This window comes from Amphichorda felina (assembly GCF_050947745.1).
Source record: "Amphichorda felina strain 45539 chromosome Unknown scaffold_2, whole genome shotgun sequence".
In the NCBI taxonomy this organism is placed as follows: Eukaryota; Fungi; Ascomycota; class Sordariomycetes; order Hypocreales; family Bionectriaceae; genus Amphichorda; species Amphichorda felina.
The window spans coordinates 2,753,849-2,875,744 of record NW_028145048.1 but is presented as its reverse complement, the minus strand read 5'-3'; the positions used below and the strand labels follow the sequence as shown (position 1 = coordinate 2,875,744).

The following is a 121,896-nucleotide window of genomic DNA, read 5'->3' as shown; positions in this document are numbered from 1 at the left end:
TGTTGTGATCGGGAGGCGTGGGTAGAGGGAAACTTGGGTTTGCCTTGGGGGAGCGAACTCCCTTGGGCTCAGGGGGGATAGAGGCTGGACCTGGAGAGGGGGGCTGGGCTCATGCCCCACCTGTCCTAGGTATGTGTACGTATACTTCCTAGATCTTACCTAGATCACGTGTTGTTGAACGTAATGATCTAACAGATACTCGTGCATTAATTAGGTAAGATAGCTAATCGGGATTCGTCAGGTTTGTAGGTAGACACAGATCTACAAACTACTAATTAGGCCGGCCGATAAACGCTCTTGCCTCTAGGTAAGGATCAAATGGAGACTGGGAGAGTGAGATGTAGAAAAAGTCAATTCTCTCTCTCAGTTCAGTCAACTTATCATATACATGTACTTGCTATCTGGGAATGACAGATGACGCTATCTACTACATTTGATGGCAATCTCTCAGTACATACGAATATACCCAGTGGACAATACGGAATTAGAGTTTAATGTCCATAGTTTTTGACAGCGCGGGCCGCCGGAGTTAGCGTTGTCGATCTCCTTTTTAGCGGCTCTGCCTCAATTGATTCTGTGATTCTTGCTCCTCCCACGTTTTCTACATGGTAGGGAGTGTAGATCATCCCATCACTTCCATTCCTCCCTTTTCTCTGGAGTCTGACTACTACTATTATCTTGGGATACTTCCCTTGTTTCGCTCTCCTTCTTTGCCTACTGTATATCCACGTCCTCGGCGGACCTAGCGCGGGGCAAACGGTGCCCATTCGCCAAGTGAGATGGTCCTCTTACGAAAAATGCTCGAGTTTTATCTCATTTATAGTCATCAATGTATTTCCTTTCAAAAAAAAAAAAAAAAAATTGACCGCTTCGGTGCCTATTAGTCGTACAGTCCCACTTTAGAGGCTAACCCATATCACCGCATCATCTCTTTACACGGTAGGGACACCATGCTACTACATGAAAAACATGGGAAGCAGCTTATGGATGCAGGAGGAGGCCGGAAAATGTGTGCTGCGATGCTGATATATTTAGCCACTGTCAGGTTCCAACTTCCAAAGCGTCCTGGGATCTTTCCACAATAGCAATAACGAATGCCAGTGATCTTTAATGGTATACGCGAACCCTCCATAAGCCCCCCAACCGTGGCAGTGATGGCCAAAGCAGGGGGGCCTCAGCGCACGCTTTGGAGGAAGAGCAGAGGCCCCATGCTTGCGCCTCGCCAGATGTCTGGCAGCCTCTCTCCGCTTCAGCCTAGAGTTGAAGGTCGTCGGATCTGACGTCAGATCGGCCACTACCCAAAACCTGTTCAACTCCTCTAGGCTACAGAGTAAAGAGATCGTCGGTTTGTTGGTTCGGCCATTACCTAAAGTATTTCGGGCGTTTCTATGGAATTTGCAATGCTCCGTGATGCTGAGTTGAATCCATTTATGATATTACGAGATTGCAGGCAAAACTACTATACAGGTAGACGTATCCTCCATTATAGACCAAGGGCTCTAATAAGCGTTTCTGTGAGTAACATCTCTCTCTCCCCCCTCTTTCCCTCTTACTTAAGATTCAGCAACTAGGTAGTAAAAGAATTGTTGCTAATTTGGCATAGCAGAAACTCTGATAACTACAAACATGCTTCCCCAACTTTTATCCTCCACCGCCCTTGCCGTGGCTCTCTTAGCAGCCTCCCCGACTGCCGCTAGAAATAGAAAGCTACAGGACAGAGGCCAGAGACCCATCTGGACTGTCGCCCACAAAATCCTCAGAACTGAGGGGCTTATGGCTGCGATGGAACACGGCGCCAAAGACGATGTCAGGAACCCCGCGCAGGAGGAGCGCCCTTGGACCTCCTAGGTACATTTCATGGTCTCTAGTTTCAGTGCCACTCTTTCTTTACACACACGCCAGTAAGTATGTACTGCCTACCACTGGTTAGATTGAGCAGAACATGCTGTTGTATACGGAGTAGATTAGTGCGCTTACACCAGATGATTTCGACCCTATATTTCCGTTAATAACTAGTCCTACACAAGTACTAGAAGGTTGATGATTTTCTACAATGGGAGATTGTTGGCGAAGCGATCTATTTCTACACAAAAGTTCGCAGCACTGTGGCAGGCTACGGCCTCACCAGGACTCAGGAGCTCAAGTCGGCCGAGACGAGTGCAGCCAGTCAGTCAAAAAGCACAAGGAGCAACGGCAAAATGGGGCAAAGAAAAGAATGAAAGCGCCCCTATATATTCTGGTACCTTTTGTCTAGACATTGTAGGTAGATACCAAGTAGTATAAGCTAGGATTGAAAGCGACGTCAGATCAAGCAAGCTCGTATCAACTTTTAAGGCCAGCGGTCATGATTACGCAATTAAACCTCTATTAGTAACATTTCCCTACTAAAGTCAGCAGATTTATTAGAGCATGGCATAGTAGCGAGCATGAAGGCAGTGCTCTTAATGATAGTCAACTCTCGCCGTTAGACTCGCAACCCAAGGCAGCGGTCGTGATCAGAAGCAATACTAACAGTTCCGGGTATGTCTTTGTTTCAGAGGCGAATATTTCAATCGCGGTCTTATTAACAGCGCGGGGCTTAATATATGGCCATTTCTCGCATCCTTATGCGCCGCCATTTACGCGTCAAGTCCCCAACGCATCACCGACCTGACCCGATCGCTATACTCCGCTTCTACGCCAGATCCGGACTGTCTTATCATTTGATCCTGTTGCTATAAGCCCCGAGTCGTGAGAGAACGCTACCGAGGTGACTGTTCTTCCATGGCCCTTGAGGACCTGTATACACTCGCTCGTGGCAACATCCCAGATCCAGACCGTCTTATCGTCCGCAGCCGATGCAACGAGCTTTGCGTCGTAAGATAAGGCTACCGACTTTATCCATGTGAGCCAGCCGGTGTGGCCGCTGAGACTCTTGACGTAATGGTACTTTCCCGCATCATTGGCGCGCCAAATACGGACTGTCTTATCGTTTGCTCCTGACACGATGAGTGTCGAGTCGCGCGAGAAGGCCACCGAGTTAACATGTTCGGTATGGCCTGTGAGGGTCTGTATGCAGTCGCTCGTTCCGGCGCGCCAGATCCTGACTGCCTTATCGTTCGCGCCCGATGCAACGAGCGTCGAATTATGCGAGAAGACCACTGAGTTGACGGTTCTTCCATGGCCCTCGAGGATGTTTACGCATGCGCCTGTGCTCACACTCCAGATCCGGACTGTTTTATCATCAGAGGCCGATGCGATGAGCGCAGAGTCATGTGAGAAGGCCACCGCGTTAACCCAGTCGGTATGGCCCGTAAGGGTCCGTACGCACTCGCCCGTACTAGTGGTCCAGATCTGAACGGTCTTGTCCGTTGAGGTTGATGCAATGAGCACCGAGTCGTGAGAGAAGGCCACCGAATACACCGAATTACTATGGCCCATAAGGGTCTGTACGCACTCTCCCGTGCTGGCGCGCCGGATCCGGACCGTTCTGTCGTCTGAGCCCGACGCGATGAGCGTTGAGTCGTGCGAGAAAGCCACCGATTTGACTGCCTTGCCATGGTCCTTAAAGGTGTGTAGAATTTGGCTCCACTTGCTTTCTGTGTCGGACGAAGTGATCGGGGGTTGATAGGCGGGTGGACTCGCTGCGGTAGGTTTCGTAAGGATTGGGAGCTGTATGGAGGATGTAGTAGGTTGCATGTTGCGAATTCTATTAATGGTATTGAGGTAAGCCAAGTCCAGACACATGATTCGTATTGCCAAGTTAAGCTTACCCATGCGCTGCCTCTTCATGAGGAAGATGAAAGAATAGCTGCCTTCCATAAGCAGCCGCTACTGCGGCTGCGTAACCATGCCACTGGTCATTCTTATGGCTATCGCAGTAATCGGAGATGCCACGGATGACTATACAGGGGAAGTCGGCAAGAGCTCCTGCTGCCTCCATCTCGAAACACAGTAGATCATGCTGGTCTGCTAGTTGATCCCTGAGCGCGGCGTCTTTAACCACCATCTCCCCGGACGCTATTGTGCCCCGGTGCACAACAACAAAGGTCTCATCACCATCGTCAGCTACTCTATGGATTTGCCGTTCTGGATCACATCCGCCTTCGTCACAGGGCTGCCCTGGTCCCTGATGAATATAGTCTCGGGGGTAAAGGTGATCATTCGCGGCACCAGGATACTTAAAGCGTCGAAGGAACCGGTAACTCGTTTTTATCCTCTGCGTATCCTTCGAAATAGGGTCATAGGCCATCCTTGCTCGATGTACCGCCAGGGCTTGGGCGGCGTTGAGCAGGGCTGGCGGTGGGGGGGCTATGGCACCAGTCCGCTCAAAACAACCCTCCTTTGCCTTGCCACGATCATATTGCACTGCCCCAGAATGTGTACTTGTTGGCTTGCTCACCACCACATGGCCTAAACGGACCATCCCGCTATCCGTCTTCACCGGCACGCCACCTCCAATCCCTACCAAGAGCCCATACCTGAGGTTAGGGAACGTCATCCTCATCTGGGCGACGACTATGGCCGCAGAGCAGTTACCGGTCTGGGGGAGGCCCGCAACGACGACATTATGGTTGTTGATGCTGCCGAGCGTATAGATATTGTGATCTGCCGCCTTTTGCGGTAGAGGTTCGTGCTCTTCGTCTAACATTTCCATCGCCGCGATCTGTTCCACCTCCAACGGGCAGATCCACCCTACCCTGTATGCGTCATGGTCCAGGAGTCTCCGCGACATCTTCGGTCGGGTCGTCGTTGATGCTGTCGGAGCTGGGCCGGTCGCGTCTCTCGAGGCCGCAAGATAATTGAGGGATTGCTTACCGACTATCAGGGGTTTGCGTTATCCTCTCATTTCATGTGCAGGGGTCCAGCACGTGATCCCCGAGTCCCAAATTTGTCTACGAGACGAAGACGCAATTCCAATTACTCCTCTCAACTGTGAAATACAACCTATATACTATCAATATCTTACCATCTCTGCCTCGCGTGGCCATCTTTAAGATCAAAGTATGAACGGGGGCTTTTCCAGACGATTAGCCGGGAACATACGTAAGTCCCAACTTTTGGCCAGAACAGTCTAGAGGCTCTTTCTCCTCGTTTAATCCCGAGAGATCTTTCTTATACAAATATTAACATTCATAAATCTAGTTATAAGACTCTATACGGCCCTCAACTACGGGTACAAGGGATAGAAGGGTAGTAACGTTGCTCCTCGGCTTATTAGAGCTAGAGTAGAAGAAGGGAAGTTGTTTTGTCCTAATGAATATAAACAAAAAAAATCAAGACTATTAGCTTTATATAATTAAGAACTGCCAATTGTCCTCATAGGCAGCGTGTGGCATAGGGCGCTCCGGCCCAGCTCAAACATTTTCTCGGCTAAATTATATGTCAGAAAATATGTACTTAGTCCGCAAGAACGTAAATGCCACTTACATTGAGAACTATAGAAGCTCAAGAGTTTGAAGTCATTTTGGTAATGATACACTTTTTCGTTCGCCTCCTCCTTCGAGCTGGACAAGCCAGGTTGGGGACCTAAAGTTTGCGGCACCCGAACTGTTAAAAAAGTCCTTTTTTACTAGGAATTTTCGATCAGTAGCCCGAATTTGCAAGATTAAATAGACCTACTTACGTATTTGACTCAAAATGGTGCACTTGTTGCGGCTGACAACAATAAGATGAAACCTGTCCTTGACTCGAACAATGAATATCTCTGCGTCAGAAAGAAGACATCCTCGCATTGAACTTGGGCCGCTTGTTAATTCATATATTAGCAGTTACATCCATACAGTGGATTATAAGTGTAAAAAACTATATCGATATCATGCAAGTGTAATGCGATCCTCTCGCTGGTTTGTGGATATTGGAGGCTCCACACAGATAACTCCATCTTCATGGCCTGAAGTTGTTCTTGGAAGGATTTCGCAGCTGTTCATATGGCGTTATTCAAGTGTTCTATTAAAACTTGGAAAATTCATCTAATATTGAGGGTTTGTGGAATGAAACGTAACGTCAGACTTCTCGGTGGTGTTAGTCTGAGCATCATCGACGTAACCTGAGCACCGGATGTCAAAAACAACAAGTGTGCCCTGACAGTCTACTAGTTTCACCGGTGTATTTCTTTTCACTAAATATCGTCAGTAAACAAGCGGTAGAGTCACTTCCTCGATGTAACATACGCTGGATTATGGTTCTTGTAATGTCACCCGGTGTGCTGCTCTCGTCTTCTCCATAATGCACCACTATTTCCGCAAAGTCGCAGAATGATGTCGAGTTCTCCGCAAACGCAAATGAGCTTGCATCATTTACATGAAGGGCCTTGTAATGAAGTAGACTAATCCCATCAATGGTGTTCCGTGCGTACGTCCGATGTCCAAAAGCAAAAGTGACGGTTTGAAGGGATTTGTGGATATTCCAAAGGACCCTTCGACCATGGGCATCTTTGCACCGGGCATTCTGTGGGAACCCCCCGAGCCTCTTCCCCCGGAATACATGTACACACAACATCAGCAATACACACAATATCAGCAATACCCAGGAGAGCCTGCTCGCGGAAGGACAGTCCCCGATTTCACCATCCAAGGGCCCACCCAAAATATCCTCCCTCCTTAGTCAATCTCTCTACATGTTTCCATCATTCAAGACACCGCCAGCATTACGGCTACGCAAACCTTTTGGAACAACTCTGAAAATGTCATCCCGCACAGAGCGTATACATTTCCTCTCCCAAACGGCTGCACAGTGACAGGCTTCACCTGCAGGATAGGCACCGAAAAGGTTCTCAGTGGTACTGTCAAGTCAAAGCAAGAGGCAGAGGAGTTGTACAAGCAACATCTCACGACCGGACGCGCTTCTGGTTTCTTGGAACAGAATACCCCTGAGGTTTACACCACAACGCTTGGAAATATCCCTCCAAACACAAAGATACAAGTCGATTTGAGCTTCATCTCTCTGCTGAAGCACCGTGCTAGAGTCGTGGAACATTAGTTCTCTAGTTAGCCATACGCATAAAATTACCATTGACAAGATTCGAAAAAGAAAAAGGCAGAAAGCTTTGCTGATCTGGCCAATGATGGAGACAATGGCGAGTCAAGCGTAGCACTGGTGCGGCTCGAGTCGGGGTCTATGTTCCTTGACAGGGACTTTGTTCTCGATGTCGAGACTGAGTCAGACGACAAAACAAACAGCCCACAAGCCTGGCTCCACGAGCATCCGACTCTGGAGAACCTAAAAGCTCTCATGCTCACTCTTCCCCAAAAGTTCCTGTTTGAGCCACAGCCATTGTCGCAAAGAACTGAGATCCTCTTCCTTGCTGATAGGTCCGGGTCCATGAGCGACAAGATGGAATCTCTCAAATCAGCAATGCGATTCTTCCTCAAAGGGATTCCTGAAGGGAGAAAATTTAACATCTGGTCATTTGGAAGTTCTTATGTAGCGTGGTGCCCTCAGTCTGTTGAATATTCCGAAAGAACCCTCGAAGCGGCCCTATCATATGTCCGAGTAATTTCTGGGCCGATATGGGTGGGACAGAACTTTTGCCTACTCTGGATGCTATGCTGAGAGCGAGAGACAAGCACATGTTGACTGACATTATCGTCTTGACTGATGGCGAAGTTTGGCGGCTAGAGCAGACTGTACAGCTCATCCGGGACACAAGAAGGGACTCGAGAAGCGGAATTCGATGCTTTTCCCTTGGGATTGGAAACGCCGTCTCTCACGCTCTTGCAGAAGGAATTGCCAAGACCGGCGGCGGATACGCTGAAATCATACCCTCAGCAAGCCAGGGAGGATGGGAGGACAGAGTGGTTGCCATGACTAGGGCGGTTTTGACAAGCAAGCATATTGGCCCTCTACATCTTTCATTCGAGATAAAAACCAACGAGACAGATCAAGGTGAGATATGACCATTACTACACGCTAGGTTTGATCCCTTTACTTAAGTAACAATCACTCAAAGGCGTTGACATATCGGGAGTCAGGAGCTCTCCGGCTGATATAACAGATCTGAGTCCCTTTATGAGCAACCGCATATGGACGCTCATTGAGAAGCCGATCCCACCACAGGCCTTACAACGCGTCAGACTGAAAGCCCTGACGTGGGATGGCATCGAGAAACACATCAGCGTACCTGTGAACCACGTCAAGAAGCAAGACGCGACCATTCACAAGCTCGCAGCCAAGTCCCTCCTTGATGATCTGGAGTCTGAAACAAGCCAGCTACACATGGATCCAGACTTTCAATCCCATGCAGGCTGGGAGAAGCAAAACCGCGTCCGCGAACAGGCCGAGCAGATTGCCATCGAGTGGAGTACAGCCTCCAAGTAGACGAGCTTTGTTGTAACTGACCAAAAACGCATTGTGCCCGAGCACGATGAGACCCTAGGCGTCTTGAGGGCTGGGGGCTCGCCTGGGGAGGGTCTGCTGCTTTCCAGGCATGGTACACTGCATCTATCTCGCTCACGCAGTCCCACTACATTTGACTTAGTTACTTACAGTTCCATGGACCCAACGTCCAATTTAGAGGTAATAACGAGTTCAGCGACGCATCACAATGAAGCCGAGCCGGATGAGCGTGTCGGAATAGACGTTGCTATATCCGACAGCGCCAGGAAAGAGTACATTTAAGTGCTCCTCAGGAGCCAGCTCTTCAACGGGTCCTTTTTATTCGGCTCGCAAGCTGAAGCAGAGGCCACTCTGGGATCTGAAGTAGTAGTGGCTGCACTACGCGGCCTAACGGACGGGAGACTCCCAGATGCCGTGCTCTACACAGCGGCTGTAGTCGTTCTCCTAGAACGCGATTTTGGATCCTGCCAGGCTTTGTGGGATCTCATGCACGACAAGGCCCTCGCATACGTCCAGAATTATAGGTGGCTCCTACCACCACAAAGCAGGTGGCTATCGTGCTATCACCCTCGCTCCGACGCATCCCACGATATGCCCTCATGCTACTCATATTGACGAGTCAAGATTGCCTTGCGAGGGTCACTGGTCCTCTCAATATTAGTGTAAAATCGCATCGCCACTGTCATGAAATATCAACTTCTTCTCGTAGGTCCTACCCTTGAGGCTGCATGTTTCAGCTCTCCTGCACCTTCCATTCGCACAGGACCTGGTGGTGGCCATTTGCCATCGCGGGGTTTTGGAGACAAATATTGAATTGGAAGGTGCTAGGCAGACTCTTGAAAGGGCAGGAAGTCATTTTCAGGAAGCGACCCCTGGGATTCCAGGAACCGTTTCTTGGGCCGTGAAAATCTTTCAAGGGGCTACCCGGGGGAAACCCTGTCTAGGGGAAACCCTGTCTATTAATGCCGGCTTGCTTCTGGAAGAGGGTTTCTTCCCGTCGGTACGGATATTATGGGCTGACTAGTACATTCGCGCACCCATCATTCGACCCAGCAGCCCAGCAATTCCACCCACTGACCGACTCCAACTTCTTCATGCCCAACAAGGCTCTATGCTGACGCTTGACCGTCCCTGGACACGAAGCTGACACACCAAACCCCAGCGTCACCAATGGCACGAGGACACCATATCCACGCCGCATAATGTAGAGGGGGTCGAGACGCCTTGTTGTTGGTGCATGTCAGCATAAACATCTTGGATCAACCAACATGTGCCCCATTAGAGAAGCCCACGCAGGCGATGCGCAAGCCGTGGAACAACATGGGGGTACCAACATGCTCTCGACTCCCCGCATAGCCCGGAGGGGGCCGGTATCACCTTACAGTCCTCGCTCTGCTGTCGAGGTTCTCCTCCGGCCTTATCGCAGCTTTGTTCTTCGACGCGGCGTGCCCTTCACTGCGAACTCATTCTCGACAGGATGCTTCTCTCCGTCGTTGCGCAGCTCCTCGCCCTAACCCTCGTCCCAGGCGTCAGGGCGGACGAAGTAGAATGTTGGGCCCCGGATGGTAAGACCAAGGGCGACAACGACACCTACGTCCCATGCAACAAGCTCGGCATCACGCAGAACGGCGTCTACTCGACTTGCTGCCGCCTTGATGGCGACCCAGATGAGCGCCACCTCTGCGCTGCCTCTGGTCTCTGTCTCAAAGGCGGCGTCCTGCTCCGAGGGTACTGCACGGACAAGAACTGGGACAGCCCTGCTTGCGTCAATGTCTGCACCAGCAAATCGGTAAGTATTTCTGATCCTCCTTCGGGGGGCAATGCATCGCCATGATGTTGTACTGACGCGATGTACAGAGTGGCGGCTCTGCCAATGGCACGGCCGAGATCACTCCTTGTGGTGACAACAAGTACTGCTGTGGCCGTAATAACCTAGGCTGCTGTGGCACCGAAGAGGCCTTTGAGATCCCTACGCAGGCCAGCGTCATTGCCGACGACCTGACCGAGACTGTCGTCGCATCGCCTTCGAATTCGCCCTACAAAGCTGCCACCACTGGTCTTGCCGTCGTCTTCGGCGTTGGAGCCCTCGCTGCCCTCGGCGGTATCCTCTGGATGCTCAGGAAGAACAAGAACCTGCGCAAGCAGCTCCAACAGCTCGAGCAGTCACAGCAGGAGCACCAACCCGCACTCACGGACACACCGGGCACGGTGCAGGTATACCCATACCAGCCAACAGAGGGGGGGACCGAGTACACCGGCCCGTCATCGCCTCGACAGGAATGGGGTTCATACAAACCTCCCACCTCGCCCAGCATGCCCGAGGTCGAAGGCAATCCACAGCGGTACTCGGAACTAGATGGCGGTACTGCAACGGGGAGTGTTCACGTGTATAACGCCCCTGGATCGCCAACGGTAGATGAGTCGCATGTGAGCACGCCTTTCCAGTCGCCCCAGCAGAACCCCCAGGGGTTCCAACCATCTCAACAGCTCCAGCCACCGCAGCCCGGCCAGCCTCCTCATAACCCGGCCCAATAAGTTACCTTTGACTTAGGGGACATGTTAGTCACTAGGATGGGTAATCGATTATGGCATGAGAAAGGAGGTTCTGCACGAAGCAGACAGATGGTGAGCGACGAGGATCAGGGCGTTGTTGCTATTGCCAGTTTAGCAAATGTATGATTTACAGCACTACATGTATATAGAATCGGTGCTTTCAGTTAGTATTACGGTATTTTGTATCTTAATTCAACTACCACAGCGACCGGGGGGGCGTTCTATCATCATCCAAGTCGATACTATACGGTAAACCTACAGCCGGGCCTTCACGACAGATCTCGCCGTCTTGTCCGCATCCTCCCTGGCCGCCGCATTCAACCGCCTCCACATATCCTTGCGCCGCTCATGGCCGTCCATAAACGCCCGGAACCACTCCCTCCTGAAGGGGGGCAGCTTCCTGCCGACGCCCTCGGGGCCCTCGCCGGCCAGCCGCCTCACCGTCTCAAAGTAGTCCTCAAAGTCCGGGAAGACGAGAGCGAACTTGGGCCCGTCGCCGCGGGCCTTCTTGCGGTCCTCCTCCCAGCGGCGCATCTCGGCCAGGGGCGGCACCGTGCCCCGGCCGGCGAGGATCCGAGCAGCGTAGACGGCCTGCCACTCGAAGATCTTGAAGGTGAGCCCGGCGTTGACGGCGCCGACGAAGAGCAGCGTGGGGTCGTGCTGCCACACGACATGCTGATACAGGTCGGGCACGCGGTTGTTGCGCACGGGGACGTGGGGGAGGAAGGGCAGCGTCCAGCTGTAGCCGGTGCCGAAGATGATGTGGTCGACGTTGTCAGCGGTGCTACCATCGACGAAGTGGACCGTCCGGCCTGTGACCTTGGCTATCGACGGTTGCCGCTTGATGGAGGGGTGTTTGAAGGCCTCGTCGCCAAAGTAGCCGTTGACGTTATGCCCGATAATGACGGCGTGGACGGGTGCGGCAGCAACGGTGGTGAGGTCGAAGGCGATATCGGCCGCCGAGACGGAGGCTCCTACTACCACAACACGCTGGGAGGACAAATGCGGTCAGTCTCTGGGATTTTGATCTGCACACAGATCCAATCGCACTCACCTTGCCCTTGTACATGTCCCTCCCGCGAAAGTGCTTGCTGTGGACGACACTCCCTGGACGGGACTTCTCCATCTGCTCCAGGCCAGGGATCGCAGGGATGTACGGCACCGAGTAATGGCCCGTGGCGACGACGACGGCATCAAACCACTCGACCCACCAGTAATCGCGCTCGCGACCCTCCTTGCGCAGCGTCACCTTCCACTCGGCGCCGACCTTCTCGGCCAGCTCGACGGTGGTGCTGTACGACACAAGGTCCTGGTAGCCGCGGCGGTCGACCAGCCCCTGGACGTACCGGCGCATGACATCCCAGTGGCGGAAGGGAGTCTTGTCGCCGTGCAGGGCGATGGAGCGCTGCGTGCGCTCAGCGGGGATGGGCTCCTGGGAGAACTCCATGGGCACGTTCTCGACGTTGGTCTCCAGGTACGGGTAGATGGACGACTCTGTGAACCGCGGCTGGTCGCTCTTGGGAGTCAGCGCAGGGAGCTGCGAGGGGATGGCCACAGGCTGGTCGGCGGTGCGCTCGGCCAGTGCTGTGAGGTTTGTCTCTGTCGGGGGTCTCTCAGAGTCTCCGAGCCTGCATCATCGTGTCAGAAGTCCACTACGGGCCCTGGTGTAGCGAGGACGGGGCAGCGAGGGCTCTTCTTACCAGCATCCTCCAGGCGCCTCCCGGCGCTCAAACACACGGATGAGATCAAACGTCTTCTCCTGGGCCAGGGCATCGATGGTGATGGCTCCCGCGGGGCCAGCGCCGATGACGGCTACGCGCTTCACAGGTGCTCCAGGCATGATGGCGTGTAAGTGCGAACTCAGGTCCTTGGTCTACCTAGGTACTATACAACGAGGGAGGAGGAGGTCAGAGTTGGGACCTCGGAGCCGCGACGCGACAGAAAAGCCATTATCAATGACCCTCATCAAGCCCCAGGGTCCCTGAAGACTTGATGACCCGCCAGTATGGTTTAGCTCCCTGCTGCCCATGTGTGGAGGCCATCTTGACCATCTGATAGGCGGCTCTATTTCCTTCTCCAGTCTCCATTCTAGCACGCCATCGCCAAGGCCAGGGACTCGGAGCCCCATCGGAGTCGCTAACAGAGTAACCGATGACGAGCGGGTGGGGTTAACCGTTGAATGAATGCCTGGGTGAATCTCAGAACTGCTCGTTGATTTTTTGCAATGGAAGAACTAGTCGAGTGTCTTGAGCTTCGGATCAGATCATCGAGTCATGTATCCCCACAGCATCATGGATTGACCTCGACGTCCAGTCTCTACAGACTCCTGCTAACTCTGGCACGGCAACTCCAAAAATTCCGAGTTTCAGAGCAAAAAACCTCCCCTCGCCCTAGACAATATTCCGAATGCTCTTCTTCTACGGAGTACTGATATGGAAAATAGCTCTGATGACATTGGGCGGAGCGATGGTGCAATCGCGTCGACCCTGCCAAGCGGGTCCATCCACAACCCCAATCACAGTCTCCCAAGTCTCCCAGTATGATGATAACCATGGATTACAGTACATTGGGGGTAATAATGCTAGCACGCAAGAATAATTGGCGATGTACCGATTGGGGTAGAAATATATTTGGTGTCGTTGCGTCTCCTCTCTTTCTGTGTGGTGTTTGTCCCATTTCCAGTGTTTGCTGTGGCATCAACCATGAGTCCCCTTACAGAGGACTCGCGCTTTCAAGCAGAGGCGAATAATTCTGTCTCGTATCAGGAAAACGAGAAGAACGTTTCTTCCACAAGCTCTGAAGAGTCTACGACATTGCCCCTCGACGATGAACGACAAATCGACCCGGCCGTGGAGGCCAGAGCTCGGAGGAAGTAAGTCGACGACACAGAGCCACTCCCTTCTCAAAGCCCAGTATTGCCTCTTCCAAGATTCAAATTACACTGCTAACCACTGCATAATACCAGAGCCGATGTCTCCGTCCTATTCCTCCTATTTCTAGGCCTCCTCGTCTTCCAGCTCGACCGCATGAACCTAGCCAGCGCCTTGACCGGCGGCTTCGCAGTAGACATGAACATCCAACAGAGCACAATAAACCTCGGGAACCAGCTCATGTTCATGGGAATTGTCATATTTGAGATTCCCTGCAACATGGCTCTGCAGCGTGTGAGTGTCAACCACATCAGCTTTGCCATATGCATGTACATATATGCCCATGCTGACCATGGACCATGCTACAGCTGGGCCCGCGAAAGTGGATAGCCGGCCAGGTCTTTATCTTTGGCCTGGTTGCAACCCTCCAGGTGTGTCTCAAGAACCGCACTGGGTTTCTGATCTCGCGCCTGGCTCTGGGATTCGCCGAGGCTGGATACATCCCCGGCGCCGTCTACACCCTGTCCACCTGGTACACGAGAAAGGAACTGGCCAAGCGAGTTGCCGTCCTCTTCTTTGGCATGTTTGGCGGCAATGCCATTAGCCCGTTACTTGCTTCTGGTATCCTCAAGCTCGACAATGCTCGCGGCCTCCGCGGGTGGCAGTGGCTGTTCCTCCGTATGCCGCAACCCCCCCCCTTCTTTTTTTCACCCCATCTCATACCCATTTTCCCTCCCCCCAAGCTAACATGAAAAACAGTCGAGGGCCTGTTCACTATGCTCGTCTCCTTTGTCCTGCTTCTATTCCTCCCCGGAAGCCCCGACATCCCGCGACCCCTCGTCGGCCGCGGCCTCGTGCGCTTCTCGGCCGAGGAACAGGAGACGCTGCAGGCCAGGCTGGAGAAGGACGACACCGGGAAGCGCCCGGGCGCCCAAGGCCTGCCCATCGACTGGAAGCTCGTCTGGAGGACCATCTCTCACTACCGCCGCTGGCCGCACTACGTGTCCACCTTTGCCGTCTTCTCCACGTGGGCGCCCCTGACGACGTACACGCCAACCATCATCATGTAAGTCGCCGACATCAACAACCTCCCCATGTATAGCCTCAGGCCCTAAACTAACTTTATCTCCTCATAATAGGTCCCTCGGTTTTGACCGCATCGCCGCCAACGCCCTCGCTGCCGTAGGGGCCTCCCTCGCGCTGGTCGTGGTCTTCGGCTTTGCGTACCTCAGCGACAAGACCAACCTCCGCGGCGGCACCGTCGTCGCCGCCCACGTGTGCTACTTGGTCGTAGTGATTGTCGCGCGCCAGACACACCCCCACGTCGGAAGGTGGTCGCGGTGGGGGCTGTGGACGGCCGTGAACAGCTTCGCCGTCGGCTACCATCCTGTCCACAACACATGGGTCCAGCTCAACTGCCGCGAGGCGGGAGAACGGAGCATCGCGATTGCGTGAGTATATCCTCGGGAGAAAGAAATAACCAGGTGAAGAAGAAGAAGAAGACTGATTGTCGTAATAGGATGTGGGTCATGTCTGCCATCAGCGGCTTGATGGCGGGATCCCAGTATTTCCAGGCCAACGACACACCCTTGTAAGTGCCACCGCAGCCTGATACAGTTTATCGTAGAGAGCAACGAGCTGATACCTCCCCCATAGCTACCAAACGGGGCTCCGGACCATCATCATCATGATCTCGGTGGGCATCGTCTCCGCCAGCTTCCAAGTTGCCATCTACGTGGTACACAACCGGCGGGTCGACCAGGGGAAACACAAGACTGTAGACGGGAAACCGCCGATGAGATATACGCCGTGATATGAATTAAATCTGCATTAAAAATAGAACCAAATAAAAAAAACAGATATAGTTATGAGTCAAAAGACGCTGATATCCTTGTGTTTGTAACGGAGTTCATCATTCATGTCATTTTTCTAGCGGCTTGCAACAAAGTTGCTATGCCAAAGTCTCTTGGACCCCAAACGCCGACGCAAAATGCTTAAAACATGGGGAATTCCCCTTCACTCATCTGTACAGCACCCTTCGGCACCCCAAACACTTTGTCCCACCACCTGTTCCACGCCCTCGCTCGCCCGTACACGTCCATCCGGAGCTCCCCCGTGTTCAGGGCCGGCCGCTGCATCCCCTGGCCTGACTGTGTCGACTGCGTGGCCCGCGCCTTGCCGGGGGCTTGGATCGACAGCCTTCTCTCCGACACTATCCAGTTTGTCCGGACATCGCGGATGATGTTCTCTGTGAAATTTGAGACATGGGGGTCAGCCGCCATGGTACCAGGATCGCGCTGCTGGGGAATCTGCAAGCCCTCTCCGGTTCCGTCGTCGAGGCCCGGAAACTCCATCAGGGCCTTCATATAACTCTCCGTCCAGCTGGTCAAAGTCCTGCAGTCGCGGAGAATGAACTTGATTCCGTCGAGATCGTCGGAAGAGACCCCGGAAAGAGTCAGCGCGTACAGGGACGGCCAGACCATGTTCATGAAGCCAAGGAATTGCCGAATTAGGTGAAGCCCTTCGTCTGACTGGTTACTGCCTTCGCTCAACTGCTGCATTCCAATAACCATTGCTTCTAGCGTGACTCGCAGCTGAGCAAGGTTGTCCTCACCTAGTTCTGGCGGAGCCTCGTCGTCCTCCAATAGGAGGTAAAAGGCCTGGACGTACACATCGAGCAGTACATAGGACGTCGGCTGGACAGCCGATGCTCGAACGATGGCCGGAAGCATTTTCCCCAAGACAAAGCTAAAAATTCCTGAGTTTTGAAGCCCTTGGCTCAGCATCTTGACTTCTTCAAATGTTCTATCGTTCATCATGGCGTGCTTGAAACTGTTGATCAGGAAGAAGAAGAGTTGGTGCACCACACGAGTGTCGCCTTCTCTGAGCCGAAGCCCGTAGGATACCATGCCTGCCACCTGGAGCTGCGGGTCCTGAACCGACGGAGAGTATTCTCTGCTGATCTGGTAGAAAAACTCGTCGACAGTGCAGATATCGGGTCCATGTGCTCTGATCAAAGAGATGATGTCGCGCACAAAAAGCAGGTAGCTAGGGTGCTCACGCAAATCTTGCGAGACCGTCTTCAAGTCACCCTTGATCTGGTCCATGACAAGCTGCAGAGTTCTCTTATGTCCCGACACAAGTATCTTCTTCAGGTTAGGACCCGCATCTCGAATCGATTTCCGCATCCACGAGATGCCAAACTCAAACAGGTCCCGGTTGGTGCTATAGTCAGGGCTGATTGCAAGACCAGCCACAGCCTCCGGAACGAATTCCTTGCCGTGGCGGACAAGCTGCTCGGCAAGCTTGTTCTCAAATGCTAGAGAATCCCGGGGTTTGGCTATCGCAAGCATCCACACTTCATGCAGCGTGAATCCTGCATCGCCGAAGTCGTCGAATCCATGCTTGAGCAGCGTGGTTACGAAGAGGGTAAGATACCTCCGCTCGTCAAGACCGAGTTTGTGGGGCACGTCTCCAAACAGACCATGCTTGCCGGCCTTGAACATGTCTGACAGCTTCATAACGCCCGCATTGATAAACCTCATGCCCATCCTCGCACCCAAGTCAACCACCTGCTCCATGCAAGCAGCCTTGTCTATCTCAGCGGTCGCGGTCGCGTCCCTACGAGAGCGAGGAGAGAGAACACAGCGTGCCATCAGGAAGAAGCTCCCCGCAAGATCATGGTTTAGCACCAACAAAGCATCATCAGCCTGTGCCGAATTGAGGATCTGGCTCTCGCTTTGCTGGCTCTCCTCGTCCTCTTTGAAATGATCCACGCGGGACAGGAATTCATCCAATGTCGAAAGTGACGCCCGAAGGATGGCCCAGTCCAGCTCAGGGGGGGCAGCTGAGAAATGCTTGAATACTCGCTGTAGCTGCAGGGTGCTCAAAGCAAACGTGGCCGCTTCTAGATCCGGCGCATGCTTCATGACATCCAGTGAGGCTGTCGAGGAGAGATGCAGAACATCCATGACAGCCGCCTTGTTCATCGACACCATCGCATTAACCATCTCTCGGCTGACCGAGCTGCTAATATCCTTGGAGAGGCCGACAAGCTGCTGCTCAATATCCGACGCAACCGAGTCATACTGATGCATCATCTGCTGAAAAAAGTTGTTTCTCCATCGGTTGAATTGTTTGAAAGATGTAGTTGCCTCGCCGGTAGTAATGATGAACCTGGCAAGCTGATTCCACGCACGGAGGTTGATTAGGCAGGCCTCTTTGTGGGAGTTGGCTGGCACAACAAGTCTTTCGATGAGACCGACATTCGGGCGGAGATCGGGGGGCGCCGCCCAGCACAAAGTACACAGCAGGTCGTGGTGATTGCGAAGAGCTGCCAGGTCGCGTTCGTGAATTTTCTGTTCCTTCAGATACTGGCGAGTGTGGTTCGGCACCGTTCGAGTGATAAGATTCCGGATATCCCTGGTAGAGTTGTCCTCTCTCAGTTTGCGGATGCTCAATGCGACCAGCTTCAGGAAGATGTGAAAACATCGATCCTCGGGTTCGATCTCAAGCGAGGGTCCTCGTGCTAAAGCCTCCAAAAATCGGGGCGACTCGAAAGACTCCTCGTTCCGGAGGTGAGCAAGATTCTGAGACCCGAAAAAGTCGAATATGATGCCGACGACACTCGAGCATCGACGCCATCCCCACTGCTGTACCAGGTAATGACATCTTCCGACAAGTGCGCGGCAGTAGTTGTTGAAGCTGGGATGCTGCCTGGTGTTTTCTCGATACAGCTGAAATACCCGTTTCAGAAATTTCTGCGGCAGACCCCATCCGACGTTGGCGGCCTGATGCCGCCGGCCGGCAACAAGAACTCCCATGTCGTTAAACTCAACCAAGGGCAGGAGAGTGAACATATCCTCCCAGAGCCGCTCATGCTCACGCATGTCGACGCTAGAGAAAACGTTGGGTGGTACCCAACTCTCTTGAACCAAGTCCCAGAACGAGCACCGTGGAATCTCGGCGCCTGCCAGGAGTCGCAGAGCTAAGACCCATGAATGTATAGCAGACGCATCATCTCTCAAGCCACGCTCGCGAAATCGAAGATCGTTGAGATCGGCATAAGTCTTTCTGACTTGGCCCAGACCCACAAGTGAGAGAAGTTTGATCAATGTCGATGCGACGGTCTTCATAAGCTCTTCCATTTGAAACTGCTCGGTCATCATGGTCGGATCGCTGCGGCAAATCCTCACTGATATAAAGGCGATCAAGGCAAGTCGATCGTAGACACCGAGAACACTGTCAGCACCCTGGTCCAAGTTGCCTTGGTTGACATGAGACAGAACGCGGTTGTTGAGGCCCTGCACAACTTCCGTAATTCGAGCAACATATGACTTTGAAGCAGTATCCACGTCAAAGGTCATCGAGTTCTCGATGTATGAGAGGAGATAGTCGGCAGCAGCCACTGCAGTCGGCGCATTTAGAAAGCCATCACCAGGCGAAGTATTCTCGATCCGATCAGCCACATAGTCAAGGACGATGCCAATCTCAGAGGAGACTTGAGCGTTCCAAGTCCCCCACCTCAACGTTTGCTCTCCTAGATTCAAGGACACTCGCGGTCTTGAGTCGCCCAGTCTCTGGCTGTAGTCTTCACTCAATGCTCTCTCGATAGGCCCAGAGCCCAGAAGAGTTGAATCATGGAAGTACACTCCCACGGGAAGTGGGAAAATCTCAAAATGGTGAGTGTAGTGGGTTCCGTAGGGCCCCAGGCCGAGAAGCTTGGCCCCTTCTATCTCGTGGGATATAAGTAGAGCATCTGGAGGCAGGGAGTACTCAACAGGTAGGGGATCGTTTGCGTAGCTATATTGAGGCGCATCGATGTCGATCCGGCAGGGTTTTGGTTTCTTGCGGAGGCGAGTTTTCTGTGGAGGGGGTCGGGCATCGGATGACACTCCAGGTTCCAACTTGTCAGACACATTTCGTGGAGGCTTCGAAACAGACGGTTGACGACCAAAACTAGGCCTGGATAGAATCGAGCCGGCTATTGTCGAACTGCCGCGCTTTGTCCGGTAAAGACGGTCGAGGAGTTTCTTGCCCGCATGAAAGGCAGCCACGCTCATCTCTCGCCCATTATCAATTTCGAGCTGTGCTGGGCGGCTAGGGAGAGCGCCGTCTCTTCCCATTTTAGACTGTAGCGCCTGAGGCACATTCTTAGCTTTTTTAAGAGGCTCCTGTGCTTTGTACGTGGCATGTCCTCCATTGCTGAGATATTTCGTGAACTTCCGTGGAGCTCCTCTCGGGGCTGTTAGAGTGCCTAGGGTCGACCGGGACCCATTTGCTGATCGCTCGGTGAGAGGGCGAGTTTGTTTGTGGAGCTGCCTTGCCTTTCTAGCAGCCGTGACGGATGTGCGCTGCTTCATAGAGCCTTTCTTCCAGTCCTTGAGAACTGAGACGGCATCAATGTGGTCTTCTCTAGTTGCAAGCTGGATGTTCTTCCTGTTGGGCCGTGCTCGACCCTGGTCTGGGCGGCTCCGGGCAGTTCGAGCCGCGATCTTGAGGAATCGAGGAGCATCTGGCTCAATAACATCGAGAATACTAAGCTGAGGGGCTCTTGGATGACTTCTGACAGTTACAGTTGTTGCCCGCACTCCGTTCCGCGTCCCCCCACTAGCCTGAAACTTTGTAGTTTGCTTCTTCGAAGAACCTGTTGCAGTTGACCAGGTTCTATTCGCTTTGCCAAAGGCTCCCATAATTTTCGGCGGCTTCGCAGCTTGAGATGACTGCACTTTTGTCTGTGTTGTCGTCTTGGGGCGTTTGGAGGCTCCTTGGAATGCATCAGCCAGTTTCATCTGGCGCTTTCTTCCCGTTATCATTCGATCTATATGGTCATCTTCGACCACCGATGACTCATGATCCGAGGACAACAGTACCGGAGCTTGTGCTTCCGCAGTTGGCTCGAGTACCAATCTGGTCTGGATATGAAAGATGTCATCGGTGGTTGGACGGATAGTTGAGGGTGCCTCTTCTTCGGTATCCTCAAAGAGAAGTATATTCTGGGTAGAGCCGGGGTCCACTCGTCGTCGCTGTGCCACCCCTCGTCGATGTTCACGCTCAGGAGATTGTTCCCGTTGTGGCCGATTTATTTTCTTCTGGATTTTGTTGCGACCCGACAACTGATCTAGACGTAGCCATGATGCAGGCAGTACTCCCCGAATTCTGCGGCCATTCCGATTGACAATCTCGGATTCGCTGTCTGAGCCAGTGTCGTATCCCGCTGCACTGCCATCTTGAGGCACGTTTGCTGGTCTGCTTCCCTCACCACCAGAGCCATCATCCTCGAGGCCATCCACATCCGAATCACTTTCGATCACAAATGGCGCAGGCGTGGCCGAGGAAGTCGGTCGTCGACAACTTGGTGTAGTTTCGCCTGGCTGCTCCAGTATGCGCGTTATAGTGTTATTCTCCGGCAATGTTTCCTCTACTATCCCATCTTGAGGGCCATCCGGGAGTAACAAAGGATCAGGTGAGTCGGGAGGCCTAATGAAGGTTCGAGGGGTTCCGGATGAGCTGACAGTATCGACCGAGTCCATGACTTTCATGCGTTTTCGATTTGCTGACTTGAGCGGCGACGACTTGCGCTTTGTCTTCGAGATGGTCCCAGGGCGAGAATGACCCCTCTTGGCTATTTCCTGGAGCGATGGTAGCTCATCTCCATCCACACTCGTGATATCGGTGTCGGCGTATGAACTGGCCTGGCTGCTAGGGCCCCCACGAGTATTCAAGGGTGACGTTCTCGGCGGAGACGAGGAAATCTCGGGCCCCAACAAATCCTCCATAAATTCGTTTGATTCGGGGACTTGGCTTTCGTCGGTCGGGATCTGCGGTTCCGAATCCTGGCTCGCGGGTTCAAAGTCTCGCTCGGTAGATCCATGGCGTTGTCGTCGAGGGCCCTCTTCTTCGTTGATAAATCTGACTGGCCGTAGACCATGTTTACGCCATGCATTGTTGAAACGAGCCATCTCCAAGTAATATGGCCGCATTTGCTCAGGCTTCCGTGCTCGCAGCGACCGCTCATAGCGGATAGCCACTTGCCTCGCTTCCTGCTCTTCCGCATCATGTCCGAGAATTTGGCTCTGAAGTGGTATTTGTTCCCGGAAAGACTGAGGTCTCGGCAGAGAGGGGGTCGAAACTTCGGCACCATTGAACTCGGGTGGGGACGAAGCGATGTGAACGATAGCCTTGGAGATGTCATCGTTTGGCGTTGGGTAATCGCCGCTCTGTCGGAGAGAAAATTTGGAAGATTGATAAGACTGATCGGCTGTCCTCTCCCCGACAAGTTCCTCAATCGAAGGAAGATCCTGGGAAGAGTGAACGGATGATAGAAGCGAAGACCTAGGTCCGGAGTGGGTCAATGTTTCCGGTGGTGAAGTTATCGAATTCGGTGGACAATGGTTTTCTTGGGATGAAGGAATTTCCCAGATGTCCTTCTCGTCCGTCTCGGCGGGGGGGGTTGTATTCGTCTCTACCGGCAGCTCTGGCTGGAGCGATGGTTGGATGTTTTGGCTGTCGAAGCCATACTCGTCCTCCGAGTCGGGGACCTCTCCCAATTCTCTCCAGTTAGCCATGGTTGGTGGCTATTCATGATATCCCGTGCCTTTGAAGCATGGCTCCATTGTAGTGCTAGTGAATAGTCGTGCACTAGATTTTTCAGGCGGGAGATTCGTCGATGGAGACCCCAGATCCCTTAATGGGAATGCTACGCGGTCTGACGAGAGTGGGCGTTGAGACGCGTTTTCGGCGATGCGGCGCGTTGTGGGGCTACTCTGTATGTAGACACAAATAGCCAGGCGAGAGCGTTCCATGCTCAGTAACAGAATGCAGGTCAAAGACCATGGACGATCAATTCGCAACGTTTGAGAGAATCAGAATCCTATATACTAAAAGCAATAGAATGTCACATATACATAGTCGAAAGTTACTACCTAAATTTTCGAAGCAATCAACGCCAGTTATGTTCTTATCTGGTTTCCAGTCATTCAGGTTTCACGACTACGCGCTTAATTTTGTCAGCCTACGTCGAACCATCTAAAAACTGCCCGTCATGATGGCCACCTCAGAAGGATGTTTCACATCACCGTGCGTTGCTCTAACCCGTAACACATCAACGCAAACCTACCACCGATACCATGAGTGCATTATCTAAACTTCTCCCACTCGGAATGGCTGTCTTTTGCGGTATAGTTGGAGGTGAGAATGATCATCGCCATTACATCGGTCATCTTTCAGGACCCCGAGTTCTGAGCTGACCTTCTCTTCAGGCTACTACACCTTCCAACCAACGCTGGCGGCGAATGCGCAGTCCAAAGATGCTTCCTCTCAAGGGTATAAAACTCACTTATTTCTCTATTACGCACTCTTTGATTCTAACCTATCAATTCAGCTCAACACCCCAACCCCAGTCGGCAGGCAAGGACAAACGGCCGGGCAATCCGTCATGACCTCAATACCTCCATAACCGATGACGAGCATACCTTGTCTTAGAGGCAGCTCACATTTTAATTACGACAACTTGTACAATATTTGAGACGAGGACGGTGCTTAATCATGTAATTTTAGCTGCAGCACCTGTGGCTTTGGTGCAACATCTATATAGAGTCTAAGTGCTTTTCTTTGGTCCGAACTTGGTTCTCATCTTGATCGAAATTGTACAACACAACACAAGAAAAGACACTTCACATGTCTCATTATCCACGCAGGTAGTTTCGTTCACAACATAAGAAAAGACTCTTATTACTACTCTTTTAATCAATATTAAGTTCCAAGTGCTGATAGTTGGCCAAAGCTACGCATAATGCAAACATGAGACAGCTAAAGGCATATATACATGTGTCTAAGATTGCACATGTATGTGGTTACATGGAGAGTTAGGGCTTAAGAAACGCATATACCATTGTGTTTAGAAGGATCGTACTGCTCATCGGGCACTTGACATTGACCACCGCCCACATGTATGATTGAGTTCGGACGATTGCGGCGAGCCGAATGTCCCGAACTGTCAAGTCCTCCAACTTGAGGTCACATCACAGCTTTCTAAAACTCGGAATTGGTGCACAAGTTTATAGTGTAAATATCAAACATAATATTTTTCCAAATGCGACCGACACATACCGAATTAGATTATGATTATTGGAAGAATCGATTGATTTGCTAAGTCCAATTGCCAAAGCAAGGTTTGGAGTCCTCCGGTCAGAAATCATACGATTGGGCACGTGACTTTTTGCCGGCACATCTTAGTCATCCACAGTCCTTGCCGAGCTCCAGACGGACGAAATCATCAGGCCTCACCTCGAAACGTTCGATCCCGATAAACCTCACGCCCGCCGAACGAGCTTCCCGGCCCGCCCCCGACGCCAATTGAGATCCCCTCCGCTCCTCTCGACTTTTTACATCGTTCACAATGATGCGCTCTCCGGCATCGAACCTGCTCCGCAAGAGCCTTGCGCGCAGCAGCATCCCCCTGGTCGCCCGTCGCGCCGAGTCCACCCACGCCATCTCCAATCCGACTCTCTCCAACATCGAGAAGCGATGGGAGGGTATGCCTCTTCAGGAGCAAGCTGACCTGTGGATGTCCCTGCGCGACCGCATGAAGGGCAACTGGAAGGAGTTGACCGTCCAGGAGCAGAAGGCCGGTGCGTGCTTTTGCTTTTTTGCCTCCCAGTTTTTGGCATTCCTGCTCCCATCCCCTCGCGATCCGCTCTGCCCGAGAAAAACACCTCTTCGTCGACTGCAATGGTATCAATGCACACGAGTACCATCAATTTGACAATATCATTGGATTTGCGTCACATTGTCGTATGATGCTCTGAGCTTGAGTTGCCCTGGTGGTCAAGGCCAATTCCGGATGCATCATTGGCCGATGGGGGAGCTCGGAACAAAGTCTGGTGGGCCACATCCTCAGACCATAACCAGCTACCATAGCTACCACCCGAACAACACCACAACTTCAAATTACATTATGTATTGTACTTGGTGAACTAACGAAGCTCGTCAATAGCCTACTGGATCGCTTTCGGCCCCCACGGTCCCCGTGCCGCTGATCCCCCGGGCACCAACGCCAAGGTCTTCTGGGGCACCGTCGCTGGTGTCGCCGTCAGCTTCGGCATCTTTGGCGTCATCCGCCTCTTCGCCAAGCCCGCTCCTCACACCATGAACAAGGAGTGGCAGGAGGCTTCCAACGAGCTCCTCATCGTAAGCACTTCCGACACTTCCGAGGCTCGCAAGGAGGCAATACTAACTATAACCTCTCACAGCAACAACGGTCCGACCCCCTCACCGGTATCAGCTCCGAGAACTACAAGGGCCCCGGCATGGTCCAGTCGCCTCCCAAGGGCGCCTAAGTCTCCTTCGCCGTGCTTGCGAAATAGTAGCCCTCAAATATTACATCGTAACATCCCTCTCATTATTCCCTTTGTTTTAGAAGCTTGGGTCAGAACTCACGGGAGTCTACCAACTCTCGCGTGTAAAATCAAAAATCCAAATGATGTTAGAGGCATCGGGGGGGAGGTGGTTTTTGGAGAACGGCTTGCGTGCTGGGCGGGTGTAAATACTGTACTACAAGACGGAACCCAAGTTCTTGATCCCATTGCCGTATCCCTTCGTGTGCCACCATGGAAACTGAAACGCTTGATTGTAAATTGTCCTATCATAATCTCAATCTTGGCTAATATCTCAACGAAGCTCACTTCACCGGAATGCCGTCCAACCAATGGAAAATGAGAAATGTGGCCAGCATCTTCCCTTATTTAGGCACCACTCTGCCCTGCTTCCCTGTATCGCTCAAATGTCAGAGCCGAGTCCGTCCTACGTGGGTTAATTTCCTCCTCCTGCAGCCTCCGGTCCAGCTCAAACCGCCCGTCCTTCCCCCAGTACATAGCCTTCTCCGTACCCCGGACACACGCCTCTGTGATGAGCACGTACGGCATTGGCGAGTCGAACATGGGCTCCGCCAGAACTCGCTCCATCTCCATCTTGAGGCCACGTGCACCAGTGCCAGATCGCTCAGCCCTCTCCGCGACTGCGTATAGGGCCTTCTCAGTAAAACAGAGTCGGGAGGGATACGTTTCGAACAGAGCTGTGTACTGGGCTGCAAGGCTGTTACGGGGCTCGGTGAGTATCCGGAAGAGATCATCCTTGGACAGAGGGCTCAGGGCGCATATGTTGTGCAAGCGACCGATGAGCTCAGGTATGAAGCCAAAGGCTTGCAGGTCCTCAGGTGTGGTGAGATCTAATGGCGTGAATGAGTCTGCTGCTGGGGTTGTGTAGTGTGGAAGATGCGCGTAGAGTTCGGTCGATAAAATCTGTTTGCTTCCTGACATACTGGGACGACCTTCAACTTTGCCGCCGAAGCCGACAGATGGTTTGGCTACTCGCCGGATGACAGCCCCATCCAGGCCCACGAAGGCTCCGCAGAAAACGAACAGAATATTGGTAGTGTCGATGGTGTACTGGTCGACCTTACCGCCCGGTGGCGCAGCTTGGGCGGTTGATGATGAACCACCCCCGTTGAAGTTGGTAGTGATCGGAGGCGTAGACCGAGATGATCGGTTATCCTTAACATTTACTGTGACCTTAGTTCCCTCAACCAGCTTGAGCAGTGCTTGTTGAACCCCCTCACCACCCACGTCCCGGCCAGTGGTTGTCTCCCTCCGGGCAATCTTGTCAAATTCGTCGAGGACCACAATCCCATGTTCCGTGGCTTTGATATCATAGTTCGATTCGATGAGGAGTCTTTCGATACAGGACTCAACGTCCTGACCAATATAACCAGCCTGTGTGAAGGAGTTACAGTCGCATATCGAGAAAGGGACGTTGATCTTCTTGCTCAAGGTCCTAGTGCGGTCAGCAGAATGGTCTCTAGGGGACGAGAGGGCGTCCTTACTCCAGAATATACGTCTTTCCAACTCCCGTCGGGCCTATCAAAAGCATATTGCTCTTGTCAATCTTGACGGGCTCTGGAACTGACGGGTCCTCCGGTATGTACAAGCTATCGAATGGGTCCTCCTCAAACTCGTGGGTCTCATGCAATTGACGCACAGACTCCTCATGGCTGGGGAAGTCATCTTTGAACAAGTCGTCAGTGGGATGACGGTAGAAAAACTCCTCCTTGGAGCGCTGACCTTCCACGGGATGGACCTCCCGCCGCCGTTGGTGCAGCTCCCGATCCTTCGCCAGCCTCTGCCTCATCTGCTTCTCCCGCCTGTTCCGCTCCTCGTGTTCCTGCTGGTGGCGCCTGCGCACATTCTGATAATGATTGAATATTGTGGCGCATATCGTTTTCTTGGCCCGATCCTGGCCGACGACGTAGTTGTCGACTCGCTTCTTGAGATCCCGAGGGTAGAATTGTGGCACACCAAAGGTGGCCTTACTGAACATGGGCCCGCGTCCAGTTTCGATGGTAGGATCATAACTTCCCGTGAATCCAGCATTCAAGTCAGTAGTTCTTCGCGAGGCAGCCAGAGGCAGTGATGAGCAAAGGTATCGGCGACAGGTATGGCAAGGCGATCGGGGAAGCTGTCGGCTCGTATGACGGTGCACTCGGAGAGATGCAGCGAGCCTGCGCGACGTTGAGTACATGTTGCTCTGCTTGTCAAATCACATATTTCGCCAATCAAAAAGATCAGGAGGGATCGCAGCGGTTATGGTGGCAGGGTAAGGTGCGCGACCATGTGCCGAGGGATCGAGTCACAGAAGATGATACCGAGCGCGGGGATAGAGCGGAGCTGGAAGACACGGCCGTGGGAGGGCAATCGAAGACGAGATTGTCGAGAGAATGCAATATCCGCAAGGTCCCAATATCCCTTAGCTGTTTAGGCAGCTTGCCTTAAAAGCCGCTGTGGTGAGTACAGTATGGAACAAGATCAAAGTGAGATGGTGAGGTTGGTAATCGGTGCGGTCAAGCAGTCCTGGATGACACCAGCGCCGACGGCAGTGACGGCAGGCCGACGCTGGGCGGTTCAAGCCACCTCCACCCCCAATCGACGCTAGGTTTAAGTTAGCATGGAGAGCCACCAGACACGCATACCTAACAATTACCAGTAGTTTTAACCACGTTCCTAAATAATAATCATAAGATTATATTAAAAAGAAATGAAAAAACGAAACTAACTCCTCTCCTGATCCCTAACCCTAACCCTTAACTAATAACCTTAAGTTAATTATTCTTAGTTGTTAGGGGTGTTCTTTAGCGCTTACGAAGGATCGGCAGGCGCTTTGTATATGAAAGAGGCTTAGTTAGGCGTTCGCGTTTGACATCGAAGCGTGCGTGTTTGGTGGGGCCAGGTAGGTTGGCATTCGTACCTAGCTGTTGGGTGACAAGCGATAAGCGATAACGCTTGACTACGCATGAGATCGGCAGATTTACAAGGATGCCTCAACAGACGCAAAGAATTCTCGCCTCCCCCAACCGCAGAATTCACTGCACCTAGGACGGTGGCGATAGGGACGTACCTATTATTAGGCCCGCGCCTGGTCCGCTTCGCATTGCAGCACCAAGACGCCGTGCATCCTCAGATGTCGGGTAGTGGCCGCCGGAAACGTCATTTTGCGCATTATCGATAAAGCTGAGGCAAAGCGGTTGGATGTGGGAGGCGAAGAAGGCGAGAGCTAGGAGGGTTGCAATTTGCTTTACGTATCCTGCTGTCGCCCCTCTTGGTGTTGAGCTGAATTTCCCGTATTGAAGAATTCTCTCCCAGCACTCCAATATAACATGTCTGATTTCCCCTGCACATGAACTGAATTAAAGCCTCACCCAGCCCTGCTGTTTGCTCCTTCCTCCATCAACTGCTCTCCGCCTGCCACAGGCATAATCACCATCAACACTCCTACCCCGCCCTCTCTGACGTCCCAAAAGCTTCTCCCAACCACAACATCGTCATGGCTTCTGAAATCAACGCCATGTCCAACTCTTTGGACCCTAGTGGGCCCAGAGGTCCTGCCGGCAACATCCCCAGAGACGGCACTGGTATGTTTACTGTGTTGTTCTAATAGCGCAAGGTTTGATCTCTAATGGCTGACATGTGACTTCTACAGGTGTCATCAAGATTGACCCCTGGCTAGAACCTTTTAGCGAAGCCTTGAGACGGCGATATGCCAAAGCTCAAGAGTTGATCCTTGAGATTGACGCAAGTGAAGGAGGGTTGACCCGTTTCTCCAAGGTCTGATTGTCATTGCCCCCCTAAGAGAGTCAAAGCTCACCATATATTCAGGGTTTCAACAAGTTCGGGTTCAACGTGGACGCCCAGAACAACATTCACTACCGAGAATGGGCTCCAAATGCCCAGCAGGCTTATCTGATCGGCGACTTCAGTCAGTTCATGTTCTGGAAGGGTTACCACCAGACGCCAAGCTGATGGCAGACATAGATGAGTGGAATCGTGAATCCCATCCCATGACAAAGGACGCATTTGGATCCTTTGATATCGATCTACCCGCCATTGATGGTCGGCCGGCGATCCCTCACAATTCAAAGGTCAAGGTTAGTTGAGCAACCTAGCAATATCATATCATTTGTGCTTTGTGACGAACTAACCTAATCCCCAGATATCCCTTGTGCTACCCAGTGGTGAAAGAGTAGATCGTCTCCCGGCCTGGATCAAGTATGTCACACAAGACTTATCCGTGTCCCCTGCGTACGAAGCGCGCTTCTGGAACCCCCCGCCATCTGAGAGGTATCAGTTCAAGCACTCTCGTCCAAAGAAACCGTCGAGTGCTCGCGTTTACGAGGCTCACGTCGGCATCTCGTCCCCTGAGCAGCGTGTGGCAACCTATAAGGAGTTCACTAAAAACATGCTCCCGCGAATCAAGGGCCTCGGATATAATGTCATTCAGCTCATGGCCGTGATGGAACACGCATACTATGCCAGTTTTGGCTACCAGATCAACAATTTTTTCGCCGCCAGCAGCCGATATGGGACACCCGAGGACTTAAAGGAGCTCATTGACACGGCCCATAGCATGGGCCTCGTGGTTCTGCTTGATGTGGTCCACAGTCATGCTTCGAAAAATGTCTTGGATGGCCTCAATGAGTTTGATGGGACAGATCACCAATATTTTCATGCCGGAGGTAGGGGCCGTCACGATCAATGGGACAGCAGGCTGTTCAACTACGGCCATCATGAGGTCCTGAGGTTTCTGTTAAGCAACCTTCGCTTCTGGATGGACGAATACCAGTTTGATGGGTTCCGATTCGACGGCGTCACCAGCATGCTATATGTTCACCACGGTATGGGGTTGTAAGTGTAATTTTCATCATCTCCTCCCATTACGATAAACTAAACTAGTGTATTAGCGGCTTCTCTGGCGGCTACCACGAGTACTTTGGTGCAGAGGTTGACGAAGAGGCCGTCACCTACCTCATGCTCGCAAACGAGCTTCTGCACTCGCTCTACCCCGACTGTATTACCATAGCCGAGGACGTATCGGGAATGCCGGCCCTGTGTCTTCCATTGTCTCTTGGAGGTATCGGGTTCGACTACCGGCTTGCCATGGCTGTTCCAGACATGTGGATTAAGATTTTAAAGGAGGTTAAGGATGAGGAGTGGGACATAGGAAGTATCTGCCACACCTTGGTCAATCGCCGTCATGGAGAGAAGACAATTGCTTACGCAGAAAGCCATGACCAAGCGTAAGTAAAATTGTTTCCAAATTATTCAAAGCTAATGTTTTCCAGCCTTGTCGGAGACAAGACCTTGATGATGCACCTTTGCGACGCCGAGATGTACACCAATATGTCAGTTCTTTCGCCCTTGACGCCAGTCATAGAACGCGGTATGGCGTTGCACAAGATGATTCGCCTCCTGACCCACGGCCTTGGCGGGGAAGGGTACCTCAATTTTGAGGGCAACGAGTTTGGCCACCCAGAGTGGCTTGATTTTCCTCGAGAGGGCAACAACAACTCCTTCTGGTACGCCAGGCGTCAGTTCAACCTCGCCGATGATGAGCTACTCCGATATCGTTTCCTGAACGGCTTTGACAGGGCCATGAATCTCTGTGAAGAGAAGCACGGCTGGCTCCATGCTCCCCAGGCGTACATCTCTCTCAAGCACGAAGGCGACAAAGTCATCGTCTTCGAAAGAGGTGGCGTTGTCTTTATCTTCAACTTCAATCCAACCCAGAGCTACAGCGATTATCGCATCGGCGTGGATGTTCCCGGTACATATCGCATTGTGTTGAATAGCGATAGCAAGGAATTCGGTGGTTTCAACAGGGTCGATGAAAATACGCGCTTCTTCACGACTCCGATGGAGTGGAACGGGCGGAGAAACTGGACTCACATTTATATCCCTTGCCGGACTGCCATGGTAAGATTTCACTTCTTGCGACCTTTTTCTTTGCTTCCTCTAACACATACGCAGGTTTTGGCATTGGAGGACAGTGTCTCACAGCACTCGTAAGGAAAAACTATTCGGTCGGACAAGCGCACGCATAATCGCGAGCATATGGTTGTGTTTGGCGGTGATATATACGTAATACTTTTGATTTGCTTCTTTAAACTGTAGCTCGAACGAGAACAGCCCACTATTCCGGTTTCTTCAACTACAAAACAATCATTGCAAAGGCCGGCATGAACATTGGGAGCGGACAGATAGCACTGAAAAGCCAAAACTTTCAACCCCATTCATTCAAGCTACACTACATGTATCACGCAAAATGACGATCAGCCACCAATATATTCATCGTCTTCATGGAAATATGAGTAGTATCCAATGGCTTATTGATCGTGGACAGGTTGCTTTTCTTTCCAGTTGCGGGAGAATGGTAAGGGCACAGGGTAGTCACGGTAGGACATAGGCAAGCAGACGAGGTACTTTAATGCCAGACATGGATGCTGCAAGTGAAGTGTTCGGGATTACTTGGGATTACTTGGTGAAATGATTTGACATTGTAGATCAATGCTGCTATTATTTGCGATATCATCATCATGGAGTGCTTCGGTCAGATATGCCAGTAGTAACTCCGTTGTTCCGGCACCTCTAGTCTGGGTGGGGCAGGCTTTTTTTGTTAATGACACTGACCACGGCAGTCAGGAAAAAAAACATCATGCCTGACGATCAGCCGAGGAGAGCGTCGTGACTCGGGGAACCAAAACGCTGCGGGTCGGGGGCTTACGGAGTGCATACAGTGCCAATTGGCCGCCAGATGGACTAAGCTGATCAACCAAGGCCATCAGCACGACCTGTGAACATCAATTGAGTCAATTGAATTTGAGAATCAAATTGATCTTGATTTTGTTTTTATTCATGATCATCGAAAAACTCCCGTTTCTCTGTGCTGGTCGTTCGCCTAGAGTAATCTCGGACACGGAAGATTAGAAACCCCGAAATTCCTTAGACCCACATATCCTTTCCAGCCTGTTACCGACAAGCCCCGACTCTCCTCAAAACAGCTCATCTGCAAATTCTCCCTCACCTTCATCCAACCTCTCTCCGCTCCATCACCGATCGCTCGTCGTCATCTGACAAGATGTTCAAGAGGTGAGTACCGATACATCGAACGATACCTAGGCACTTTCTACGCCTCGTTTTGCATCAATTGGCGTTCGGTCAAGCTGACAAGCTCTCTTTTCACCTCGGTAGCGGCCTTTCTTCGTTCGCTCGCGCGGCTCGCCCTGCCTTCAGGGCCACGGCTCCCCGCCGTGCCGTCCCCGTCCCCATCCGATCTCTGAACAACCGGTGGGCGAGCACCGCCGCCGTGGGCGTTGGTGATGGCAAGATCCATCAGGTGAGTCGGCTCCTGCAGGCGCTTCGGCTGGACGGATACCCGGTAGCCTGAGGCACGAAATTTGCGTTGGGAGGCTGACAGCAGCACAACAGGTCATCGGTGCCGTCGTTGACGGTTAGTTCCCACGAAACACGCGACAAGACCATCGATAGACGGTCAATTGCAATTTTTACAGTTCACTGACGACTTTGTAGTCAAGTTCGACGGCGCCAAGCTGCCCTCCATTCTGAACTCGCTCGAGACCGCCAACAACGGCCAGAAGCTCGTCCTTGAGGTCGCGGTATGGCGCAATTGGGTCACTCTCGCTCTGGAGCATTCGTGCTAACGGATTGGTAGCAACATCTGGGTGAGAATGTTGTCCGCTGTATTGCCATGGACGGTACGTTCTTGTTCAAAACTTTTCCCCAGCATTCACACTAATAATGGATGCTCAGGTACCGAGGGTCTCGTCCGTGGTGCCAAGGTCAGCGACACTGGCGCTCCCATCACTATCCCCGTCGGCAATGCTACTCTGGGCCGTATCATGAACGTCACTGGTGACCCCATTGACGAGCGTGGTCCCATCAAGTCCGATAGCCACCTGCCCATCCACAGGGAGTCCCCCGAGTTCGTTGAGCAGTCCACCTCTGCCGAGATTCTGGTCACTGGTATCAAGGTTGTCGATCTTGTCGCTCCTTACGCCCGTGGTGGAAAGATCGGTCTCTTCGGTGGTGCCGGTGTCGGCAAGACTGTGTTCATTCAGGAGCTCATCAACAACATCGCCAAGGCTCACGGTGGTTACTCCGTCTTCACCGGTGTCGGTGAGCGTACCCGTGAGGGTAACGATCTGTACCACGAGATGCAGGAGACTTCCGTCATTCAGCTTGATGGCGAGTCCAAGGTCGCGCTGGTGTTCGGTCAGATGAACGAGCCCCCGGGTGCCCGTGCCCGTGTCGCCCTGACTGGTCTGACCATCGCCGAGTACTTCCGTGACGCCGAGGGTCAGGATGGTGAGTTTTCTCGAGCTTTGCCTGCCGTGGAAGCATTTTTAGGCTAACGAACTGCCAGTGCTGCTCTTCATCGACAACATTTTCCGTTTCACCCAGGCCGGTTCTGAGGTGTCTGCCCTGCTTGGTCGTATCCCCTCCGCCGTCGGTTACCAGCCCACTCTCGCCGTCGACATGGGTGGCATGCAGGAGCGTATCACCACCACCAAGAAGGGTTCCATTACTTCCGTCCAGGCTGTCTACGTCCCCGCTGACGATCTGACTGATCCTGCCCCCGCCACTACCTTCGCCCATCTGGACGCCACCACTGTCCTGTCCCGTGGTATTTCCGAGCTGGGTATCTACCCTGCTGTCGATCCTCTTGACTCCAAGTCCCGTATGCTGGACCCCCGTATTGTCGGCCAGGACCACTACGACACTGCCACCCGCGTCCAGCAGATCCTCCAGGAGTACAAGTCGCTCCAGGATATCATTGCCATTCTGGGTATGGACGAACTTTCTGAAGCTGACAAGCTTACTGTCGAGCGTGCCCGTAAGATTCAGCGTTTCCTGAGCCAGCCTTTCACTGTCGCCCAGGTCTTCACTGGTATCGAGGGTCAGCTGGTCGACCTCAAGGAGACCATCAAGTCCTTCAAGGCCATCCTGGCTGGTGAGGGTGACAACCTTCCCGAGAACGCCTTCTACATGGTTGGCGACTTCGCCTCCGCCAAGGCGAAGGGTGAGAAGATTCTCGCTGAGCTCGAGCAGAGCAGCTAAACGGTTCCTTTGGGAGTTGCTTAATACCTTGCGAAGGGGACCAGATGGTAAAAAGCGGACCTGTGTATAGACAGAAGAACGAGGTGTCGTGGGGAGGTTTGCTGGAGCTCCATCAAGTCTCATTTGTGGGCTGTGTAACAAGAAATCAACAAAATTCCCTCTTATAGCCGTTTATTAAAGTTGGGAAAACTTTTCCTATGTTAATCTGATCTTAACGCATCCTCTTTGTTTGCATGATACTAAGTGATCAACATGATAGTATGAGGCGTAATACGTTCAATCATGTCCTAGACTATTGAGACCTATTGTCCCCGAATGAGGGTCTGATGGACAAGTATGTCAAAATTCAAAGTGACGATATGAACGATAACATTTAATTTGATACTTATGGCGAATAGCCAATTATAGTAAACCGATAAACTAAGGATCATACATCGTCGGGCTCAGCACTGAGGCATCGGAGATAAGTAGGCTACGAGTAGGTATGTATGAGTGGGTGATGTTTCATATTCTCTATAGTATTATACATACGTACGGATACAGACCATGACGTTCGTTGCTCACTAGCAAGCACAAATAAAGACAGGGGCTGACTCCATGGCTAAACACAACTTGCTGTAAATCCAGGGTACATCATGTGCTCCTTCCAGGGTAACCCGGTGTAATGACGTCGTATTATTCCAACATGATCCTCCATGTCTCTTCTGGGTTGGCATCCCCATCATCTGTCTTGTCCCAGGGAGTATTTACAGAATCGGACTAGTGTGAGCAAAGAGCCTGAATGTTCAGAGGGCGTGCCCCGGCCAAATGCTTGTAGGGTCAATCGCTGCCGTGGCATCGAGCCTTCGGCCGGTCTTCCTCTACGGCAATGGCCTCGTTGCCTCTGATCTCACATTTCCTGCCAAGATCATCCACCCAGCTCAGGTTCCCGAGGGCCTCGTTGAGATTTTCATCTTCTGGCTTAGGCCACGACGGTGACGTCCATTCTGGATCCTCGAGGACAAGGCGGGCTATATCGAACGGGTCATCAGTGCTGATGGCTAGCATGGGGATTTTGAGGAGGTGGGACCATTCGGGTCCAAGATGCCTGCAAATGTCGCGGAGGCTACGTTGACCGATACCCTTGAGCCACCATATTGAGTTCCCAATCTTGAGAAAGACAGCGTAGTAGGCGAGAATAACGAGGGCCCGGGGTCGCTTCTGACGGCCAAGGTCGAGGAACTTATCGGGAACGAAGGTGAACCATGTGATGATGCGCAGGGTCATGATAGGGTTGAGTCCCTCATTGAGACTGTAGTAGAGAGATCCGAGGTACTTGAGGGTATCATAGTAGGTCTGGGAATCAGGGTAGTCGGCATCATCGATAGTCATGGAAGAAATCATATAGAGCAGTTGGTTGGGTATGCTATATGCCGACGTATCAAGATCGATGGGTGGTCGGTAGAAGAGACAATCGAGGCCGGACTTGACAAGTTTCTCGAAACCGATAACATTAATGATGACGCCGATGCCATTCCACACAATCATCCAGTCGATAATGAAGAGGTCCTTCGCATCGGGTTCACGGAAGGATTGAGAGGAGAGAGCCGTGAGGATTAGTGCGTTTGCGATGAGTGCCGGGTAGGTTTCGGGGTTGGCCTCTTGAACTGCCCTACGGTAGCCCTCGAATGAAGTTGCTCGGTATGCGAGTGAGCGGTTGTGGTTAACTTTTTGGCCGAGGCTCTGGAGATGGAGGGACGAGAGAGCGAAGATCGAGTCCATGAGGAAGGGATGTTGGAAGGCGTGCTGGACGATGCGGGTACGCATAGTCGTCTCAACCGGGCGGTTATAGCCGCCACCCTCGACACTGAAGGAAGAACATGTTGCGGTTGTGTAGAACCAAAGAAGGCACATGTCGAGCTCATCTTTGGCCTGTGGTGGGCGGAACAGGGGCTCGGCGATAACCGGGATATCGTCCGCTGGTCGCGGAGGCGCGGCGAGGGAGTTGTGTATCGGGGACAAGACGGTCGACGGGGTTGAAGTCGGTATAGAGCATGTGAACAACGGCGATTTCGGTTTTTGGTGGATTGAACTGTTCGCGTTGGCGATCGTCTTGGTCGAGGAGGGCGGAGAAGGTGCTGCTGCTGACGCTCGCGCGGAGGCCGGGGCGGGCGCAGATGGGTAGACGCATGGCGTCTTGCGCAGCCTGCACGAGCGACATGTTGGACGAGCCTCGTTGCACTTGACCTTGCGTGCCTTGCAGTTCTTGCATCCGGTCCTCGACTTCTTATGTGGGCGCTTGGGGTGATAGGCTTTCTCCTCGGTGGTCGTGAGGTCGTCGGAGGAGGCGGAATCGGAGCGCGGTTGAGACATAACGGCGGTGTCTCAGTAGCGTGGTGACTTCATGACTTGGGAACGGTTGGCGTGGGGTTTAGAACTGGGGTGGGTTGAGTTAGTGATGTAGGCGCACGGGGTATTTGGTAGGTGTGTAGTAGTATTCGCAGGTAGTTGTCTCAACTGTGCAAGCCCGTCGCAGTTGCTCAAGAGGGGTGTACTCGGTAATATTTGATGGAGGAGGCACTACTACTAGTAATATGTACATACATACCTAGTACTCGTAGGTAAGTAGGCTGTACGAGTACAGGTGCGGGATGGTCGATGGCCGGGGTCGTCATTAGCTTAGTAGGTACTTCGTAGGTCGCGACCGCCGTTCATCCAGGACCTTGCCAGTGGACCACTGGAACTCTGGCAGTGGCTGTAGTCTGCACTGGCTATGTCGTTGCTCTTGTACCTCAACGTTGTACGTATTATCCGTACAGCACGGCGAGCTGCCTTAGAAAAAAGAGAGAGCAAGTACTTATTATACAGATAGTTGCGGAGTAATGGAATTGCAGCGCAAGCCAGCAGCGTCAGCAGCCGGGCGGTGGTAACTGGGGAACCCGCAGCGCAAGCCAGCAGTCTTCTGATCAATCTTTGTACCATATAACGGTGCCCGTTGTGCAGCCCTTTGTACAGCCTTTCAGAGCTACCATACGTTGTCTCGGTAGCGGAGGTCTGTAGCGGGTTCACCTACTGTTGCGCTCAACTGATATCCAAGCGTATCACATGGAAAAGAAGCCTACGTAATGCATGGTGCGGCTGTGTTGACACTCGTAATGTCGGCCCGGAGCAATTCTGCCACCCGCAACGTGGACGATTCAGCGCGCTGGATATCCGTACCGCACCCACAAGCCTTGGGAAGGGCTCATCACGTAAGCTTCGGGGTGGTTCTGCGGGCCAATTCTGGAGTCCTGGTCCTCTGGACGCCAGAACACAGGCACGAGGCACAACTGCCGTCTTATGTAAGCAGGCAGACCCTTGCCTCCCGCGAAACATGCGACTGGGAATTGAGAAGTCGGGACTGGATATCACGAACCACGACAAGCAGCGAATTCCTCCCCTTTCGCGTCGGTTCGTCGACAACCCAAGCATCACTCGTCCGGATGCACGCGCCAGCCTTCCCGGCCTTTAGCACGGTAGCCTTGGTCGCTAGAGGCTCCCGTTCTAGAGCCAAGGGCATCGCGACAAAGGCTGCTGCTGCTGCTTCGGCTGCTTCCTCCCGCCATTCCTTTCTCTCTGCCTCCCCGCTCGCTTCGGGCCGCTGCCGCCGGTTTCACACGTCGCGTCAAAATTATCGCTCCGATCCCAGCATCCCTACCAACCCCTGGAAGGCCGGCGATGAATCTCTCTTCGAAGACGATGTTGAGCTAGGGGAGGGCCAGGCAGGCTCCGAGGCCATTGGTGGCCGCTCGAGGAGCTCCGCCTTCGGTTCTCGCCGGAGGAGTCAAGGGAGGAGGCGTGCGGCTTCAGATCTCCCCGCAGTCGACCTTCCAGCAACATGGATTGACTCGAATGTCTACTACTACGAGGACGGCCACCAGCCGATGCTTCCTTTCCCCCTCGCCATGGACATCGCGCACCCCAAAGTCTCCCGACTGTACTCTGATCCCAAGGATGAGAAGAACCCCAACTCTCAGAAGGCACTTGATGCGATGGAAGATTACTTTGAGACCGCTGTTAGACTGCTCTTGGAAAGAGAGAAACAGTTAGCGACCGACTTCCAAGACCGCCTACTATCGGAACCTTCAATATGGGACAAGTCCTCTCAGATCGAAAAGGTCGTGCGCATATGGGATGATATTATCGACGCATCATGGCACCTGGTTGATACGATATACCCTGCTCGTAAACCTGAGTACACGTACCAAGCGAGACCATTCTGGTGGTGGCATATCTATAGGGACCTCGACCCGCATACGCACGCCTGGCGCGATCGCTATGTCCGTCGAGACCCGGCCATAAAACTCAACCTCAACTACAACGAGTTTCTAGACCACCCCTTGGCCCACTCCATCGCCGACTTCCCGACCGAGACTTTTGATTATATATTCAGGAGCATCAGCCGCGAGTTAAGTATGCGATGCCCTGCTAACTTCGATCCAAAGGCTGGGAAGCGGCCTATCCAAATACTGTCCATCCATGGATATGGTGGCAAGTCCATTGCCCAATCCATCATGACCCATGCTGCCTACCTGCACGGAGCAGATTACATACATTTGGACGCTTACGACATCTCTTGGATCGTTGGCAACTACATCGGACAGGACTGGACCTATTCACGCGGACCCCTCTCAACGATGGGTTTCCGTGCCGCTGAGTTGGGTGGCAGAATCGCCAAGGAACCCGAGATCTCCACTAGGTTCCACGAGGATGACGGCGATAACGATGCTAATGTCATCAATGTGCGAGCCTCATCCAGCCAATGGGAAGATGAGCTCTCCAAGATCAGGCAAGGCCATATCGGAACTTTCACCGACTGGGAGAACCTCAAAATTAGCAAGGTGCTGGATAGCATCATCAATGATCCGGTGGCACACAGACCCATGGAGAGGCCCCTTATCCTTCATGTCCACGACTATGTTGAGCTCAGCATGACACTGGAAGGATCTGCCATACTGTCCAAACTCAGGGCCAAGGTCGATGCTGCCTGGAAGAGGGGAAAACCCATTCTTCTCTTCGCGACCTCTGCTTGTGCACAACCGTCTGAGGAGTATCAGAAGATGATTCAGGAGCTCGGTGCCACAGATCAGGTTATCACACGCAATATCCGACCTGACCGAGCTGAGAATGAGACGGGTCTGACTTTGGAGCCGCAATCCTCCCCGTTTAATCTGCAAGCGATGGACCATTTGTTTGAGAACTGTCAAAACATCAACCGCATGATTTGTGCCCTGGACCCTTCTCTCGATCCTAAAACAGTACCGGCATGGCATCTCAACAATTTGAACGATGACTACTGGACACACCCTGTGTTTCAAAGTAGTCGGAGGAACTTGTTGAACTCCTCTGTGCTTTCGCTGCCCGAGATTTATCAACTCGCAAAGAGCTTCAGGTTTGAAGAGTACAAAAAGTCCTCGTCCGGTCAGTCGTCCTTTACGGACCGTATTGTCATGGGTCCCTTGCGGCAACAGCTCGGGACACTCTGGCTCGACGAGGCACCCGCAGACGACTCATCAGACAGGCGCGAGCCGCCTAGTAGTGGAGAAGAAGCAAAGTTTGAGAATCACCCGGGCGGCGTCAACCTGTCTCGCGCCAATGAGTACGAAAAGAGAATAGCCAATGGTATCATCAACCGCGAAAACCTGCGGACGACCTTTGCGGATGTCCACGTATCGCCTGATACTATCGGGGCGCTCAAGCTGCTCACCTCGCTGGCCCTTGTGCGTCCAGATGCCTTCTCATATGGCGTACTCGCGCACGACAAGATCAACGGTTGTCTCCTGTACGGGCCGCCCGGCACGGGCAAGACTATGCTGGCCAAGGCTGTTGCCAAGGAGAGCGGAGCCAACATGCTCGAGATTAGTGGAGCCAGCATCAACGACAAGTGGGTGGGCGAGGCTGAGAAGCTCATCCGCGCCGTGTTCACGCTGGCCAAAAAGCTGTCCCCTTGCGTCGTCTTCATTGATGAGGCTGACTCGCTTCTTGCCAATCGCAGCATGTACAGCAGCCGTGCTTCTCATCGCGAGCACATTAATCAGTTCCTCAAGGAGTGGGATGGTATGGAGGAGACCAACGCATTCATCATGGTCGCCACCAACCGTCCCTTTGATCTCGATGATGCCGTCCTTCGTCGTCTGCCCCGCAAACTTCTTGTCGATTTGCCTCTGCGGGATGATCGTGCCGCCATCCTCGGACTGCTCCTTCGTGGTGAGCAAGTGGATCCGGAGGTCTCGCTCGAGGATCTTGCCGACCGCACACCCTACTATTCGGGCTCTGACCTCAAGAACATGTGCGTCGCAGCCGCCATGGTTGCCGTAGAGGAGGAGAACGCTGCTGCCAGCGCCCATGACGGCCCGGGAGAGTACAAATACCCTGACCGACGTACCCTCCAGAAGCATCACTTTGAGCGCGCCCTGAAGCAGATTCCTGCTAGCATTAGCGAGGATATGGAGTCGCTCCGTCTCATCCGTCGCTTTGACGAGGAGTACGGAAACCGTAGGAAAGGGAGCGGCAAGAAGACGATGGGTTTTGGCGGCGGAGCCGTGGAAGCCAAGGTGGACGTCAACCCTGCGAGGGTGAGGCAACGGGGATCCTAAGGAAAACCGACATAGATAAACAGTGCATTAGATGACTTGTGGGCATATTGCAGAGGCTTTGGGGAGTACGGATCCTGTATAACTTTGGTCTGGGCTTGACAGGAGTCTCAGGCTTGTATCATATTTCTTTTTGTGGCATATGTTGGTTTGGATAGAGCTCGCCCCTGGGTCATGGGGTGCGAAATATGTTGCTTTTTTTCTTCTTCCACATGTACTCGTACTATACAAAATAAGGCGGCTGGAACATGAGACGATAACCTCGCTGGTGTGCCTCAACGCCGGTTCCTCCAATAAGTAATTACTACACCCCTACGCTTCTAAAGACATTCCGAGCCCTGAAAATGATCGAGCAAGGGGTCCAGGTACCTGTACAGTCCAGCCGTAACTTCCGCCTTGTTCCTCTAATGAATAACCTAACCCTCCTCCGTCGATGCCTTGATCCCCTCAGCGGCTAAGGCACGAGTATAGTCCACCCGGGCCTTGTCGATAGCGTCGAGCGTTGGCTGCATGAGTCTCGTCACAGCGTCCCGCCCGCCGCCCACCATGTCGGCCTTCCAACGGATCTTCTTACCCGTACGTTCGTAGTGCTCACGAATCTCCTGCTTGCGGCGGCGGATGGTCTCATCGCGCTCCTTGGCGGCCTCGTCGGCGACGGAGGCGATGCGGGTGGCCGACTTGGCCAGAGAGTCGGCAAGGTACTGCAGCTCGGCGGCGCGGTCTGGGTCGCCCGAGAGGAAGGCTGACCAGAACTGGTGCAAGAACTCGATGGTGGTGGCGTGGGTGAGAGCGCACTCGTCGGCGAGGTTCTGCGGCAAGCCCATGGGAGTGGTCGCGTCGGTGACATGGCCGTACTTTTGCGACCGCTGCTGGCGAACGCCATCCATGATCTCCCTGTCAGCAGCCCGCAGGACAGAGCGAGAGCCGACGTGGGCGCGCTTCGTTGCCTGGCTTCTACCGTCTTCGTCATCCTCATCGCTGTCGCTCTCCTCGTTAAAGCCGATGCCAGCGTGAAGGTCGATTCCTCCGGCCCCGTCACCCTGGAGGGTCTCGAGGTCCCCCTGGATGTCGAAGAGGACGTCCTCAGGCCTTTGCTTGGCGAATATGCGCGCGTTGGCCGAGGGTGCGGCGTCGCGCTTGGAGAAGAATTTGCTCTGTTCCTTGACGTTGAGCATGATCCGGTGCTCCTTGGCGTCACCCCTGAGATCGCGCAACGCTAGCTGGTTGTATGTGTCATTCCCACTATCATCAGTGATTGCATCAGACGGGGCCACATTGGCCATGATCTTTTCACTGAGACTATTAAGGGTCCTGACGATGGGGATATTGGCCCTCGGTCGCATCTCGATATCTTTGGCATTGCCGCTCTTCACTCCTCCCTGGTTCTCCTCGTTGGCCTCGAGGTCGATGATGTGTGGCACGCTCTGCGCCATGATCTTGCTCTGGAAGCCCCCAGTGTTCTCTCCAACATCGTATTTATCGAAGAGGGCGTCCGGGGCGTCATTATCTGTGACCCTTTCGCCTCTAAGCTTCTTCGATAGCCGGCTAAGAAAGAATCGCGACCAGAATTGCGCCTCAGAGAGTTTGGGGACATTCTCGTTGTATATGCGCTTTACAAGAGGGTGTTGTGCAAAAATCATTTGGACTTGCTCAACACTAATATTGAGCTTGAGTTCGCCGTCCACGGTTCGCGGCTTGACCGTGGAGAGGACGTTATAGGCCCCCTTCTTCTGATTCATCTCTATAGCATGCGCGCGCAATAGGTTTGTCCGTGTGGACCAGAACTGGGAGTTGAATGCGGCACCAGAGATGGACTCGGGCTTGGTGCGCATTGCCTCCATGTAGGTTCGATGGAGGCTCTTGTCTTTCTTCATTAGGGACTGCTGCAGCTCGATATCGTTTCTGAGCTGGTTGTCATCAAACCACCTCACAGTTTGGCTTGAATTGACGGCACTGGCAAAGGCCATAGACGCGGAGCCGCTGCCGCCAGCATTGCCGTTAACCTGACCATTGGCCCCAGCTGGTGTTCCGGGCCCAGGTTTAGGCACGTTGGGATCATTACTTCTGAGATCTGCCAAAATCCTCGAGAGAAGATCCTTAACAGCCTGAGCTTCAGCTTTGGCTTCGGGGGTGTTGAAGTGGAACAGATACGTGACCGGTTCGCCCCCTTCTGGCGGCTTCTCAAAAATCTTGAGCATCACCTTGGCAGCGGTATCCGGGGTCTGCTGCAGGTCTGACATGGAGATTAGTTGTTTGAGCTTCGTTCCGATTAATGGGATGTTTACTCGTAATGTTGGCGACGGGCAGCGAGACCGTGGGCGGTCCCCCAGCGTTGGGGCTCCATGTGACCGTCTGATGGTCGGAGGTTAGGGTCAGGATACCATCCTTCTTTTTGTAAAGCGTACGCCCCGTGGGTATGGCCATGGTGTATTGCAGGTGTGGCAAGGTAAGGCCTTTTAGACGAGGGAGCTAGGTATCGTCATCCCCCAGCCTGGAACACTGGAACTGCCAGAGCAGCGAACAAGCTCCCAGCCCTGGAGGAGACAGCTCAGAGAGGCTAGACAACCATCAAACTTCAATATCGCATCCGTGATTCTCGATACTTTTGGCCAGTGGCTGCGACTTGTAAGCTCGAGTGTCGGGTAGCGTCAACTGGATGAGGTCCCGGGATGTTTGAGTCAAACGCCTTGTCAGAAGTTCACGACGTGTGAAAAGCAGCCATAAAGTTGGCTGGTGAGGCGAGTATGTCCCCACCTTGTGGCGGTGACTCGATGGGTTGGTGGCGCCGGCTATTCTGGTTGTGTGGCTAGTAATATACTGTGCAGATCCGTGCATTCCCGAGATTTGCAGACTGTACAGTGTGCATCCGCGTCCGCATTAGGGACGGTGCGAAGGATCAGAGATACTGTGCATAGCCGGAAGCCCCATCGTACCCCCATCTCAGCCGCTGTGAGTGGCTGGGTTCTCGGGCACCCCGGGGGCTGGGAGGCCTGTACGAATAGAAGGAGGCGCTGGAAGACGCCCGGAAGCACTTGGTGCGATTTGGTGTCACCTGGACGAGTCATTTGCTGCAGGAGGGAGCCTGGGGGAGCGGCAGGACCCGTAATAATATTCACTCGCTCAGTTTTTTTCCCACGTTCCCATGAGCCGGGTCTATTTGGCCCAGTTTGCCGACCAACCAGCCCGAGTTGTCCGACACCAAGGACGCGGCAAATGACAACACCTTGCGTCCATTTTCTTCTGCCCAACCATCATCCTCTTCCTTTCCCAACTTTGCCTTAATCTCTTGCACACATCGGCACAAGACTTACTCCGCCGCTCCTTTGGGTTCCCGCTTCTTGATTTACAAAGGAGCATAGGCAAGGCGCCGGAGGAATGCGTCTTCTTCATTAGAATCCCAACCCTAATCTTCTTCCCTAGAACCCATCGCCCTCCTACACAGGCCCGGAGCAATCCATCGCCCATCATGCTGCGGAACTCTCTGTGTAGAGCTAGCTCCCAGCTGCTCAGTGGCTCCAGGAGTGCGGCCTGCTCCTCGCGCGTCTGCTCCATCTCGACCACCACCGCCCGCACGTCGTCATGGAAACTCGCCTCGACCCGCCGGCCTCTGGCCATGACCGCCCATCGCTCCTACGCGACCACTGCCATCGAGTCGTCTCCCGACCCTAGCGATAACTTCCTCTCTGGAAGCACTGCCAACTATATCGACGAGATGTACATGCAGTGGAAAAAGGACCCCGAGAGTGTCCATGTCTCGTGGCAGGTCTACTTCAAGAACATGGAGAGTGGCGAGATGCCCATGTCGCAGGCTTTCCAGCCCCCTCCCAATCTGGTCCCTGGCATGACTGGCACCCGCCTGTCCGGTGGCCTCGCTCTCGATGACGGCTCCGATGTCACCAACCACCTGAAGGTCCAGCTTCTTGTCCGTGCCTACCAGTCCCGAGGCCACCACAAGGCCAACATCGACCCGCTTGGTATCCGCACCACGGCCAAGGGCTTTGGTAACGTCAAGCCCAAGGAGCTGACTCTCGAGCACTACAACTTCACCGAGAAGGACCTTGACAAGGAGTACAACCTTGGCCCCGGCATTCTCCCGCGTTTCAAGCGCGAGGGGCGGGAGAAGATGACTTTGCGTGAGATCATCGCCGCCTGTGAGAATATCTACTGCGGCTCCTTCGGTGTCGAGTTCATCCACATTCCCGACCGCGAGAAGTGCGACTGGCTGCGTGAGCGCGTCGAAGTGCCCCAGCCCTTCAAGTACTCGATTGACGAGAAGCGCCGTATCCTTGACCGCCTCATCTGGAGCTCTAGCTTCGAGTCTTTCCTGGCCACCAAGTACCCCAACGACAAGCGCTTCGGTCTCGAGGGCTGTGAGACCCTGGTCCCCGGTATGAAGGCCCTGATTGACCGCAGTGTCGATTACGGTGTCAAGGACATCGTCATTGGTATGCCCCATCGTGGTCGCCTCAACGTCCTCAGCAACGTCGTTCGCAAACCCAACGAGTCCATCTTCAGCGAGTTCGCCGGCACCGGTGGTGCTGAGGATGAGGGCTCTGGCGACGTCAAGTACCATCTCGGCATGAACTTTGAGCGTCCCACCCCCTCTGGTAAGCGCGTCCAGCTGTCGCTCGTTGCCAACCCGTCGCATTTGGAGGCCGAGGACCCCGTCGTCCTGGGCAAGACCCGTGCTATCCAGCACTACAACAATGACGAGACGACCCACCGCACTGCCATGAGTGTCCTGCTTCACGGCGACGCCGCCTTTGCCGCCCAGGGTGTTGTCTATGAGTGCCTTGGCTTCCACTCTCTTCCCGCCTTCTCGACTGGCGGCACCATCCACCTTGTCGTCAACAACCAGATCGGCTTCACGACCGACCCTCGTTTTGCTCGATCGACCGCATACTGTACCGATATCGCCAAGGCCATTGATGCGCCCGTCTTCCACGTCAATGCCGACGACGTCGAGGCCGTTAACTACGTCTGCCAGCTTGCCGCTGACTGGCGCGCCGAGTTCCAGCATGACGTGGTCATCGATCTCGTCTGCTACCGTAAGCACGGTCACAACGAGACGGACCAGCCTTCCTTCACCCAGCCTCTCATGTACAAGCGCATCCAGGAGAAGAGCCCGCAGATTGACCATTACGTCAAGCAGCTTCTTGAGGATGGCAGCTTCACCAAGGAGGACATCGAGGAGCACAAGCAGTGGGTGTGGGGCATGCTCGAGGAGAGCTTCACCAAGTCCAAGGACTACCAGCCCACCTCCAAGGAGTGGACGACGTCCGCCTGGAACGGTTTCAAGTCCCCCAAGGAACTGGCCACCGAGGTTCTGCCTCACCATGACACCAATGTCGACCGGAAGACTCTTGACCATATCGGCGAGGTGGTTGGCTCCGTTCCCGAGGGCTTCCAGATCCATCGCAACTTGAAGCGTATCCTTAACAACCGCGCCAAGTCGGTGGTGGAGGGCAACAACATTGACTTCCCCACGGCCGAGGCGCTCGCTTTCGGATCGCTGGTGTCTGAGGGCTACCATGTCCGTGTGTCTGGCCAGGATGTTGAGCGTGGTACTTTCTCTCAGCGCCACGCCGTCTTCCACGACCAGGAGAGCGAGGACACCTACACCCCCCTGCAGCACATTAGCAAGGACCAGGGCAAGTTTGTCATCTCCAACTCTTCCCTCAGCGAGTTCGGCGCCCTTGGTTTCGAGTACGGCTACTCTCTGTCGTCGCCCAACGCCTTGGTCATGTGGGAGGCCCAGTTCGGTGACTTTGCCAACAACGCGCAGTGCATCATCGACCAGTTCATCGCCTCCGGTGAGGTCAAGTGGATGCAGCGCACCGGTCTCGTTATGTCCCTGCCCCATGGCTACGATGGCCAGGGCCCCGAGCACTCGTCAGGCCGCCTTGAGCGCTACCTGCAGCTCAGCAACGAGGATCCCCGTGTCTTCCCCTCCGAGGACAAGATCCAGCGTCAGCACCAGGACTGCAATATGCAGATTGTCTACATGACGGAGCCTGCCAACCTGTTCCATGCTCTGCGTCGCCAGATGCACCGCCAGTTCCGCAAGCGTGAGTTTCTTCCCGCCCCCATTCACCTGTGCGTTGCTAACAAAGTATTTAGCTCTCATCATCTTTTTCTCCAAGTCCCTGCTACGTCACCCTATCTCCCGCTCCAAGATTGAGGACTTCACGGGACCTGATGCCGGCTTCAAGACCCTGATTGCTGACCCCGAGCACGAGACGGGTAACATCAAGAAACCCGAGGAGATTGACCGTGTGATCCTGTGCACTGGCCAGGTCTATGCTGCCCTCCACAAGTACCGCGCCGAGAACAAGATTGACAACGTCGCCTTCACCCGTCTGGAACAACTCAACCCCTTCCCCTGGCAGCAGCTGAAGGACAACCTGGACATGTACCCCAACGCCAAGACCATTGTCTGGTGCCAGGAGGAGCCTCTCAATGCTGGTGCCTGGAGCTTCACGCAGCCTCGCATTGAGACCCTGCTGAACCAGACCAAGTACCACGACCGCAAGCACGTCATGTATGCTGGCCGCAACCCCAGTGCATCTGTGGCTACGGGCCTGAAGCACGTGCACGCCAAGGAGGAGCAGGAGCTGCTCAACATGGCCTTTACTGTCAAGCAGGACAAGCTCAAGGGCGAGTAAATTATTGAACCTAGACTAAGCTGAGTAGGAAGAGGAGGATGGGGCCTTACATGGGGTAACATTGGCTACCGTAATCGCGGGAGGTTCGATTGGAATGAGAGGAGCGGGGGCTCCTCGTGTAGTTCACTGTATCATACGCCGCGCCCTATGTTGGGGCTGGAAAGAAGAAGTTCAAGTAGCAGTAGCCTACTAGACATGAGAGGATGAATTTTTCATTTGTTCTTGATATAATATTCCTATATGTCTAGACTTCACGTTCGCCTATGATGCGTGTACTCAACGTCTAACTATCCACACATATAATAAGCTCACAGAATAACTTGCCACGGCCGCACTACGCCGTCATCACCCGTCGTCACCAGCATCTCCTCGATGCCCCTCTTGTCCTTGTCAACGCCATCATCCCATCGTCGACACCATGTTACGTGGTTCACCTCATAGGGTCCATGAGCGTTCGGGTACGTCCCCAGCAAGGACCACTGCCCACCATCCTGCTCCTTATAGAGCGCCAGCACGCCGTCGCTCCCGGTGCTCGCGATTAAGCCGGACACTGGGCTCCATGCTGCCGCATAGATGTCCGACGTGTGAACCTGGGGCAGAGTGGCAGTGCACGTCCATTCCTCGCGCAGGGAACGACGCATCGTGTTGGGAATGCCACCCAGCGCGTTGCGCGACTGGGCGTCACCGGTAGCCCGCACCTCTTCCTCCTCGTCATCTCCCGCCTCGTTCAGCGTCCAGATACGTATCGTCTTGTCGGCCGAGAAGCTGAGAAGCCGAGGGAACTTGTCCCCAGGCCGTGGCCGGCCCTCCCACTGGATACCCCAGGCAGTGCCATCGTGGCCCTCCAGCACCGCGACGCACACCCACTCTGCGTCGCCATCCTCGCGCCACACGCGCACCGTGTTGTCGTAGCTGGCGCTGGCAAGCACGTCGAGCCCGTAGGTGCCCTTGCGGGATCGCCCGGGCACGTCCGGGCACCAGGCCAGCGCCTTCACGTCGCCCTCGTGCTCGTTAAGGACGGCGATAGTCTCCCACTCGTCGTCCGCCTCGGAGGCGCCAATGTCCTCCCACACCCAGACCGACTTGTCGCGCGAGCACGTAGCCAGGTGCGCGCCAGAAGGGCTGAAGGCGCAGGACTTGATCTCTGAGTCGTGACCCTCGAGGACCAGCGTAAACTCCCACTCGTCCGACTGGTCGCCTTCACCACTGTCGCCGTCGCCGCTGGCTGTGATCTCCCTCTCGCGACCGCCCGAGCCGTCATCCTCCCAGCGCCAGACACCGGCCGTGGAATCGAAGCTTCCGGTGACGAGGCAGAGCTTGTGGGGCGGGAGGTTGGGTTTCCAGGATGCGCAGCGGACGGAGCGGTTGTGGCCGCCGGTCAGGGAGCTGTGGCTGGTGAGGGAGGAGAGGGAGAAGACGGTGACGCTCTTGGCGTGGGCGGTCGCGAGGAGGGGGAGGGTCGGATGCGGAGCCGAGGACCAGGCGCGCTCGTTGAGTTCGGGTTTGAAGGGCGGGAGGGGGACGAGATGTTTTGTCGGTTCGGGGGCTTCTGCCGCCGTCGTCATGGAAGACGCCGAGGTCGGCATGGTGGGCAGAGGGGCGGCGCCCTGAGTGGACAGCTTTGACAGCTTTGACTGCTGGATGAGCGTATAAATGACGGTTGAAACCCCGTTCAAAAGAAGAGGTGTGGTAGTCGGAGGCGGTCAAGTAGAATGAACAGCCGTGACAAGTCTACTATCGCTGCTAGAAACAAGGTGAGGCAATGTCGGGTGGTGTCGTAGTCGAATTTTCCCCCACGTTGGCGATCTTTTGGAGGGGCAAAGGTGTGCTTGGCCCGCACTTCGGGTGATGTAATCTACCGACTGACAGGAGAAGCCTCGCTTGCAAAGCTTCCCAAACAGTGAGAGGGGTTCGATTATAAAATACTATGCATTAATTTGATTTTAACTGCTCATAGACCATATACCGTCTCCAACGATGGTCATCAATGGATGTACATTGTGGAATATCTGTTCATTCCTGGGCTGTTTGTCCCTTGACCCGTCCAAGCATGCTCCTCACTCCATCACCAATGCGGAAACCCTCCTTTCTCGCCCTTTCCAAACCACCCTTCTTCAAGCCTCCCGGGAGCACCAGCCAAATAACCGTGATGACGGCAAGAACTGCCAGGACAAACGGCTGGAGAACCCCAACACCTTCTTCCTCCGCAATAGCTCCAACCGCAAACGGGAATATAGCTGCTCCTCCTCCACCGATAGCGGCTGTGAGGCCGATGGAAAGAACATGTTCGTCCGCAGGAAGGAGCTTGGTCATGGCCACAATGGCCGCGGGGAACAAGGGCCCTAGGAAGAAGCCCAACAGTATGACAATCACGACAGTTGCTGCGATGCTCGGCACCGTCCAGTACAGCACCTGAAGCACCATCGAGAACGCAAGATATATCGTGATGGCCAGCTTCTCGCCAATACGTCCCGTAACAAACCCAAGAACAACCCGTCCGATGGTCAGTCCCGCCCAGAAGAGGGTTACCACAAGGCCAGCGAGGAATCCATCCGCGTGACGCACTTCAATCATGAAGGTGGGAATCCAGCCGCCCAGACACACTTCAACACCCACGTATCCGAACAGAAACATGGCCACAATCCAGGGAATGGGTTTTCCCAACACATCCCTCGTGCTGACCGGCTGTCGGCCTGCGTCGAACTTGTGCCTCCGGCGATACGCGGCACCAGTGGCCGTCCAAAAAGACCCCGTACCTACAAAGAGCTCCACAAGGGAAATGCAAATCATAACATAGTAGTAGGTGTACCACTGTAAGTGAAGCTTTGTGACCATGGCGGAGGCAAGCAGGGGGGCGACAATGCCGCCAACCCCGTATGAGCCGTGAACGAGGCCGAGAAGCTCGTTGGTGTTGCGCAGATTGCCGACCCAAGCGTTCCAAGCGCTGTCATTGATGCCGTTTCCGAAGCCTGTGAAGATCATTGCGATAGGAAGGATAGCAAAAGAACGAGGGTGAAGTGCCATGGGTACGTATCCAATCAGGCGGCAGAAGGGACCCAGGAAGGCAATGCCACGCTGTCCAACAGTGAGGTGAACCCAGTTGTTCAGCAGAGCGGCGGCGAGATAGCCAACGAAAGGGACAACGAAGAGCGTCGACACTGTCCTGTAGCTGATATCATAATAAGGCTCGATCTTAAGTATCGAGTTAGTAAGCTTATTGTGACCATATGAAAAGGACAACCTGGTAGGCTTTTCTGCTGAATAGTGCCATAAGTACTCACGTAAGGTATCAGTGCCTGGTGAATATGTCAGCTTTTATATCGAATTCACTCCCAGAAATCTATCACGTACGCCAACGCACGCATCATTCATGCCCATAACTAAGAGCGTGAAATTGATGGAGGAGAAACGAAAGACATTGATAGCAGGCTCATTCCAGCCCTCTTGTTCGTCTTGCTGTTCTTCTTCATGGTCGTGCCTGTGGGGATGCCCGTCTGAGAGAAGCGGAGTCTCTTCGTTGGCCACTCGGCTGACACCGACATTGGCCTTGGGCTGATACCGTGGTTCGGGGCCAGACTCATATGTCGGTAGAGGATCCATGGCCACTAGAAGTTGATTGTTGAAGGTTGGGAGGAAACAGGAACTTCAATACGTGTTGGGGGCGCCTTGAGAATGTTAAAGTTGGCCGCACGCGGCGAAGGTTTAACAGACAGTAAGCTCGGATCGGACGGTGTTGGCAAGAAGAAATCGATGCCACAACACCGGAGCGCAGTTGATGTGATGAAGAAAACTCCCACGAAGAAGAGTCAATATTATATGGGAGAACACGGTGAGCAAGGAGGAGGCGCTCTGGTGCCTTGGCTGCAGGGTGTGCAGGCCAAAGTGGATGGCAAGGAGTGAGGGACAGCCACTCACTCCGGCCGTTACTCGAGGTTCCCGCAGACTGGTGGAACCGGTGGAGGCGAGATCCTAGCGGCAGGACGGAGGTGCATCTCTTAGCTGCAGCAGACGGGAGTCTGATTCACCGAGAACTCCGATGCCATGGCGAGCTGGTCGCTGGTTCGGCTGAATCTTGGGCGGGGTGCCATCCGTCCATGTTGTCGACAGAGGACTTATGTCTAAACCAGGCGCTCACTCTGCGTGGTTGCATGACCAAACATAGTGGTGGTGAGCTTGATGAATTTGGTGAAGATGAAGGCTGGAGTTATCATGGGGTCGGGAATGGCTGGCCCATTGGAAATTTGGGATGGACCTCCCACAAACCTGGAACGGAACCCTGAACCTTGGGACTCTGGAGGGAACTACGTAGGTACGGAGTAATACCGGGTATCTGAAGATATCATCCCTGAAAAGCTGCGAGGCGTGCGGCTCATGCCTTCCTGGGATTGGAACTGGGCTCCATGGACATGAGCTTATCCTAAAATTACATAGCGCCTCCCTATCGTCGTTGACGGCCCGACATCCTCCATAACCGTCTCAACGGTGGTCATATTAAATCCTCATCCCAACCCAGTTACCAATCGTACTCAATATGTCCTCTGACTTCCAACGAGTCAAGCGTGCGTTTCTGCTTCCCGCACTATGCACCGCAGGCGGCAAGGGAACTACGAGCCGTCATCCTGCCCAATATAATCGTGACGCTCAACCTCGGGTGACATCACGAGCCAGCTGCCTCTGCAAGATTTACCCCGCCAATCCGCCATATCTTCCCCTGCACGCTCGTGATCGTCTGTGCCTGTCGGCCCGAGTGAGCATCGGTGAAGGGCTTCTTGACCACAGAGTCCTCCGTTAGGAAGACCCAGTCCCAGCCTGTGGTCGTTGTCCGGTCTCGGTCCCAGTAATTCAGGGGACATCATTCTTACCCCAAGGAGACCAAATTCCCGGGTCCCAGAGCCTAGAAATCCAGACCCTTCTCGGTTGTGCCCGGTTGCTAAGCCTCGTGATGTGGCTTAACGTCTGGTGACAGCTGCCCAACGGCCTCGCTTACGCCTCATCTGTCGCATAGGGCTGACCGACCGGCGTTTTGTCCACTCTTCTGATATCTACATCAACCGCCCTGTTGCCCACCACACCCACACCTGGTAAACCCATCTACTAGAATCATCTCTCTCAATATGTCTAGGTATTATGAGTACGAGGAGAACATCCGCGGTCCCCGCCGCGACCGCGACCGCGACCACTCCCCAGATTCTAACCCTGGTCGCCACTCAAAGGACTCATTCGTCCGCGAGACCATGACCCTGGAGCCTCCTCCTGGCCATCCATCTTCTGGCCGCCCTCGCTCTGTGCCTCCCCCGGACAGCAGGGCGATGGTCCCCCGAGGCCGCTCCCCCTCACCCCGCTACTACGGCGATGATGACGATTACTCGCGTTCCCGCCGCGATAAGAGCCGTGACCGCTCCGAGAGCCCTCTCAGCCGCGCCCGCTCTGCTATGCAAGATAACTTTACCAACTCTACAGCCGGGATAGGCGCCAGCCTTATCGGTGCCATAGCTGGCGGCTATGCTGCGCGCCAGGTCTCCGAACGCGTCTCCGAGAATCGTCGTGCAAAGGATCACCACGGGGGCCACCGTCGCCGCAGCGATGCCGACAAGGACGAACGCATGCGGCTCGCCTCCACCCTTGTTGGCGCTGCCATCGGTGGCCTCGGTGCGAACGTCCTGACGAACCGCTTCGAGGACTCGCGCGAGAGGGACCGTGCCCAACAGCAAGCCTGGGAGGGCCGCTATGGACGTGAGTCGGATTTGCCGCACTACGACACCGGCCGTCCTAGCGACCTTGATCACAGGAGCGGTCGAGGCTGGCGTGGACGGGATTCCGACGATGATGACTACGACATGGTGTACGACAGACGCTCTGACAATGATAGACGTCGATCACACCGTCGGGATAGTGAAGACGACGACTGGTATCAATCTCGGCGTTAGACAGGACGGACGGATTTATGATTATCGGATTTTATTTGTTCGGGTGGGCTTTTGGAGAAAGAGGAGGTCATTGGGAATTCGATACATGGAAGAGGTCACGCTCTGGATCCATGATGGTCGAGCTACGACTTATGATAAGATGGAACGACAAGATGATGTTAATTTTATGGCAGCAAATGTATTTACTATGCACCTTGATTTGCCTGTTGATTGGGTAATATTTAGTTTTAAAGGCTGGCTTCCTTGGACCGTGTATACTTACAATGTATTTCGTGCACCTACGTACTGGTACTCTACAAAATGGAATTCCTCTGCAATATTCCTCAGTTCCACTGTGGCATATTCTCGAATTCCTGCCACGCCATTTCAGTCCCGGCGAAAACGCCATTCGTCTTCAGCACTGCTGGACTCATGCGCCGCCGGCTGTGTGGCTCTAGAATCATGCCCCCCGAGGTCTCGTTCTCCCTCCGGGCGCTGCCTTTGCTCAGCCCTCGACCCGCGTGCTTTGCATGGCTCCTTCTGTTGGACATTTTGCTCGCGCTCGATGCAGACCTTGAAGAATTGCGCAATCTCGGCAAGGGCGAGATCCTCAGCTCGGGCCACGCCGAGCATATTGAACAGCGACTGGGAGTCGACGAGCTGCTTAGCGATGACCGAGTCAGGCTGGCAGAAAGTTCGAATCCGCATCGCCCGCGCGTTGACTTTCATGGCGTGGAGTAGGCCACTAATCTCGGTGGGGTTGCACTGGCGACGGCCAAAGAAGACAAACTCGTCAATATGTAGGTTCACGAGCTCGAGCTGTGTCTCGAGGTCGTAGCGGAAGCTGACAACGCGTGGGCGGCCAAGCTGAAGCCAGGCATCTCCAATCTTCTTGAGTTTGTCTGTCACAAGTCGTCCCTTTTCCAGCTGGATTGTGATGTACGAGTTCAGTGCGCTAGTGAGATGGAACTCGAGTTCTCCGTACAGAAGACTTTGCTCTCGGGCGTCGAGTGATATAGTCACCCGTGTCACCGGTTCCTTAAATCCCTGCTGGGATCGACGACCGGGGTGATGCAGCTCGGACTAGATAAGAGGGTTTTGTGTTAGTTCGAGTCTGGCTTCTCGCACAACCAACCGCTTACCATGTCCTTTGCGATCTTCTTGATGCCATCTAGTATACCCATCTTCTTTGTGTTTCCCTTCTTTGCCTTGTCCGGTGATGTTTCAGTCCTCTCCAGCCATCCCTTCTCACCTATCATAGTCTTCTCCCCCCTTTTTTCCGATGGAAAGTCTTGTCCACGAAAATAGAAGGGAAAGGGCGAGAAAAGAGGCGTGTCGACTTCGATGCTCTCATTCTTGGATCGCAAAAGTGGAGTGGGAGAAGCTGCCTCTGCCCGATATTTCAAACCCTCGGCGGTGTTCCTAGAACGGCCAGACGGTCTGGTCGGGCTTTGACGGCCACCCCAAATTCGAGGAGAACCGCTAGCATTTTGGTCTGTATTTAGTTCCCAGGGTGTATCAAATACTGGTGATTTGGTATGTCGAGTTACATTTTCGTATTGCTCGTGATAAAGCTTTAAAGGGTCATGTCGCTGGGACGAGTGGTAGGCAGAAGAAGTGTAGGCCGAGTGATCGCTTCTCGGTGCGCCAGCGCCACTGGCTTCGTACATCTCTCTAGGGCTCAGAGGTGAGACGATGTCGGGAACCGACTGCATTCTCACACGCTGAGGCATTGTTCTGGCCAGGCGGCCGCTTTCTTCAACCTGGATAGGTGCTGGGGGTTCCCTCTTCCGACGCTCAGCTAGGCTGTGAGAAGATGCCTGGCCTTGAGAGCGCCGCATGGTATCCGGGAATGGTTCCAACTCAGAATGGCGGTTGTCTACGGCACTACTCTCAAGACTGTATTTGTTCCAACGCTTGCTGGGGAAGTGATTGTGCGAGTGAGCGGTGGTTTTGGAAGCGGACTCGTCAGTCGAGTTTCGGGGTTCGGTAGAGCCTCCGTCGACTCTCTTTGTGAATCTATCTCTGATTAGTTCCAAGGGTTCTAAAAAGAAAACATCGTAAAATAAATGCTTACGCGTCAGTGATCTTGTCCATCTGTGTTTCTGTCAAGTTCATCCGGATATGCAAGGGCTGTTTGGAATCGCGCTTGCGAGGTGACAGCGACTGTGTTCGGAACCCAGCGGAAGTCGGCGAGATATTTCCGTGAAGGGGAGTTAAGGAAGCATTCAATGGGTCGGAATATCGGACTTTTCCCTTCTTCGGACTTCTGGAAGGCATCCTACGAGACGCTGTGCGTGATGGGAGAGGGGTTCTGACGCCGTAATCTCCCTTGAACAAAGTGAAGGAACTCTGCTGACGTCTAATGGAATCTGAAGAGGGGATGGAATTTCAGTGACCAAACGTCAAGATTAAGTAAGGCCTATCACTTTCGCAAGAGACAAGCTTGTTGGGAGGCGAAGGTCGGCAGCAATGAGAGAGGGGCGAGGGTACAAAATCAGATGACCGTTGCTGTTGGCAACGGAGATTTTTAGTCCAGATACTTCTCTCTGGTAGCTGCCTAGAGTACTGTACCTGTATCTCGTATGTTTTCAGGGCCGAAACGCTGTAGTAGATGCCCATGAGACCTGGGGATTCGTCATAGAACTGCGTGGCAGCTGTTGGCAGATGCGCGGTCCGTCGCAGCCGTCACCTTGAACAACACATTGCCTTAGGTTACTGATGAAGGCAAACAAATATGCAGGGTCGTCCTACCTCCTGTTCAACAATAATAATTATTAAAAACTAGCGTAAAGCTATAATTTCGTGACCTAAAAGGGGCCTCTAGGCTCCCGACTACACATACGTCCGTAGTTTTATCCTCTGTAACAGGAAGCTACCGGGTTTCGAGTAGGCCATATGAGAGCGGTTTGGACTAGTGGCGCAGGGCCCTGCGAGAACACTTCAGCATAACCCAGGTATTCGTCTCCGGGGTATCACTAGTACTTGTAGTCATGAGGCGCATGTCGGGGAAAGTAGGATACAGAATAACACGCGCGCATCAGATGAAGGTCCGGCACCTGTTGGGCAATGATCCCAGCTGCACGAGAACAGGCTCTGCAGTGATGGAGGCTTGTCATATGATTTGGAATCAAGTTGATTCTGGAAAGCATTTGACAATGAGAAAATCTCACTTTGTTGAAACTGAGAAAATGTCCTATGGTCTGGGAAGTTTGCACTTTACTGGCATGATTGTAGGAGTCATCGATCCCCCTAACGACTAGGGCGGACTCGAAGATAACGTGCTATCGTGCCGTGGCGTATTGCTCTTTCTTATCGCTCTCGAGCCTCCCAGGGCAACGGTGGGAGAAAGAAGATGCAGATTCGGCCTTGTAACATGATGTCGCGTTGCCGTCTTGGTTTCCCGTGAGTGTCTATGTTAGCTTCTTGGTGAGCCTCTAGCTTGCAAGCCACATTGAACAAGAGCATATTGGCGTGTTTGGGGAGTGGACTCGTCGTGGGTGCGTTTCGTACTTATTAGTGAGACTGTGAGAGACATTTGAGTGAAGTCATGGCGGCTTCTGCATCGGCACGATTAGACTTATGTGCTATGTAGGTAGGTAATCATGGATGGGTTCGAGAACTTCGAAGCCACCAGTCGCCGGTTGAGAGGCGCCCTGGATGAGTTAGCGGGGTGATAGCAGCCGTGGGCAATTCTGAGCCTGAGCCTAACATCATTCAAACAGCAGCTTTTGCTCTTGGCAGCAAGCCACTTCCCGACTCTGGGAGCCGACGCTGGGCGAGCCCCACTCATGACTACCGATTCCTGTTGCCGGACCCCTAATTCAAATCAAATCTAAATGGCGAATTGCTTGCGCCAGCCAACACCAAGTTGCCTAACCCCCAACTCCGTTGCCCAGCCTCCAATGACTTGGGCTACTGCGACGTCACATGAGCACAGGCTGCACAGCTCCAAGACGTATGACGAGATAGGGCTCAGAGGCACAGACAGACTTAGGTCAACAGACCCCTGTCTCTCCACCCGCGCTCTCGCCTCCCACAGCTCAGTTAGTCTTTTGCAGGCCTGTTTAGCTATGCCCATGCCCAACCCAGGCCCAGAAGGCCCAGACCTCACACTCTCAGAGCGGGTAAGGGTTCTGTACTAGTATCATAAGAAGACCCTGCCCCAGGCCTTCTCCCGTGTTGCTCAGCCGAACGCCCACAGCTGAGCCCCAGACTGCTCCAGTGCTCCAGCATTGGTGTCTCACTGCCTATTACCTGGCATGCCGTGATCGCATCCCGAAGGGCCATCTTGTGCTGACTGCAGCCAAGAGGCACCATTTTGTACCTGTGGCCCCTCTGGACCCCCAGATTATTTGTTAGGCTGAAAGGCCTGACCAAGTCCATACTACATATACTACTACCATGCCTTCTCGTGCACCTTCCACACCTGCTTCATTCTTTACATTGACACACTGATCTTTATCCTACATTTTTAGATACCCGTGTTATCTTGGCCTTCTTTCCCCTCTGTTGTCTTCCTTGGTCACAGTGATGTCAGCTACCGAGCGTGTGCAGGCCGACACAAGCTCCTGCTATGACATAGGTTTGTCTTCCAGTCCTCGCCAACGTCTCACCAGCTAACTAGAGGGCAGTCATTGTGGGAGCTGGGCCCGTGGGCCTCATGCTGTCCACCTCTCTCGCTCGCTGGGGCTACAAAATTAAGCACATTGATAACCGCCCCGAACCCACCACAACTGGCCGTGCCGATGGAATCCAGCCCCGGTCACTAGATCTCCTTCGCAACATGGGCCTGAAACCTGCCATCATGAAGCATAAGCCCGCTCGCGTGTACGAAGTAGCATTCTGGGATCCCTCAAGTCAGGGTATCATGCGGACGGGCACGTGGGCGAGCTGTCCTAGCTTCATCGACGCCCGGTATCCATTCACAACTTTGCTGCACCAAGGCCACATCGAGAGGGTCTTCATCTCTGATCTAGAGAAGAACGGAGTTCAGGTTCAAAGACCCTGGACAATTACCGACTTCTCCTCCGACGAGAAGCGGGATCCGGACTATCCCGTCCAGGTTGAGATTGCACACGTGGATGGCTCTTCGACGGAAAAGATACGTGCAAAATATCTGTTCGGCGGTGAAGGTGCCAGGTCGATTGTCAGACAGAAACTTGGCATCTCTGTTCAGCATCTGGACCCCATCTCTTACGTGTGGGGTGTCATGGACGGCGTTGTCCACACAGACTTCCCCGATATTAAGGTGACTCGGATGGACCAAGGGGTTTTATACATTGACTAACACCAGTTTAGATGAAGTGCACTATTCACAGCGAGCATGGCTCCATCATGGTCATTCCCCGCGAAGACAACATGGTCCGTCTTTACATTCAGATTGCCTCTTCAACCGACCCCGACTGGAATCCGAGGAAGACGGCAACCGAAGCTGAGGTTCAGAAATCCGCCAAGAAGATTCTGCAACCCTACTTCATCGAATGGGAGCGTGTTGAGTGGTACTCGGTCTATCCAATCGGCCAGGGCATCGCAGAACACTATACGCTCGATCACCGCGTGTTCCTTGGCGGCGATGCCTGTCACACCCATAGCGTAAGTCTTGAATCTTGGTACTCCGCATTTCTTTTACTAATGCCTCTGCAGCCTAAAGCTGGACAGGGGATGAACACGGCGTTCCTGGATGCGCAGAACCTGGCCTGGAAGATCCATGCCGTTGAGAGCGGCTTCGCCCGCCGAGATCTTCTCGAAACGTATGAACCGGAACGCAAGAATATGGCAGAGAAACTCCTGGACTTTGACAACCGGTATGCTAAGCTGTTCTCGCAAAGAATCCCTGCAGCAGCCGAGGTTCAAGCCGCGACAGAGAACCATGGAACTGAAGCAGAGGAGCACGACAACCCATTCGTCAAGACGTTCAAGGAGTCTTGCGAGTTTACCAGCGGCTACGGTGTCTACTACGAGGCGAATGCTCTCAACTGGTCCCCCAGCCACACCGCCAGCTCATCACTGATCCATCCTAGAGGAACTAAGCTGAGACCTGGGCATATCTTCATCAACTCGAATGTCACCAGAGTCGTGGATGCCAACGTGGTACATCTCGAGCAGGAAGTACCCTTGAATGGCTCCTTCCGGATCTTCATCTTTGCTGGCAAGCCATCCAAGACGGGAGTGGCGCTGCGCGACTTCTCCAATGGTCTCCTGAGCAAGAAGTCCTTTTACTCGGCCTACCTGCGTCGGGACATCGACCAGGTATCGCACCACGAGATGCACAACCCGCACAGCCTATTCTTCACACTATGCACCATCTTCGCCACTAGACGATCCAACATTGAGATCACGCGGGACGCGTATGGCGTGTTGACGCGGTATCGGGAGCATGTGTACGCGGATGATCAGCACGACGAGCAGGTCCCGCACGCGACAGCATCGGCACATGCCAAAATGGGATTCGATGAGGAAAAGGGAGGCGTGGTGGTGGTGCGTCCCGACGGATATGTCGGGATTGTGGTGGATCTCGTCGAAGGCAGTGGAACTGTGAATGCTCTGAACGAGTATTTCTCTGCATTCTGCACCAAGCAGTTTGACAGCGTTTCAACTGCCAGCGCTAACCACTCACAATATTCGGGTGTTGTTGAGTCGCGTCTGTAGATAGTACCTTAGTGATGATACCTCTTGATTATTTATGAAGTATAGCGATTTCACCTACGGATAGTGTTGTCCAATAGCTAAGCAAGAGTCGTAACATGCAGAGCCAACGTGAAGACAGAATCTAGTTACAGGATATTACTGGTAGGACTTACTGGAGATATACTAGCAGCATCATCTTGGATGAGGAGTTAAAGATTCTCCATTCTGCCATTATTGAACCCGGTTGAACACCTATTAACCATTTACTGGTACTTGAGCACCTTCCTAGCCTACCCCATACACCCTGCGAGTGAATGGCTGTTGGGGGACATTGCAGCTGCCAAGGTTTAGCCAATGGCAAATCGCCCCATGAGTGGGTCTGTAGTTATGCTTCAGCCAATCAATAACAGACTGCACCCAGCCCCCTGTAACGGCTTAGATCCGGGGTTCTACCGGCGCAAAACCTCACCAAACCTCCACTGAGCTCTGGCGACTTTCACATCACGACAGTGCTCGCCATTCAGCACCTGCCACGAAGGCCTCAGCGCCACGCTGCGAATGGGCAGTAAACCGTCCATCTTCTCAAATTCATGCCCCCCTTAACCACACGAATAACCACAAAGGTACTTGGAAGAGAGTGATTGCTGCCGGGACGCGACCCACCCAGCCGCGCCTTCTTCTATTGTCGTATCGCCAAGTCCTCCTTGTCCGGCTTTGCTCCCTATTGTTCGGACTCATACTCCAAGTAAGAACCAATGCTTTTCGATTGTACTTTTGCTTCGCGCTTCGATTCTTGCACTCTGCATTCAGCTCTCAACTCTCGAGCTCCTGCTTCACTTCAAAACACTCGTTGCTTGCGATTGGCCCTTGTGCTCTGCTTTGTCTTCAAGACTTCAAATCTCCAGGCTTGAGCATCGCCTTCCTGCCTCATAGGCATCAGGGTTGGGCCTTTTCATCAAGTTTCTTTCTCACACTATTGTGCCGCGTCAATTCGCGCCTGCCATGCCCTTGCGGATACCCTCGTCTTTTGCTCAGAGGCTCCTGCTCACCTCAACTTCACTTCACTTTACATCGCTCGACGGCCCGACTTTCAGGCCCTTTTCTTGTCCGGCTGGCTCCTTCTTGCCCTCCTTGTCATCACACTTCCGAGCTGATTGAATTTTCTTGCACCTTCCCACCACAAATTTTTGTTCTTCCTCACTTCGACTGCCCTTTTCGTCATCATGCCCGTCTCCTTTAGCCATCTCACTAACACTAACCAGCGTGCTCGCCGCACCAACTGGAGTCGAGAGGCTCTAGGGCCCCAGCGCGTCAATCGCGCGGCCGGAACTCAGAATCGCCGCGTCATTCACCGGCGATTTCCACCTAAAGACCAACCTCCACTCTCTATCCCACCACCGCCTGGTAACGGCGGCAGGGATTCTCATCAGCGCCGCATCTTCGTCCGAACCGGGCACCTTATCAACACTACCCCTTCTAGCCCTATCGAGACCCAGCTGAAGGACGCCAACATCCTTCTGGAGCTCAATCCAGTCGTCATCAATGGCCAGCAGACTCACAAGCGCCGTGCCTCTCAAACCGAGTACGAGTTGGTCAGAGCCAACTTCTTTCCCCCTTTGGCCGAGGGCCGCATCCTTTTTCAAACTCGTGAGGGGATCAATGTCATGAACGTTGACGAGGCTATCCCCAAAGACCTCATGGTGAATACTAATTTCCCCGCCCTGCTCCCGCAATCGTGCTGACCTGTTTTGTTCAGAACCTACCTACTAGACCGATGCTTGGAAGTATCACTGGTTTCACCTACGTCTCCAGGATGATGTCCACTATTGTTTCGGCCTTCTCTGGCGTTGGAGAGAAGTTCGCCCGATTCTGTTAGTCTCCTTTTCTTTTCCACCTGTTCTTTGATTGTGCAACTGACCCTTCTACTAAGTTTACAATGACTCTTATGGTGTTGCGGAACAGCGATCCTATGCTGGCGATGGCCATGTCAGTAATAAGCGCGCCAAGACTTCGCCGCCGCCATTCGACGAAATGCGATGGATTACCTATCGCGACCCGGAATTTCGGAACCTTCAGAGTGACTCTGAGCAGTTTTCAGTCGTCTTCGAGAACGTTCGCGAGACGGGAAACATTTTTTGCAGCGAAGCGTCCACCGATGCCATCCAACGATTGAACCGGAAGCTTGAACCCCTGACCTCTTCACTTGTCGACGATTCAACTGAACTCCATGCTGTTCGCTACGGCGAGTGGCCGGACTTGGCCATAGCATGGCTTCGTGGACTCAGGAGAATTTCGGCGTTTCTCGGGGTCATGTACCATATTCACAATATCACAGAACTCCCAAGCAAGCACAACAACCGAGTCCCGCACGCATTTAAACACGGACTGGGCCCAGTTTTCGAAGCGAACATGAAGTTCACGAAAAGGATCCTTGCGAACCCCCGATTCAAACGCGTCTTCGCTGAAGTCTGCGCGTTCTGGGGACTGGCATACGATGGCGTTCCTGTCTCAAGGGTTCTTGAGCAAGTCATATTGGATATTAGTGCCATGGAAAATGACCTCCCCCCCCCGAGTTTTATCGTATCACCCACATATCGTCTGAGACTTCAGGCCAAGTTCCCACCTCCAGCTTGGGCAACCGATGACGTCTACCTGTCTTACAACCCATTGCAAGAGGGGGAAATACCGGGCATGTTCCCCGAGAAACTCGTGCAATCCTCTCGCCGCGATCTCCTTCAGGACAGGTACCTCTCAGGCGACGCAGGAGATGACCAGGACCCACGCTGGACGACGATTGAACGTCGGGCGGAAGATCAGCTTCGTGATATAGCTGCAACTCGAGCTCATTCCACCACCTCGCCTCATATTTACGCCAACCCCCGAGCTGGACGGGGAATGTGGATGGAAGACCGAACAAGAGACCGACGGAATGATTACATATCCCGGAGAACACGAAGCGGCCGCGTATCTCGGGCGGGCATGGGAAAGTCTGAAAGCATCCGCGCAAAGTTTGGGGCGCAACTTTTGACTCAACAACGCGTCTCGCAGTCAACACAGTCAAACCCCAATCGCCACGTTGCTGTTTACAATGGCTTTAAAACTAGGTCTCCTCTGGATCATCGTACTACAATTGATCTCAGATCCATTTTGAGAAAGCGTGCTCCGAGATACTCAGACCAGACCGTGTCTCCGCGTTTGAGAAGGACTCGACACCAGAAGTCTGTGCGTTTCGCCGACGGCATACTTAGTCCACAAACTCGATCCCGCAGTGGATTTAATATCCCACGCGTGGATCCCACTTATACTCCTAGCTCCCTTGAGCTGCAGCTGTCAAGTCAATCCTCCGCTCAGGATTCTTTGGAGCCCACCCCCGAGCCTCAGGCCGAGATGGAACCTAGGCTGCGGATTGCGGACTATGAAAACGACATGAGGCATTATGAGGAGCTCCAGGACACGATGTTCACCAAGAATGAATTTCCCAAGTATTATCGGCGGTACGAACCAATGCCGCCCGCGGAACAACTGACAGAGGAGGAAATCGAAAAAAGAATCAGGGACCTCCTTTTACTGCCGTCTCCCGAGGGCTTGAGGCAGAGCGATGACTCCAAGATTGCCATCAAACTTAGAAAACAAAAAGAGGCCGCCAAAGCCGCCGAGGCTAAGAGGAAAGCCGAGGAGAAGGCCAAAGAGGAGGCCAGAGAGCGAGCTCGACGAGAGTTAGAGGAGAGACTAGCCAAGTCTGGCGGTCTTCGTTTGCCCAACCAAGAGTTTATCGGGCCGCTTTCTCTGGACTGGACACATCGAGCCCAAAACACGCTCCGAGCAGGGGCAACTACCAACTTAGCCACGACCGGGGAAGGAGTCGACCTGCGACGTCACGATTTTGCCAAGGTTGTCCCAGAGACGGAGTGGCTCAACGACGAGATTGTGAACGGGTCCCTAAACTGGCTCGATCGCGCCATCAACTCTGCCGCTGGCATTAAGAATGTCAAGAGTCAGACACGCAAGTGTTTGGCATTGTCGTCCTTCTTCTGGAAAAGGTTGAAGGACCAGGGCGTCACCGGAACTATCCGTACCCTAAGTCGAAACGGGGTAAAGAAGGACAATCTACTTGATGTCGAGACAATTTTACTCCCCGTCTGCGAGAACTTGCACTGGACACTTGTGGTGATCCGCCCCACCAAGAGAACAGTGGCCCACATGGACTCGTTAAACCCTCGAGGAAATGCAGCAAATACCAGCCTGGCCTTGGCCTGGATGAAAGAAGTCTTGCAAGAGAAGTTCATCGACAGCGAGTGGAAGATTGTCCGACATGAGGCACCGAGGCAGACGAATGGATGGGACTGCGGTGTCCATACCATCACGAACGCTATGTGCGTTTCCCTGGGCCTGAGCCCAATTGACTGCTACTCGGCGGCAGACATGCCCCTACAGCGCCTCCGGATTGCCTGTATTCTGTTGAACGGAGGTTTCACAGGAGATTTTGACCTACAAGTATACTAATTGTGCAATATTGTTTACGGCATTATGTTTCTACGGCATCGAACTATTTCAACATGGCGTTTTTTTGGACAGCCTTCGGTAAGACAACCAGAGATGGCAGATGGATGGCTGTTTTACAAGTGCTTGGATTAGGCGGTATCGATACCAGGATTGGCATAACACGCATTGCGCGGCGTTTGGGACTTGTTTTCCAAGATGAAGTGAGAGATGCCTATGAGGCACATAAGGGAGGCAGATGTCGTCCCATAGAGAGAAAGAGGAGGGACCACAAACACGAACCCAGTAGTTTGACTCTTGTAGAGAGATGCAACCAATTGACGATTTTCAAACAAAGACTTGTTCTCGCGCCAGGGGGACGATTACTTGAACTTAGATATCCCGATGGCTTTGATCCCTGACTAGTCTCACAGTCCAGCTATGGGTTACGGCCTTTGGTTCCAGAGGTCTACGTCTGATGTATCGCATCGCCTGCACGCTTGTACAATTGTTGCCCGCGTGTCTAGCTAATTTCTGCTTGTCTTTGCTGCTTTGTCGATCAACAAGGGTTCGCAGTTGCATTTCGATGTTGCAAGCAACTCTACGACGCCACTAGGAATTGCCACATGCGGTCGAGTGGCCTGGGAATGTGACAGGTTGGTTGAGAGTGGGAGCGAATCTCTGACCTGAGGTAACATCGCTAACCAGAGTCTACCTACCGGTCTGGACACTTTCTTTGCTTGCTCTTTTTTTTTTTTTTTTTTTTTTTTTTGCCCCCATCGAGATCGTTCCCGGAAGGTCGTGCTCAAGGTTGAGACGAGGGGAGAGGGCGCTTGGGGCGGAAGGGCGTCGTGCGAAATGCATTGACACGTCTTTTGAGAACAACAACAATGGTCCATGTGACGGGTCTTTTAGCAGCATGCAATACGGAGTATTAGTGCCGGGGCCCTGTTGAAGGCACAGCGTCATGGACTTTTGTTGGTGTCGCGAAGTCCTGGGATAGGAGCAGGCCAGTGAGTGGCGTGTCCTCCATGTCACGGACGCGGGGGACACGAGTGGGAGAGTGACCAGTGCAGGTGCACACGCCCGGGAGTATCAATTGAATGCCACGGCACGACCGACAACATGAGCATTGCTAGGGACTCGGGTGACAAGGCAGAAATTTTCCCCCTCCTTGGTACTGCCGTGACCCTCAAAGGGGGCCGTCGGTGATGGAGCGCGGGAATCGTCGGCTTGCGATGAGGAGTCGAGGACGTCTCGCGATGAGTTGCCACGAGAGGGATCGGATGAAAAAGGAAAAGAGGAAGGGGAAAAAAGTTTTCGGACCCGGCCGCGAAGCGCCCAGGTGGAGTCGATGGAGGGGAGCGAAGAGCCTCAATGCAGCTGCAGCTGCAACTCTGTCTGTGCACCTTAATTGTGTGTACGTAAGTACGTGTCCCAAGACCCCAAAGTGGTTCGACAAGGAGTGAGGCCATCATCTCGGGCGGATGCGTTGCGCAACATGGGCTGTCGGGATTTCAGCCGCATCGCGGCATTGGGCCCAGAGGCTTCGGTCCGGAGCTGGTGTACCCGTACGGATAGCATCCGTGGGTCGTACGGAGGATTCCCCTACTAATACGGATACTAGTTAATGTATACATCGTGGCCAAGCGCCGGACCGCGCTCCGTGCTCGGCGGCGGCGTCTTGAACCCCCCGAGCTGTAACTACGATCGGACCCAGTCGTGATGGGTTGGTTCTTAATGATAGGTCACCAACAGGTTTCGCAAGGCCAGTGTAGCCTTAATAGTCACCAAGTTTCGGTGTCGGCGGTATTACGTAGACACCTTCTATTACGTATGTATAGCGGTGGGATCCCGTAGAGGCATTTCGCCGATGAATGATCTGATGTCTTGTTGCGGTCAAACCACTACTAGCACATACGGAGAAATAATAGCTACACGCAGTAAAATTAGGTACAGGATAGATACTCGTAGTAATACTACTGCCGGGCATGGCCGGTGGTGGCTCGATGAGAAGCTTGAGAAGCTTGTGGTACGTGCTGATGCGGGACCTTCCGTATTGCCTAGGCGCCAAACATTCGTTCAAACATCAGGCGTCTCATCAGTCGATAGGCTCGATACGACTCGGCCTTGGCTCGAGTGTCGACCTGGTGCTGGTCCGCACGTTGCAAACAAGGGATTAATCGTACATGGCTGGTACGCAACGGCGCGGCAGGGAGCAGAGAATTTTCTAGAAGCATTAATTGCATTCCATAGGTAGAGTCATCGTCGTCGTCGACTCTTCGTTTCAGAGTTACATAGTCATACTACTGGTAGTATCAACTGTTGACTGCTGCCCAGTCAGTGCTGCTCGGACACGCCGGCGGGGCCACGGGGCGGACGCCGGGCCCCGGGTGTGCCCAAAAATCCCAGAAATTCCAGAAGACCGATAAAGGAGCAGAAGCACAGACCATGCCTGGGTTGGTAAGATTCCAGAACCTTATCCCTGTCCTTCTGTAACATTTCCGCATACGGGTAAGCGTGGACTGGTGGGTGGGTGGCAGGGTGGGTGGCAGGGTGGGTGCCAGACTGCCAGGGTGGCCTTGGCTGGTGCCCGATCCCGGCTGTTGACTTGTTATCGTCGTTGACAGTTGACTCGTTGTGTGACGCATTCCTACCTGCCTACGACGCTTCGAGTATTGCTTGACTCTTCGAGTGCTCGTACAGATAATTCTTCGTCAAAGTTTTAGTGCTGGCAAGGGTCGATACGGTCGGGCGCCAATGCCCTCGGCCATGGCAGCCATGTCGACGACGCCTTCATTCTTTGCCTCGTTACGGGTATATACTCGTACCTAGGTAGCGTATACGAGTCAATGCCGCAGGACCCCTGACAGCTTCGCCGGTAATCTGCAAACGGTGCAAGCCAGTTGGTGGGCACATCGATCATGGCGTCTTTTGTTCTGGCATCAACGGCCCTGCCGACCAGAATCTAGCCCAAGGTCTTTCAGGGCGCGTGACGGCGTTGGTGCCTCGGTGGCTCAACTGGCTTTATCCAGTGCTACGAGTAGCCACTGATCAATACAAAGACTGTATTATACGTAATCCTGTTCGAACGGCATGCCTGCCGAAGCCAAAGGCCCGAGACCCTGGACGATGCCATAGTTTATCTTGAATAGGCTAGCCGGGAGGGAATCGGGGCGGCTGGCAAACCCAAAAATCGGGGCCCTGGGGTGCTGTGCTTTGTTCGGCCGTTCACTCGTGTACTACGAGTACTTCGTACTAATAATAATACTAATACTAATACTATGACCGTTAGTATGCTATAGCTGTAGTAGCCATCAAGGTCCCGCCCTGCGATCCACCACAACACCCCTCCCTGATGTTGTCCATACCATGGTAGCCAGCTCGACCTCTCCGGCTTTGCCCTTAGAGCAGCGACGCATTTCTTGTTGGGCTTGATTCTGTGGGTGCGGGTGCCCAGAGGATATAGCGGCGGCAGAGTTGTAACCAGTGTAACCAGTGTAACCGCCACCGGTCGTCATCATACATAAGCATGCCTTGACGGATGGGCCCTAGATGAGCCCTGGATGAGCCCCGGATCTGCCCACTTTGCTATTAGTCAGGTGATGGTAATGAATTGTCGCCATACACAGCAGCTAGGCCGCCATCAGAGGCGGGGAAGTGAGTTTATCGCGTCATGCCGGCTGCGACAAGTTGTGATGCGATGTGTTGTGACCCACCGCGCCGAGACCAAATGCCGACGACGACGACATTCACACCCTCATTGCTTCATCAGTGTGGCACCCGTTTGCCCTTTCATATCGCCTTCATATCTCCGCCAATGCCGTCCTGTAGACACTAGCTTAGCCGGTGACTAATCAGCTGGGGCGTCAGCAGTAGCCGTGGGTGAGGATTATGTAGATATTAATTTACTAGCAACTACGGATAGTAATCCCCATTTGATAACACTTTCTCCCAAGGCACTGTTGACACTTGGATAGAACTAGCTGGAACCGGCATGTATGTCGAATGTAACATCATGACGGAGGCTGCCCTATTGGTCAATACTCTGCCGGATGTAAATTGCAGCTCCATCTGTTGCGTTGCATCGTCCAAGCTCTGGACACTGCGATGTGTCACCCACGAATGGCCAACATGGCGAGCCCCTCACGATGTCTTGTCTTCACCACCGGATGGCTTCGCTAACCTAGCCACGATCCAAGATTCCGAATAGTTCGCAGTGAAGATGCCGGGCACTTCGGAGATGAACTAATAAATCGCACGGGCGGCTCAGGCATTAGGCGTTTAGCTGTCCACTGGAAAGCCGTCCTCCGAAGCACTTCGGACTTCGGGGACTTGGACGGCCGATGATCTACCTAGTATGATCGGCAGCCCTACCTGCGATCCTCTAATCCACTCGGAGGCCGTCACAGCGTCAAGTGGACACGACAGTCGACAAAGCGTAATCTCTGTCTGGTAGATATTTCTCTGAGCCGTCAGCGACACTCAACCACACATCCACGCACGGAACGACTGGGGTCAAGTTGGCAAACCTACGAATACGGATAGCGTATCCGTACCTCCGGAGTATCTACGAGTGGTGCTAATATGTAGGTCTCTGCCTCCACAATGCAGGGTTTCCTACCAAGTCCCGTCCATGATACCAATGGTGCGACCTGAGGCGTCCACATATTTGACACGTTTCGATCGCGGCCGCGAATGCTGATGTTAAGTGTTAACGAACCAACAGCGGGAGACTGGCGCTTGACGCTTGTTGAGCGCCGCCGATCCATGTCGATGAGCTGCAGCACGGCCCGTTCAGGGCATGCCATCTCCCACCAAAGAGCATTTTAGCATTGGGCTAGGAGTCTTTCTTCCAGTCGTGGAGGGATGCAGTTTCGCCTCGCGACTGGTCCGCCTCGCTGGCTCCTATTGTGCCTACCTATTGTGAAGACAAGGGGAACGCAACGGAGGATGTCATTGGACACTCCCACCTGCATTTCCATCCTTCTCTCCCGTCAGGTCACTTTCCATCAGGTCACTAATGGGGCATGAGCAGGGTCTCATCGGCAAATTCTTTCTAGACTGGCGAATGGCGACCTCTTGCCAGAACGCCTCCCTCCAGCAGGGTGGTCACATTCTGGCCCAGGAAGACAAATAATACTCTTAACAGCCCAGTAAAATAGATGGGACGCCAATATGGATGTGATGAGGAGATGAGGAGGATGCCGTGCACGGTCACTACTGCTGTCCCTGCGAGGCGTGAAGCTGAGCACAGCATACCATATAGGTAGGTAGCACGCACTGTGCTAGGGGCTTGATTACTACTCGGACATCACATCACTGGGCACTCTCTGCCGTTGGCTGGCAGGAGCAACAAGATAGCGGGGCCCTGAAGACCAATTGCCACCAATCGCGGGCTGCTCATGTGCTTCGATGATTCTTCCACGTCTTCCACGTCTTCCACGACGCTGCGACGCTGCGACGCCGCTTTTGACCAGGCCAGACGGCCAGGTGACCGGTCCAACCAACACCATTCGCAGTTTTTCCGTGGGCCAAGCTTCGCTGTGCTAAAGCCTTGCGAAGCCGAGTCTGTGCAGAGAGCAACGCACTCGGGCCACGCCGGAGGTACTAATCAATAAGCCGGAGATATTCGTGAAAAAAAAATATTGAGGAGCCTGGGTCTCCCCAGGGGCCGAGCAGTGAGCGCCGCCGGCAGCCGGTGTCGCAAGCGAGAATGAGATCGGGCCTTGCCTTCCAGGTTCACCAGTAAACCGAGAGCCCAAGTCGCCAAATTGGCAAGTTCCGCTCCCGCAGACCCGCGCTGTGATTGGCCAGGAAAACCTTCTTCTAGCGTCCTTCTAGCGCATGACCCCTGGGCACGTCGCGTCCACTGAACCACTGCCACTGAACCACTGCCACTGGATGGCCCCTGGGGCCCGCCCTGACCGCCGCTCTTTGCCTCCACGAGTGCTACTATTATCGCCGATCATGTGCGTCGTAGGCCCACGGGAAATTCAAATTGTCTCGATCATCTTTACATAATGGCGTCCACGTATGCAAAGGCCTGTATTTCTACCGAAAGGGATGAATCACTTATGGGAGGGGCGAAAAACCGCATCATCCTTCTGAGCTCTGGAATCCCTATTATTCCCAAATTCCAGATGGATAATCATTTGGGCTGTAATAATACGAGAGGGGCTCAAAGGCGTGGGTGACGACATCTGATCAGCGCACCGTACATTAATGACACGCCCGAAGACGCCAGCAGCTGGATTCTAGAAACTGCAAGGAAGCCTAAAGCGGCGATACCGACTGTCAGTGCGCTGAGCCACCGCCGCAGCTTGTGGTGTTGGTGGTGGCCACTTTCCCAGCAAGGCGCAAGGAGTGGAAGGCCGGGTGAGAAAAGAGTGGGAAGAATGGGGGAGACCCTGGTCGTGGCTGCAGGTGGAGTCTTGGAGACTTCAGTAAAGTGCGACAGGCATGAGCGCCAAGTGCCACCCACACCACCCCCACTGCCACTCACATCACGCCCAAGCACCCAAGTACCAGCGCCCGCGCTCGCCGCCGAGAGGACGTGCCCCGTTTGCCAATGGGCCCCTTGTCTCGGCTTCTGGGGCTGCTTGTTTGCTCCGTTGCCTTTGGCAAGTTGGTTACTCCTCAGCGAAGCCTCTCCCGGAAGTGTCAAGGTATTATAGAGGGTCTTGTCTCCTCTTCCCTCTACTCGTAGCTTCAGTCCCCTGCCACGGTTCCGTTCATTCCATTCCTCACCTTCTACCACCTAATAATTCCTAAACACAATCACCGGCCTCTCCCAAGAACGACGTCAGCCTCTCTCTACCCCATCTGGCACCATCCGCCACCCATCCGCATTTCGCAACCTACATTGCAATTACTTCTGGGCTGGCCGTTGCCTGCTTGCTTTCGCCTACGCCTATCGCCCTTGCTCTAGCAGGCGTCCCTTCGCTGGACCTCCCGAGTCAGAAGACGAACCGACAACCCACGACAAAGATCCTCTCACGAATCGCACTCCTCCCACCAGTACAAAATAGACTCGGCGGCCCACCAAGCCACAAAGTCTGTCATCGACGCCCTGCCTGTCACCGCCCGCCGATTGAACCACCGCAACGGTATTCCTGACCCGTCGACGCTATTTTGGACACGACGCCTCTCTTTCCGGCTTGGTTGTCCGTTTAACTCTCGGCGGACCCGGCCCTGATCGATACCTGCTGGGTTTGGTCACGGCGACGCGCGGCGTTCTGATCTCGCTCACTCTTGCCTCACTGGCAGTCCTTCGCAACCAATCTGTCTGCCTGATTCTGGCGATTCCAACGCTGGAGTCTGAAAAGAGAAGGTCGTCGTCATTGCCTAGCTGCCCTTGACTCCTCCGCCTAAAGGCCTGTCCCGCTTCAACTAGGCTACCCTTTGCCACAGGTGCTGCCAAACAACACCGGGCACAAGGACACTTGCCTGTCGGATTTACATACCCAAGGGTCTCCCCCATTCGATCCCTCGTCTCGATTCTTGAGCGGAGATTCTCGAGTGCCTTTTCGAGGGATCGATTAGCGGGGATTACCCTAGGCGGCAACCATTAGCCAAAAGATATGATCAACTCGGGATCAAGAAAGTCACCGCCATCGCTATACCTCTCGCCGAATCCCTACGAATTGTCGTCGAGACCATCGTCCGCTTTTGAGGACTTCACTCTATTTGATGTAACTGATTCGAGACGTACCAGTGGCGTTTTTGCCTCGTCAGCATCCTCACCTCGATCCGCCATGGGCTCAAACCCACCAAACCTGACCGAGATCCTTCTCGATGTCGCACCTCCCCCGTGGACACTTAGCGCGTTCACAGCGTACCTTTCACAGAACCACTGCATGGAGACACTCGAGTTCACCCTTGACCTACAGAGATATGCCGCCGTTCATGATCAGATTCAAGCCGACCACATTTCAAGCACCAATTCCAGTGAACAGCTCTGTCGCCTGTGGGAAAAGCTCATGCAGGTTTACATTGCTCCATGTTCTCCACGAGAAATCAATATCCCCTCTCGCGTGCGAGACCGTTTGCTGCGTCTCCCCGGCAAGCCTGAGCCTCCTCACCCCAAGGAGCTTGAGGAGGCTGGCCGTATAGTTCACGAACTTATGAACGACTCTCTTCTCGTCCCTTTCCTAGAGTCAGTCAGCCCCATGAACCTAGACTCCCCCGAGCAGGGCCAAGCGCGATCACCTCAATACCCCCCGTACCTCGATGTCGGCACCGGAGTTGGCTCGTCGCCATATTCTTCGACCCACGCTTTCGATTCGGAGGGGTTGACGGATGACAGTGATGGGAACTCTCCCCCGCCCATGGAGCCCATGACTCCCCCGACGACACCTCCCACGCCTCCAGACTGGGGAACTTCATCGTCCGGTGGACTCCAGCGGGCTATGGCCGCTCACAACAAAGGATGGAAGAAAGTCGGCGCGAAACTAGGTTTGAAGCGCAAGAGCGTGGCCAAACGCCCGACGCCCACCTCGTCAGCGTCTGCCAACAGCTTGAACCGCTATAGCAACCCATTATGAGGGTTACAGGCCGTGCCTGTACCTACTACCTCACATCCCGTTGACCGACACCTCTCAGTTTCGTTCACTGAGTGGGAAGAGCCGCACCCTGGTCGACGGCTATCGTGCTCCGCCAATCCCATCATGGGCGAACAGCAGGACTCCGGCCAGGGTGCTCAACGTGTTGAAGGTTTTGTGGACAGCACGGTCGGGACACAAAATTCCACCTCTCATGGACTTCAATCAAACCCAATTGATGGGAGCTCCCAATATGAGACCTTGGCTGCTGCATATGAACGGACCGCCAGCGCTAGCCCACCCGGCATCATATCTTCGGGCCCTAACAGCGCCATCCCAGGCTCCTTATCCGGGAGCCCCTCCTTACCCTTGACCTTCCAGGCACCGGGTATATACGCGGATGACAACTTGGCCAACCCCGACAACATGACGGTTGATGCGGATGATAATAGTCCTCAGTCCCCCAGTTTGGCTCTGTCACCTATATCTGAATACGAAGATGTCTCTCACTACCTCGACGGCCCATCCGGCTCTGCTAACTCGCCTGGCTCCGATTCTCTCTCCTCCATGGTCGATGTTTCTAGCCCTAGCGCATATTCCCATGCGGCACCCTTCGAGGACATGTACGGTTGGGATGCCGAATGGGGACGCCGATCGGCTTCGCCAGTGTCGGACACCGACGCTGCTGTCGAAAACAACTATTCGAATCGGCATTCTTCTCTTTTGTCGCGGCGCGGTCGTGCGAATAAGCACGGTCTTTTACAGCGGGTCCTCAGTGTCGGCAAAGCGCCGTCGAGAACTTCAACTTCTCGTCGAGCCCGGTTTTCGCCCTAACAACTTGGGGCTCATGTTTCGAATAAATCAGCTTTTTAATTTGGTTCCTTACTGGACGTCAGCTGGCTCCCCGAACTCACACCGGAAAAGGAGTTTTGGCTGGCTCCGCCTCTCTCTCTATCTTTATACAGGAAAACTTCACTCATCATCACAACACTTGGATAGCATACACCGGCAAACAAAATTATAAAGGGATATGGTTGGGAAAGGAGTTTGTTTTGAGCGGATATTAGCATACTGTTTGTACCATGTCTACCTCACGAGTTGACGACACTTGGGAGCTGCTGTATCATGCAGCAGTGGTTCTCGGTCTGGTTCACGGATTTTCGGATTGTACGGCTACAATTGTCTTTTCTTTTTCTACATTTTGGGGGGGGGGTTGGATGAGGCGTCTTGAATTAAAGGGCGAGGAGACCAAAGATACCCAGGCATGGGACGGCTAGATCTTGTTTTCGTTCGAGCGATGATATGATGACGAAGGGGATGTTGTAACTAAAGACCAGCGACGGTATGGGTTAGCCTAGAACCTCGCGAGAGGTTGGCGGCTCTATCTAATGGTAATGAGACAACAATATCACAATCAAGATTCTCGAAACTGAAGTTTTAAACAAACTATACATCCTGGATACTTGTGCGTAGGCATCTTCATTAAATCGAAACTGAAGTTTTAAACAAACTATACATCCTAGATACTTGTGCGTAGGCATCTTCATAAAATCACCAACTCGAAATAGTAAGCCAAGTCAAGCCATCCTGACCCTGACCATCTGTGCGGCCGAATTTTCCAATCTGACAAGCTTACGGCTTATTAATAGGATGCTTCATAACTTACCAAGCCCCCTTCCTCGTTGAACGACACGGTCGCGACGCTGATTTTAGGCATCAGGTAGTGTTGGGTGATGATGTCTAGACGACCTTATCATCGGTGGGCTTGTCATGACGGGAGTACATGTTCCACTCAAGGGAGTTGGAGAAGTCAAGCTTGCGCTGCTCGACCTGCTTGCGGGTTGCCGAGAGCATAGGTCGTGGGAGACCCATGGACTGGAGAAAAGAGAGTGCTAGGTAGAGTTAGCTATAATGAAGTGACAAGACTAGGGGTCGCACTCCGGGGAGGGAACTCACTATCTTTCCACTCGAGGTCCTGGCGGCGGCGGTCCCAACCGAGTTCTTCCGTCATAATATCAATGACCTTAGGGAGGGCCTCGAGGGCAGCTTGGGCATTGAGGAATGATAGACGGGTACGGCGCGCGAGGACGTCGACGGCTGTCTGGGCGTACTCGTGGCGGACGGCATAGCGGATCTCGCCGTCGACAAAGGGGTAGAGACCAGAGATGCGCTTGCCACGGGCAGGGAAGCGCCGGTCTGTCAGGGTGCACAAGGCTGCGACGGTCCAGGCGCGGTCGCCGTAGGACTCGGTGAGGTGACGGGCAACGTCGGTCTCAACGCCAAAGTGCTGGACGAGAGGGATGAAGAGCGTCCGGCTAAAGCCGTGGGCACCGACAAGGCGGACTTTATGAGTCTGGCAAGAACCATCTAGAATGGCTCCGTCGTCGACGGCCTCAGTGCCGCTGACACGGGGTGCGTCAGGGACAGCCTTGGTCTGCAGACCGAACTCTGCTATGGCGGCGTCGACACAGTCCTCGGCCATCTGACGATAGGTGGTCCACTTTCCACCGGCACAGGTGAGCAAGCCAGACGGGGATATATCTACTAGATGGTTTCGGACAAGTGACTCGGTATTGCGCGCATTGGGGTCTTTAACGAGGGGTCGAATGCCTGACCAAGCTGCGAGGACATCGCCCCGGCGCACCTTCATCTCCGGGGAGAGGTATTGACGAATCTCATCCAGGATCCACGTGATGGAGCCCTCGTCTGGGAGGGGATTCTTGGAGATGGGACATGGCGAGTCGGTCGTCCCGGCTATGGTGTTGCCTTGCCAGGGAAGGAAGAAGATGACACGGCCATCGGATGTGGATGGATCAATGAGGCCCATCTTGCCGGGGCTGTAATAGCCCGGGAGCACAACGTGGACGCCGGACGAGGGAGCAACGATTTCCCTTACATTTTGGTCGTCCATCTTGCGAATAGAATCGGTGAAGGGACCGGTGCAGTTGACAACACACTTGGCACGGACGGGAATGTCCTCCGACTGGCGACCATCACGGCCAGAAATGACATCCCTAACCTTGGCGCCGCAGACGCGGCCGTTGGCATCCTTTATCAGTCCAGTGACTTCGGCGTGGTTGATTATCGTGGCGCCAAATAAGGCAGCGGTCATGGCTATCGATACGTTCATTCTAGAGTCGTTGTGGGCGCCATCATAGTAAACAAGGGCGCCTACCAGACCGTTCTGCTTGAGCATGGGGAATGCCTCCAAGGCCTTGCTGCGTGTGAGGAAGTAAGAACTCTCGATTCCCTCGCTCCCGGCGAGGAAGTCATAGAATTTAGTACCGGCCCAGTAATAAGGCGCCTTCCACCAGCGGTCGAGCGGCACCATGATGGGGAGCCAGCTGCTGAGATGGGGCGCCGTTTGCAAGAAGTACTTGCGCTCCTTAAGAGCCTCCCGGACGAGCTGGTACTGACTGTAGTCGAACTCCCAGACCGCCTTCTCGAGATAGCGGACGCCCCCGTGGACGAGCTTGGTGCTCTTGCTGCTGGTGCCGCTGCTGAAATCGTCGCGCTCCACGAGGGCTACCTTGAGACCTCGGGTGGCAGCATCGAGGGCAACACCCGCACCCGTCGCGCCACCTCCGATAACGAGCATGTCATAAGGCTCATCATGACTGCCCTGGGCGGCTACTTCACCGTGACGGCGCAGATCCGCCAGCTGCTCGAGGCGCGTCTTTTCTCGAGGGAAACGGGGCATCTTGAAGGAGCCATCGGGGCCATAGGTCGGGGGCGGCACGGCGGGGGACTCGGAGCCAGGTAAGCTGCGTGGGCGGTAGCTATAGGCGAGGGCGCTGCCTCCAACGACGAGGGCACCTGGTAGAAGCAGGCGCTGGAGGACGCCGGGACCTGGACGTGGAGGCATGGCTGGTCTGTCGCGTCTTGGACCGCGTCTTAGATCTGGGGGGGCTGGGGGGAAGGCAGGCAGCAGTGAGACAATGATGAAGCTCTCGGTGAGTTGCTAATACAAGCACGGAGGAGCCTCGAAGCGTTAAAAACAGTCAGCTCGGCCTCACAAGTCCCTTGACGTGGGGTTGCATTCGCAGCGTTGGAAGTTTGGCCGCTGCGTTGCCAAACGGCTGAGGTTGACGTCACTGCTCATCCAACCAACATTGCCAATCGTGACATGTGTCAATCGGGTGAGACGACAATGAGACGGACATCGCATATCTTCAGGGTTCGCGCACCTATTATCGTGATAAAATTGGTTCGATTTGAGGCCAATCAACTATTCCATAGAGCCCACCGAACCTTCCTTCGCCACAACCAGATATGCCATGGCAGCATTGCATCCCAGTCAGCTCCGTTCAGCAGCAGCCTTCAACTCATCCGCGATCCTAGACAGGTAAAAGCTTCGAATCTCCCTTGGTAGCTTCTCGAAGTTCTTTTCAATCTTAAACGCATCTTGTCGCCCCTTCTCGTACGCTGCCAAGTCTCTATTCCCATACACATCGCGCCCCGAAGAGTAGGCGCCGTCGAGATCCCGGAAGAAGACGTTGACCGCAACGCTCATATCGGTCGTCGGCGTAGCCGTGTGCAACCACATTGGTGGTAGGAAAAGCACGTCTCCTGGTTCGAGGATGACCTCGTGAGGCCGAGTGCCTAATAGGCTCGGGGAGTCGAGCGATGCGAATACATCGAGGCTGGAGCTGGATGCTCCTGGAGCAAACGACAAGTGGCTCACGTCGCTCGGCGGGAAGAGAACCATGCGTTTTGAACCGCGGATCTGAACATACACGTTCGCCATGACCTATCAGATTCCAATTAGCCATTTCAGCTGTATCTGGCCCATGTCGACACTCACATCATAGTGTAACCACATGTTGACTCGGCCCGAGAGCCTCAGTACGGAACTGAAAAGGTTCCTCCTAACAAATTCCAGTTCTTCCGGTAGCTGAAAGTCCTGCGATATACCAGGGAAATCTTCGTCCATGTTGGCTGGAGACTCTGATGGCTTTGAATGGGATAGTGACCTGAGGTAGAGGCGTCCTCCTTTCTGGATTCTCCCTACAATGTTAGCAAAGGTATCGGTGATGTATTGAAAATTCTTGGAGCCAAAGTCCATCTTCTCGTTGTCTCCTTTGCATTCATGTACAACAACCTTGAGTCTGGGGTCAGCTGGGATACGCCTTGAAGAATTGACAGCACGCTTACCTCCTTTTCCCTTCCTACCTGGTCAACCATATACTGCGGCGTCCAGGATTCACGGCATGGACCGATGTTGAGATCTCCAAAAACTACAGGCTTCCCACCGCGAAGACACTCCTCAAACTGCTCTCTAGAGCCTAATGTTATCCGAGGTACCTTGGTTATGCTCGCCTTTCCTTGCGGCTCAATGGTAGTATCGTCGTCTCGAGTTTTGGCCACAATCTTTGGTGACTCCAAGTACTGACACAAGAGACGGCATTGGGGTTGGTGCTTTGTCCCCACAAGATTCGAGACTTCGATTTCGTACGAGCTCGTTTCCCAGTATGTCCCCATCGAGAAGCACGTCGCGCCACCTCCGAGTACTGTAAGATTCGAGCCTTTTTTAATAACGGCGGAGCCGATCATAAACGGCCATTCTTGGGATCTTGAATGGGGATATGCCAACCCAAGAACATTACACCGACCCTGGGAGATGGTGATGAAAATGATGCTCTGCCCCTGTTGGACCTCATGCCCGCCCGTGCCTCCGCAAATTGCCGTACATGTGCCCAGATCGATGGCTTCGGCACCAAAAATCGAGAGTATATCCTTTCGGGGACCTTTCACCTCGAACTCCTCGAAGAATAGAGATGGCTGTCATAGTTCAGTCAGTTTTTTCCTGGCTCTACGAAGCCGAAGTCGAACGTACCTCGTCCTCACCCATATCGAGCCGCCACATGTACTTTTTCGAACTTAACGTGCCATCCTCACGAATGCCACCACAGATGATTCCCTCAAAGCCTTTCGCAGTGCTTGTTTCTGACGAGTTGCAGGCCACAGCACCAAAGACAGCCTCAGGCGGAACGCCCGAAGTCTTGCATTTCGCCCACCCCTTCTCGGGATGGAACACGAAGCTATCATGGGAGACCCCAGATGCACCAGTTCTACCTCCCATGACGAGAGCAAGCCATGAGCCCTTTAGACGGACGGTACTATGTCTGTAAAGAGCTATCGGGAGATCCCAAGTCCTTTGCCAAGAGGAGTTTGGTCCTTTCTTGAGTATCCAGCAATCAGCGAAAGCCTTTCCGGGTGAGGCTCGACCGCCTGCCAGGAGGGTACCACATTCCCCCAAGTCGGTCAGGGTTGAGCACATGCGAGTCGGAGGTCCACGTATGGGCAGCTTCCGTGTTGAGGCCGCATCGTCTAGAGCATACAGATCGTACGTGTCCGATCGACCGTCGCTCCCAAGACCAAGGATATGAGCTCCGAATCGTTCGCCTTCTGCCGTTGGAATAACGGTGACATTTCCAAATCTTCGTTTTATGGGCTTTGAGTGGGATATTGGCACCACTTTTAAGTCAATGTCCTCAACGTGCCCCTCGTCCTCCACAGGCTTTGGTTCGTTTGGAGAGTCATTCGCCCTAGCATGCATCACAAAGTAATGACGCCCGAACAACATGAGTTCCTCCCACTCATCGAAAGGTTCGATATCGTCTAGCGCAGCACGCTCAGCACTGGTTAGGAAATCATCACCTGACCAAGCTTCCCATAGATCCCAGATGTCGATGTGGCCCCAGCCCCGAGAACGAAAGCGAGCTTTTTGGCTTTCCAGTGTGGGATACTGAAGGACCGACTTGAGTGGCGTGTTAAGCTTCTCAAAGTGTTTGAGCATAGTCTGAGCAAAAGGGTGGTCTGGTCCTTGGGGTAGGATCTGCTCTAAAAGACAGAACTCGGCTGGACGGACGTTAACTCAAAGAGCTACCAAGAAAGGATGGGATACTGGAAGAACAAATACATTACTAACCCTTTCCGATGGAACTGGCCCACTCGATGACGGAGTCAGCGGACAAAGTGTCCATGTAGGTCACCGAAACCTCGGCAACGAAGAGCACCTCTGAGTCTGACAGTGGCACCAGAGAAGCAAGGGTGCGGCGGAGGGTCTCTAGCTCACGTAGGTCGCAGGCTACTTGGCAGTACGTAGGGCTCTTGATCAAGACAGCATCTTTGTCTGTCTCACTGAAGGAGACATCTGGGCCGAGAAGCTCGCGCAATTGAGGGGTTTCGAGGACGATTTTCCGCTTCTTGAGCATCAGATCTGGGTAGTCCACGTCCACAAAGAGGGCGTTTGTGCAGACATCGCCATAGCGAGCGTGGCACTGCCAGGGAAGGACATCGCTAGACACGTCAAGAGTTGTTCCCGTGATAAATTCTCGCAGACGATTAGTGTGTTGCTCACCTCCCACATCCCAGATTGATGACGACCTTCTTGTTGGCCGACGGTCTTGACAGGAACTGCCGCACAACTACATCAATAGCCTTGAGCCTGAGCCAATAACCTCTGTTGATGAGGGGTGCCCTCCTCTGCGGCTTCTTGACAAAGTAGCGAAAATAATGAGGCTCGTCAGGATGGTAGAGGCGCTCGACACTGCGCTTGGAGACGATACTACTACTATTGGTCTGAGAGTGTTAGTATGAGAACAACACACAACGTTGCTGATGGAAGAATCAAGATTTGTGATATATTGCACCCTTTCCCCTTTTTTGAGGCGTTGGGTATGAAGAACAGTGGCTTGGTCACTCACCCCCATGATCAGGTCGTCCAAGGCCTGTGACCTGGATGGGCGTGCAGGTGCCCCCTTAGAAGACATGCTGGGCCCCTTTTCTTGTCACAAAATCTTTGTTGCTTCGCTAGAACGGTTGTGGCTCATATTGTGTGGTCCAGCGTCTTCCTGAAAGATTCTGCGAGTCGAATTTTGGTTTTACCCAGGACTCCAGGGTAAAAATAACTAGTTAGAAGTCGCAAGAAGATGGTAGTTTCAGGGCCCTAGCGTGCTCTGGCAGTCCTGGTCGGAGGTATTGGATGATCGCCCTCCAGATTCCAATGTCTTGAGACAGCGACGCAGCAACAATTTTTTTGCTCGTGTTCCAGTCGTCTCGATCGACCCCGTCCGTCCGCAAACAGTGGCCAGCCAGGCCAGTCTTGCATGGTGGGGTTTTCCAGTTTTCCCCTCCAGCTCTAGTGTGAGCGACCAGGGCACCAAGGCACCTCCATGGCAGCCCACCTACCTTCACAGGTGGGACCCTGCAGGGCTACCTACCAGGTACCTACGTAGAGTCCTATAGCGTTCACCTGCACCACCACTATTACCTAGGTATCCGTAGAGCAGGGACCAAGAGCGCTGCTGCCCGGGCGCTACAGGTTCACTGGCGTGAGGTGGTGGGATCCAATCCCCCCAAAGCGCAGCTGACACCCCGACGTCAGTGAGGCACACCGCGAACATCTGGACCGTGAGGCGCATGGGCGATCCATCCCGTCCCCAACCTCGCCAAACCCGCCAAACCACCTCCACGGCTCTCTCCTCTGCCTCTCCAGGCGCCAACCGCCGGCCATCTCAGCCTCAACCTCCACCATCTCTTTTACTGCTCTTTTCTTTGAGCCGTCCACCATAACGGTGGCCTCTTTAAACCACTGCTCGCACCTCCGTCTCGGCCACCCCATTCCATCTGATCTCGGCCGCCCCCAAGAGCTCCCCACCCCCCACCAACACCCCGACCATCCTGGCCGACGTCGTCGCCAAGCTCGACTTCACCTCCACCTCCAGCGCAAGGCGCCCGGATTCACCCTCATTCACCCTCTTCTACCTTCCCGCGCCAAGGTAGCGCACCCTGCGCGCGATCGTCCGCCATGGCTGCTCCGACACTCAACTTCATCACCTTTAACCAGGACCACAGCTGCCTAGCTGTTGGTGAGTGCAGCCAGAAACCGACACCATGGCCGCCGCATCGCTAACAGAAGCTGGCATGTAGCTACGTCCAAAGGCTTCCGCATCTACCATACCGATCCATTCTCCCGCATCTTCAGCAGCGATGAGGGCAATACCACCATCATCGAGATGCTCTTCTCGACCTCTCTCGTCGCCCTAACTCTGACCCCCCGCCATCTGATAATACAAAACACCAAGGTCTGCCCTTCCCGCTGTGCTCAATCGGTTCGTCTCTGACAATTCTTCCATCGCAGAGAGCTTCCGTGATCTGCGAGCTCACCTTCCCCTCCGCAGTCCTCGCCGTTCGACTCAACCGCAAACGACTCGCCGTCGTCCTCGAGGAAGAAATCTACCTCTATGACATCAGCAACATGAGCCTCCTCCACACCATACACACCTCGCCCAACCCCGATGCTATATGCGCCCTCTCTCCCTCCTCCGAGAATTGCTATCTCGCCTACCCACTTCCCGAACCGCGCGAGGAGACGGACGTTAGGAGACCGTCACATGCTCCCCCGCAATCCGCGTACGTGGCGCCTACGTCCGGAAGGGTCCTCATCTTCGATACTGTTACAATCAAAGCCATCAACGTGATAGAAGCCCACCGAGCACCCCTCAGCTGCCTGTGTCTGAACAACGACGGCACGCTTCTGGCTACCGCCAGCGAGACGGGTACCATCATTCGGGTATTCTCTGTCCCAAGGGGCCAGAAACTCTACCAGTTCAGGCGAGGTACCTACCCCTCCAAGATATATAGCATGTCTTTCAACCTCAGCTCCACCCTCCTCTGCGTCTCTTCCACATCGGACACAGTTCACATCTTCCGCCTCGGAGCGCCGCCAAACAACCCCACCCCGGGCGGAGCGCCGATCGAACCTCCCAGCCCACCGCGACAAGATAGATGGTCCAGAGGCCGTAGCTTCGACGACGGCGAGTCGCCCGGGAATAGTGCGACCGAGTCCCCCAGAAGCGACGTTGCCGAACTAGCTGGGGGAAGCAACAATGGAGCTGGGAATGGCGGGATGAACCATCGTAGGCAGAGCGGTTCATTCGGCAGCATGCTTCGGCGGTCCTCGCAGATTATGGGCCGAGGCGTCGCCGGCGTTGTGGGTTCATATCTACCCCAGACGGTGACGGAGATGTGGGAACCCCTCCGCGACTTCGCCTTCATCAAGATTCCCAAGTCGAACCCATCGTCACAAGTCTCCCGCATACCTGGTGCAGGCGGTAACGCGCCACCCCGTAGTGTCGTGGCCATGAGCAGCAGCAGCCCCCAGGTCATGGTCGTGACGAGTGATGGCGGTTTCTATGTGTATAACATTGATATGGACAATGGCGGCGAGGGGTTCCTGGTTAAGCAGTTTTCGTACGTATTTACTTCCCCGCCCTCCATCGTTTACAGTCTAGGCATTCGAAATAAGCTAACATGACACCAACAGTGTTCTCGAAGGAGACGATAGGAACGATGCCTCGACGTACGGGAACTAACAGCTCTTATGAGCATACTTCTGGATATGTGCCACTTGATTGAGCAGCAGTTCACCTTCATCTCCCGGTGGCTATAACCTTTCCACCACATTCCTCATCATCTCATTCTTCTAAGGAAGCAATGAGAGAAAGAAGTAGCATTGGGCAGGAGTTCTCTCGTTTATCATGTTACCCCGCCATCTGATCATTTTATTTGTCATTCTGGTGTTCGGCGTGAACTTGGAGGTGGCGTCGAAGGCTTTCAATGTCCCCATGAACATATACTACCCCTGTGGCTACCACTCTGAATAAATCCAGACCCCTTTTGTAATTGCTCTCAATTTACATTCGTGACAGTGTTAATGGAGATGCTTCTGAAGGGAAAAAGTTGAAATAGAGAAGTTAGGCGTAACTAGAGTGTAAAGGACATCCTGATCATGCAATCGTCGTATTCATGATCAACCTCTTATAAACAAAGACCTGATAATGTTCCCAATACAAAGGTTTGCGTATGGTCAGCGCCGCCTCAAGTAACGGCCAACAATCCAAACTCCAGGCACCCCTTTAGCCAAGATATCCCCATTGCTAAAATATATTCAAGATCCAGATCCGCCACTTGCTAGCTGCCATATTCTTTGATGCCGCTGGTTATAAGTGAATGATAGCTGTAGTGCTCCCTCAGCATGGCCCATAATCATGATCCAACTACCCACCGGCCGACATACGGCAGCGGTGTCCAAACTATACGTGACAACAGTAGAGTTATATAAGGCGCCTCACATCACCTAGAATAAGGGCGGTTCATGAGCGCAATCTCCCGGGTGATCTCACCCCACTCCATCTCGTGCTTCACTGATGCCGATGGGTCGCCGTGCTGCTGGAGCTTCTCCTCCCAGCGCAGCAGTTCGTAGGCGAAGCGCAGATGTGGCTGGATAATCACGTTCAGGCGTCGCGCCCGAACGAAGCAGTAGGCGCGGGGGAAGGACATGCCAAAAGCTCGCATCACCTCGGCGATGCAGATAGTAGCGCTGCGGGACACACCGACGCGGCAGTGGACGAGAGTTGCTGTGCCATTTCGTCTTCCGCGATCTATTATAGGAACAGTAATTAGTTCACAATGTTCTTCCTCTCTGCCAGTTCATTTAGGTTACTCACCAATGAATTCGAGGCAGCGAGAAAACTCATCTGTCAAAGGATCGATGCCATTATCTTGCACGCCCTCGACGACGCAGACATTGTCCTCCCCCCAGGTTTCCAGGTGGCCCTCTCGCCACATGGCTGTCTCTCCGACGCTGAGGAGCTGGCAGATCCCCAGCTCCCGAAGGAGGTCCGGGTTGTTAGCGTGACCGAGATTGCCCAGGTACAAGTAGTCCAGGATTCGACTAGGCAACGACCCGTCCAAACCGGGAAGCCAGCTAGGCTCGTGCGTGGCCGTGTCGGTGATTTCAAGCAAGCTCTTTCCAACACACATGGGGGACTCGGAGAGCAGCCGGGGGGCGAGGGCTTTGAGAAGAGCCACGTCGCTTGGGTAGGCGAAGAAGTTTCTACCTTTGATCTTGTGAAGATCCAGCCACGCATCGGGGACAGCTCGGCCAGTACTGAAACTGAAGTAGGCAATCCCCAGCATGGTAGATTCCGTGTATCCATCACCGCAATGGATGAGAATTTTCCGAGGCGTGTGTAGTGGAGCATATTCATCTGTATCATCCTCGACGGATATGCATGAGTCCCCGTCAGCGTCCGTGTGAACAAGAGTGTGCGGGCGCGTGCCATGAGATAGATGATATATCCACTTGCAAGTGTCGAGAATGGCATCTGCTTCGGCATGGCTGTATGTGGGTGGTAGAATGCTTCCCGATGAAGGGAAATCGTGGAAAGGCTGGGTGACTGTCTCCGACATGCTCTCGGCGACGAGCTGTAGAGCCTCCGGATTCAAGCGGCCTCCGTCACTACACTCAATTAGAATTTCATATTTCCTTTCCTCGAGACTCCCGAGTTCCGGCGTCGGGCCCATGAAGACATTGTGAGAGATCTCAGATGCCTCCGTCATGTCCCACATCTCCTTCCTCTCCTGTTGGACAAAGTCGAGAACTTTCCCAGTCACGTAGCCATTAGAATCAATGGCTACAATGTCACTGTGCTCCTCTTCAAATTGGCTGAAGGGGCTGGTGCAGACAAAGGTGTTGTACTCGAGGAATTCGTCCTCTTGTCCCACATGTTTCTCACGCCACCTGCCTCGGGCTGCCGCAAAGTCCCACGCTACTCTGTGGGCATGGTCAGCATCATCGCCGTACACAATGATGTCCGATGTGAGAGCAACTTTGGCAGGTTGGATATGGAAATTGCGGACCGAGAAGCCCTCCCTGGGGTCGGCCTCCAAGAAATCGGGGTTGGAGCTAGTATGGATCAGCTCTTCGGGGGCGAGGGCTCCCTTGATGCGAGAGACTGTCAAATCACCATCTGCTTTGACAACTGTAACTCCTCTCAGGCAGCATGGTGCCTTGCGAGTAGTATGTTTCCGCGCATTGAAGAAGGCTTGCTGGATGTGATTATGGGGGTGCAAGCCGTGGAACCAGGGAAATACGAGGGCCGGGTCTGGAAGTGGTTGGCGAGAGAACCCGTCTATCGCATGAGCAACGTCGCTGGCATCGAGCTCATAGACGGACAATGGGCCGGAATCTAGTTTGGTATAGGGATGGGGAGGATATAGAACGGAGTTTTGGGCACATTGATACCCATCCTTGGGGGTTTCGGGTGGGGTTTCGAGCTGCTCCGTTACGGCTGGTCCAGTAGGGCAGACAGGAATGTGTTTGTTTGGAACGGGAGCTTGCTGATGATACTCTGACGATGATGTCGAATGGACGGCTTCGAGAGATAGAGGTGGCGTAATGGGGCCGTCTAGGGCAGATGTCGGCCTATGAGGAGGGAGTGGTCTCGTAAGAGCAATAGTAGCCATAGTACTGGCCAATTTCAGGTTGCTGGTGCCGAGTTTCGATATAGAATATGCTAGTGGAAGAGATGGATGAGGTACGGAATCCGTATTCAAGCCGTTCAGCCACAGGGTGCTAGATGGCAGTACGAGACTTGTCAGCATTGACGTGGATCACCCCACAGAAGCCAAGAATGGTGCGACTCACAGGGCTCCTGGCTTGGTAGACACGGACCCCGATCAATCATGCCTAGCTTAAGGATATCGAGGTCGACGTGGGGATGGAGCCGCAGGAATTATTCCGAACCAAGAGATCGATCGTATGCCCAAGCGGTTAGGCTCCCACAAAATAAGCCGACAGCGGAGATGAAATCGGAACAATGATAGCGGAGTTCGACAGAGAGGCGGAGGACCAACGAGGCAACAGAAAACCAAAGGAAGTTGGGCAGGCAGCCAATTCGTTCTGGAGGGCGATGGCGATCGAGATGGGGAGAGGGGTCAAGATGAAGAGTAGTATAATTCAGGGTACGCTGATGTAGGTTGGATCGGAGATGGACTGTTACTGACAATCTGGATTGACTGATGATGAGACGGCGAGGTCTGCTCCTCTTCCTCGATAGATAGTGCCTGGGTTTGCTTTTGGGCATATCTCGCCCGCCATCTGGCCTTCACCGTCCCTTGTCTGTCCAATTGATCGTCGAGTGATAAGCGACAGCGCAGGGATGGAGGGTGGCACGGGCCAATCAATGTGACGCTAGTGAGGCCTTGGAGGCGGGGAAGTGTCTGCGACCAATAGGATTCCCGCCTGCCCGTTAGTGACGGATCTGCGAGCCAGACAATCAGACAATCAGACAACCAGGCCCACCTCAAGCACCCCCGGCCCATGACACCAAGGCAAGCTCCCAAGCTTCCGTTCCACTGAAGGGACACCTGGAGAACCGACTCGGAGGGGCCGATCTCGATACATCTTGCAATAGGACTATTACACGCACTCGTCCGTACGCAGTTCTACAACATACTCGCCTCCCTCCCTCCCCACCACGGCAGGGCATAGCAAGGACATAAGCCAAGACCACGCGTTATCAATGGCGACCGGTCATCTTGGTGGTGGCGCCTGCAACCAGTGCACCAGCTGGTTCCAGTTCTTGAGGTGTTGCATGCGCGGCTGCATGGTGTCCCTCGGTGAGGACCTGTGAGATGTTGGCGCCGACGGCCCAAATGGCCAGCTGCCTGCAGCCTGCGTTGTTAGCGCCCCTCAGGGACATGCCAACATCAAAATCCCCGCTCCATGATCCATCAACCGTTTGGGCTGTCTGGGAGAATGGGACCATCCCCGGATTTCCAGGCCTAGACCCAGACCCAGCGATGTTGTGGATTTGGATCAACAAACGTCGATGCTGTCATTCGGTCCAGCCAGCTATCGCTAGGGGCCGGCCGCCTCTATCTTTAAGAAACCTTTCTCCCATGGCACACAGCCTATCCGTACTCATACTTGCATCGTCTGATTCGTGTCCACCCAGCAAGCTCTCTCAGTTCTTTCTCAAATTGCAACCACGTACGTATTAGGTCATCGTTTGTCTCGATATCTAGGCGCACGGCTCGTTACATGATACTTTCCCCGCCAGCCAATCTCGCTTAGGCCTAAATTCAGACTCAACACGCGACCCAAACCTTCTCCTCGTCCTTCAAAGGCACCTCCAAGGCACGCATGCCATTGCCAGTCAAAGAGTCTCTGGAACTAACTCATGGGGGCAACCCCTCCGACCCTCAAAGACCCGTCACCTGGCTATCCGGCTAGTGTTGGAATACCAATTCCCAGTCCTCCCGGGATTCAACTCAATTGGAGGTGTCACAACGACTTTGTGCAGGGCAGGGGTCACATTCGGGAATCGGGACTCACATGGTGTATCGCCGGCTTCTTCGTTGCCACATGCGCGTTGTCCAGAAACCCCGTTTCGCTCTCCAAAAGGACAGGTTGACATCAGTGAGGGCCCGGGGCTGAATCGGATTTGAACCTAGCCGGGTATTATACCACCATGGCGATCATGGTAGTAGTTGTCTATCAACGCTGCCATCAACCACAGCCGGTGAAACGGCTACTTGAGTGACGCTTAATTATCCCTGAAAGAGGATATTCAACCCGGAGCCCAAGTAAGATGACCCTAGGTCCCAGATACCCAGACATCTACATACCTACCCAGGCAATGTTTTCTTCAGCTGTCTGTAGTTATGGGCCCTGGGCCAGGGAACCAGATCGGGACCTCGCCATCAAATTTACCCCAAACGGCACAGGCAAGTTTTCCGAGTCTCGGAGGTTTATCACAAAATATGGGAATCTAGCAGTGCTAAGCCCAAGCTCTACTCATATTCATCTTAGCCATGGACAAATTCCGTCGGGACACCATGTGCCCAGAGTCACTCAACGAGATGGTAGTAAACGGCGGCCCCAAGCCCAACCCCCACAGCCTAGAAGAATGCAATCATCTCGTGTTATTTTATCAACTTCTTCTGAGGTTCTTCAGCGGAGGTGGTCTCCGTGGGCCGACCATCTGAACCGACTTGCTCGTCATCTTCTCGCTTACGGCGAAAAGCATTTGTCGGGCGGCTTTCGTGGTTCGTAATTCTTCTACAGTGTCTAACACGTTACAGAATCGCCTCGATTAAGGTGTTGCAACAAAGTTCTTGTTGAACCTAACTAGGTTGCCTGGTAGGCTCAAAATGGGATTAATGGCCAACCCAAACATATTCGGCTCCACAACTCCCATCCCCAGCGAACGGTATCATCACTCTTTGTATTCTTCAAATGGGATTCTCAAGTTCCACGCCAAAATTTCGGGATTTGCCCCTGTTTCTCTAAAAACAACACAGGTGTCTCCAAAACGAATTTGCCATCGCCCACTGAAAAACGCGCCCTTCGATCCATCATTTGCCCATGGCAGGTTTAGAGAACAGCGGCGACGAAAGCAGCTATGGCAACAACAGTAATGGAGGCACCAGTCGCGCGCGGAGCAGCACCTTCGTCGTCGTCGTCGCCGTCGTTGTCGTCGGAGGCCGAGGGGGTCTCCCAGACTATCTCTTCGCAGACGGTCGGGCCCCCAGGGATCTGGTCGAAGATGCTATCCAACTCCGGGACATCGGTGCAGGCTTCCAAAAAGCTGGATAGTCCCTCGATATTTTCCATCCGCCAGCTGGAAATCGAGGACATGTATGATGTGTACTCGGCGGCCAGCTCCCCCGTGGCAGTGGGGATCGCACACGGGGTGGTGGCATCAGCAAATTGGTCCCCAGAAATGAATTCTTCCAGCGCGGCATCCGGTGTGGGTATCGTTTTGATAGCAGTGCTCATGTCATACAGGACATCTTTGCACTCCGTCATGTCACGCTTCCCTTCGGCCCCAGCAGCCACGGAAGGGACAGCAGCTGCGAGGAGGGCAAAAATATGCTGACGCTGGATACGCATCTTGAGGAGCCTTTGTTTAAGGTATTGGATGAGAGGCTTATAGACAAGCTAAGTCAATGGAGAGCAGTGAGAAAAGAATTGGTCGATGAGGGAGGTCCCAGGGAGTGCGCACGGCAATGGGGGAAACCGGCAGATATATAATACATCGCCCCCTGTCCCCAATATTAGAGTCTATGATTTTCTGCCTGACCCATTTCTTGAGACTTTCTCGTGAATAGGATTTGTTGGTTGAGGCCTGTCAGTACTACTAATCATTGATAATACTCCGTTTGTCTGTCTACGCTCGAACCCTTGTTTGATTCAATTTTCGTGACTTCTTCGCAGAGAGGAGCGAATGGGGGCTATAGATCGGATTTCAGCAATACAATTGATAATTTTATGACTAGGATGTTCTAGTGAAGAAGCCGGGGTTCGAAAAGTGAACATCGAGTATGGAGGTAGCTGACCCTATAATCGGAAATTGTTGTCAGCGTACTAACAGCAGCTGCTAATGGATCCAAGATCATAGCAGGTAAGTTAAACAGGGGTTTGAGTGTAGTGCTACGTATACTACGGAGTAGTAGTAGGCACCTCATGACGTAGTACTCGTAAGTGCTAAGGTAGTAGACCACACGGCAGCGCCAACACTGCCAGGGTGAAGCGCTATTATTATCAAACAACTTGAATCTCAAAACTCGGCGGCTACTATAAACGTACTAGTTGGTAGGTATGTACCAAATGAGATTGATGCTACCTGCCCTATTAGGTACTCACCCATGCATGTTTGCTGCCCTTTTGCAGCGAGCTAAGTACTAGTACGACGGAGGTGCCTTCCAAAAGTCTTGTCGCCCCCCCCCCCCCCGGTCAGGATAACGCACCTACCCACATATTAGGCAGGGAAGCGGGTACTTATAGCATTTTACTACATCGTATGTATCAATTCCCCCCGACTGATGACTACTAGAACAGCCCTTCGAAGCGTTACGGCTACCGTTCAGACCCTACCTACCTCTCGTCTAGGCGTCTGACCTAGCGAGTATTCGCGTAGGCTATTAACCATGGATTTGATCCTTCGTCTCGACTTCCTCGACCTAGCGACGCCTTTTTGCTAATGCTGATCCCTCTTAACAATATCAAAGGTTAGGTTCTTCATCCTAGAGACTAGCTCTAATAGCTAAAGGAGGCTTATCTGGGTAGCATCAATTGCCTCGTTGAAATCAAAAGTAAAACGTCAGAAACTCGTAACGTTACACGAATGACTGTAATTACTAGTAGCCTTAATTTTCATTCTTCTTACAGCGAGTTTGCTCATATAGTATATATCAAGGGAATAGTTGATTAAGTTTTTGTGTACCTTCAGCCGGGCGGTGATTTATCGGGATTCCAACTTGATCCCCTCCCCTATTTTATCACGACGATATAATAAATGCGAGCGACTCTGGGCAAAACTGCTCCCTCTCAGCTCCCCTCTCAATGGCTAGCAGACTTGAAGTCGTTCTACTAGGGCTATAGAAGCGCTATACAAAGTACATGATTAAGGTTTAGATTCCCAGTTCCCAAGCGCGAAGCTGAGATTCTCCCTGTCCCTTATGATTCAAGACTAGCGCGATCTAAAGGTGACGGGACGCTGATGCTTGATGGAGGAAAACACACTCGTCAAGAGCAGTGCAGTCACTCGCCTGCTTTATGGATTCGATCCGAGCAGTCGTGGATTTCTTAATTCGCCTGGCAAAGCCGGCATAACGCACAGTGGCCTAAGCACTGACCCAAGTCTAAATAAAGTCTGTGATCGCCCATTCAGGTTAGTACTTCGTTCTACCGGGATTGTGAGATTATGCTGTCCCGTTAGCCATAGGGCTGACCAGTTGTACCTAATCTAAACCACCATTCACACAAGCGGAGTCAGCCACCACTCTTCGCGATGGCCAGATGGCTCCACTGCCCAAGGCTTGGCTGTTTGCCTCCTTAGGAGCCCCTCCCGGGCGCCTCGAGTGTTCCAAGGTTGCATTGCATCATGCTCTCGTACTCCGTGAAGTGGGCGAGGATCGCCAACGACAGCAAGGACGGCAGGCGCAAATTGCAAGGGCGTCGGGTTAAATCTGAGACTCTCAAGCCCAGATATAGCTCTTCCTCAGCTTCCTCAGGCTCGCCAATCTCGACATCCAAACCACCGCCAATCACTTTCCCCAATATGCAGCACCACCAGCTTTCGGCAACACCGCCACCGTGGTCCGTCACCACCACATCCCGACGCCCTGTCAAGCTGGCCACCTTTGGTCCGCCATCTTCAGCTGACTGGCTAAGGTGTCAAAGCTAGTGGTGACCCCGATATGCCCTTGGCCTCGACACCAGCCTCTCTCCTCGGATATTCGCACGCTCTCTCTCTCAACAAGAAAGATTCACCGATACGGGCCACACGGCATTTTCTTTTGGCATCTACCGGAAAACAACCCTCCCCAACCGGCCCCCAAAGTCTCACAACCCAGATCGCGACCCCTTGAGTTATCCCACCACCCGAAGACACATAAAGCTAATGTACACGACCAGGCCGGGCTGAAGGTTCGGGAGGCTAGTAGCCAGTGCCTCCACTCCCATGCCACGTTGGATCTTCAGCTGCAGCCCTTCAACTGCATGGGAAGCCTGAGGTGGTCTGTCAAAGCCACCCTGAGTCCTTCCTGGCGATCCATCACACGTGTACCCAACCCATCAAGACCCTAGCAAGCGTGAAAGAAAAATAAAGCTTCCGATACTATAAACAAAATTACTCCTAAATTTAGTCCTTTTTGTACAGCTAAAGTATGGTTCCCTAAAAAAGTACCTTCAGATACTATATCTCTAAATCATAAAGACATAGAAGCTATAACTAAAAATAGAGCTATATATACCATTATATAACTATTATTAAATAAATGCATAGATAATGCAGCATTTACTGTTAAAGTAAATAATGAAATACTAGTATACAATGGTCATGGAGATGGAGAAACTAAATGGAAAGGATGATCTTGAAAATTACTTCGAATTAAGTTAGTCATTTTTATATATATATATAAATTACACAGCTAAATCATAATTAAATCAAGCCTCTAAGATGAATCGAACATCTATCGCGATATTAACAGTACCATGCTCTACCGTTGAGCTATAGAAGCATATACGGAAAAGGAGTGACTCGAACACCCAAGTGTATAACACAATGTTTAGCAAACATCTCGCCCTACCTATGGAGACTACATCACCTGTTTCTCTATCTTCTCTTCACTCTCTACCAGAATGCGCCTTACTGTGGCTGTCCTTGCCCTGGCTGGCGTCAGTGCCGCTGCTGAAACGCACCCTCGCCTAAGCTCCAACAGTCCCCCAGGCGTCAGTGCGGCCGGCAAGAATATCCGGGGTCTCAGCACCCGACAGTCCTGCAGCAGCATTCTAGATGAATGCGGTAGCGGATGTATGGACAATGACGGTGAGTGCTGTGACGACATCCTCGGAGAATACTGTCCCGATGGCGAATACTGTGTCACGGGAGGCTGCTGCGAAGACGGGGAGATCTGCTACGGTATTAGTGACGACGACGAGGATGATGATAATGATTACGACTACGATGATGATGATGACGGTGACAGCTCCACCTTGTGCCGCCGCAAAGGCAGGGGCGGTGGTGGCGGCGGCGACGATGAATGCGATGATGCTCCTGGTGTACACATTCCTGCACTGCTCATTGGTCTTGCTGCACTCGTTCCGATCTTGATCTAAGAGGATCATGACTACAACAACAAACGCTCGCCCGGAGTTCACAGGTAGAACGATAATCAACGGCATAGCATAACTTGGCTTGGCTCATCATAGGCAAACGACAAGGGAGAATTCGAGAACACATGGTTTTAGGAAAGCACTCGTACTTATTAAATATCATCACATATACTATAACTTACAAGTTGATTTAATTTATCCTCTTGAATTTTCCTCTGCAATACTTCCAAACACCTGATATGACGACGGGTATGCCACTATTGGTGGCATCCTGGTCATGTAAGACATCAAGTAGGCTATTGGAAAACGGCAAAATTCCATAGAGACAAACAAATATCTTGAAGATAATCTATACTTATGTAGAGCCTGTCCAGGACATATGGTCAGGCTGAAATCCATGACCATCGTCCTAGCGTGAGCTGTCGTTAGTAAATTAAGCACTCAAAGCTGTGGGCTATGAAAGCCTTGTCATTTATATCTGTGATTATATATATATTTATGAAGCTAACTTCAACTCTAGTAGTATGTATCTATTTCAGCTTCCTGGGCCCACGGTGCATAATACGACGAATACACAAACACACAGGCAGCATACCATCGAGGCACATTATTCTCTCTCATCGGCATGGACCTGCTGCTTGCGCTCCGCCTCTTCAACCCTGCGTTCGAGGTCACCCAAGACGACGGCCTCGCGCTTCATAGTGGGCACAAAGATAGGCGCCTCGGTGAATAGGTACCGCATCTCCTCCAGTGGTCTCTTGGAGGTTTCAGGGAGAACGCACCAGAAATATACTGCGTTGGTGAAGTTGCAGACCTATCAATATGCCATTAGCAAGTTGACGGAGCGTGCTATGCAAAAAAGACTGCCGGCTTACAATGAAGAGGATATACCACCTCCACCCGATGCCAGTGGTATCGTCGAGTGCTACCGAGGTGGTCTGTGCAATCATGGCATTAAAGGCTGTGTTGACCATAGTGGCGATGGAGACGCCCTTCGCCCGGGTTTTGGTATCAAAAATCTCAGCAGGGATGATCCACGATAGCGGCCCGCAGGTTGCGCTGAAGGAAAAGTTGTACAGCCATGTCATGACGATGAATGCCCAGCTAGCAGACGTGTTGGTCTGCCCCTCTCCCGGGGGGAAGAGAGCAAGGAGACAAGTGGCAACGATAAAGGAGATGCAGTTGCCGACGTTGCCTAGGATTAGGGGCCACCGGCGACCAGTGTAATCGATCAAACTCATGCAAAGACCCTGTGCAACGAGAGCAAAGATATTGGAAATGGCCTGATAGCGGAGGGTATCGCTGCCAGAGATTCCGATCTTTTCATAAATAGCCACGGAATAGTATTGGATAGCCGCAACACCCGTCATCTGTATGGACGCCTGCACGGAACAGGCGATCCAGAGGCGCCTCAGACACGATTTATCGGTAAAGAGCTCAGTATACGACTTAGCCGAGGCCTCATGCTCTGCAGCGATAGATTCCTGGATCTGAGCATATTCGGCCTGGACCCATGGATCGTTGATATCCCCATGGGCGTGGAGCTTCGCTAGGGTCTGTAGCCCAAGGTCCAACTTTCCATGGTCAATAAGCCAACGAGGCGATTCGGGAAAGAGAAGAATCAAAAGTGCCAGGATTCCCGCGGGAATGTTCTGAATTCCGAGGGGTACACGCCACTGCTGTTCATTGTCATCGCTGATGCCAATATCCGCGCCTAAATAATAAACTATCAGTTAATTTGTCTCGGGTGGAGGCAAAGGTCCGTAGTCTGAAGGTACCGTAAGAGATCCAGGCGGCTGCAAGAGCCCCGACTCCCAGCATGAACTGCTGAAGAGCGGTGACTGTACCACGAATGTCAGGGTGGCACAGTTCTGCTTGGTAAATGGGAATAATCATGACCATCTGTCCAACTCTGGAGAGAGCCATCAGCATACATATATAGTTTGACGCAACACAACGCCTCTCTGGCACGGATCAAACTCACCCCAGACCAGCAATAGCCCTTCCGGCCATCATGTAGGCAATGTTCTGTGCGCTCGTCTGCAGAGCGCCACCAAGCAGGAAGACGACGGCGCCGATGAGGATGGTCCACTTGCGGCCGAGCTTGTCACCCGAGGGTGCAGCAGCGAGGGCACCGAAGAAAGCACCGCCGGTGAAGACGGAGACGACGGCGCCGATCTGGGCGGGATCATCACCAAACTTAGAGACAAAGGACTTGGCCGCAATGACCTGGGCGATGACACCAAGGTCGTAGCCGTAGGTGAGGGAGCCCAGGGAGGCGAAAACGCCGACGAGCCACTGATACAACTTTGGCGGGAGAGCCATGGTGACACGAAATAGGATAGTATACAATTTTCTCTGGCGACATAGAGCGTCGTTATGTCAGAGCTCAATGGCGGTACTTATACCCTGCGACTCGGTGCGTCCCCCTCGAGTCTGCGAGCCCTTCGCTCGCCCCCGTGGGGCCAGCGGATGCCGGTGATGCTGAGTGCTGCCCCAGTGAATGGGTAATCCATCGCCTGGTGTGATCGTGGGCGACTGGAAATTGAGTCCGTCAATGGAGCCGATCCTCCTCCGATCTAGGGAGCCGGAGACATGGTGAAGGGTGCGATTGGTGCGGCTATGGGGAAGAATCAAGGTCCCCACGTGGTTCGATAGTTCAGAAGTCGAAACGTAGCTGGGTCGATGCGTTAATTGCGGCACCGGTTCGTATGACGAGATCCTGGCGATGCGAGGGGACTGAGAATGGTCAAATGCCCAAGCCAAGGCCGTAGATTCGCGTTGCCTAGACTTTGGCGGGTTCGTGCCATGGGGGCTATGGGGGATTGTGAGAAAGAAAATGTCTGTGTTCGAGGGTACATATAGTGGAATGGGATTCTTGATTCGTGCGCCTAGGACGAAGCTCTCGGGACACGAAACTCCGCATCCCCCTCCACGACTCCAGTATTAGTTGCTACCGTCCCACCGCGGGGATCTAAGGACGGGGCCAGTCCATGACTCCATATTCCAGAGTCTTGGCTTGGAGAGCATTACCACATAACTTGCCTACCTAGGTGCGAGAACGGCCGGAATCAAAAACGACTGTCAAGTCAAGTTCCCTCAAGCCCAACTTACTGACGTCTCTCTCCCTGCTCCTTATTCGAATCCGACACTGCACTTTCAGACCATTGCGGCATCATGGCGACTTTCACCAAGATCTCCGACAGTGAGCAGCCTGTTATCTCGGTCAATCCTGCCCACAGGATTTCTCGCATCGACGACAACACTTATGGCGGCTTCACAGAGTGTGTCCCAACCTCCGTTGAGATAGGAATTTTATGTAGGTAGTGAGATGCTGACTGAGCTTGCAGGCACATGGGCCGCTGTATTTACGGCGGACTCTACGACCCAGGCAGCCCATTGTCAGATGAGAATGGATATCGCAAGGACGTCATCGAGGCATTCCGGGAACTGAAGTGCCCCGTTGTTCGATACCCCGGAGGCAACTTCATCGCAACATACCATTGGCAGGATGGTGTTGGTCCGCGGGAGAAGCGCCCCAAGAGGTAGGAACTAGGATCTCCCCATCTTTCTCGGATATCTACCGCCTTACCCACGCAGGCATTGGCTCACACAATCTTGGTAGAAAAGAGCTGGCATGGCACGGCATTGAGACCAATCAGTTTGGCACCGATGAGTTCCTCAAATGGTGTGAAATTGTTGGGACCGAGCCATATCTTGCCCTGAATTTTGGCACTGGCAAGAAGCCCCCAAGCCTGGAGAGAGGGTACCGGTGCCAACGTCTAACATCTTTCCAGGCACACTCGATGAGGCCATGGGCTGGGTCGAATACTGCAACTCCGACGACGACAGCCACTTTGCTAATATGCGCCGCCAGAATGGCCGCGATAAGCCGTACGGGGTGCGTCCTAGCCCTCTCTTAGTGTTTCCTTCATGTATGACCTATTTCTCACCTCTCCCTAGGTCAAATACTGGGCTCTGGGCAACGAATGTTGGGGCCCGTGGCAGATTGAGCAGATGACACAGGAGGATTACGCCAAGAAGGCCTATCAATGGGCCAAGGCGCTCAAGCTCCTCGACCCGTCGATTCAGCTCATCTTGTGCGGTAAGGAGGGTCCCACGCACTGGGACTACCATGTAACCAAGGAGTGCATCAATTACACCATGCACGTTCTGGGTAACAACGACGCCTCGTCCCTCATCGATATGCACAGCATCCACATCTACACCGCCTCAAGCGACCATCTCCAGAACGTCACCGCGCCGCGGCAGGCTGAGCGCGCTATCGAGATCACCGCCAGCCTTATCGACCTTGCCCGTATCGAGAATAGGGTTCCGCCCAGCATCAAGCGACAGAAGATCTGTTTCGATGAGTGGAACGTCTGGGACCCCGTAAGAGCGCCTGGTTGGTTGGGCGCCGAGGAAAAGTAAGATATCGAGATGGTTGCACGAAGTTGTTTTGCTGAACATTAGCCACAGGTACACTCTTTCTGACGCCTTGGCTGTGGCCAACTGGCTCAATGTCCTCGTCCGCCAATCCAAGTATATCGGCATGGCCACAATCGCTCAGTCCGTCAACGTCATTGCGCCGCTCATGACAACTAAGACCGGCCTAATGAAACAGACCACCTGGTGGCCACTTCTCCTATTCAGCAAGTACATGAGAGGAACCACCGTCGCCTGTCATGTGCAGAGCGGTGAATATGAGGGCCCGACTCGGCCCGAGTGGATCAGAGGCACCATTGAGACGCCTTGGCTTGAGACGAGTGCAGCAGTCAGTGACGATGGGGTCGCCTCCTTGGTGGTTGTTAATATTCACGAGTCTAAGGCCTTCGCAACAAGGCTTGAGGGTATTCCCCATGGTGTTAAGGTAGACTTGTATACCGTGACGGGCAGTAGTGTGCAGAGTGCAAATACCGAGGAGAAGTCGGAGGTCCGCATCGAGGAGAGTTCTTGGGTAGCCCAGGATACTTACGAATTTCCAAAGGCATCCATGACTATGTTTAGGTGGAAACTGTAAGGATAGTTTCGAGTCCTAGGAATATGAGACCTAGGCTTTGGTCGTGTACCATAATAGCCAAGCCTAGCTGGCCGGCAGGGACAGTCACGTTCCAATTAACAACAATCATCGAAGGAAGAGTAAATGCGAGGGGAATGCTGGAGGAGATTTTCCTCTCGGTTCGTTAGTATACTAGGCATTAAAGCCCTGACGTTTCGTTAGCAGCAAGAGAGTTTGCTACTAGGGCGGTGCCCAGCTCCAGTCTGTACAACCTTTGAGTTGGGTTCGTGTATCCAGTGGACTGCGAGGATTGGGTGAGATTCAATTAAGTGAAGTGCTCTTCCCAAATAGTTCAACATGAAATATTCAGAACTGAGCTGAAGATGAGTGAGTGGAAGTTGTGGTGCATTTCACTGTGATGTGGCGTTTGATGGTGAGGAAGCTCATCACGTGATTTCGCGGTGCTTTTGGCGCCAGCATCCCTGTAACTTTGTGGAAACCTCGTCACGTCAGCGCCTCAGCGACCCAGCGCCTCAGACATCCATTAGAGCCGCAACCGTGAAGGAAGAAAACTTTGTGGACTCCAGCCTTCTGTGGCATCACGCTGAGGGTGCGTTCAGCCCTCTCAAGGCGCCAAAATGAAGTTCAATATAGAGTATGATGAGTCCCATATCTACATCTGCCGTGGCTCATCCTGTGCTCACCGATTCTACCTAGCGATCTCCCGGTGCTTTTCCCGTATCCCAGGATATATCCAGGTGGGTTCACGACCATAAAACCATGCATCAATACTATCTACTTGCTGACTGATATTGTGCCACAGAACAATATGCGTGAGTTAAAAGAGCCAAGCCTATCTATTCCAGGCTGACCATGGCGTTTTCACTCAAGATATATGTGCGACCTCAAGAGTATGGCACCTCCGAAGCATAACCTTCACGGCTGGGTTAGCTAACGCTAGTAAACAGAAACCCTGGACGCTGGTGGTCACTGCGTCCTGGAAATGCCTTCAGGAACCGGAAAGACGGTCTCTCTTCTCTCTCTCATCGTGGCCTACCAGCAGTATATGCCAGAAAAACGGAAGCTGATCTACTGCTCCCGTTCGTTTGCACCAGCCAATCTACATAGTCGAGGTCGATTTCTAACGACCCATAGGTACCATGTCCGAGATTGAGAAGGCACTGGTCGAGCTAGAGTCTTTGATGAAGTACCGAGCTGAGCAGCTTGGCTACGAGGAGGAGTTCCGAGGCCTCGGATTAACAAGTAGAAAGAACCTTTGTCTTCACCCTTCTGTCAAGCGAGAAAAGAGCGGTGCCATTGTTGACGCCCGGTGCCGGAGCTTGACGGCAGGGTTTGTCAAGGAGAAGAAGGAACGGGGCGAGAACGTCGATCTCTGCGTCTACCACGACGTGCGTCCCGAACACCCTCTAGTCTGATTGCGTGTTTACTAACAGCGCTCTAGAATCTCGACTTACTCGAACCTCATAATCTCATCCCAAACGGGGTCTGGACCTTCGACAGCATTCTTCGCTACGGCGAGGAGCACAAGCAGTGCCCATACTTCACGGTGCGGCGTATGGTAAGCGCAGTCTTTCCTAGTTGGCGTTTCATCGGCTCACATATTCAATTAGATGCAATACTGCAATGTCGTAATTTTCTCGTATCATTACCTACTAGATCCCAAGATTGCTGAAAGAGTGTCGAAAGACTTCGCCAAGGATTGCATTGTCGTTTTTGATGAAGCGCACAACATTGACAATGTCTGCATCGAAGCCCTGAGTACCGATATCACTGAGGATTCCTTGCGCAAAGCAACCAGGGGGGCTCAGAACCTTGAGCGCAAGATTTCGGAGATGCGGGACACCGACCAGGAACAGTTGCAGAATGAGTACCAGAAGCTTGTACAGGGTTTGCGGGATGCCGACGAGGCGAGGCAAGAGGACGCCCTCATGTCCAATCCGGGTAAGGAGACGCTGGTCCTCTGGAATTCGCCGGGGTAACTATCGCTAACCGTTCCTCAGCTTTACCAGAAGACCTGTTGAAGGAGGCAGTGCCCGGCAACATCCGCAGAGCAGAGCATTTTGTGGCCTTCTTGAAGCGTTTTATCGAGTACCTCAAGGTTTGTCATTTTTCTCCCACACAGTCTCACGTCTATTCATAGCTAATTACTCGTCCCTAGACTCGAATGAAAGTCCGCCAGGTCATTTCAGAAACTCCGCCCTCTTTCCTCGCTCACCTGAGGGAGCACACGTTTATTGAAAAGAAGCCGCTCCGGTTCTGTGCCGAACGACTAACATCACTTGTGAGGACGCTAGAACTCACAAATATCGAAGACTATCAGCCGTTGCAAGAAGTGGCAACTTTTGCGACGCTTGTTGCAACCTACGAGAAAGGCTTTTTGCTGATCCTGGAGCCATACGAATCCGATACCGCCGAAGTTCCCAATCCCATCCTACACTTTACCTGTCTCGACGCAGCCATTGCCATCCGACCCGTCTTTGAGCGTTTCTATTCTGTCATCATCACGTCTGGAACAATCTCGCCGCTGGAGATGTATCCAAAAATGCTAGATTTCCCCACCGTCATCCAAGAGTCCTACAGCATAACCCTTGCCCGACGTTCCTTCTTGCCTATGATAGTCACTCGCGGAAGTGATCAGGCCGCCATATCGACCAGCTTCCAAGTCCGAAACGAGCCCAGCGTAGTTCGAAACTACGGAAACCTGCTCACGGAGTTTGCCAAGATCACACCAGACGGCATGGTCGTTTTCTTTCCATCATATCTCTACATGGAGTCTATTATCAGCATGTGGCAAGGAATGGGCATTCTTGATGAGGTATGGAAATACAAGCTCATTCTGGTGGAGACACCCGATGCACAGGAAACCTCCCTGGCGCTGGAGACGTATCGCACCGCCTGTTGCAACGGCCGTGGAGCCGTGCTACTCTGTGTCGCACGAGGGAAAGTGTCTGAGGGTATTGATTTCGACCACCAATACGGCCGAACTGTGCTGTGTATTGGGGTCCCGTTCCAGTACACAGAATCGCGTATCCTCAAGGCCAGGCTAGAGTTCCTACGAGAGACCTACCGCATCAAGGAGAACGACTTCCTCTCCTTCGACGCCATGCGCCACGCCGCGCAGTGTCTAGGGCGAGTCTTACGAGGCAAAGATGATTACGGTATCATGGTCCTAGCCGATCGTCGCTTCCAGAAGAAAAGGACCCAGCTTCCCAAATGGATCAATCAGGGCCTTCTCGACGCTGATACGAACCTGAGCACAGATATGGCGGTCAGCAGCGCGAGGAGGTTCCTCCGAACAATGGCCCAGCCCTTCCGTGCCAAAGATCAGGAGGGCATCAGCACCTGGGGGTATGCAGACCTAATGGAGCACAAGGAGAAGATGGATAATGAGAGGATCCGCGAGCTTGAGGACGCATCGCTAAATCCAAATATGGCTACCGCCATTGGTGGCACCGACGCTAATAAAGACCCCTACGAGTACGACGACGAGGCCCTGGACCAAGAAATGATGGAGTTGGAAGGCTTCTAGATACAACTAGTACCGTGCTATCAGGGAATCAGAATCTATATTCCGCATAGGCTAGTATCTTGTTAAATACCTTAGCATTAGGCGTTTTAACTGGAATTGAATATTGAAACCGTCGTTGAAGTCATTGACTACATAGTCCGTAGTATAATCTATCATCTTCGAAAGCCGTCGAAATATCTAAGGGACTGAGACAAATAAACACTGAGTGCAAATGCATCGTAGCAAATACAGCCCCTGAACGCCATGTCTCACTTATACCGCTACACAGGCCAAGATCCAAACCTTCCAAGACTCCATAAAGCGATGCGATCATTGAACGAGGCGCTTTGTCGCTTTTACCGCCCGCATGGCAGGAAGTGCGTTTGCCCGTCCAGGTTTTCTTCCAACCTCCATACAGACCATTCGAATGAAGTCGTGGTTTGTCCAATAGCTGGTGTGGGCGCTCAACATGTTGAGATACTGGATCTCGAGTGGCCCGCCTCCGGACCGTAGATACCAGTCGATCTGGCCGTTGTCGTTGAGCAGGTAGGCCTTCTTCTCTGCAATTTCCTCCCTAGTAAAGTCGTGAACTTCGAGCTCAAGCTGCGACGGCAGCCGGAATGTCGGTGGTCGGTCGGTGGAATCAGGGGCCAAGGGGTTCACAACTGGGCCCATGCCCGGGACAACATGACGAAATGCATCACCAACAGCTTTGAAAAATGACGTGGCCGTGCTGGGAACGTGGGCGAGCTTCAAACTAGACGCGTAGGTCGAGTCCACAGCGCCATTCAGCAAGTAGGCAATTGGGTCCTCTTTTGCAAGCACGTTGTAGATGTTGTCCACCGCCAGGCATCCAAACGTTCCAACTTCTCCCACGACGTCACCGGCAACTGTGTCGGCTAGATCGGCACCTGGCTTGTGTCTACCACGCCGTGGCATGAGGGCTCCTCGTTCAAGGAGCAAGAAAAACCCGGCCGGGCTGCCAACTAGAAATAGGTTCTTGGTGTCGAATTCAAAGAACGTTGTTTCGGGCTCCTTCCGTGAAAGGTCAAGCGGCGGTACAACCGTGGGCTGGCGAGATAGCACTTCGAGAGCCATGGCGCTGCCCAGAGAGTGAGCTATGATGTGGACACGACCTTTCTCCGCGAACCCCGGGTTATTGCGACACCAGAGGCGATACACCCTATTAGCCTCCGATACGAGGGCCTTGATCATCTTACCCTTGTGATGTGACATGTAGAAGGGAATGTCGAACATGACGTCGGAAATCATGCTACGAATAGCCGGTATCGTTTTTGGCTCAATATCTTTGAGCCCGAACCCGTCTGTAGCATGTCGTACCTTGTCCTCCTCCTGGAGAGGGCCTCCATCCTCAAATGACAAGCCCATCCTCCAGTTCAAAGGCAAAATCATAAGCCCATTCTGCCCCTCCCGGAGAACCTGCTGGACAATGGGGCTTCCAAGTTCAAGGTTAACTGCCCGGCGGAAACCATTGATGGCATGTGTAAAATGAAAGCTCTCGACTCTTTCAGCGAACTTCTGCCCAATTCCGTGCGCCACAAGCACGAGGTCCATAACTTGCCCCTGGTCCTTGTCTGCCTTGCATGCTGCGCAAACGCCACTGCCGCGGCTCTCATACGACTCACTAGCTGCCGAGACTCCAGCTTCATTGGGCGGCTGCTTCTTGAGGTGTATACGCTCCCACTTAGGGCGATCGAAGCCTCTCACAACCGGTACCCCGACTGTCACCCCTCTCATAATCTTTGCGAGCGGCCTCCTTCCATAATAGGCGGACGGGCTCAAGCTCGGCTTCAGCATGAAGGCTTCCCGTTGATTCTTATACATGATATGGTAGTTGGAGAAGGGACGAAAGGTCAGTTCCGAGGTGGACTCTTTCTTGGGTTTAATAGGCTCTATTGAGCCTTCGGCTGCTGCTTCTCCGCAGAAGCACCGAGCAGCGCAGTAAGGATCCGACGAAATACTCGGCTGCCCTGCTGAAATGGTGTCTCTTGTTGGTTGATCGGTCTCCTTAGACCACAATCGGTGAGAAACCTTCTCCTCTCCTAGAGGGCCAACTTCAATGGCACACCTAACCTCGTCGCTCCACGTCTCAGTCCAAGGTTGCAACTCTTGGTAGCCCGCCTCCAGCTGGTTGGCAACTATTGGGGAGACAGGGACCATAGTATCCCTACTAATGTCAATATCTTATATCTACCCCAAATATAATAGGTCAACCAACCTGTAGAACCATGTGGCCCTCATTACGACAGCCATGTCGTTAACTGGGGACCAGTAAATAGGTTTCATCTGTAGTATTGGAAGCGAGACCATATGAAGCCTCGATACTCCGACAGCGACCTCCACAGACTGTTTATCATTAAGTTCCAGCGCCTCGCCCTTGTTTATCGGCCCGATTCCTGGGGGTTCCAGAACTTCCAAATGATCGGATTCTTCGTCACGAAGCCCTTCAGCAGGAACTAGGCTATCATATCGAGGAATTGACGCCGAGAGTTGCGGGGATTGTTCGCCGTTGGTGCCAACACGAACGAAAGGTTTGCCACAAATACCATCGTCGACCCCATATGAGCGAGCAGGAGCTGGGCTACCCACCGGGGTCTGAGCTCTTGATGGGTGATTCGTGGCCTGCGAAGTCGATCGAGGCCTTCCATCGCGTTCTCGCAGAGACCCAATCGGATACTTATGATATATCGTGTCGCTACGTACTTCGGGCTTAGGTTTTGGTTTCTGAGGAGATGAGGAAGAGACAGGCACGTCCGGAATAGCTTGAACGACAGTAGCTGATGGTTCTTCAAGTTGGTACGCGCGCGGCTCCTGACTCGGTTGAGTGTCAGATTGTCGCCATCGATCTATTACCCCAATTACATCTTGTAAAATCCGATCGGGTTGCAAAGAGGAATCCACCTGTCTGGTTAGAGCACAGAAGGTTTTCTCAAGCTCCTCCGTGATATCGATAATGAGCCTGGGGCAGCACACGCGGTCAGTCAACCCCCCAGAGTCCAACTCTGCAGGAATTAACATATCCTGAGGCTCAAAGGAGGCCCGGTGCCGCTCTGAGTGCTTGCGAGCAAGAGTCTGCACAAGCAATGCCCTCTTCTCTGCACTGGCCTTAGCTGCTGATGCCGTCTTTTTGCGGCACTTCCTGGCATTATCGTGATCGCTCCGGTCCCCATCAGACTGCAATTCAAGCCAAGCCTTCTCGAGAGTATTATTGTCGCCACGGGCAAAAGGACGCAGCGGCGCCTTGCCAGATTTGGTGTCGGTACCACCAGTCACGGAACTTGTCGATAGCGGGTCATCGATGGGGATCAAAGATGAGTAGAAGAACTGTGCCTCGATGGGTGGCGCATCATTCCTTTCTCTCGTGTGGTGGACAGGCGCCAGGCGGCACTTTGGCCCGAAGGTGTGTCCAGGGGCGTTCGCCATGTTGATCGTTGGCCTCGGCGGTGAAGCTTCGAAGGAATGACGTGGTGTCGTGCAGTTGCTTCCCACAACCTCACCACTTCACTGCAAAAAACGAATTGTAGGCGCCCATGAGCGCCACTCTCGTGTGCGTCTTGCAGTCATGAGCTCGCCGCCCGATGAGCACCGGTGTTGCTGCCACGTCGCTGTGCGGGACGTTGATGCGGTCAAGGCGGTGTTCATGACGTGGGGCCAAGTCCATGTAACGTCGAGCGCCGCGTCATGATCCACCAAGGCTACGAGTACTACAGGCAACTGCCGAGAACGGGGATCCCAACATGTAATAGGTAGTAAATCCTCGCTGACTCATCATCCAGCGAGGCTGGTCTCAGCTCTCTTGCCTTCCACTCCTGTCGACTCCGCAAAAGGCTTGCCACCAGGTCACTATCGAGCTTCAGCTTGTTTAAAAGCCAGCTTGGCTCATCAATTGCGCTCAGCCTATTTTTTTGTTGTTTTTTCGGCAATCCCCAATTCGCCCAGGCGTTTCACCAGCTCGACCGTGCGGAATTTCAAATAGAACATGCATCTTCGACGACAGGATCCAACAGGCTGCCCTCACTCAACCTGAGCCTCCAGTCAACGGCCAATACGTACCAACCAGTATCACCACAACGTAGGGCAAAATCCTGTTCTGTCTTTAGCCAACCACTGACCATTCGTTCGATAGCCACACACTTCCGGGATTTGTTCAAAGAATTCCTTACTAGCGAGGCGACTGTTTGACTCAAGGTCAGTGCAATAATCAACCGCTAACTCCGGCACCATGCGATCCAAGTACCCGAACCATTCCCTTCCTAGGGTCCAGGTTCTGTGTCTTGGCTGGAGGTATGAACATGCGGCATAGGGCGTCTTCGACATGCATTTTATGTGCGAATACCTTCCCTGGAAGTATCTCTCGCTATCGGCCAAGACCGTGGAGCCTCCCGCGAGATTTGTTGGAGGAGTGTATCCATCCACTTCAGAACGCTCAGGCATCGTTGACACAGCTCAATCCTTGGCCTCGTTGCCAATGGTGTGACACCTACGATGTACGATGACCTATGCAAAGCATCGTCGCCCAAACATGGGGCCCTGTAAATGTGGGAGTCGTCGCAAGTACTACTGGTACTACGACGGCTCCAAGGGAGTACTTGTCATTCCCCCCCCCCCTTCCAACAAGATTAGCAACCAATGAAAAGGAGAAAGATGAGCGAAGGAGCCGGTGGTTAGTCGAAGGTGGGTGTTGCGATATGTGTCACACAGTAGTACCAGAACAAACACCCGCTTTAGGGGGGGCTTACTGACGTCAAGGACGCCAAGTTGACCAGCTCCAAAGATAGCCGGCCAGGGTTCCCCACAAGGAAGTATGCTGCCACGGCCAAGGACCGCTGTGGGGATCTGAAGACAGAGGTGTCCCCTTCGGTCAGCACGGGTGGAGGGGCCTGAAGCATCGCCCTTCCCCCCTTTCCAAAAATGCCAGACTACGGCACAGTCACGGCCCAAAAGAATGCATCAGAAGGCTTATTTTCAAATCACAGTGGTCGAAACAGGTGCACGGGCGCGATGCCGACCCTGCACGTTGAGTGATCGTTGTATGAGAACTGGTCCAGGGCTTCAAGAGACCAAGCCGAAGGCAGAAAGTCAGCGAAAGCAAATCTCTCGCTGCCGGTCTCAACTCAGTCATACTGGGAGAGAATTTACCGTCTCCCGAAATGCTAGCGATCGAAATTTACGTGGTCGCGGCTCAAGCAACAGATTTTGGTACAGCCATCTACATCTTGCGTAGACTGGTGTCCACAGTCCTAGCAGCTTTTCCGAGCTGGAGCGCATATGGAGATATACCTCTGTCTGTGGGGTGACCTCTTTATATCGTATATATTCTACTTCACATGCCGCCCGGTTCACCATTCTCAACTGTTTTTTTTTTGGTCCGCCATGGGGATTCCCTCTCCTCACTACCCCTAGGTCGACCCGGAGTGAGCTAGGGAGAGCTGACGGGTTATTGTAGTGCTGATTCTGGAGCCTGGAAGCAGATACAGTGCTTGTCTCCCGCTTGAGAGTGGTTACTTTTCCAGTAGGGGACCATGGTCACCCGGTTCCAATGACCCCAAGTATACGGCCACTATCAGTGGCTGCAAGTAACGCCTCTTAGAAGCTGCCAGGGTTTGACAGCAGCTTGTTGTTAGCGGCCACTGGCGGTACCTGCTGCTCAGAGGTCGCCATATCTTCCCCTGACCATCAAGACTCTGCGGCGTACTCGAATATCAACCCAGCTATTGCCGACGACGGCTATCTCCTCAACCTTCCCTCCCCAGCTTAGACATGTCTGGGCCAGAACGCAACGAATTAGCTGTCGCGTCTGGTGACGTCTCGTCGGTCGCAGTTTTATCAGCCGGGCGGTGGTAATGGTGCGGCCTTTTTCATATGATGTGTCTTCTATGGGCTACTACTTCAGTTGACCACAGCGCTTGGAGAGTGTTCGAAGTGTGCGCCGTTGATACTGGCGCAGGGGCAACACAGGCTGGGCGCGTCTGTCAACAGTCGCCCGGGTCAGCTTGTGAAAAACGCTGTTGGTTCATTCAATCTCGCGGGCGATGGTAAGGCAGTTGAGAAGCGTGTAAGATGAGATGAATCATGGTGTGACTGCTACATACATGTCCACTGTTCCATGCATTTTCAGGATCTGGTGATGGTACGGCGGGCCGTTTGTTGGTCGACGACCAACCGCAAACCGTAATATTAAACTGCCAGCTATATATAGAATTAGACGATCCAGCCTCCAGCTTCCAAGGGAATGCGAATAAGATCATGCAATGCCACCCCTCCTTTATCACTGGTGGACGAAGTTGGCTCGTAGGAGTCGCAAGCTCTCAAGTCGTAGCCAACAGACTCACTCCGGGTAGGCGAGCAAGAAACATTAGGCTAGCTCCATGGGCTTGTTTCATGTTTCATGTTTCATTTTTAAGTCTGGTGGCGAGGGGAGGTACCGACGGCACCGTATTAGATCAAACGGGCTGACCGTGGACCCTAGAGCAGCCGGGGCGAGCGAGGGTGCCAAGATCGGCAAATACATGTGTGTGTGTGTGTGTGTACACATACATGACAGTCTGACACGAATGATCCCAGAGGCCTTTTATCCACTGACCACCGTCCCGACCCTACTTTCCTGCAAAACAAATAGTAGATGCAGATTGGAGAGTTTGAAGTTTTTTTTAATTCCATCAGGATTCGATCTACCCGTGCGGGCGATCCTGAACCCCCCAACCTCTGCGGTGCTTTGCCGTCCATGCCTTGCCGTATTAGGGCTGCTCTACGGACCTTCAACCCGGAAACTAGCGTGCCAGAGCCATTGATATTGAGATTTCAGAGCAGGCCAATGTAGTACCATTCGTAGGTTCTGGCAATACGACATTACCTCGGAGTCTTGGGGTCTTGGTAGAGGCCGCATTGTATCTTCAATGTTGCCATTGAACTTGCGATAGACAGGTACTATCTGTACATGGCAATTGTCCACTACCAGTAGTACTTAGCACGTAGTGTCGATGCTGCTTGTAGCATGGTCCAAGATCATGGGTAAATCCTCTCGTGACATGGAGGTTGCATTCAATTTCAATGTTAGCTCCAGGGTTTCCAGTCCCTGTTGTTCATCACCATGCGGCTCCAAGTGCACCCGGAGAGCTGCCAACAATTATTACTACCTATTTATACACCGTACGTACCTGCTAATAGTACGTAGTAGAGCCGATGATTTTTGGTTTGTGGGGGCCAGAGGTATAACGGCGCGCCCGCTCTAGTTAGAGTCCGGACGTGGCATCGGTGGGGCGACGGTGTAACGGTGCGAGGCCACCTCTCTAACTATAAGTTTGATATTATTTAATTACGACTCGACATCAAAATCAGAGACCCAAATCCGGGACCTCCTTTTAGGAGGGCAGCGCCCGGTAATGCAGAAATGCCTGGGTCGGTCAGCGGTGGTCAGCGGACAGCAGTCGGCGGTCGGCGGTCGGCGGTTGAGACGACATGGATTCTGGAGATCCGCTCCTACGGCTCCGACCTCGACGGGCCTCGTGCGTAATTGCCGGCCCGCCACCAACGGCCAACGCCAAACATCGCTCAACTCCACCACGCCTGTGACAAATGAAGAAGCCAATTTGCCAAGATGACTGGCTACCGTTGTAAGGCTCGAAGGCAGCCGGAGAGGTAACAATTTGGGCCCCCTGTTTGGACTTCATCGAGCGCACCAACTTGGCGGGTAGGGCAACTTGCCAGACAGGCGCGTGCGAGGCCCATGTAATTACTATTATTACTTCTACGGCCATGTACTACTACCCCACATAGAGTACCAATGTCAGGTAAAATGTACTATTAATGTAACCACACTAAATACAAGTACAAACACGTTCGGGCACCGACACTCAACAAATATGGGGTTGGTCCTTAAATCCGATGGCGACGACCCTGCAGCCTGGACACTGTGGAGATCTAGCTTGCGCTAACATTAGTCTTTGGTTTTTTTCTTACCAAGGTCCATACCCGCTAGATGGTACTTTCAGTACTCCGTAGTAATAGTTGCAATAATTAATATTGTTATTGGACCCGATATGTATTGCTCCTGCGGTTGGCTGCTTCCAAACACATCGTGGATACTAACAATTTCGGCAGCCAGTCATTGGGCAGTTCAACAACAAGAGTTAGAGCCCAATTCAGCTGTCTCGGTGATCGGCAGCATTCAGAGGCATTCGGTTGAAGGCGCAGAAGTTGAGTTAGTACTATGGTGGTTCCTATCAGCGCACTTTGTGGGCACATCTGCCGTCTGCAGGACATGCGGGCGCTGTGGTGCGTGTGGTTTGGGTAGTTGGTGATCTGAATTTCAGCCGGTGGGGGCGCCCCCGTTTCTCCCACGCGTGACACCAGAAGAACATTCTCTCGTCTCTAGCAATCAAGCCATGCTGAGGCTAGACCTATTACTCACTCTTTCACCTTGGGTCGCCAGGTCCCAATCAGATATAATAACATATATCACGCCGTTGTTTCTGGTAACGTGATATTAATATGTGTCCGGGCAGGGCTAACATAAGGAGTTCCGGGTACCTATTCCCGCCCGTCCGCATCCAATGCGTGGCAGCATGGGTGAAGATGGAAATAGAAAAAAAATCTCCTATCGCCGGGTATTGCACGAAAGCAACTTCCCGACTCGCTACGGAAGCAGATACGAGGATAGGAGTATCGCCAGAGCCGTCCCGATCAGAATTCATGTTGTTGGAGAAGAGCAAATTACTGACCATGGGCACCAAGGGAACATTGAAGCTACTACTCGTATGTACGGAGTAGGTATGACGCTATATGCCCTCGACGACAGTGTTGAGTGGTCTGGCACCCGTACGGCGATAGAGGCCAATGGTCGGCATTGGTCACTAAGGATATGGCAGGGACCGTGGGACAGACATGGACCCTTGTAGATACCTCCCTGTGTCCCTGGAGGGGTGTGTGTCCACTGCCCGGCCACATTGTGCATCCTTCGCCGGATTGCCAGCCCTGTGGCCCGCCGGTTGGGTCTCGGACGGTGATCGATCCGGTGCTTTCATGGACACAGGTGCTCGCCTGGCCCGCCTTGTTTCTCAGCTCACAGAAGTAATACTTCGTAATGTCTTGACAGAGTCCTGCCCGATCCACATCTCGCTTAAATCGAATTACTAGGTAGCTTCCGGGGCTCTGAATTCAGACCATGACTTCATTTGTTAAGTTGCTCCTAGGCCTTCGCTCGTACTCGTATGGGCAGATACTAATAGTACTGTTTGATGGTGAGTCAAGGTATGATGATGCATCTATGCGTGTGTCAGCGGGGAATGTCGTTTGCAGGTGCCGCACGTAGCTCGTGCTGTGTAGTAACTGCCATTGGAAATAGGAGCCTCAACTTCTCACGAACACCATGACCGATGACGTCCGTCAGGTGATAGATGTATTACTAGCACAAAATGCTCCATGTAAAACAAAGTCTCGTAGACATCCATAGTGTGTCTGGGCCATCGACGATTTGTCTCGCGACACTCTAGGGATACAGCCTTGGGCTTAACGAATGAGGCCACAACACGCTCCCGCATCCCTCAGATTCGGAATTTTGGTTTTAGTTCTCCCAGACAGTTCCAGCACAGTTGAGCTGGTCAAGCCATTGGACTTGGGTATTCAAGGTGAGAATCTCCTTGGTTGGCGACAAAATACACTCATATGCGCCACTGTGCGCTCGAATCATCTTCGTCTTAAACAAAACACCGTCGGTCGAAATTGACGTACGGGGGAGGACATTTCACGCTCAGTAGCCAACTCAAAGCAGAATTGGCCGAACAGCCAGTGGGCCTGGGGGAGGGTGCGGTGTGTGGTCCTCACATCTCGCTAGCGGAACAACCTTGTTATCATCCGCCTGGAGAAAGTTGCCGTCCATGCCGGCACGTCATTCAATGAGCCCCGAAACTTTCAGCGGTTCTCGCCATCGGGGGCGGCAGCACGCAGGGATGTTTCTTCGACGTTGGAAACCATGTGGACGAGCAGGTCAGTTCTCGCCAGGTGTCCGCCCACCCCCTCCCCCCAACTCGGGCAGAATCCGGTTCAATCGTGCGTCGGCTGGCGGAGGCCTTCTGTCTCACCTTCGGGGATTTGGCAAGGCGGGAAAGGCTGAGACGGGGAAAATGGCTGATATGGGGTTGCCCAACTGGCTAGTACGACGTACTAGCCTACTTCGTACGAGTAGTACTACGAGTACCTTTCAAGCCTGCGCGCATCATCTTCCAAGAGGCGGAGACGGGGTCAGGCCACGCGTACATGGTGGTTCATGATTGGTTGACCCCTGGCTATATCCTCATTTTGTTGCCCGCACAGGCTGGTGGGTTACAGTGGGGCATCAGGATTGAAAATCATGGTTGGAATTGAAACCTGTGCGTTGCAGCCAGATGCTGGTCTCATCAGTGTTATTACTCCATACTCGGTAGGGACATTTGCAACGCTCCGCTGGCGCCTCCATGTTCAAGCAATGGCCTCCCTGGAGTCACGTTTGCCAGGCTGGTGTGCCCCTTGTGGGCCGTATTGCGAGCAGGCAGCCCAGCGAAGGAATTTGGGAGTGATGGTTCATACAACAGGTATTAAGGATTATTTGCTAGCGGGCTCTTCCCCCAGTTTAGGCCTGGCCAGATTGAGGCAGCGCGTGCTACCACGGTGCCGTGACATTTGCATGACGTACCTACTGCATGGTGTGGACTTGTGAAGCGTAGGAAAGTTGGCCTCGCTGGCGTACGCAAATCGCTCGATGAAGCTCCGAGGATATCGAGAGATGATAGCAAGGTTCCCCCTCCCCCCCCCTTCTCTGTGAGACGACATGTCAACCCAGCAACACTGTACCTAGGTGAATGAAGTTGCAATCGCGATGCCAGGACTAGATCAGGAATTGTGTCTTTTGCCAAGGCCATGCGGTTTGTTGTGCTCGTCACGACGCTAACGGGGGAGTCAGGACATAAGCGCTTGGCACCGCTCATAAAGATCGACCAGGCACTCAGTGCCGATGTGCTTACAACTATGCATAAATCTTCCCAGAATATCCATACGAGGCCGGATCAAGAGGCAAAGGCAAATATAGGAGGTCCATACGAATTGGCCAACCATATATCATAATGGTACTCGTATACGTAGTGTACCTATGATGAGATTCCAGAATCTGCCAGCCACCCCGTCTCGGACGGCACGCACGTGGCTGTGGTACACTGGTATTATCGTCACCATCAACCGCACTAGGCGCGATCGGCTACTGCTGCACAGGCCTGCTTCAACTCGACGTCGACGGCGGCGGCTATTTCAGCGGCAGGGAACCAAGAGTGATCAGTATATGCAGGAGGTACGGATACCTACCGTATGTATGACGCTGTCGGGCTGAGGCAGTGGCTGTGATGTTGGAAACCCTCAGCACCTTGGAGTTGGTCCACTCTAGTGTAACCAACCACCCAATATTGGAAACCAAGGCTGCCAACAAGCGCAGACGACCAACACGTAAGCGAGGCACTCCACCGGTGCGCTACGTCAAGGTTGATCCAACTGTATTAACCGACCACGGCCCGTGTTGAAGTGGTGTGATGGGACGCCCCCTCACTGGTAGGTGTTGGCGCAGCCCTGCATGGTTACACGCAAGGCGATGCCTACGAGTGTTGCATCTGACCAATGGGGCCGCCTCAATCCCTCTGGCGACCGGCCTCCCTCACCTCAACAGTGGCGGAGTTGGCCATCTTGCAGAAGGCGACCAGAATCTCGTCAGTTACATACTATGTACATAGTACGAGTACATACATCCAGAGCAGTCTAACCTACTTGTACACGCTGGTCGGCCATATCCTTTCCTGGAAGTCAAGTATTAGCAGAGCAGGGTGCCGACAGGCGACCGTTTGACGCCCGCCACCAACCATTCAACCAACCCACACTGCGACAGTATCAATCAACGACACCCGCCCGAGGGGCATTCATGTAATCATTCGCCACCGGTTTAGGCCTCCTCGGATACAATCATCTCCGGAAGCTTCAGTTGCCTTGCTAATTGTCCTGCTCACCTGGCCACCAGCGCGGGTCACCCACGTACCGCATCAACATCTGCTCTGCAGGACTCAAAGCGTAAGCGCGATCGTTTCCGGTCTGTGAAACATTGATGGTGCTTAAAATAAATACTACCAAATGTCCGCAAGGACTGGCTCCTGCAGATTGCCTACCCCAGCGACTCAGCGAGTCCCGAGGACCCAAGCAGCGAGGGGCCCCAGCCCCCTAGCAAGGAATTTGGAATGCGCCCACTTTTCCTTGTTTCCCCACCAGCAACATCCCAAAAATTCATCCCTCTGCGATTTGGAGGGCTTGTGCGGATACCACTTCACTTTCCATACTCCCATGTCGCACTGTAGAGGGGGCGTGTGTGTACCCAAACCCTTGTCGACTCTAAAGCTCGGGACCCTGCCACAGGTTTACTCCCACGATACTGCCACGAGTACTACTTACTACTTACTACTCGTACGAGTAGTAATCTATGTACTCGTATCCGTACACCTACAATAGTACTAAGTACGTACTTCTCGTACATTTGAATAGTACGGGGTACGATGTGGGTAGTATTTCCGAATAAGCCCTGCCCGGCAATCGCTCTGTATCTCTCCTCACCCGCGCGGGATGCGAGTGAGATTCCCGCCAAGCCACAACCAAATTCCCATTCTCGATATGGTGGTCCAACGAGCATTTGTGTACGTACACAATATTACTAGTGTCTGGTATGTAGCCCTTTGACGAACCCCCGACCGAGCTCCCCTGTTGAAATCTATTCGTAGACCCTACCATGTCATCTTGGTGGATATCCCCCATCTCAAATGTCAGGGCCCTCAACGGGGTTACTTCTCACGCCAGACCCATCCTCCGGCCCCCAATACCACGCTATACGTGTGAGGACAAGAGCATGCTGCCGATCATCTGCGTCCGAGAAATCTGCAGCGAGTCCAGATATGGAGTACCCTGACCGAGACTCCGCGAGTAGGTACCCATACCAGACCTGATCAGCGCCCGCTTTTGATCCATCAGAATGCTCCAAATCTGGCTCTCGGCAGACGTACTATTACTTGAAATCCAACCCACCCGCTCTCAATCTCGAGTTCCTACTTCAGAAACTCTGGTTTTACTTATCTTGCCAACCCATACGCCATCCATCTAGCACACTCACCCTTGTCCTAAGTTCTTCGCAGCTCGCCTCCCAAGGAACAGGGTGTCCTACCTTATATATTCATCTCCGCCTTCATCCTACCGCAAGTGTCACGCGTCACAGCCCGGTTCTAGCAGCTGCGAGAAAAACCTACATAATAGTAGGCTCTTGTGCAGTCGCCAGCGTCCTAGCCAAGAACCGGCGACCTGGCTACCGCGATCCCCAGCAGTATTCCACTTCGGCCACACAGGGGAAAGAACCGAAGTCAGCATCTCTGCCCCCAACAGCCAACGGCCCTCGTCCAATTTAAGTATTCGACATGGATCTGACACCCCCCTCACTCACCAACTCGCCTTACTCTCCGCAACGCCAGTCCCTCGACTCGCCGCCGCCCTTCATCCAGTCCAGCTGTATGCCAGAGGGCTCTAGCACAAACTACGCGTCACTGGCCTCTCTCGATAACGCCTGCAACCTCCCATCTCCCTACGGGTCGATAGTAGACCCTAACCTTGCTCACCCAGCTGATGCTGGCAGCCCTTTCGCATCTCTCGACTCTATTCCTACCAGTGTCGCCTGGACAACCCCCAACTTAGGAGCCGCACCTTCCCCCCCAGATTCAACCACCTCGACCATGCCCAACGTTCTATCCGACTATGACTCGTTCAGCAATTATGAGCTTTCTCCGTCTTACCCAGCCAGTGCAGTTTACTCAAGGACTGCTTCCCACTCTCCTGCTTTCATGCATACGCCACCGCCTTCGTCCAATGACGGTCCTGGTAGAGAGCCCCCTTCGTTCTCCTCCAGGAGTTCTCTCAGCTTTTCACAGGACCAGATAACTTCCAAGTCCAAAATGGGGGAAACTCTGTCATACAGCACCGTCCCCGATAGCTCCCAGTATCAGCATGCCCCTAGACCGCTAGCGCCCAGCAGCCATCCAAACAAGGCCCATTTCGGAGCCAACGGACAGGCGTATCTGAGGGGAGATGACATGCAGCCTCCATCCCAGTCCCAGTCACCCATGCCGCCGAGCATCCAGCCTCGCACGCCTGAGCATCTCCAGCTTTTGCCTTCCCAGCTTGGCCCCTCGCCATCACTGCCGGAAGCAAGCACTCATAACTGGACGAGTATAAAGAGGGCCAAACGCCGCCCGACTAGAAGGCACACAACAAAGGAGGAAGCCAACTTCCAATGTATGATTAAGGGCTGTGGCAAGTTCTTTAGCCGCAGCTACAACTTCAAGTCCCACATGGAGACGCACGACGAGAAGCGCGAATACCCCTTTCCCTGCCAGGTCCCGAGTTGCACCAAGAAGTTTGTGCGCAAGACAGACCTCCAAAGGCACCACCAAAGCGTTCACGCTAAGGAGCGGAACCACAAGTGTGACTACTGCGGGCGTCTCTTTGCTCGCAAAGATACCCTTCGAAGGTTCGTTCCCTAGTACCATGACAACTCACAGCTCCTGATGCGTTACGTGAAGCTAATTATGGATTTCAGGCATATGGAGGATGGATGCTCCAAGAGATTTGAAGTCGGCATGCTCGAAGGGCCCTCGGACCGGTATGGCATAAACTTACGCAAAGTTCCGGGAGCGAAGCCGACAGACACTCCTTCTGTCGGGGCACCTCTACACCCAGCCATGAATGTCGCGCCCACGACCACCTTGACCGTGGGTAGAAGCATGGCCCTAGATAACAGTGCCCTCACGGGTCGTACCGACGCATGGCGATGATGACGGCCATTCTGGCGCGCTGCGCATTATACTCTACAAGCTACTATATACCACCTACACGTACACGATCACGGCCGGACATGATGTTGGATATTTTCCACGGCGTTATGATGTTCAAGTTTGGGAAAGATATCCACTGGGAGATGACACTCGCTACTGTCACATTGGGAAAGGAAACCTGCATAATTCGGGGTACAAGGCAAGCCACCGAGGAAAGTCTTTTATATATATATATGTATGTATGTATGTATGTATATTCTTTTTATGTCCTTCAAAGGACCCCATCCTCAAAACCAAGGAACTTGGGGACCAAAAACTATTGTAAATACTATACTACTACGATCTATAATTACACCAGGCGCTAGCCGATAGACCGTGCTTAGGAATTATAAAGGTAACTAGCAGAAGAGCAATAGCCTCATTAAACTTACATCAGTCTGTTACCTACCTAGTGCCTTAAAATGGTATCGAAAAGTAATACTACTGCTTCATCCAGGCTTAGGAGCATCGAGCTTGCACCGGCTACCTGCGGGTAGTGCCCCTGGCATCGGACACTAGGACGACTGGATACTAGTATTACAGTCTAGGCCCACGGGCCCAGGCCCGCAAGCGGGGATGGACCTGTGAAAACATCATCATCGACCGAGGTGTTGGTCGTTAGTCCATGCGAAGTTGGGGGCCAAAGCAGCCACCCAGTCGCTGGCCAAATCTCATCTATGCGCGCGTGGTTCCGCTGTCGCAGCTGTTAAATTCGACCTGGGATCCAACTAATTACTACGGCCTCCCGCCTAGCAGGGTTTTAAGTATAGTGATCGGTGCCACATAGTACCATTTACGTTTGAATGTACTAGGTTGACATTGGTGGTACTACCTTACCTTATGATCAATTCGAGGACATAAAAATGCTACCAAGACTACATGTAGTACCTACCTAGGTAGGTAGGCAGGCCATTGATCCGCAGTACAAGCCCAGATTCCACTATTTGCGACCAATAGCGAAGGTTGAGGTCGAGGACTCTTTCATACTACAGTATAGTACATAGGTACCCCGTACTCGTAGACGAGTAGTACTTGAGGACCGAGGTTGGGGTCATGACCCGGTACCACGGAGCCCAAACAGCCCAACCCGTTCTTTTTGGGCCTGGGGGAATGAAAAAGCATCGTGCAGCGGTGGGGTTGAGGCTGGGAGGGTTGCCAGCTTGTCCAACTTGTCCAGCTCGCCCTAAAGCTTAGGTGCTGGTGCTTAGGTGGTACATACTAGTAGTGCATGTATTCCGAATAACCCCACGAGTATGCACTGCTATTGCTACTAGTAGTAAAGTAGTAGTATGAGTATTCGCAGAAGCTATTCCAAAGAGCCGCCCTCTACCTCGCCAACGGTAGACGGCCCCCCCCCCCCCACCCAAGGAGCTGTGGTCGACCCCCGTCAACGTTTAGTCCCGCAAGCCCCGTGAATCCCGCGACAATCTGTCCATCCTGGAAGTTGCTGGCGGGGCCCTGCTCTGCCCAGACTCCAATCGAATGGACCCAGCACGGCCATGTGGTTGAACGCCCGGCGTCCGCCTAGCCTCTAGGTCTCTTCTCTCACTGTTCTCTGAGAACCGAACCCACAGGCTAGCAAATGCACTCCAGTTGCCAACACTTGAAGCTCCAATACAGCGCGTCTTCGCACTGCTTTGGCTTTTTTTGAACCACAGGTATTCGTATAGTACAGATAACTTTGTGGTTCAGGCAAGTCAATCATCAACATTAGTTAAAAACTCACGTTACAAGCACTATGCAGTCAGTTGATAACATCCAGAAGACGTATTCTAGATTTATTCAACGCTATTAGTACTACGAGTACGTACCTACATATACCCACCAAACCTACCTCCAACCTTCATCCAACCTTGAATATTCCCGTACCCGTTTATCGTCACGGAGCCGGCCAACCTGGCACAACAGTCCTGTCCTCGGAGCCTCGCAGCTTCAATATTCACTAAACTCGCCAAAAAAAAAAATGTCTTTCTTTTGTCTTTTCTTTCCTGTTTTTTTTTTTTCGCTTTGACCCAAGTTCAGGCTAAGATGCATACAGATACCTCACCATGGCTGGAGAGCTAGGGCTCCTCGGGTGGGTATTAATTAGCCAGCATCACGATCCTTTAGCATATGTACGAGTACTACGGAGGACTATTAGTATCCGTTCTCGTACGCTCAGCGAATCACAAGTTTCCGAACCCCCCTCTCATACTCTATTTCTTAAAATAGGAGACATCCTTGACCGACCGGCATAACGGCGCTTGCTTCCCTAAACACATCAACGCTCTCCCTCGCCTCGCCCTACCGACCCATCCGCACCTCTAATCAGTCCAAGTCCGGGGAGCCTCAGGTAGCATGTTTCGTAAGTGCTCGCTCTCTTGGGACTCTTTCTGTTATTATATAGCATGTCGATGTTGTCGTTGGCACCGCTGCATATGCAAGTGAAATACTGGAGCTGGGGCGTACATGTGGCATTGCCTCCGTGCAGAGATACTCCGTCAATAACATCATATCACGATCGAACATTCACGGGGTATGTTCAAGCCATCAAACTTTGCACTAGGAGCTACGTCCCAAATCATGTTGGGGACCACGGCCGCCTGATGATGATATACAAAAGCCGTATCTGAGCCCCACGCAAGGGCTTATTAACAATGAGAACACCTCATGAGAAACCCTTAGCGAGCTGCCAAAAATTGTCCATCTTCGCCCTCGTCAGTGCCTCCCGTGCTTCGGCGTCTGTCTCGCACACCTTGCTGCCCCATTTGCGGAATCCGCGAGCCTTCTGCTCGCCCTCGAACACCAACTTACACTCATTCGGCGACATATCCTTCAGTTCTCCCCGCTCATTCTCTGCGATCAACCAGTCTCGTGCCGCTTCACGCTGGCCGTCCCTGTCTCTCGACGGTGCATTCTCTGTCCATTTTATACGATTGAGCATCAACTTTTTGAACTTGTTGGTACTGTGCTCTCCCCCTTCCACAATGACCAGGTTGAACTTGGGGTGCAGGATGCATGTGCCTGTGAGACCCAGCTGTTCTGCGTTGACCCCGATCTTGTACCTGTGCTGTCCGTTGGCCAGACTATTGATCTTAAAGACCAAGACGTGGATACCCTTCTCCGCATCCTGCTGTTGATTCGCCACAAGCTTCTCATGCCTCTGTTCTTTGGTGAGCTTTCGCTCCTCGTTGCTATCGACGTGTTTCTGGTGGCGGTCGGCAATCTCCCGGTTGACGCGCGCCTCGACAGCCGTTGGGTCTTTGACAGCAACTGCAAAAGTCAGCGTCAGTAGCTGACATAGGTGACAACAGCTGCAAGAAGTGGCCAAAAGATCGGGGTCAACTTGAACTCACCATCACCAAGAACCCGCATCAGGTTACCCTTCTTCACCTTCGGTGGTGGCGCAGGAACTAGGCCAAGACGAATCTTGGCCTGCATCTCCTTGAGCTCGGCCATTCTCCGCTGCCGCCGAATCTTGGCCTGCTCCTTGGATGTCAAGAACATGGCTTTCGGCGCCGGTGCCTGTCTCTCTTGCGGTGGCTCCAGAGCTACCGGGTGTTGTATGTATTCGGTGACAATGCTGTCCGGTGAGTCAATCTTGAAATTGGAGGGGACCTCGATCCTGTCGTAGCTGTCTCCATTGACGAGGCCCTCATCCCACCACTCAAGTGGTGGAGGTGCCTCCACCACAAAATTCTTCTCCACGTCGAGATCGTCGTCAATTCCGGCCTTTCGCGTCTGCTCGGCTATGCGCTTCTTCATGGCCTCCAGAGCCGCCTGCCGTCTCAGAGCATTGGCTTGTTGAATGTACTTGCCTTTCTGATTGAATATTAGCTGCCGCGAATGTCGTTGCTTGCCTCCTGTCCCTTGCGCAGCCAAATTTTCGTCAAAGTATGGGTTGCTCTGTCCATCTCCGGTGACTGGAACAGGAATTCCAGACGGCGTACCGCTTTTTTCGCGCAGAGTGTCGTTGCGCGCCCGAGCCTGTGATAGTCCCGAGTCCCTGCTCGTGCTTGAGGACCTCCATGAACCTAGATCCTCTAGAGCCGGGTGCAGTCCAACATTGAGGCCTCCTTTTGCCTTACTCGTGTCGATAGCGGCCGCTACGCGAGCTTTCAGAGCTGCTAGCTTGTCGGATGGGGATTCGGGCTTCTGGACACGCGACGAGGCATCATGGCGTGGCCCAAGGCCATTCTGTTGCGAGCGGTCCATTGCCGCGTTGATGAAGTTAGGGCTGGCGATACACAGCTCCCTATCGTTGCTCGCGAACTCCGGAAGCACGTTTCGGCAGGTTCCCTATGTATGCGTATGAGTCGAACCACCGTTCGATACGATCCGGAGATGCGATGTGCTTTGGCGATGCTGTCATCAGTTGGTTGGGCGTCTAAATGAGGTTGAGGTATCCGCAGTGTGAGTAGAAGTTAGGTGGCCCACATCGTTGCGCCACAGGCGCGACGGGCAGGCAGGACCAGTGAATCAAGGCAGTGTTGGAGGTGCCCGAAAAAAATTCTGCCACACCGCACCGCCAAAAATTTGATCCAGAGGCATGCCGAAGCTCCCCCACCATCCTCGCCTACATCTTCACTTCGACTTTGCGGCTGCGAAACGTTTGAATCCCAGTACAATGGGATTGGCGCGTCAATTGTAAAATCCCACTGTTGGCTATAGTCGCTGCGCTCTCGATTAGAGCGCCGAAGCCCGGCCATGAACATCGCACAGCCCATCTCCTCCGACGTGGAGAGCGTCGAGTTCACGTTCCTCTCGCCCAAGGAAATCCGAGCAATTTCAGTCAAGCGTATCGAAAACGACAACACGTTTGACAATCTTCTCAATCCTGTTCCCGGTGGACTTTATGATCCAGCCCTAGGATCTTGGGGTGACTCGCCGTAAGTCTTCATCGCTTTCCCCAAGCAGCCTCCTCCCATATAATCAATCGTGGACTAAC

At 53.3% G+C, this 121,896-nt stretch overlaps 35 protein-coding genes and 1 non-coding gene across 36 annotated transcripts in view; 18 read left to right on the top strand and 18 right to left on the bottom strand.

Moving 5' to 3' along the window:
* Positions 1-2,661: 2,661 nt before the first annotated feature.
* ACO1O0_002442 (WD40 repeat domain-containing protein) lies at positions 2,662-3,678 on the bottom strand (the record flags this gene model as incomplete). Its single annotated transcript, XM_083191911.1, has 1 exon — positions 2,662-3,678. The coding sequence occupies one exon, from the start codon at positions 3,676-3,678 to the stop codon at positions 2,662-2,664; it is 1,017 nt and encodes a 338-aa protein (XP_083053125.1).
* Positions 3,679-7,490: 3,812 nt separating this feature from the next.
* ACO1O0_002441 (uncharacterized protein) lies at positions 7,491-8,298 on the top strand (the record flags this gene model as incomplete). The annotated part of the gene is made up of 3 exons (XM_083191910.1): positions 7,491-7,494; positions 7,702-7,866; positions 7,976-8,298. 3 exons carry the CDS (start codon positions 7,491-7,493, stop codon positions 8,296-8,298), a joined length of 492 nt encoding a protein of 163 aa, XP_083053124.1.
* A 1,495-nt stretch (positions 8,299-9,793) lies between these two features.
* On the top strand, positions 9,794-10,851 carry ACO1O0_002440 (uncharacterized protein; the record flags this gene model as incomplete). Its single annotated transcript, XM_083191909.1, has 2 exons — positions 9,794-10,105; positions 10,174-10,851. 2 exons carry the CDS (start codon positions 9,794-9,796, stop codon positions 10,849-10,851), a joined length of 990 nt encoding a protein of 329 aa, XP_083053123.1.
* A 273-nt stretch (positions 10,852-11,124) lies between these two features.
* On the bottom strand, positions 11,125-12,709 carry ACO1O0_002439 (uncharacterized protein; the record flags this gene model as incomplete). Its single annotated transcript, XM_083191908.1, has 3 exons — positions 11,125-11,859; positions 11,924-12,497; positions 12,570-12,709. The coding sequence occupies 3 exons, from the start codon at positions 12,707-12,709 to the stop codon at positions 11,125-11,127; spliced, it is 1,449 nt and encodes a 482-aa protein (XP_083053122.1).
* Positions 12,710-13,571: 862 nt separating this feature from the next.
* ACO1O0_002438 (uncharacterized protein) lies at positions 13,572-15,552 on the top strand (the record flags this gene model as incomplete). The annotated part of the gene is made up of 7 exons (XM_083191907.1): positions 13,572-13,741; positions 13,835-14,033; positions 14,108-14,417; positions 14,499-14,805; positions 14,879-15,190; positions 15,259-15,330; positions 15,396-15,552. The coding sequence occupies 7 exons, from the start codon at positions 13,572-13,574 to the stop codon at positions 15,550-15,552; spliced, it is 1,527 nt and encodes a 508-aa protein (XP_083053121.1).
* A 181-nt stretch (positions 15,553-15,733) lies between these two features.
* Positions 15,734-22,306, bottom strand: ACO1O0_002437 (Mus7/MMS22 family protein; the record flags this gene model as incomplete). Its single annotated transcript, XM_083191906.1, has 1 exon — positions 15,734-22,306. The coding sequence occupies one exon, from the start codon at positions 22,304-22,306 to the stop codon at positions 15,734-15,736; it is 6,573 nt and encodes a 2,190-aa protein (XP_083053120.1).
* A 1,832-nt stretch (positions 22,307-24,138) lies between these two features.
* On the top strand, positions 24,139-25,078 carry cox5 (cytochrome c oxidase subunit IV family; the record flags this gene model as incomplete). The annotated part of the gene is made up of 3 exons (XM_083191905.1): positions 24,139-24,370; positions 24,736-24,929; positions 24,992-25,078. The coding sequence occupies 3 exons, from the start codon at positions 24,139-24,141 to the stop codon at positions 25,076-25,078; spliced, it is 513 nt and encodes a 170-aa protein (XP_083053119.1).
* A 405-nt stretch (positions 25,079-25,483) lies between these two features.
* MCX1 (P-loop containing nucleoside triphosphate hydrolase protein) lies at positions 25,484-27,113 on the bottom strand (the record flags this gene model as incomplete). The annotated part of the gene is made up of 2 exons (XM_083191904.1): positions 25,484-26,570; positions 26,620-27,113. The coding sequence occupies 2 exons, from the start codon at positions 27,111-27,113 to the stop codon at positions 25,484-25,486; spliced, it is 1,581 nt and encodes a 526-aa protein (XP_083053118.1).
* A 1,500-nt stretch (positions 27,114-28,613) lies between these two features.
* On the top strand, positions 28,614-31,132 carry GLC3 (1,4-alpha-glucan branching enzyme; the record flags this gene model as incomplete). Its single annotated transcript, XM_083191903.1, is given in 8 exon segments — positions 28,614-28,701; positions 28,770-28,894; positions 28,946-29,066; positions 29,078-29,214; positions 29,280-29,971; positions 30,028-30,363; positions 30,409-31,039; positions 31,094-31,132. The coding sequence occupies 8 exon segments, from the start codon at positions 28,614-28,616 to the stop codon at positions 31,130-31,132; spliced, it is 2,169 nt and encodes a 722-aa protein (XP_083053117.1).
* Positions 31,133-32,201: 1,069 nt separating this feature from the next.
* On the top strand, positions 32,202-34,201 carry ATP2 (F1F0 ATP synthase subunit beta; the record flags this gene model as incomplete). The annotated part of the gene is made up of 7 exons (XM_083191902.1): positions 32,202-32,212; positions 32,315-32,459; positions 32,552-32,573; positions 32,654-32,739; positions 32,796-32,838; positions 32,894-33,448; positions 33,507-34,201. 7 exons carry the CDS (start codon positions 32,202-32,204, stop codon positions 34,199-34,201), a joined length of 1,557 nt encoding a protein of 518 aa, XP_083053116.1.
* An 819-nt stretch (positions 34,202-35,020) lies between these two features.
* On the bottom strand, positions 35,021-36,553 carry ACO1O0_002432 (Zn(II)2Cys6 transcription factor domain-containing protein; the record flags this gene model as incomplete). Its single annotated transcript, XM_083191901.1, has 1 exon — positions 35,021-36,553. The coding sequence occupies one exon, from the start codon at positions 36,551-36,553 to the stop codon at positions 35,021-35,023; it is 1,533 nt and encodes a 510-aa protein (XP_083053115.1).
* Positions 36,554-37,553: 1,000 nt separating this feature from the next.
* ACO1O0_002431 (uncharacterized protein) lies at positions 37,554-40,815 on the top strand (the record flags this gene model as incomplete). Its single annotated transcript, XM_083191900.1, has 2 exons — positions 37,554-37,630; positions 37,728-40,815. 2 exons carry the CDS (start codon positions 37,554-37,556, stop codon positions 40,813-40,815), a joined length of 3,165 nt encoding a protein of 1,054 aa, XP_083053114.1.
* Positions 40,816-41,228: 413 nt separating this feature from the next.
* TFB1 (TFIIH/NER complex subunit TFB1) lies at positions 41,229-43,236 on the bottom strand (the record flags this gene model as incomplete). The annotated part of the gene is made up of 2 exons (XM_083191899.1): positions 41,229-43,045; positions 43,098-43,236. The coding sequence occupies 2 exons, from the start codon at positions 43,234-43,236 to the stop codon at positions 41,229-41,231; spliced, it is 1,956 nt and encodes a 651-aa protein (XP_083053113.1).
* Positions 43,237-44,278: 1,042 nt separating this feature from the next.
* On the top strand, positions 44,279-47,477 carry KGD1 (alpha-ketoglutarate dehydrogenase KGD1; the record flags this gene model as incomplete). Its single annotated transcript, XM_083191898.1, has 2 exons — positions 44,279-46,880; positions 46,933-47,477. 2 exons carry the CDS (start codon positions 44,279-44,281, stop codon positions 47,475-47,477), a joined length of 3,147 nt encoding a protein of 1,048 aa, XP_083053112.1.
* A 308-nt stretch (positions 47,478-47,785) lies between these two features.
* Positions 47,786-49,063, bottom strand: CIA1 (WD40-repeat-containing domain protein; the record flags this gene model as incomplete). Its single annotated transcript, XM_083191897.1, has 1 exon — positions 47,786-49,063. One exon carries the CDS (start codon positions 49,061-49,063, stop codon positions 47,786-47,788), a length of 1,278 nt encoding a protein of 425 aa, XP_083053111.1.
* Positions 49,064-49,490: 427 nt separating this feature from the next.
* ACO1O0_002427 (major facilitator superfamily domain-containing protein) lies at positions 49,491-51,077 on the bottom strand (the record flags this gene model as incomplete). The annotated part of the gene is made up of 3 exons (XM_083191896.1): positions 49,491-50,669; positions 50,759-50,773; positions 50,829-51,077. 3 exons carry the CDS (start codon positions 51,075-51,077, stop codon positions 49,491-49,493), a joined length of 1,443 nt encoding a protein of 480 aa, XP_083053110.1.
* A 1,514-nt stretch (positions 51,078-52,591) lies between these two features.
* On the top strand, positions 52,592-53,404 carry ACO1O0_002426 (uncharacterized protein; the record flags this gene model as incomplete). Its single annotated transcript, XM_083191895.1, has 1 exon — positions 52,592-53,404. One exon carries the CDS (start codon positions 52,592-52,594, stop codon positions 53,402-53,404), a length of 813 nt encoding a protein of 270 aa, XP_083053109.1.
* A 366-nt stretch (positions 53,405-53,770) lies between these two features.
* On the bottom strand, positions 53,771-54,872 carry ACO1O0_002425 (uncharacterized protein; the record flags this gene model as incomplete). Its single annotated transcript, XM_083191894.1, has 3 exons — positions 53,771-54,466; positions 54,526-54,635; positions 54,821-54,872. The coding sequence occupies 3 exons, from the start codon at positions 54,870-54,872 to the stop codon at positions 53,771-53,773; spliced, it is 858 nt and encodes a 285-aa protein (XP_083053108.1).
* A 3,044-nt stretch (positions 54,873-57,916) lies between these two features.
* Positions 57,917-60,034, top strand: ACO1O0_002424 (FAD binding domain-containing protein; the record flags this gene model as incomplete). The annotated part of the gene is made up of 4 exons (XM_083191893.1): positions 57,917-57,968; positions 58,018-58,634; positions 58,685-58,978; positions 59,030-60,034. 4 exons carry the CDS (start codon positions 57,917-57,919, stop codon positions 60,032-60,034), a joined length of 1,968 nt encoding a protein of 655 aa, XP_083053107.1.
* A 1,202-nt stretch (positions 60,035-61,236) lies between these two features.
* ACO1O0_002423 (uncharacterized protein) lies at positions 61,237-64,516 on the top strand (the record flags this gene model as incomplete). The annotated part of the gene is made up of 4 exons (XM_083191892.1): positions 61,237-61,713; positions 61,770-61,884; positions 61,944-62,757; positions 63,325-64,516. The coding sequence occupies 4 exons, from the start codon at positions 61,237-61,239 to the stop codon at positions 64,514-64,516; spliced, it is 2,598 nt and encodes an 865-aa protein (XP_083053106.1).
* Positions 64,517-72,249: 7,733 nt separating this feature from the next.
* ACO1O0_002422 (regulator of G-protein signaling domain-containing protein) lies at positions 72,250-73,038 on the top strand (the record flags this gene model as incomplete). The annotated part of the gene is made up of 1 exon (XM_083191891.1): positions 72,250-73,038. One exon carries the CDS (start codon positions 72,250-72,252, stop codon positions 73,036-73,038), a length of 789 nt encoding a protein of 262 aa, XP_083053105.1.
* Positions 73,039-74,775: 1,737 nt separating this feature from the next.
* Positions 74,776-76,900, bottom strand: GUT2_1 (FAD dependent oxidoreductase-domain-containing protein; the record flags this gene model as incomplete). The annotated part of the gene is made up of 2 exons (XM_083191890.1): positions 74,776-74,927; positions 74,992-76,900. 2 exons carry the CDS (start codon positions 76,898-76,900, stop codon positions 74,776-74,778), a joined length of 2,061 nt encoding a protein of 686 aa, XP_083053104.1.
* Positions 76,901-77,332: 432 nt separating this feature from the next.
* Positions 77,333-77,968, bottom strand: PPM2_2 (cupin-like domain-containing protein; the record flags this gene model as incomplete). The annotated part of the gene is made up of 2 exons (XM_083191889.1): positions 77,333-77,785; positions 77,840-77,968. 2 exons carry the CDS (start codon positions 77,966-77,968, stop codon positions 77,333-77,335), a joined length of 582 nt encoding a protein of 193 aa, XP_083053103.1.
* A 1,993-nt stretch (positions 77,969-79,961) lies between these two features.
* PPM2_1 (S-adenosyl-L-methionine-dependent methyltransferase) lies at positions 79,962-80,750 on the bottom strand (the record flags this gene model as incomplete). Its single annotated transcript, XM_083191888.1, has 3 exons — positions 79,962-80,337; positions 80,399-80,619; positions 80,745-80,750. The coding sequence occupies 3 exons, from the start codon at positions 80,748-80,750 to the stop codon at positions 79,962-79,964; spliced, it is 603 nt and encodes a 200-aa protein (XP_083053102.1).
* Positions 80,751-81,847: 1,097 nt separating this feature from the next.
* Positions 81,848-83,414, top strand: ATG18 (phosphoinositide binding protein ATG18; the record flags this gene model as incomplete). The annotated part of the gene is made up of 4 exons (XM_083191887.1): positions 81,848-81,908; positions 81,970-82,124; positions 82,181-83,292; positions 83,366-83,414. 4 exons carry the CDS (start codon positions 81,848-81,850, stop codon positions 83,412-83,414), a joined length of 1,377 nt encoding a protein of 458 aa, XP_083053101.1.
* Positions 83,415-84,174: 760 nt separating this feature from the next.
* PPS1 (tyrosine/serine/threonine protein phosphatase PPS1) lies at positions 84,175-86,132 on the bottom strand (the record flags this gene model as incomplete). The annotated part of the gene is made up of 3 exons (XM_083191886.1): positions 84,175-84,482; positions 84,549-86,072; positions 86,129-86,132. 3 exons carry the CDS (start codon positions 86,130-86,132, stop codon positions 84,175-84,177), a joined length of 1,836 nt encoding a protein of 611 aa, XP_083053100.1.
* Positions 86,133-89,263: 3,131 nt separating this feature from the next.
* On the bottom strand, positions 89,264-89,782 carry ACO1O0_002416 (uncharacterized protein; the record flags this gene model as incomplete). Its single annotated transcript, XM_083191885.1, has 1 exon — positions 89,264-89,782. The coding sequence occupies one exon, from the start codon at positions 89,780-89,782 to the stop codon at positions 89,264-89,266; it is 519 nt and encodes a 172-aa protein (XP_083053099.1).
* A 3,060-nt stretch (positions 89,783-92,842) lies between these two features.
* ACO1O0_002415 lies at positions 92,843-92,913 on the bottom strand. The gene has a single exon. It is a non-coding gene; the product is annotated as a tRNA-Asn (tRNA).
* Positions 92,914-93,034: 121 nt separating this feature from the next.
* On the top strand, positions 93,035-93,511 carry ACO1O0_002414 (uncharacterized protein; the record flags this gene model as incomplete). The annotated part of the gene is made up of 1 exon (XM_083191884.1): positions 93,035-93,511. The coding sequence occupies one exon, from the start codon at positions 93,035-93,037 to the stop codon at positions 93,509-93,511; it is 477 nt and encodes a 158-aa protein (XP_083053098.1).
* A 604-nt stretch (positions 93,512-94,115) lies between these two features.
* ACO1O0_002413 (uncharacterized protein) lies at positions 94,116-95,833 on the bottom strand (the record flags this gene model as incomplete). The annotated part of the gene is made up of 4 exons (XM_083191883.1): positions 94,116-94,322; positions 94,384-95,222; positions 95,287-95,420; positions 95,493-95,833. The coding sequence occupies 4 exons, from the start codon at positions 95,831-95,833 to the stop codon at positions 94,116-94,118; spliced, it is 1,521 nt and encodes a 506-aa protein (XP_083053097.1).
* An 852-nt stretch (positions 95,834-96,685) lies between these two features.
* Positions 96,686-98,528, top strand: ACO1O0_002412 (alpha-N-arabinofuranosidase; the record flags this gene model as incomplete). The annotated part of the gene is given in 6 exon segments (XM_083191882.1): positions 96,686-96,792; positions 96,859-97,053; positions 97,134-97,288; positions 97,306-97,409; positions 97,472-97,935; positions 97,988-98,528. 6 exon segments carry the CDS (start codon positions 96,686-96,688, stop codon positions 98,526-98,528), a joined length of 1,566 nt encoding a protein of 521 aa, XP_083053096.1.
* An 808-nt stretch (positions 98,529-99,336) lies between these two features.
* Positions 99,337-102,057, top strand: RAD3 (TFIIH/NER complex ATP-dependent 5'-3' DNA helicase subunit RAD3; the record flags this gene model as incomplete). The annotated part of the gene is made up of 7 exons (XM_083191881.1): positions 99,337-99,340; positions 99,476-99,607; positions 99,663-99,916; positions 99,970-100,086; positions 100,139-100,469; positions 100,529-100,626; positions 100,687-102,057. The coding sequence occupies 7 exons, from the start codon at positions 99,337-99,339 to the stop codon at positions 102,055-102,057; spliced, it is 2,307 nt and encodes a 768-aa protein (XP_083053095.1).
* A 309-nt stretch (positions 102,058-102,366) lies between these two features.
* ACO1O0_002410 (DDHD domain-containing protein) lies at positions 102,367-104,310 on the bottom strand (the record flags this gene model as incomplete). Its single annotated transcript, XM_083191880.1, has 2 exons — positions 102,367-104,184; positions 104,302-104,310. 2 exons carry the CDS (start codon positions 104,308-104,310, stop codon positions 102,367-102,369), a joined length of 1,827 nt encoding a protein of 608 aa, XP_083053094.1.
* Positions 104,311-115,832: 11,522 nt separating this feature from the next.
* On the top strand, positions 115,833-116,639 carry ACO1O0_002409 (uncharacterized protein; the record flags this gene model as incomplete). The annotated part of the gene is made up of 2 exons (XM_083191879.1): positions 115,833-115,841; positions 116,028-116,639. The coding sequence occupies 2 exons, from the start codon at positions 115,833-115,835 to the stop codon at positions 116,637-116,639; spliced, it is 621 nt and encodes a 206-aa protein (XP_083053093.1).
* A 2,977-nt stretch (positions 116,640-119,616) lies between these two features.
* On the bottom strand, positions 119,617-121,163 carry prp3 (U4/U6-U5 snRNP complex subunit PRP3; the record flags this gene model as incomplete). Its single annotated transcript, XM_083191878.1, has 2 exons — positions 119,617-120,221; positions 120,305-121,163. 2 exons carry the CDS (start codon positions 121,161-121,163, stop codon positions 119,617-119,619), a joined length of 1,464 nt encoding a protein of 487 aa, XP_083053092.1.
* A 492-nt stretch (positions 121,164-121,655) lies between these two features.
* Positions 121,656-121,896, top strand: part of ACO1O0_002407 (DNA-directed RNA polymerase I core subunit RPA190) — a gene marked incomplete at both ends in the record, with an annotated part of 5,140 nt that continues 4,899 nt past the window's right edge. Inside the window, one exon of the mRNA XM_083191877.1 lies at positions 121,656-121,837. Coding sequence (XP_083053091.1) covers positions 121,656-121,837 — 182 coding nt within the window. The remainder of the gene's footprint in view (positions 121,838-121,896) is intronic.